General features: G+C 42.3%; 4 protein-coding genes and 3 long non-coding RNA genes across 12 annotated transcripts; 4 read left to right on the forward strand and 3 right to left on the reverse strand.

Annotated features, from left to right (window-relative positions):
- Window positions 1–32095: 32095 nt before the first annotated feature.
- Window positions 32096–40420, reverse strand: htr7 (5-hydroxytryptamine receptor 7). Of its 2 annotated transcripts, none has more exons than XM_082556722.1 (2): window positions 39534–40420; window positions 32096–38737 (listed from the first exon to the last, which is right to left on the reverse strand). In XM_082556722.1, exons 1-2 carry the CDS (start codon window positions 40091–40093, stop codon window positions 37843–37845), a joined length of 1455 nt encoding a protein of 484 aa, XP_082412848.1. In that variant the 5' UTR covers window positions 40094–40420; the 3' UTR covers window positions 32096–37842. The 2 variants fall into 2 exon arrangements, with proteins under 2 accessions (XP_082412848.1, XP_082412847.1); XM_082556721.1 differs by having other exon boundaries at window positions 39513–40420.
- A 5623-nt stretch (window positions 40421–46043) lies between these two features.
- arfgef3 (ARFGEF family member 3) lies at window positions 46044–94737 on the forward strand. Of its 4 annotated transcripts, none has more exons than XM_082558030.1 (41): window positions 46044–46260; window positions 50401–50452; window positions 53593–53674; window positions 53819–53959; window positions 55106–55174; window positions 60235–60351; window positions 62118–62163; window positions 63086–63170; window positions 63575–63679; window positions 63790–63914; window positions 64240–64487; window positions 64698–64810; window positions 65035–65167; window positions 65511–66103; window positions 66216–66568; window positions 68946–69112; window positions 69455–69620; window positions 70573–70680; window positions 71308–71523; window positions 74167–74277; window positions 75844–75994; window positions 76131–76445; window positions 77899–78032; window positions 79039–79184; window positions 79976–80155; window positions 80261–80402; window positions 80497–80619; window positions 81353–81456; window positions 81547–81691; window positions 81789–81917; window positions 82000–82176; window positions 82552–82666; window positions 83858–83960; window positions 88558–88689; window positions 88961–89091; window positions 89828–90046; window positions 90211–90382; window positions 91492–91593; window positions 92076–92458; window positions 92546–93029; window positions 93262–94737. In XM_082558030.1, the coding sequence occupies exons 1-41, from the start codon at window positions 46155–46157 to the stop codon at window positions 93451–93453; spliced, it is 6915 nt and encodes a 2304-aa protein (XP_082414156.1). In that variant the 5' UTR covers window positions 46044–46154; the 3' UTR covers window positions 93454–94737. The 4 variants fall into 4 exon arrangements, with proteins under 4 accessions (XP_082414156.1, XP_082414157.1, XP_082414159.1 ...); XM_082558031.1 differs by lacking the exon at window positions 46044–46260 and adding an exon at window positions 46972–47966; XM_082558033.1 differs by lacking the exon at window positions 46044–46260 and adding an exon at window positions 47982–48243.
- A 114-nt stretch (window positions 94738–94851) lies between these two features.
- Window positions 94852–106586, forward strand: LOC309720860 (uncharacterized protein). The gene is made up of 3 exons (XM_082558055.1): window positions 94852–97219; window positions 102683–102888; window positions 104344–106586. The coding sequence occupies exons 2-3, from the start codon at window positions 102778–102780 to the stop codon at window positions 104818–104820; spliced, it is 588 nt and encodes a 195-aa protein (XP_082414181.1). The 5' UTR covers window positions 94852–97219; window positions 102683–102777; the 3' UTR covers window positions 104821–106586.
- Window positions 106587–115804: 9218 nt separating this feature from the next.
- Window positions 115805–118329, forward strand: LOC309719926. Its single transcript, XR_014280359.1, has 3 exons — window positions 115805–116078; window positions 117237–117424; window positions 117538–118329. It is a non-coding gene; the product is annotated as an uncharacterized lncRNA (long non-coding RNA).
- A 1424-nt stretch (window positions 118330–119753) lies between these two features.
- Window positions 119754–125666, reverse strand: LOC309720711 (ankyrin repeat domain-containing protein 1-like). 2 transcript variants are annotated; one of them, XM_082557848.1, is made up of 9 exons: window positions 125454–125666; window positions 123338–123523; window positions 122431–122559; window positions 121924–122031; window positions 121710–121808; window positions 121508–121606; window positions 121186–121284; window positions 120670–120768; window positions 119754–119971 (listed from the first exon to the last, which is right to left on the reverse strand). In XM_082557848.1, the coding sequence occupies exons 1-9, from the start codon at window positions 125478–125480 to the stop codon at window positions 119879–119881; spliced, it is 939 nt and encodes a 312-aa protein (XP_082413974.1). In that variant the 5' UTR covers window positions 125481–125666; the 3' UTR covers window positions 119754–119878. The 2 variants fall into 2 exon arrangements, with proteins under 2 accessions (XP_082413974.1, XP_082413975.1); XM_082557849.1 differs by lacking the exon at window positions 125454–125666 and adding an exon at window positions 124435–124464.
- On the forward strand, window positions 124601–132673 carry LOC309719916. The gene is made up of 3 exons (XR_014280355.1): window positions 124601–124661; window positions 126358–126434; window positions 131611–132673. It is a non-coding gene; the product is annotated as an uncharacterized lncRNA (long non-coding RNA).
- On the reverse strand, window positions 128630–131200 carry LOC309720704. The gene is made up of 3 exons (XR_014280559.1): window positions 131030–131200; window positions 129059–129149; window positions 128630–128705 (listed from the first exon to the last, which is right to left on the reverse strand). It is a non-coding gene; the product is annotated as an uncharacterized lncRNA (long non-coding RNA).
- Window positions 132674–144179: the final 11506 nt, after the last annotated feature.

The following is a 144179-nucleotide window of genomic DNA, read 5'->3' on the forward strand; positions in this document are numbered from 1 at the left end:
TGCATTTTATCAAATGAAATGCTGTTAGCTAAACTCCTAATGTTTACCTCTGACCACATACACTTTTCCAAAATATGTGAGCTGTATAACAACTATGTTGCTGTGGACGCGGAGAATTAATGAACGTTGTCTTCAGGCCGTCGATTAGGAGCAAACAACAGAGGCTGCATGTATTATTTACAGGACGCAGAGGGCTCGGTGTCCCTCTAAACCTTTTCCTCGGTGTAGCAAAAAAAGGACAAAATGTTTCCTTCCTTCGGCATATTTAAAAAAAAAACACACTCTATATCCTGGGATAACTCGTTGGACAAATAATACAAATGAACAGAGTGGTGACACAGTTTACTATTTTTAACAACACAAAATTTTATTGCACCAAAGTATTAATATGTTGGTACAACACTTACTATTTTTTAAAAGCCTGTTGTTGTTTTTTTCTTTTCTTTTTTTGGCAGAAAGCACAGTGAAACTGGGACCCAGTCATATAATAACTCTGTTTTGTCTGGTGGTGTCATGGATATTAACATGTGTACATCTCTGTTGAATAAATTGTGAACCACGTTGGCTTACAGAGAAATAGCTGCACAGGTACCCACACTAATGGATCCTATAGTTTTGTTTGCAGTGTTGATAAATTTAACACCTAATATGAACAAAGTGAATCAGCCGGATTTTTCACTTAGGCTGAGAAAATTGTCACTGCTGATTTTTCCCAGCCTTTCTATATAATTTAATGATCAGCTTCATCATGTGAGATAGGAGGCGGGCAATTTCCTTTACATCTCATGACCACCAAGTGCTGCATCATTGCTTTTTCCTGTGTGAAAGATAGAGTGGACGATAGCACTGAGCTCATTTTTACTAATGTGTAAAAACTCCAAACAGTGTTCACGTTTCATTGTGTGGGGTAGTCAGACCCAGACCAGTCTGCCTGTGGTTATGACCACCTCTTGGATGCTCATAACCTATTTGACTCTGTAACTTAGTTTACAAGGCAAATGTTTTCACATATCTTCTCTTGTTATTCAGAAACACAATTTACATATAGCTTATAAAAAAACTAATAATTGTGTTATTCACAAAAAAGGGCCATTGCATTTGTGCCTGGCTGTATAATTAAAAACAATACACCTTTTTCACAGTGATTCATTGACGAAGAATAATGGCAGCAGTAATTAAGTGTTGCTTTTAAGCCACAGAAAAAACAGATTCTTGAGCTTCCAATTAATAAACAAATCTCCAGTTTATTTAAAAAATACATTTTCCAAATACACCAAAATGAAATGAAATCACCAAATGCTCAAAATGAAGCTGATGTGATGCTTCAGGAGTAAATTCCAGGAAATTGGTGGTAAAATCTCTTTAAAGTATCAGCCAACCAACCACTGCTGGATTTGTTCCATATTACCTGCATCATTAACAATATTACATAAAAAGGCCAAGATTCAGGGCCATGTTTCGTAGCATTTACTTATCAAAAGAAAGCAAATGTGTTTTACATGCAAATGAAGCAAACTGAGAACAAAGGAGGCAGAAACTGCAGGGAGAAATGTGGGCCTGTGATAAATAAAACCAAAGGTGCAGAACATTCCTCCACCTGAAAACAGAAAAAAGCCAAAACAAAACTCAAACCAGCAACACTGCTGTTTCTGAGGCCAGTAAAACTCCCGAGGATGATCTAAAGGCAAGTTTTACAACAGGAAACAACATTCACATCATTCACAGATACAAAAATGAAAGAATAGAGGGATTTATTCTTGTTTTTTCAGCATTAGACACCTTAAAAAGCTGAGTTTTTTAGCTTTACTTAGCATCTTAAGGGAAAAAATCAGCGACATCCATAAACGAAATCTCTGTGAAATGAGATCTTTGTATTCTCCTTCTACTTACTCTCTGCTGTTACAGAAGGTGGATAATAACAAACATGGCCAAAGTTCCATATATTGAGGTCAGGAGAGCAATAAAGAGGTAGTGCTTTCCAAAATTCTCTAGACTGTCAATTTTAAAATGTTTCTGCATTTGCTCACTAGTGCAACCCCCCCCCCCGAACACTTGACCGTTGTCTGCAAGCTGTTGCCACGTCAGCACAGTAATGCTACAGTCACACTACAGAAAACAGTGACTGACTGTGGTGCACTTAACCTGTTCCTACCCAAAGAGCTTTCTGAGCTTCCTGCTTGAAAATGGCATATCCAAAGTGAATGGAGATTTTCTCTGCAGTTACAAACTCTGTGTAAACAATCTTGGTATCAAAATAAAGCTAACACTTTGATAAGAGATGTAAATATTGCAGCAGATGTTATGGAGGCTGAAACACAGAAGAAGTAGACTTTTTTCCTTGTTGAATTTTAAAAAGTTCTTTGTAGCATATATCCCATTAAAAATATGCTCTATTTCACATTTTAATCCAGAAAATCAGTAATCAACATATAGGTTCAGAATCTTGCCTAAGGACACTTAAGAATTCAGACTGGAAACAGAAGCAACCAGGGATTGAACCACGACCTCCTGACTGGCAGAGGACCTGCTTTATCCTCTAGTTTGTTGTTGGTTTTGGCCTCCATGTGGGTGTGTCCGTGTGTCTTTAAATGAATAAATATAGAACATTTTGAAGCTTTTCTTTAAAACCAATTCATCTTTTTGTACAGCCGTTGTCATTGTGAACATCTGTGTTGCCGCTCACTGTCTGGCTGGAGACCACAGCAGTGTCACTGAAACATTTATGTGACACTGAGTGAACCAACCTAAGACGTGACAGTGTCGAGGGTCCTCTGTCAGCTCAGTCACTTTTTGTTGTGTAGTCACCTCTTTGCATCCCTCTCCACACGCACGTACGTGCACAGCCAGACAGACCGTCTGCAACAACACAGCCTTCTGCTATTTTTAGCTGTAATTAATTCACGGAGGATGCTGTGTTTTACATCCCTTACCGATGGCCAGTGGTCACGTGACCTGACAGCACAGGCGAGAAGTGTCGGGTGCAATGGCGCCGGACAGCTGGCCGCTCTGCAGGGAATGCATGTGTGTGAATTCATTGCATTGATTACTTTGTGCTGCAGCTCCACGTGTCTGTATTTGTTTGGGAACGTCTGTATTTGCACATTCATGCGTTTGTGTGTCTGTGCACTTCAAAGAAGCTGGCCACTGGGGACATAAAGGAGCTAAGCCAAAACATGCGGTTCAGTTGATTACGTAAGAACAGGGAGTGATGCTGGAAGTGAAGGAGGAGATGGATGGGGAGAGAAGAGACGAAGAGAGCTTGGAGAAAAGATGGAGGCTGCTGGACAGACTGCAAGGCAAATGCTGGAAAAATGCAATATGGAGGCGGCAATACTCCAGAATTCAAAGGTTCCTTTATTATATTCATGCTGTGCTTTCGTTTTCCACTGTATGCAAAGATATCACATGGACCAGAGAGCCGTCTGTGTCAGGAGGGATTTGGCTCAAACATCTCAGTCGATTGTGAAGCGCTAAAAAAACCAAACACAGACAGAAATAAAATCAGTGCCCAAGAAACCACTTCAAGTTCCTGGAATCATTGTCACGTCTGCTGTGCTCACATAAATGAGACTTCTCTCATTTGTCTGAGCTGCTTTAAATTTTATTGACTTCCAGTGGTCGTGTGAATAAATGTCACCTTTAGATGAGAGAAACAATGGGAAAAAAATGAATTTTGTCATATGTGTTATGATTGTAAAGGTCTCTAATATTTTTTAGGCCAGGCTACAGTCTGAGGGCTTTAATCTAACGTGGAGCCAAATAACAAGCAAAGCTGGCAAAATAAACGGTGTCATTTCTCCGTTACCCTGGCTGAAAGTTAGATGTGTATGCATTACCACAATCCCACCTCCTAATGTACACGTCCCTGTTGCTTTGAAGTGGAAATGTTCCCTACAACAAGACAGTGGGAAGAAAAGACGAGCACAGCAACAACAATGGGAAATCTGGCCCAAATCCTCCTGAATAAAAGCAGAATAGCCAAAAAAAAAACAGAAATCTTTTCTCTACTTTTCTACACCAAAAAAAATCTTTTGTTTTTTTGTTTCATTGGTTTAAATGAGCTTAATTTAAACCAGTGAATGACTTCACATTTGGCTGCATGTTTCTTTGTGCAACAGGAAACATCAACAGTAAGAGCTCTTTATGAGAGACTAGTGCAATCGTAGACACTTCATCATGCTACCAAAAGCTGTGTTGTGTTTGCCAATGGAGAATGAGAAGAGGACAGCTGTTGTATTACATTACACAGAGTGGCTTTATTCTCTTTTCAAATTGAGATAAAATAAGCTCCTCCACTTCTCTACCCCTGTCCTCAGCAGACCCTCCAGCCAGCTGTGTGAATGTGTGTGACATTTAGATAAGAGTTCAAAGAACATATGAATATATAGGATTTGTAATTAATCACTACAACAGCTTCATATTCCTGCATAAAAAGGAATATTCTGGGAGCTGCGGTGTCAGAAAAAAATCTTTCTTCCTTTAAATTCAGATGAGCTTTTTTGTGTTGTTTATTTAGAGTTATATTTTATATTAAATAAAGGAGATTTAAAAAATATGTGTGTCATTTAACCACAGTGTCAGAGGCCAAACTACAGAGTGACGTTTAGCTTTACAACTCTAACAGTAAAGGCACAGTTAGTTCCTCTGGTTGACATTTAAATCCTGTTAACACATAAACAGTTACACAAAGCAGCTGCACATTTTTTAATACAAGACTTAAAATTGTGTACAATTTCTAAAGGCGTTTAAGAAGCCACCGTAATAAAATTAAAGACTACTTTTAAAAAAACTAGTACCTAAACTAAGGGTACACTAGGCTCACAACCCTACTGCAGACACCTCGAGAATAAACAGTTTCAGTCCTACAGCTGGCAGCAGATGTAGCTCAGCTGTTTCTCCAGTTGTGCTTTTTGCTGTTATCCTTGTCCCTTCTATGAGACAGTACCTGTACGAGTGATTCAACACGATCAGCTGGATTAACGAACATTACCAGAGTCCCATGAAATGACCTCCAGTTGATCACTCATGTTTCAGACTCTGTGAGGGTGGCATGAGGTCCTGAAGTCCTCTAGCTGCACCTGTGCTCACATTCCAGCACCATTCCCCACCACAAATGGCATGTCCACCCCAAACATGGACTCGACTGTGGTATCGTTTTAGACCGTTTCAAAAAAGGTCCAAAGATCATACAAAGAAAAGACAAAGGTTCCCAAAGATGCACTACAATGAAAAACAATCCCAGCTGTGACGTAAAGGATGAAATGACGGCGCTCTGCTAATCTGTAAATATGATACATTAATACACAGGCTATGTTGGTGATGGTTTTTTGTTCTTGTAGTGAATGTGGATTTCTGAAACTAATCTAAGGGAAACATGTTAATGTGACAGTCACAAGAAGTCCCAAGAAAATATGCATCGCGTGCCCTCAGCCGACAGACGGATAAGTGCTTGGAATGAATATTCATGTTGGTTATCTCCTGTTTCATTATCTAATCATTGGTTCCTGCTCTCATTCGTTCTGTTCCTGTTAGTTTGATTTCCTGCTTTTGGTAATGTTCTGCACTGTTTGCTGTCAGCCCTGTTATCTGTGTTGTTGTCACACCTTTCCTCCGTCCCATGCTCGCATAATGAATACGATGGACTAACTTAGATGTCCTAAGGAAGCTTTAATACGTTTTTTGAGGCAATAAGTTTGTTTTTTAATGTTCTGGGAACTGATTAGATTTCACAGTGTGTGTGTACAATCAGTTAATCACTCAGCAGGATGTGCTGTATGGACTCCGCAGCTTCCTTTGTTCTCCGTCAGGTCGTCTTGTTCATTTAGTCCAAGCTGTTCAGCATTTCTCTTTGTCTCTTTGTTATTTTCACAGTTATTCTTCTTTTTTCCTTTTTTTAAAGCTTTTTGTGTATTTTTAATCCTTTTTATAGATTATTTCATAGACTTGGCATTTTGGCTGTTCACCATATGGACCTTTTCCTCACTGCCTGCCTCTGTGAACGACAAAAGTTTGAATTTTTTCTGAGCCTCTCTCCTGCATTTATTAAACTCTGATTCCTAATCATTCTGCTGTTCAGTGCAAGCAGCTCAAGTGGTCTTTACCAGTGTAATAACTGTGTAATAAACACAGTCAATTTTTAATATTTCCTTTAGTGTCCAAACACCATATTAAGAACCTCAATGATTTCCACATTCACTCTGCTGCCATTACAAAGAAATGCTGCTATGGTAAATCCAATAATTATGTCAACACACGTCCTTCCATCAACCTATTACTTCTCATTCATCTGTAACGTCTGTGTCTGATGGTTCAGAGTCCTGGCTTGAATGAAAACGTATCACTTGTACCACTGTTCTCGTTTTTCCTTGAACTGCTCTTAAAGCCCTGCTTCTCCAGATGTCTTGATGCACGATCACTCATCCAGGTAAGGAAACCCCAGAAAGTTAATTCGGTTCATCTGGACGTAGCGTTTTCAGTGGAAATGTAAAATTCACATGAACAGAATCAACTTTCTGGGATTTCGTCTCTGCGGTTTTTACATTTTACATTTTGACACATCTGGTCTAATCTTGCAAGGACACAAAAAATAAATAAAAATGAAAAACCACAGAATCATCACATTTGTGCTGCATGAAGAATATTTTAATGCACCCATAACCTCACAATAAAAATCTTCAGCTTCACGACTGCAAAGGCTCCAAGGAGAGAAAAACCCTGGGTTTGCTTTGCTCCAGCTCATTTGCGCTGCGTGGGGAAATCAACAGCAGGGCTTTAGTGTGACTGCTCCTGCCTTTCTGGACTTTGTAACTTGTGCTTGAGAGCAGCTTTAGGTCTCTTTTTGGTGACAAAGGATCAGATCACAGTAGCTCAAACAAGCTTTTTTCCCCATTTCAGTTTCAGAAGGAAACCCTCTCATTCAGATTAGCTGTTTTATTCACAAAAAGTAGAATCAAGAAGATTATGAATGCATTGTGTTGGTTATGAATAGTGTAGAATTAGAGGGTGCGAGCAGAGAGAAAGCTATCAGTGATTTTTTTCTTTATCTAAATTAACTAATTTTGAAGAAGGAAGGAAGAAAGATTCATAGATAGTCATTTCCAATATTTAGTCTTTATTATAGTGAATAATAACATTTTAATTTGTTAAATGTTTGTTTTTAAACCTTCCTGTTGTTGTTGTTTCTGGTCTCAGTGAAAGCTCACAGAGCAATGACTTCTCTCTCTCCACTATGTTTACGCCTCAGAGCTGCTAAGCACAACCTGTCATGAAGTGCGAAGTGTCTGAGCTGCTGTGCTTTATTGAATGAAAATCTGGCTTTTCAGGGGTTTTCTTTTGAAATTCCATTTCAAACAACTTTCTTTGTTGAAAGTTGTTTTTCTATTTCCCTTCCCTTATATTTCCAGTCAGAGAAAAGATTCACAGCACAGCCCGAGGCCCTCGACCTCTCCTGTGGTTTATTGTGAGGAGCAAGATGCCGGACGCTTCTCAGCTCAGGAGCGACGCGACAACTTTGGTCTGTGTCAGGCAAAAAAAGTCAAGTCAAGTTTATTTATAGAGCACATTTAAAAACAACCAAGGCTGACCAAAGTGCTGTACAGTAAATACAGATAAAAATACAATAGAACACAATTTCGTAATAACACCTCGCTGATAAAAATAAAATAAAAATATATAAAACAAATAAATTAAACCTTTCTAAAAGCCAATGAAAAGAGGTGAGTTTTAAGAGCGGTTTTAAAAGTTTCTAGGCTTTTGGAGAGTCTGACGTGAGGAGGTAAACTGTTCCACAGTCTGGGTGCAGCCACAGCAAACGCCCTCTCTCCCTTTGTCTTTAATTTATACCTGGGAACATCTAAAAGCATCAGGTCGGCTGACCTCAAAGATCTCCTGGGGCGATAAGTACTAAGGAGTTCTGACAGGTAAGAAGGTGCAGTGCCATTTAAAACCTTAAAAGCCAGCAATAAGATTTTAAAATCAATCCTAAAGGCAACTGGGAGCCAGTGGAGAGAGCAGAGAACCGGAGTGATGTGGTCTCTTTTTTTTGAACCGGTCAACAGGCGAGCGGCAGCGTTCTGCACCAGTTGAAGGCGATGTAGACAGGAACGATCTAGGCCAGCATAGAGGGAATTGCAGTAGTCTAGCCGTGAAGTAATAAAAGCATGGACCACTCTTTCTAGATCGTTCCTGCAAAGGTAAGACTTGACTTTGGCTAAAATCCGCAAATGATAAAAAGATCCCTTAACTACAGAGCTGATTTGTTTATCAAGTTTAAAAGCATTGTCAAAAATAAAAAAACCTCCAAAGATTTGAATGGTCAAAGGTTTCACGACTCGACGATGTGCATCATCTTATTTAATGTGCTGTTAGATCTGATGACTTGTCATCTTAGGTACGTGACAGTCTGTGACTGATTCGTGTGGAAATGCAAGCCATGTGTGACACATTCACACCGGCAGCGACATTTATGCAATTCAACAAACGACCTGTCTGGTTGGTTTCAGATTGTCTTTTGATCACCTGTAAATGAAAATGAACTCATTGAAAGAATAACAAACTGAGAAACAACAGACACAACATGTCCGGAGGAAGGAAGTGAAAATGTGAGAGTGTTGAAGTGTAAATTGTTTCTGTGCCCACCCTTATTGGATTCCAGATTAGCGAGTACTAGACAAAATCAGGTGGTTAGTACTCTCGCCTCACAGCACCAAGTTTCTGAGCTTGAAGCCTCTGGTCTGGTGGAAATTTCCTCACAAGCCGTGACTTTGAAATGAGGGAGGAAAACCAGAATTGTGCATGTTACTGTAGGTTAATGTGCTACTGGGCTTAGTTGTGGCCTAAAAATAGATGGTATAAAGTCTACAAAGAACTAGAACCAGATGATTCATATAATTTCTTTGTTTCTGAAAGCCATGACCACAGTTTTGTCTTTTGCCAATCCTTCATGTCCTAAATGTGTCCATCTTAGACAGCTGTGGAACAACCACAAACAACCATTTGCATCATGTCATTTTGGGGTCTTCAGAGTGTCTCATGTTTGTGAAAACAAGACAAATAAGAACGAGTGTGGAGGCTGGGAACAGAGAAGCTGTCATTCTTGGAAACCTGATTTTGTTTTTTGGGCCAGTGTCTGTCCTCAGGAAGTTATTGCTGGCTTTTTGGCATAGTCTAATTTTCTACCATGGCCATGTGGAACAAAGACATGGAAGAATTGGCCCTTTGGGGAGTATTTTTCAGCTCGTTTTTAAATTATAAAGTAGGTTAACATTGACTGTTGAAAAAGTCAAGATCCGACTGAGCCGTTCTTCTTCTTCTTCTTTCCCAGGATGTAAGAAAAACAAAACAAACAATGACATCCTGTCAAAGCTGCCAGTGTGGCTCACTTATGGTGGCATTTATCAGTGTCACCCACCTTCCCAGCACACCACTTCCTAACTAAAGCTGCCTCTCTCAGTTAACTCTCTTCATTTGAGTCCTGCACTTGTGTCCTACATCCTCTCTGCCACAGCACCACACATGACAGCATCACTATCATAGAAACAGAAAACAGAAGATATTAAGGTCCCGTGAAGGCAAATCAAAGGCATGTAAGTGCCAGTTCAACACCTGGGCCTGGGCTTTCCCCTTAAACCACAAGTGTCGAACTCCAGGCCTCGAGGGCCGATATCCTGCAGGTTTTAGATGTGTCCTTGATCCAACACAGCTGATTTAAATGACTAAATTACCTCTTCAACATGTCTTGAAGTTCTCCAGAAGCCTGGTAATGAACTGATCATTTGATTCAGGTGTGTTGACCCAGGGTTAGATCTAAAACCCGCAGGACACCGGCCCTCGAGGCCTGGAGTTCGACACACCTGCCTTAAACCATTCTAGTTCAGACAAATTCATTCCCCTTATCTTAAAATTACATCTCAGTGTTAATTTTGTGATTCTAAATGTTGTAGCACTAAATACACAAACAGCCGCTTCAGTGAGGGGCAACGAAATGAACAATGGCTGCTTCTGCAGTTCAATTTCATGTTCTGCAAGTCACCACAAAACAGCAAGGCTCTCTAAATCCCTGGAGCCTGTGACAACAATTAGGAACCCTCAAAGTAATCCCTAAATAATAAAAAGTGCAGTTTACTGTCAGAGGTATGTGTGGACTATAAATATAACGAGGTCCTTAACTGGGATTGGTTTTCATGAAATTATTATTATTATTATTATTATTTTGCCTGTTCCGTTTGGCTCTTTTGCCATCAGAATTATTGTCTAAAGGCGAAGAAAGATGCCCAACGGATTTACTTTACCAAACTGACCATTCCAGCCTCGTCGTAATGGTCTATTTGATTCACCTTTTATTGTTTATTTTATTTATTTTTTATTTTCACTTGCTAGATACGGGACAGACTTGAATGAGGAAAAGAAAAGGAAGAAAGGAAGAGGGGGAAAAAACAGCGGAGAAGAGGGACGGGGGTAAAGGGCAAAAAACCCAAAAACCAACTAAATAAGCAGACAAAAAGATACATCTATCGATCACCTGATCACCTGTTGAGAAAGAAAAAAGAAAACAAGCAGAAGAAAACGAGAGCAACACAATAAACAACATCATGATGATATATGGGAATATAACAGTAAATACTAAATATTTAACATTATTGTGCAGCACGTAAGATCGTAAGCCAGGCATCTCTTGGAAAAGATATTATAATATAAAGGATCATAAAAATATAGAAAATAGAAAATCCCGAAGCATGGAAATATGTTTAATTTTTAAGAAAATTATTAATTCATAACAAAAGATTATTGTGGCAGTGATGGGAATGTGCTTTTTTTTTTCACGAGTGCTCACTTACAGCTGACAGTGGAAAAAGGAAAACAGTGTCTCTAAATATAGTTGAGAATACGCTCGATCATTTCACAAATATGTGCTTTCAAATCAATTTTTAAATGTGCTTTTAATGCCTGTCGGATTATTTGACAGGCAGCTATCATCATCGCTCGCAGGCGCCCAACTGTTTAATGATAAATGATGCTGAGGTGTGTGCATGCAGTGGGAAACATGACATCAGATGTACTCACACACAGAAATAAGAGTTCAGCTCCTGTGGTGTTTGTACGTTCCCTTCTTTGTTTTGCCTGATTTAATAAGAAGAATTACAGACTCAAACTGTGGCACATTTATTATGGATGAGAAGACACGTAGCAGCATAATAAATTCTCTCATAAATAACTGAGGCCCTCCAGATCCCACAGAGGTGAGCAAGGGTTTATATATGGAGTCTATGTGTATATATGATACATGCACATGATGAAAGAAGTTTTTGCTCAGGTGGAAAAAACTAAATCTTGACTCCTCGGTTCAAAAGGCTTCTCTGTGCAGCTTAAATATCCTGGAGGTGTGATCCTTACCGAGGGCAAGGCGAGTTCAGTGAGATATATTTGGGCAAAGAATGCAGAGCCTGCGGTCGGGCTGAGAATCACGTGGAAACCCTTTACAAATACCGTCTGCAGGGATGTCTTTCTGTCTTGTCTGAGGATTGCAGGTATTGTGTGAGTTTGTGTCGTCTTACTGAAACACTCAAACTTCAACGATGAGAGCTCAAATATCCCACGCAGTCAGTTATGGTCCCTGAGTCTAAAATCCAGAGCTTTGAGTTTTGTCTGATTTCCCGTTTTTTTCCTTTTACATTTCCAGGTTGTGGTTTCACATCGATTTCTGTTCTTGGTTTCAGTTTTATGTTACGTTTCCAGGTCTGGTCTAGTCTCTGTGTTTTGTCTTGTATCCCTTTGTGTCAAGTTACTTATAATTCCTCTGTGTTTCTTCGTTATTGCTGTCTTTAGCGTTCTATCTACACTTAGTGTTTTTAGTCTCAGGCCTTTTTATATGTAGTTATCTGAATTTAATTCTCAGTTAATGTTATTAGTGTTCCAGCCCTAGTTATGAGTTACTTCCTGTTTTGTGTTGTCAGTCTTTAGTCTTGTGTGCACTGTGTTTACTTTTTCTTCCCTTGTGTTTTCTCTCCAATGAGTTTCAGCTGTTTCCACTTGTTTCCTCTCCTCTTGTTATCTCGTATTTATTGCCCCCTCCTCTGCTCTGAGCTGTGTTCCCTTGCTTCATGTCTTCTGGTATTTCCTATGTTTCCTAGAAGTACATTTTCCCTTGTTCGTGTTTCCAGGAGATGATTTTGAACTTGGTTTGAATAGCCAGCAATAAAGCTTTGATTTTTGTTCGACTCCTGAATCTTGAGTTCTGTTTTGGAGTCTGAAACATGTCTCCTACACAATGTTACAGGATACAAGGTCATCAACAGGAGATCAGGCAACATGGCAAACTTTTCAAAAACGGAGGGAGCAGGCAAAAGGCAAAGAAACAATCCAGAGAAGCCAAACATCAGGAAAACAACATAAGAATCACTGGAAGGCTTGACTACAAAGAATACAAGAAGATCTGGCAAGCAGGGAGTGCAAGGCAGGAAGTCCATACACCAGAGAGGGTGACTGACTGCTAGGAATCAAATCTGAAGAACAAATCAAGTGAGACTAATCAGCCAGGCGTTCAGTCACAAAGGAGCGAAAACTAACAGACTTGTAGGAAGCTTAACACTGTTACAGATTAAAAACAAACATGGGAAATAAAACAGGAAATGATTTAACTTCCTGACACAGAGGATCAAAGAAAGAAAACGAATTAAACATGATGACAGAGACAAGGAAACACTGAAGGAGATGAGGAGGAAGAAATGACTTACTCAGAATAGGAACCAAAGCTAAACAAAAACAAGTATTTAAAAGTAAATGCTAGAAGGGTAAAGCCATTTTAACAAGCTTCCTGAACTTCATGGAACTAAACAGGAAGTCAAATAGCACAATAACATTAAAGGCTCAGTGATAAAAACATCAAAGCAGGGATTCAAAACTCTAACATCAGAAAGTTTGCTTGGTTGAACATCACACTGCTGAGGCTGCGGATTGATGAGCATAGCTCAGTGGGCCGGATCACGGTCGCTCCATCTGGTTTCAGTATTTCCAAAAGAAATTCCCAGGTCATGCTGGCTGGTGCACTACTTGGTCTTCGGGTCTGTTCACCGTCCCTCGGTAGTTCTCCCACTTTGTTATGATGTGGAGGTGAATTTACCACACTGCTTGAACGTTTGATTTCTGGGTTGTATCATGGTGCATGCCACTGGCCTTTCAGGGGTGTAGATATAAAGATTATGTAACCTCTCAGGTCTGTGTAACCCTACCCGAACCCCAGCCCTGAGCATGTTGCAAAGAACACAACACGAAATTCAACATTTTTCCAACCCAAACTTGTCGTGTAACAGTTTTTTTGTGTGTGTGTGAAGAATTCATCCTTAAAAAAATAAAAAGTTTCCCTGATTTCTCTGAAGAAGATAAATCATTCCAGACGGCTGACTGACCCGGAGCAGCAGCTAGTTGTGCGTTTGAGGTTAAATCGGATTATTTTATAATTTTTCTATCATTTTATATTCAGCACTGGTCCACATGCTGAACTATGAGCACCGTGTTGCTAGAGTCTGATTTTGAGATCTGTTTATTCACGTGTGAAAAATCTGAAAAAAATCGAGCACGATACAAAAATAAGTGACACAAATTTGTCCTATGAAATTACGGTGTGAATCGCTGCATTAATGAATTTCATCCTTGTGCTATGTCAAGGCCTTAAACTTTAATCCCTAATCCTGACACATTTTTACATGAAAACGTGTCGCACAAAAGCTGACACACATCTAGAAGTGTGTTTAAATTTTTCCATGTGACGGAAACTGTGACGAGATAATAAGGAAACTGTTGTTTGGCATCTGATTCTGAAAGGAGCTCATTTCTCACGTTTCTATAATTGTGTCTTTAGAAATGACACTGTGGCTAATCACAGTTGGAGTTTCTACTTTATACTTATGTTATCACATTTTGAGAAACGTCTATGTAACATGCAGAGTAGGAGCAGTACTCGCAAAACTGTAACTGTCCTGTTACACCTCCATGAACAACTAACTTGTGGCTGTTGTCTTTTTTTGTGAAGGAAACAATCAATCACATCCACTCTATGGACCCAGCTGGCTGAGTGTGCAAAGCTTTCAGAGTAAAGCAGTGTTTGCTCTTCTCTCTGGATTCATGCAGGACACAGACTGAGTTCTCACAGAGACGCTGGACATGCAGAGCTGGTGGAGGCCTTGGCTCAACTTTGGTTTGTGATTATGAGGAACAGCTACAAACAATTTTACCTTTAGAAGTTGTCAAATATACTCAGAGGTCAGAAGTGGAGGATCAAAGCATGACAAATAACCCAGAAAAAACTTGAACTTTGACTCGATGTCAGTATTTGTTCTGGCCGTGCATTACACTCTCAGCAGACTCCACAGGTTATTTGGTATCTCATCAGCTGTGTAATATTTTGGTCTTTGTCTGCACATCACGTAGTTGAACTGCGGGTGAGTTTCATATTTTGAATATTGCCACTAATGAGCCCCTGAGAGCTTTACAAAAGAAAACATGAAACATGATCATTATGAACTCCTTCTCCTCGTCATGAACTGCTTTGCAGAAGCTTTCATCCAGCAGAGAGGCAGGTAATCACATGTGATTTGTTTGAACGTGTTTGATGGTCTATTCATATGTAAATGAGCGTTTTAGGAAAGGAAGGAGAAACTGACAGTCTGCAGGGCTCAAACATGCTGGGGGTGTAGTTTTCAGCCAGGAAGCCATTCTGAGGCTTTTTACTGCATAAGTTGATTCATTCAGCACTAAATGGCATCTTATGCAGTTTAAAAGAGCCCCTTAAATTTTAAACCATTTTCTATTCGAGGATGGATGGATTTGATGGAGGTTTTAGTTAGCCGATCGTGACCTATTCCCAACTGCTTCAAGCACCCGGTCAATTAATTGGAAGCCTTCCTGATTGTGCTCAACGACTTCGGCTGCTCCTGGCGTTCCTTTGATTTCTTGTCCAGGTGTTTGAGGGACAGGAGCTAATATTTGCTGTAGGGCTTTAATCCACCATTTATACCTACCTCGATTGTTTTACATCAATCCAGCCATCCAGCCAGGTCTGGAGTGCAGTCCAGGCAGAGAAGTTCAAGCTCCGTTTTCCCAAGTGGACCTCCCTGAAACACTTCATCTGGAGGTGCTAATGGGTCTGCTGGCTGAACCACCTCAACTGTCTGATAATTTACTTTAGTGGTTCAAATTGATCAAGATACTGAAATCCTGGCAGTGAAACAATGGAATCAGTTATAGAAATTTAAGAACAGGCTGAGGACTGATGTGATCTGACACACAGTGAATGTGCTACAACAAAGCTCTGTGTAAACCAACCAGTTGGTGATGATTGATCACATTAATAACTGAATTGTTGTAGTCATATTGATTCAGTCACTGCATTGGAAGGGAATTAATTTACATCATAGACATGAATTTGTATCTAAGAGTGAAGCAGCTTCCACCTAGCCTTAAACATGCACATCTAAAGGCCAGCGGGTGGTGGCTCCTCCGACTGGAAAATAAAATCCATCCTACTTTTGTCTATAACCTAAGTCTGCACTCTCATAACTAGTTTATAACATAAATGTGTAGTTTCCAGTCATGTTGAATAAAGCATGATGTTCACTTTATGTTTGCAGTTAGAGTCAAAAAGCAGCACATGACTGTTTTTTCTGTTAGATCATCACGTCCTGTTTAAAAACTCCGCTTGAGGCTTCAGGGTGACAACATCGTGGTTACATCACTTTTTACTCACAAGTCTACAATTAATATTCAAGAATATCAAAATATAGACAAACGTTAATAATGTTTCAACCAGGAAACGTGTTCTTCCAAACCACAGTGTCGCTTCTGTTGCTCAGACGGTATGTTAAAATCATACGAGGTCTCCGTGTCAGTTCTGACGTTCTTATAAAAGAAGCTATCTAGCACCCCACAGCTGCAATCAGTCCAGAGTCATTAGACCTAACGGTATGAGTGAAAGGCTCCCCCTGTTCCTCTGTGTATATGCACATGTCCTTCTTCTTGTGATGATGCCTAGAGGTGTGACTGTTCACCCATTCCAGCTGGATCTCTGCAACTGATTAACTAATCACCGACCTGCAGTATGTGGGAGCCAGACCGGTCCAGGAGAGCCCCGCCCTAATTTAACCCATCCAAGTACTGATCTTTGCTATAACATCACCACAGGAACCATGCATTTCTAAAGCTGCCCCATTATCTGATTGGGGCCTATAGAGAAAGGACAGTAATGAAAATTTTTCATAATACTATATAATTGGACAGTAACGCTGTAAATATAAAAATGAAAGCTGAGGCTGAGAGTGACTATAAATTGTGATGATGGGCCTCTCAGTGCAGCCGTGCACGCTCCAGTCAGTAGTTGAGGAGTTTGAACTTGGCAAGTCAACTCGGGACTCCGGAGACCTGAGAATGGGATTTGTAATTGGAACGCCAGTGTTCCTGCTGACACCAGCAGCTCAGTCCGGGTCTGATAATTACACGATGCACTTTAACTCTTTTTCAATAGGCCATATATATGTATGTAAAGGCCACCCGGCAACTCGAGCATATTGCGATTTGTACTGAAATGACACATATGCGATTCAGAGCACAGAGAGGGAACGTTGTGCCATCCAGAGTTTATTCAGATCACTCAGTGACAGAGGGAATTACAAAAATATCCACAAGTCCAAATCTAAAGAGCTACTTTCTTGTTTAGAAAAAATATTAATACTACATAAGGTGACAAAATAGCCATGTTATGACAAACGTATTACAGCTCAGAATCAGAAGGTAGTATATCTGCCAGCCAGCTGAGCTCGTGATGCCTTGTTGGAATTCAGGAGTTAATGTTTCCTTTTCAAACTAACAAATACATCAGCACAAAAAAACTATATTGGAAACATTTTTCACACTTGGTCACCGTAGCTAATCTGATCTGACATGAAGATGAGAAACAGCAGCAGGTGTGGCATTACACCAGTGTGATGCACACGCCCACGTTTGCGTTTTTGTTTCCTGCCGCAGATGCAGAGTAAGCCTTTCCCTGATTTTGCAGTCTTTCGATATCAACCCTTAAAAGGAGACACAATGCACTTTCAAATAAATTACCTGAGTGTGGCTGGAAAGCACTCAGATCTAGAGGAGGTCCAGGCTACAGCCGGGAGACACAAGTTAGTCCTAGATGTTATTTTGATTGTCCGCAGAGAGAGGATTTAGCCAGGCTGCTTACTCGTATCTTTGTGAGGAGGTCCTCTGGTTTGAAGGCAGATGATCTGACAGACACTGGATGGAGACTGGAGCTTTTCTGCTCCCCAGCAGAATCACCTGGATCTCATCAACCTCATCAGCAGCAAATCCACCCAAAGAGGAGAGGACCTCTCAACCTATCCTGGCTCAGAGAGTAAGAACACGCAGACCAGTGGCAGACGATGACAATACTTCATTAAATATAACATCAGCACAGTTATATCTGGATGACATAAGGAGTGAAAATATGAATCGTGCACATCAGCTGATCTTTTGATCTTGTGTCATGTGGCAGCCCTGTTTTAGAGATCCCAGGATGAATCGGCTCAGGGATTAGCTACTGCTTCAAAGTGGCCTGACGTCTGTGTGGTGACAGCCGGGCACCTGTGTGACACTGTTATTGACATGTTCCACTGTAACATGCTGAGGGCTTTTTGGGAGAACAGAGCTTCAGTACTTGTGCCCCTGGTAAGATTTACATCCATGCAGGGTTTTTTCTTTTTTTACAGTTTTACAAAATTAAAATCATATTTTGGGGTCATTGTTTCAACATGGTGGAGGAGATCCAGCAGGCTTCACCTGAGGTGAAGTACAAGTGTGTTATGGTCCCGGCTGTTGGACCCGGGTGTTCGTTTTATAGTCTTAGTCTGTCTGCTGTTTAGATGATGGCTGTCTTGTTTATTTCTTGTTACTGAAGTCTTGTTAATCATTTTATTGTGTTTCCTTAGTTCTGTTCTCAGTTTAGTCTCGGTTGGTTTCCACTTTTCTCTGTTACATGACTGCTGCGTTCTTTCAGGAAACATCGCATAATCTGCACTTTCCTTTAGTCCAGTTTGATACAGACATTTCCAAATCTGTGTGTTTGTGTGTGTGTGTGTGCAGGCCTATATAAATTCGGAGTGAGCTCCTCATTCATTATCAGCCTAAACTCACTAACAGAGAGGAGCTCTTTCAACTTCATATCATTCTGCAGCGGCTTGAATCGAGAGTGAGGAAAAAGTACATGAAAGGAATTTTGCCTCTTAATTGGAAATTTGGGGTTGCAGAGTACTTTGAAGATGCCGGCTGCTTCCTAAGCAGTTCTGGAGTGTAATATTTCTCAGGCCATGGCCAAAAGCATATTTATTTAGGGATTATCTGTGTCAAACTGCTAATACTCCTTCTTGCTCCCCTCTCACTCTCGCGTCTTAAAAACCCTTCTCGAGGAAAAGGCCGGACTCTGCTATTAACGTGCTTAAAATTTATTTATTTATTCATTCATCCTTACATATTTCATCTTTCTGAAGTATTTTTGGAAAATGACAGAGCGTGCCCACAACAGTAAAAGTGTCCCTGTCCCTCCTGCTCTGTGGCACAGTACAGTTTATCAGGACGACGACTCTTTCTCGGAGCATTCTGCTTCTTTTTCCTCAGCAGTTAATGGGATTAGTCTGACTGAAACCCACCATATCATTTTTTTAACAATGTCCTCTTTGCTTAGCGCAACACCAGCTGCAGCCACTGCATGTGATGAGGAAGTAGCAATGAGCATAGAAAGCGGAAACCTAATGTTGGGATTAAAAACTGGCACGCTCATGTATGGAAACTAGAAACAAAGGAACAGGGGATGGATTTCACACAGACGTGCTAAACGAGCATCGGTGCTCGTGAATGATGGAGAAAAAAAAGGCTGAAAGTGTGAATGAAAGGATGACCCTGAGACAGAGCAGGATAAAGCTGCCAACGAGAAGCCAGACGTTGTGAATGACTCTGAAAAACAGGGAGGGAAGCAGAGGCCTGGATTGAAGGAATGAAAGGAAGCCATACGCTGTGAAAGCGAGCGCTGTTGCTGAATAAAGAGGAAGGAAAATAGAAAAAGGCAAACAATGACAGCGGTGCAGAGACAGAAGAGGGTGAATCAAAAGCTGAAACGATAGATGTGAAAGCGACACAGACCGAGAATCAGAAAAGGAAGCCAAATTTGAATCAGACAGAAGATACCGAACATAGACAAAGCCAAGAGGGGCTCTGAAAAGGAGTCAGCCACATAAGAAAAGACCAGGAAGTCTGCTTGTAATTATGCTGCACATGCACACAGGTTGCAGCTTAACAAAACAATGCAAGTGCCACCCACAGATAGCTGTTGACATGGTTAAAGTTGGGGCTGTTATGTAATAGTAGAGGCTTTGTTACATGAACATCTGGTCAATGTAAAAATGTTTTCCTGGTAAGAAAAAGTGACGGTAATAACGAGCATGTGTAAAAGTATACGTCATGTACCCGAGGCCGGCTGGTTGATCCTAGAAAGCAAACACAGACTCTGACTGCAATTTTTCCCCAGTTTAAAAACCATCAAAATTCTAAATTACACTCATGCATCATAGCCCTGCGTCATGTGTGTAAAGTGGATGAAAATCTTTCATTATTAACACACATTTCCATACTTGCACTACATTATGTACTTACTGTGCGCATGTGTGTGTGTGTGTGTGTGTGTGTGTGTGTGTGTGTGTGTGTGTGTGTGTGTGTGTGTGTGTGTGTGTGTGTGTCAGGGAGGGAGTGAGAGAGAAAATGTAATGATGGAGTAAATGGCTCTTGAGATATAAAGTGGAGGGCATCCTGAAAGCTTTCACGGGGGCCTTATGTAACGCGTGTGCGTAAACTGTTTGGCTGGAGTTGAGGATGTAAAGAGGTTTTTAAATATATTAAAGTGGCCTCAAATGTGTTCATTGCATCTTTAATTGGGCTCCAAATAGCCGCCCTTTAAAATGCATGAACCTGTTTTTTTAGGGAGTCTGTCAAACACAAGGATATATTATCAATTTATATAGTTTTTATGCCATTTATTATAAGAAACAATTTTACTATTTACACATGCAGTAGAGAACATTCATCATTGTTGTGTTCCTGACATCGTTCTTTATCTATTTAGGCTATTTTTTAAATCTCTACATTAAAGGTCCTTAGAGCCTGCGCTGATCAACTAGCACCGGTGTTCACGGAGATCTTCAACCTCTCCCTGGCCCAAGCTGTGGTTCCCACGTGCTTCAAACGGTCCATTATTGTCCCTGTTCCAAAGAAACAACAGCCCGCTTGCCACAATGACTACCATCCAGTAGCACTGACTTCAATTGTGATGAAGTGTTTTGAAAGACTGATGAGAGATCACATCACTTCTTCACTTCCTCCCACCATCGACTCACTTCAGTTTGCTTACCGGACTAATCGTTCCACAGACGATGCCATATCTCACCTGCTCCACACATCCCTGAGTCACCTGGACACTGGCAGAGGGAATTATGTTAGGATGCTGTTCGTGGACTACAGTTCAGCATTCAACACAATAATTCCCTCTAAGCTTTTCACCAAGTTGACGGATCTAGGACTCAGCTCATCACTGTGTCAGTGGATCCTCAACTTCCTCACAGACAGACCCCAATCAGTGAGGGTGGGAAAACAAGTCTCCCCCTCCATCTCACTCAGCACTGGAGTGCCTCAGGGCTGTGTTTTAAGCCCCCTGCTGTACTCACTATACACTTATGACTGTGTAGCCACATCCGACACCACCTCCATTGTCAAGTTTGCTGACGACACTGCTGTTGTGGGTCTGATCTCCGACAACATCAAGACGGCCTACCTGGAGGAGATTAGGAACCTGGAGACCTGGTGCCAGGAGAATAACCTCCTCCTAAACATCAGCAAGACTAAGGAGCTGATCGTGGACTTCACTACAAAGCAGGCGAGGAATTACAAACCCCTCATCATCAGTGGCACGCCAGTGGAGAGAGTGGACAGTTTCCGATACCTGGGTGTCCACATCACTCAGGACCTGTCATGGTCCTGTCACATCAACACCCTGGTTAAGAAAGCCCGTCAGCGTCTCTTCTTCCTCAGAAGACTTAGAGACTTCCATCTGCCACTGAAGGTGCTCAAGAACTTCTACTCCTGCACCGTCGAGAGCGTCCTGACGTCAAACATCTGCACCTGGTTTGGGAACAGCACCAAGCAGGACAGACGAGATCTGCAAAGGGTGGTGCGCTCGGCAGAACGCATCATTCAATCAGAGCTCCCTGACCTGCTGTCCATCTACACCAAGCGGTGCAAGTCCAAAGCTAGGAAGATTATGATGGACCTCTCCCATCCCAACAATGGACTCTTCTCACTGTTGAGGTCTGGGAAGTGCTTCCGCTCCCTTAAGGCCAAAACAGAGAGAATGAGGAGGAGCTTCTTCCCCCAGGCTATTCGGGGCCTGAACCAGGTGTAGGACTGGACTCTCCCACACACGTCACTATAAGACTGGACTCTCACACACGTCACCACACGCACCACCACACATTTCCTATAATCCTATAATTCCTATAATTTATAATCTTTATAATCTTTTCTGCTATTTGCACATTCTTTACTGTAAATTCCTAAGTTAATTTGTAAATTTTTGTAGTAAATTGTAAATATTGTAAAACTTTTCTTCTGTTATTTAATGGTCGGGCATTGTACAGCTACAAGCATTTCACCCCCATGTCATACTGTGTATGGTTGTGTGTGTGTGACAAATAAAATTTGAATTTGAATTTGAATTTGAATTTAAAAGAAAAGGATTTCTGCAATTACGCGTAGTGATCTGAATCTGTGCGTCTCACAGTGAACAATACAGACTGACAGACACACAAGTCTGATGATATTGTGTGTGATGTGATATTGGCCAAACCTGCAAAAAGAAATGTGTGTTTATTTTGTTTGCACTCAGGTCCATCTTTTAAAATTCTTGTAGCTGAACTATTGATCGTCTCTTTGTGCGGCGCTGCACTGCTTCCAGTACCGAAGACCTGCTCTTTGGCCAGTGTCTGTCATGTACACTGGATATCCTTGATTGTCTATAAAGGCCAGCTCTACAACTTGAATTTCACTTTAAAGAGGACATGCTCTCAGGCCAGTTGATTAAGATAATTTTAAAAAGCCTGTCCACATTAACATTGTACATTTCATGTTATTTCTCCTGTATTTTCTCCCCGAGACGCCTCAGGACATTATAGAATCCAGCACTGATAGTGTCACCTGGGGGGACGATGTCGTGGTTCATAACTCCATAAATGCCTGGAAAATGTGTTGTTTGGTGTCAGGGTTTTGGTCCAGGAACCGCCAATAATGATCAGCAACAGTAAACATTGGGGTAGTTTGACACAGATGTGGATTTTTTTGTCTCTCCAAGTTTAAGATTGAAGATGATCTAAAAGAAAGACATAGGTTTGGGTTTCTTCTCCCTCCCCCACTTCCAACCCTTTCTCTCTCGTCTCAGGTGGAGCTGTCCGGCTGGCTCTGTGTTGTTGATTCATCCATGATTGACTCCTCAAACAAACAACCTTTATTTGTCACATACACAGTTATACAGAGTACAACATGTAGTGAAATGCTTGTGTCCGAGCTGCGGATAGGCCGCAGACATAGCCACATCTAACCAGTCCAGTCTGTTTCTCCAGCTCCCAGCCAAGGAAAGCCTTACCTTTGCTACACCTGCACCCACTCATCGGTCACAGATACCCACCTGCCAGGTTCCCTGCTCGCCAGTGGAAGCACATTTTATTCATCCTCAGCTATATTTTGTTCAACTCACCTGAGCAGTTGTTGAGATCATCTGTGTTTCTGGTTGCTGTCGCATGAAATACCCAGTGTCCTCTTTTCAAAAATTCACCAGGATTTCAATAAACCTTTTGAACCTGCAGCTGAATCTGCTCCTCGAGTCCACTTGAAGTCAAACCATGGCAGCAATCCAGAGATGTGGGAGATTATCATATTTATGGGTGTAGAAGAAGCCCAGTTTAGATGTGAGAAAACAGGTTTCGGGCTGGCTTTAACTCGAAAAGATAGAAAAGCAACTTTTGTCAGATTCCCATTTTCAGTAACAGCGAGAGCATCAGCACTTCAAGCATTAAGCATGCTCTTGTGTGCGCACATGCACGCTGTTGTTTCTCAAAGTGAAGGTGGGAAGATGTTGCTGTAGCATTGCAAAAGTTAAAAGAGAGCAGCTCAGGGCGGATGTCTTGGTGCATAGCTTGGTTGTTTTTATACCAGCACAGTTCAAACGTCATTATTGACATTTTTTCTGAGCTCATGCAGGTTAGATTTAGACGCTCAAACTTAACTCAGCCTTAACAAGACAGTGGTGAGGACACAAAATGGGGCTCACCTGCTGCCTGTTAGCTAACATCATAAAGGCACAGCAGACAGAGAACAGACGGGGTCAGTCTTTGCACCAACGAGGACGAAACATTAAAGAGCCTCCGTCTCTCCTCCACAGGCTTAAGGACAAAATCAGTGTCCAGATGAAGTCACCGCTATTTTTCTTCCGCCTCCTCGCACTGACTCATCGTAATCGCACTGACTCATCGTAATCAACATGTCTTTGACTCACCATATTAACGTGGCTAGTTAGCTTACGTCACAATAATAACACTAAAAGCCGATGGTTCAGTGTTAAATGACTTCGACAGCCCGTCGTCCAAGTGCAGCATTTCCCTCTTCATCTTTTTATCCTTCATTCATTTGCACCCCCCACTTCCCCTCCCCTCCCCTCACCAGTTAGTGTCCCTTTCTCTCCTCTTTAACCACCTTCTGAAAGCACCTCTCCTCCTCTTCCTCCCTCCCACTCTCTTTTTCACTTCTTCCTCGCTTTCTCTTCACATCTCAGTTTCTTTCACTCCGTCCAGCCCTCCTTCGCTCTTTCTCACTCCTCCTCGTCTCCCATCTCGACAGGCAAGACGCTGGCTGACTCGGGGATTGCAAACTTCTCACTTAGTAGCTCACAAAGCCAAATCTCAGCAGAAAACTGTACCGAGAAAAGTATAAAAATAAAAAAAAAAACACTCACAGAATCCCCCATCTCCTTCTTCTTTTGTGTAAAAGTACAGTACAGTAGGTGTGAAGTTGTCCTTCAGTTTGAGCTGCTCCCCTGCTGTCCACTCTGTTTGGAAGAAAGTAGAAATCACTCTTTATGATATTTCTGAGTGTGAATGTGGGAAGGCTGAATCAATAGCAGCCGCTCATGTAAACGCTGCCCTTGGCGGCTAAATAAATCAGTCAAACAGAAAACTGCGTCATGGTGCGCATCAATCCAAGTGATCGATAGAAACACAAAATCTATGGACTTTTCAGGCACAACAAAACAACAAAACTCTGTTTTTACTGCAACGTTTGGTGGATATAAAACTGTGTTATTATCCTTCACTCTGCTGGGGGAGGCTGTTGCGTCTTTGCTCATCTACATGTCACAGAGAAGCTGCAGCTGGAAGCTACAGCATGCAGAGGGTTGCTGGTTTCTGAAGCTGGGAAAATATTCTTCATCCTGCAGCTCCACTGAAGTGCTTCAATCCAAAAGTGCGTTCTTCTTTGTCTTTGATGCTGGGATCCTGCAGTTCTGTGTGTGTGTGTGTGTGTGTGTGTGTGTGTGTGTGTGTGTGTGTGTATCTACAAAAACATTAGAGGTCACAGTAGTACCTTTCCACTGAAACCTTACAAAGTTTTTAGAGATTTAATCACAATTTTGAGACTTGATTTAAATATAAATGTATTATTTTTTCAACAAGAGTGCAGAGTACGCATCAAAATCGAATCTGCTTTAAACAACATCACAACAACCGTCTGTGTAGCCACAGTCACAGAAGTGCAAAAGAGTTGGCTGAGTTAGCGCTCACAATGATTTCAGTTTAGCTCTAAAGAGATGAATGGGCCACAGTCTGCACGCGCACAGACTGTGGGCAGTCCTGATGGTTTTATGAGTTCAGTCGTTCATTTCAGGTCACGTTAATAAAACACTAACCCTGTTTTCTTTTCTTTTTTTCATTCAAAGACGTAAAAACGATGATTATCCAGGATATCCTCACTGACCAGTAACTTGTGATTGTGGAGTTGTTAGCCAGTGAGTGTGCAGTTTCACGATCAGATCTACGATACACATCTGGTTTTAAGGGAAGATGGCAATGGCAGAAATGCTTAGTTTGAGGTGTCATTAAGAACTCTGATGAACAGTGAGTGATGTTGCAGTGGGTATGGCCATCTTTCATACCGTCTGTGGATTCAGGCTCACCAGCCAGATGTTGGAGCCTGGTTGTTTGAATCCACTCCCACACAGCCTTAAGAGCATCATGAGCTCCAGCAGTGATTTTTAGTGACAGCATCTGGCTCAAAGCTGCCACTACACATCGCTCCAAAGTTACTGATGGGGCTGAGGTCACAGCTCTGTGCAGCTCAGTGCAACAAACTGAGGCTGATCACTGGTGTGTCGTTTTTGCTAGCTGACTCTGACTTTTGCAAGATTTGAAACAATCTAATGGTCAAAATTGAAAAGACAGAGCACTGAAACATTATATGTTGTAAGCAGTCAGCTAGATAAAAACTCACATAAGTTACCACAAAGAAGCAAAAGTAATTTAGCTGCTGCTGCAGGTTTGTTTGATAAAGCTGCGGTCAAACCGGCACCGTAACCTGATCAGCGCTGGATCAGAAGGCTCAGAGGAGCAGGAGATAATCAGTAATGCGTCTCTTTCACCAATCATAGGACTCCCAGACGTACGAGAGGTGGAAAAACGCTGATCAAGGTAAAGAGATGTAAGATTAATGAAGTAATCAGTGAAATGAATGATTCTGAAGACCATGACAAATGTAATGAAATGACATGAGCTTGTTTGGAGATAATCATTCTTTGAAGACGTGTCCTGCACTGTGTGTTTGTCAGAAACTATTATGTTTAATGATGCTTTAGCATTATGGGCATTTTAACAGCTCTATTACATTTAGAAGGGAACTGGAGTGTTTTCATTCATTTCAAGTTTCAGGTAAGAAGCTGAGTGTTTATAGGATGGGAGGCTTTGTGAAGAAGACCCTTTAGTGGACTCGGAGTCTTGCACTGTAGAGGGTAACAACACCAGTTCAATGTGATGGCTGGACTGGGCCCATACTGGGATAAACTGCATCACTTCATTTAAAAGTTTGGGTGAAAAATGATGTAGATTATGGACATGATCTCATGTCTCAGTTAATTATTAAAAATGTTAAATATAATGAGCTGAACACACAGCAGTGAATCAGCGTTCTGCCTTCCTGTCTGTCACTTTCTCGCGCTCCTCGTTTTCTCTCTTGTTCTCTTTATGAATCGTTTTGGTGCTTCTCCAAAAAATACACATTTTTAAACTAATCTCATTTAATTATTACGCAAATGTAATTAGTTTTTGTGCATTTCTACTTCCAAGAGGTGACTCATTAGTTCTTTCAGAGATGTCTGAATGTGATTCTGGATGGGATTCGGTTTTATTATGTCTCTGCTGTCAGAGTCTTAAACAATACAGTTTGTCTGTAACTGACTCACAATGATCGCTCGTTAAGTCTGATGACAATTTTATTTGGTTTGTAAGATACAGAATAAACACTTTTGTTTTTTTCTTATTCCATAATTTTATTTTATCGACAAAACCACACAGACACATTTTTTCAACAATAATAAGCAAACAAACAATAATACAGGGAGTGCAGAATTATTAGGCAAATGAGTATTTTGTCCACATCATCCTCTTCATGCATGTTGTCTTACTCCAAGCTGTATAGGCTCGAAAGCCTACTACCAATTAAGCATATTAGGTGATGTGCATCTCTGTAATGAGAAGGGGTGTGGTCTAATGACATCAACACCCTATATCAGGTGTGCATAATTATTAGGCAACTTCCTTTCCTTTGGCAAAATGGGTCAAAAGAAGGACTTGACAGTATGGCCACCAGTTTGGCCATATTTCAGAGCTGCAACATCACTGGAGTGCCCAAAAGCACAAGGTGTGCAATACTCAGAGACATGGCCAAGGTAAGAAAGGCTGAAAGACGACCATCACTGAACAAGACACACAAGCTGAAACGTCAAGACTGGGCCAAGAAATATCTCAAGACTGGTTTTTCTAAGGTTTTATGGACTGGTGAAATGAGAGTGAGTCTTGATGGGCCAGATGGATGGGCCCGTGGCTGGATTGGTAAAGGGCAGAGAGCTCCAGTCCGACTCAGACGCCAGCAAGGTGGAGGTGGAGTACTGGTTTGGGCTGGTATCATCAAAGCTTGTGGGGCCTTTTCGGGTTGAGGATGGAGTCAAGCTCAACTCCCAGTCCTACTGCCAGTTTCTGGAAGACACCTTCTTCAAGCAGTGGTACAGGAAGAAGTCTGCATCCTTCAAGAAAAACATGATTTTCATGCAGGACAATGCTCCATCACACGCGTCCAAGTACTCCACAGCGTGGCTGGCAAGAAAGGGTATAAAAGAAGTAAAACTAATGACATGGCCTCCTTGTTCACCTGATCTGAACCCCATTGAGAACCTGTGGTCCATCATCAAATGTGAGATTTACAAGGAGGGAAAACAGTACACCTCTCTGAACAGTGTCTGGGAGGCTGTGGTTGCTGCTGCACGCAATGTTGATGGTGAACAGATCAAAACTGTCTCTGCTGGGGACAGGAAGAGACTGAACAGGGTGATCCGAAGGGCCAGCTCTGTTCTAGGATGCCCTCTGGACCCAGTGGAGGTGGTGAGTGACAGGAGAACGGCAGCTAAGCTGTCATCCCTGATGGACAACATCTCCCACCCCATGCAGCAGACTGTGACAGCACTGAGCAGCTCCTTCAGTGGGAGACTGCGGCACCCACGGTGTGGGACGGAGAGATTTCGCAGGTCTTTCCTCCCCACTGCTGTCAGACTCCACAACAAAGACTTTAACTGATCAAGCACACACATCCATACATATGCAATAATACTAAGTGCAATAATCCTTTCTGTCATCGTTGTATTTTTACTCAGTTGTATATAGCATTTGTATTTGTATTCTATTTTTATCTTATTGTATATTTATTTTATTTTATTCTACTGTATATAGTATTTTATTTTATTCTATTCTGTACAGCTGTGTACTGTATTTATTCTTATTGTATTCTAATTTTTGCGTCATAACTTTTGCACTGTCCACTTCCTGCTGTGACAAAACAAATTTCCCACGTGTGGGACTAATAAAGGTTATCTTATCTTATCTTATCTTAAAACACTGACAGAATCCATGGATGGCAGGCTTTTGAGTGTCCTTGCAAAGAAAGGTGGCTATATTGGTCGCTGATTTGTTTTTGTTTTGTTTTTGAATGTCAGAAATGTATATTTGTGAATGTGGAGATGTTATATTGGTTTCACTGGTAAAAATAAATAATTGAAATGGGTATATATTTGTTTTTTGTTAAGTTGCCTAATAATTCTGCACAGTAATAGTCACCTGCACACACAGATATCCCCCTAAAATAGCTAAAACTAAAAACAAACTAAAAACTACTTCCAACAACATTCAGCTTTGATATTAATGAGTTTTTTGGGTTCATTGAGAACATGGTTGTTGTTCAATAATGAAATTATTCCTCAAAAATACAACTTGCCTAATAATTCTGCACTCCCTATATAGCAAGAAGGAAACTTTTCTTTGCATATTAATCAATCTCTACTTCATCTTCAACTTTTCTATTTGTTAAAAGTCATTAAATATGGAGCTGATGAATAGATGATTGTCCTGTCACTACTGGCAAGCACATACTGACAAAAACATGCTGATGTAATTACAGAGGAGTGTCGGTGTGCCGCAGACTGAGGTAACAGAATATCAGCATCCCTGTTCTTCATTATTGAGCTTCCTCACAAATATTTGCTGTAGATCAACAACCTGCTGTTCTACATTCCTGAATTTACAGAAACTAATAAGACGGCAGAGCATTAATCAGTGCAAACACACCTCAGTGAGATACGAGTTTCAGATAAGACAACAGTGAGTGTGGAAATAATCTCTCTAACTGCAGCAGGAAGAACTTCCCGCTTCGTTTTTTAGAGTGGAAGCTGGCGTCAAGGCTCACTGAAACCTGCAAGAAGTTTTTCCTTTAACTCATAAAGTAAATGCTGATTGCACATGACTTTAAAATAACGGCACATCAGCATCTATGTTGGCTCTCTAAGTTTCTCTTCCCATTCTTTCTGCAAATGGCCACAGACTGGATATAAGACGAGCATCTTATGGAGCAGTGGTACAGCTGGGAAGAGGTTCACACATCTGCAAACTGTGGAAGAATTTCAGAATAATGCCACCTTTGTAAAGATGTGAGGACAGTAAACATCTCGCCCTCTGCAGTTTATATTACCATCAAAAGATTCACAAGGGACGAGGTTAAAATCAGTGGACACGCCCATGACCGTCAGGTCCTCAGCATCCTCTTTTGGTAATCAGTGAATTTGCTCAGGAACACTTCCAGAAATCACGGTCTGTGACCACGGCTCACGGTGCTGTCCACAGATGTAAAGTTTAAAGCTCTATTGTGCAGAGAAGAAGGCACAGTGAATATGAAAATGATCCAGAAATGCTGCAGTCCTCTCTGGACCAAAGCTTGTTTAAAATGGAGGCAACGTGCAGAGCTCTTCTGCGGTCACATGAATTTAAATTTGAAATTCTTTTTGGGAAACATGGGCGCCACATCCTCCAGACTAACAGCAAGTGAGACTATTCGGCTTGTTATCAGTGCTCAGGAATACACAGGTCTAAGAAAATATACCCCATTCAAACAAAGTTTTGTTTTCAGGCGAGGCCTCGAATATTTTAGCAGAATGATGCTAAACAACAAACTGCATCTATTACAACAGCATGGCTTCTGAAGAGTCCAGGTGCTGAACCGGCCTGCCTGCAGTCCAGACGTTTTAACAACCGAGAACATCTGGAACATCATGAAAAAGCATCTATGACACAGGAGAGCCAGGACTGCTGAGCAGACAAGAATGGGACGATATTCCCCTCCCAAAAGTTCAGCAGCTGCTTTCCTCGGATCACTGACATCTACGGACTGTTGTTAAAAGAAAAGAGGAAACATGGTCCAACTTCGTAAAGACGTGTTGCTGACATTAACTCCAAATGAGCACATATTGTTCTTAAAATGACACATTTGATTGGGTACTTCCTCCAACAGTCCAGAGCCATGCATGGAGTTAGGTTAACTGGTCATGCTAAACTGGCTGCAGGTGTCTGACTCAGTGTGTCAGCCCTGCGACAGATTATGTTGGCTCTGGACCTCTGACAGCTTAGAAAGGCTCCAGAGTGAGATTGTACAACATTTCACTTTCCTCTGTGATTTGTTTCGGTGCCTGTAAAAGACCATAGTACTCTGTTTTTATTGACCTTTGACCCAGCATCCCAGCTTTTTGGGGAATTGTTCTGTATTCCAATATTAAACTGCATTCTTTCATTGTAATGCTAGATAGGTAGGTCTTACTGTCATGTGCCGGCCATGTGAAGCAGGCAGGAGAGGACCGAAGCTCAGAAACAAACACAAAAGGTAAACTCAAAAGGCAGCTTTATCGCTGAACATCAGAAACTACGACACTAACTAAACTTGGAAGATACATGTAACTAAACAGGCAGGGCGATCACACAGCGGGGAACGAGGGCACAATGCAGTTTAGAGCAAGGAAAATGCAGGGCTTGAATATCCAGAGGGATAACGAGGGAATGACACACAGGAGGAGAGCACAGCTGGGAGCAATCAAACATGACGAGACCAAGGGGAAGCAAAACTGAAAACATTAACAAAGGACAAGGACTACCAAAGTAAAACAGGAAACAGTTCACAAAGAGTAGACATGGAAACATGACAGGGCCTGGGAACAGAGGACACATGAAGCACAGAGACCAGAATAACAAACGGCAACATGAGAGGCGACTGACTGCGGAGCAAGAAAACAAACACGACAGAACGAAGCCTCCACTAAACACGAGGGGCACAGGAACCCGAACACTAAGAGTCATGATGAAATCACAGGTCAATAATTGTACAGACTCAAAAACACTGGGTCGCAGTGTTTATAGCTACAATTAAATAGTTTTTAACAAGCTAGTTAGAACATTAACAGAACAACAGTACAATTTATTAAAAATATCATATATAACTAGGACACAGTCCCAGTTTAAACACTGTAAAGGACTATTTAAAAAGATGCGGAGGCTTATTTCTTTTAGCATCTTTTACTGACTCCTGCTCTGTTTGCAAATAGTAGTCTAGCAAAACCCTCCATATAATCTTTCTATCTTTTTGTCATAAACAAAGACACATCTCCATCATGTGTTCTCCACGTTGCCTCTGATTTTTATTGCTGACTAATGTGACTGATGTTTGAATGCATTTTTAATGTTTAAACGCACCGAGTCTGCCACTCATCGTTTCAGTCAGAGCTGATAATAGCCCACTTAACTCTCATCAGTTACAGTGACAGCATCTTGTATGATGTCAAATGAACTGTCTGTGGAACAGTGTCTGCATCATCCTGACCATCCTGACAGGAAATCAGTATCACCACCTTTAAAGTGTGGCAAATGTTCCAGTACACTGGAGATACGAGGTTTTTCATCCTTTGGCTTATATTTTTAGCATGGCTGAAAACAACCTTGAGCAGTCTTTTTTCTTGAAACTGAGTACAGTTAAATAGAAAAAAAAAGCTCTTTTCAAGAGTTATTTTTGGACCAACCAGCATTTTAATTGTGGGCAAAACCACAAAGCGCGAGTCGCCAAAGGTGAAGCTTGTGTTATCTCTTTTTAAGGCGTGCGTTTCACATCTAAGAACTCGCTTTATGTGTAGATTAATTTCAATATCAAACAGTTTTGTGACTTAGCCAGACAATAACAACAAAGCTAGTGCTTTACTTGTGAAGTAACATAAGCGTAAGCCTGCAGTAGCCATCATTTCCACGTGCGCTTGCTGTCTTTAGGTGCTGATCAGAACAGTAAAGCAGAAACAGAGACGGAGATCAATCCCGTTTTATTTTTTAAGTATTTAATGATTCATTTTGGCAAGAAAGGTCACTTCACAAATTTAGCCATCACTCAGCACCCTGACAAAACTGTACAGACTGTAAAATATAGATTACATCTAAAACAAGTCTAAAGAGTTTTAACTGGAAATCTCCATCGTGGCTGGTTCTTAAATAGCTCGATGACACTGCTGCTGATGTCGTTTCAGTATGAAGAGCCATGATTGAAAATAATCTTACAGATCGGGTCAAAAACGAGGCTGATTAACTGGAACCAACAAGGTTTCACTCTGACAATAACAACATATCTTACAGTCTTTTCCACGTGAATGGTTTTGGACTCATATACAAGGAATTTCAGCAATTTGATTGGTCAAATACACATCGCATCTGTGCCGAGAAGTGCCATAGAGACTCTCCTGCTGTGCTTTATGGGTCGCTAAGCCCAGCTGTTATGGTCACCAGGGGCCATGGAGCCATCGCGCTTTCCTTTTTTCTCTTTTTAGTCTTAATATATACACAGGAGTTTCACACAGTGCTAAACAGCATATAAAAGCAATACTATCCCACGAGAGCTGTTCTTTGTACTTTGATAATGCTGACAGAACAAGGTCCCATATAGTCCCAGTGAACAACATTGGCTGTGGTATGAAAACTAATTGAAAAAAGTGTTTGAATGTGGCCCAGGAACCAATCTGAGAGCTTTATTTGTCCCGAAAGGATGCGTTTGGCCCTCTTGCTATTCTGACCTTGTTAGTCCACCAGCTCTACCTTTTATCTGATGTGGAGCAGTTTTGATGACGATAACTCAAAGGAGCGCCGTTGAGGTTTCTCATTAACCAAGATGGTTTGGAATGATCTCCCTCTGTTGTGCCAGAAACAACACAACTGGATGGGATATTTTTACCGTATGCCATCACATATGTTTTATTTTTCTGACTGACTCCTGTGCTATTTGCCCGTTGATGACCTCCAAAGATCATTTGAAATAGCCTTTCCCGAACAAATCCTTGTTTGTGCATTTGTCCGGTAATGGTAGGCCAGAGTCCAGAGCTTTGAATGTCTCCAGTCCACAGAGCTGACTCGTTCATCTAGCATTTTGAGATGAAACAGCAGGTTGAAAATTAAAAAACAATTGGTCCAATGAGTGCCGTGGGAGGATTAACACACAGCCAATCAGTGACAGATTAATGGAGTCGTCTCAGTAGAGTGTTGTCACTGTGCAGATGTTTCAAATGGGCAGCGCTGGCTTTCAGCATCCACGAGAGGCAAACAAAGATGTTTGACTCTCAAAACAGGACAAACCGACATACATCCATTCACGCAAATGGAAAGCGGTGCAGACTAAAGACTGAATGCTATGAACAGCACACTTTATATCTAATATGGAGCTGAGCCTCCCTGTTCAAAAACAGCTTGTGATGAGGACATTCTCACAAGGATAAGCAACTGTTGGCCGAACATTTCCAAACATCTGGCTTCTAAAGCAGCTATTAGCAAGAGACAGCAGGTAATTTAAGTCACCTCCAGCCATATGCCTTAAATGTTGATCTCTCTATTTATTATCCTTACTGAAGTGTCACAGTTTCTCTGCATTTAGAGTTAACAGTCATTTTCTCAGAGTGTTTTCAGTGTACTTTGACTCAAATGAGGAGTACATGGGAATAAAACATCTGCCTTTAAACAATCACATCTTTGGTTGATGTGTAAATTTAGCTGCAGCTGATATCTCCACATTCCCCATCTTTTCATAGATTCTTTAGAAACCATGTGACCACGCCGAGCCAAGAGTCATTTTTTGACTATTGTGGGAACTGCTGGTGCACGCTTAGTTTGAGGGTTCGCGTTCCCTCACTGAAAAAAATCCATAAATCTACTTGTTGTGACGCAGGCTCTCAATTTCTTTAAAATTAGCTCCGGTTCAGTGCAGCGCTCTCATGCGGGAAGATGACTAGTTTGATGAAAGAGGCGAGCATTCAGTCACATTCTGAGATGCAGGCGACAGCCACTGAATGCCAGGGTGTGCCTCTACCTTCCATTTACCTTTTAGCGTGTCTCCTCTCTCCTCTGGATGTCATACAAAGAATTTTTTTCAGCCTGCTGTGCAGTCGTTCCCTTCCTATCTCGCACCAATGTGTTGATACGCCACTGAGAATATTTTCACGAGATGTTGTCAAGATAACAACAGCTTCGGTTCCCAGATAGTTTGAGTGTTGCATGTGAATGATAACATTCTGCTCTTCAGAGTTTTTGGATGCTCTTCAGGAAAAATGTGCTCCTGTGCTCCTGGCAACCATTCTCCATCTATTCTATGACAGGAAATGGAGCCATGCCACGGCGGCACTGAGCCCAGAAGAGTACAGTTCAGTGGTTCTCAACCTTTTCAGCTCACCTCCCCCCAAATAACTAATTCCCTTAGTCACATGGCAAAGGCGTGACTGGGCAGAACCCTGAAGTGTGACTGAAAAAGATGGATTTACCTATTATAGCTGATGTTCTATACCAGGGGCAGGCAATTCATTTTTCCATATTGGACTGTTGTGGAGGGCTGCAGAAAAAGGTGAAGTCAATTCTGCTCAATATTCATTTTATCTCTTTATAAGCTCACTGGTTCTGGTTTCCGTTGTGACCCTTGGGAAAATATATATCGCCCACTCCTGTGTTTCATTATGATGTTTATTCACACTTGATACTTGAAATAAAATCTAAAATCTAGAATCTAGAGAAGTGCTCGAGTCCCGTTTTACTCTGAGTGAACTTTCTGTTGTCGGGCAGACAGCAGAGTTTGTCACATGAACCAGACGTCCTGCTGGCTTCTCTGTATCATCTCTGCTGCCATGCTAACTCGGTAATTAAGGCTCAGTAGCTTAGCGCATTTTTTAAATTTAAAAATAATCTTGTGGAGAGCAGCTTTAATTAACGTTTCAAAAGAGAATAAAGGCGGTAATTGCAGTGTTCACACTTCTTTAGTAAAAAGAGATTTTGGTAAAACTGACTGAGTGCCCTCTGTTGCTCCTTCTAAGTTAGCTGTTGTACAATTTCAAGTTAACGAGGACAAATTCTCAGCAGCACAGAGTGTACTAATACTTGTAAAACACAAAGTCTCCTCAAAGGATTAAAAAACATTACTGCAGTCCTTGTGGAATAAGAGGTAACACGTTTCTCCTACTCGTGTCAGTGCATATTAAAAAGAACACAAAGAAAATAATGTTGCCAGAAAGAAACCAAGCAAGCAGTTTCCAGAGTTCCTATTGTCAACATGATGTTGCAGCTGCTTGGTGCATGCAGGATGCTGCACTAAAACTTGTGCACATACAAAAGCTCTGTCACTTTATCACTCCCCCTGAGCTAAACTTGTACTTTTAACTTTAAATTAAACTCCAAGCAGACAGGCTCTCGATCTCCGGGGGAGATTAAACACACCAACGAAACAGCGGCTGTGATCTGCTCTCTCTCCTTTAACATCCACATCGGATTTCCTCCCGGGGCGTCGCCCTGTAGCCTGAGACAGAGCTACACGGGAAAGATGGCTGCGTAATTAGTGTCTGTGATCACATAAAACTCCAGAAGAACAAGAGGTGAGAAGATTAACAGCATGGCAGCCCAACATATTGGAGGTCATTTAATTAACACTGGTGGTACAGATCCTAATAAATGATCACATCTAACAAATCTTTAGAAAAAAAAAAGCCGTATTTACGCTTTGCCCATGCTTTTGTCAGCTTTGACGACGATAACTCGATTGAATTTGAATAATCGAATCCAGAATGGACAGGGCTACGTGGAAATTCCAACATCGTTATATAGAAAAGGTTAAGACCATAAGTTTTCATCGTCATAAAATCATTTTGTGTGACTTGTTGCAGGCAGCAGGCTCCTAGCATCGCCTTCAGCCGCCACAACCAGCTGCTTCCCACACACACACACTGAAACTGCTGTGGCGGTTTAACGTCTAATGTGTAGTTATCATTTGGACAAAGGTGCCAGTAAGGGTGTACTGGTCCCATGGTAAAATTCCTAATCAACTAATGGCACTGATTAGTGGGATGCTAGCATTTATAAGCTAACTTGACCTCTATGTTAGAAAAAAAATTAACATAACTGTCGTTTTACTTCAAACAGGAAACAGAATCAGTTTATGTATTTTATTCCCTGGAAGCAAACATAAATCATGATTTTAATTGTTTAGCTCCATTCACTGCTGCTCATTGAGGATTGTCTCACTGGGGCCCCCTGCTGTTCAGCTGGATGAATTACATCTGTGACGTGAGATCTCCTAATTTCCAGCTGAGCCCAGTTGGAAAAATATGACCTCTTCGAGTTTTGAGCATCAGCTGGAGTTAAGCAATATTTGACTTCAAAGGAGACGCCAGTTATGGGTCAGGGGTGTTTCCCAGCAGCAGGACAAATCCTGATCCTGGATTTGTCCTAAAAAAATGTCCATATAATATATTAATGTTAAGATTTTTATATATTATAAAGAATGTAAACATAATTTATCAAAATGAAACTGGTACATGGGGTATTTTTTTTTGATGACTGTAGATTGAATATGAAACTGTGATTTTACTGTTTTTAGACCCACTTGAGACCGAACTTTAGCCCTAAAACTAGTCAATTGTTAAATTAACTGTGAAAATAATTTTTTGGTGCGTGTCATGTCAAAAGATTAGATCCTGTCTGACCATCATTCATCTCTGTTTGAGAGGATACTGCCCATTTTATTGGCCATTTCTTTTGTTATGTAATGCACAACAAGGCTAAAGTTGCACATTGTCTCAACTTTCTAACACAATGTAAAGCGAGACTCTTGTGTGCTGCAACCAAACCTTAACCGACAAAGCAGAAAAAGGCACAGGCACATTCAGAAAGCGTCCTCAATGATGTTGTTTCCCTCTACTCCACCTTCAGCTCCGTGTCGACATCATCGTGTTCTGCATTTTCACGTCATTTTCTCGTCCCTAAGAGTCCTTGCTTGCTCGTTAATTAGCTGCCATATTACAGAAATAAATGATCAGCAAATAGTTTCAATAAACAGGTGGTCATGACACGAGTAGAAGGAAAGGGAGCACGTTTTGGCTCATCTTCAAATGATATCAACTTATTAGGTTACAACAGATCAGAACCATTTGTTACAAAAACAGCGTGGCTATTGACTTGTGTACATAAATTTTTACATACTTTTTAATCATTACCGTGTCCACTTGTTACGCCTGTTCACCAATAAAACACTCTACGTTTTAGAAAAGTGATAACTACGATGCAAAGTAAACACATTTGGTAGCGGTTGAGCTCCGAGTCGTTCGTTATTTTCTCATTGTTAGTTTTCCTTGGGTCAGAAATGGAAATGTAAGTCACTGGCTACTGCGTAAGATCATTTCCATCCATGACAGGAGCTGAGATCAAAGTCTGGGTGTGTAGCTCCTGCTTTTGCATCAATGTCATGTTCAAAAGGCTTCTGAGCAACATAGCAGCCAGTTTTAAATCCACCAAGGTAGCCCTTCCTCGTGGGCTTCAGAGTCATTGCAACAGATTCAGCTAATTAAACAGTATGAATTCAACACCACTGAGCTCTGTTTTCTCTCAGTTTTCTCCAGAGTGAAACACTTAGGCTTCCTCTACATCCACTTAATCGCAGCATCTTTCCTCCTCTCGCATTGGCAATCCTCATGAAATCTGGAGGGTAAAAAGGTCTGTCAGCACAATAGCCTTGTGCCACAGTCTGAGCCCCAGTTGATTATTTTCCATACTGGTCTCTGCAGCCTTGCTGATTGGCAGACCTACAGCTTTACGCATCAGCGTCTGGTTTCTCCACCAGTTTTAGAGCCTCGTGCATGCCAGCCGCCGACAACTTCCGATTGATGTTCCTGTAGCGGCAGCGCAGGAGGTTGCTGTAGGTGGTTCTCAGATCACGGTTGAAGAATGCATAAATGAAAGGATTAATGAGGGAGTTGGCGTAGCCAAGCCACAACAGAGTTCTTTCCAGCCAGAGGGGCACACAGCTGCACTGCACGCCACAGACGAACGGCCTGGCAGTGGACACCAGGAAGAACGGCAGCCAGCAGAAGGTGAAGGCACCAACTACAATGCCCAGAGTGGCTGCAGCCTTCTGCTCCCGTTTGAAGATGGACTGGTTTTTCCTCTTGCGCCGTTGGTGGTGCTCGCCAGTTTTGAGAAGGCGGGAGACACGCGTGCTGCACTCCTCCTCCACCTCACGCTGGAGCTTCAGCGCCGCTGCCACGCAGTCCAAGCTCTCCTCTTCCTCGGCTTCCTCCACCTGTTCGACCTCCGTCCCCTCGACACTTCCCGTCTCTCCTGACTCTGCTGGCTGATGCCCTCCTCTCCCCCCGCGAAGAGTCACCACGGCTCGGTGCTCCCCTTCCCTGGGGAAGCCAGTGATGGTGTGCTTGGCTGCGCTGAGCTTGGCCGCTCGGTAGATCCTGTAGTACATGATCAGCATCACCGACATGGGGATGTAGAAGGCCACGGCTGTAGAGTAGACAGTGTATCCAAAGTCCTGGCTGATGAGACAGACCCTGCCGTCATTAACGTTCTGCGCCCAGCCGAACAGAGGGGGGAGGGTGATGGAAGCAGAGAGGAGCCACACCGACAGGATCATCTTGGCCATGCAGCAGCCGTTTTGCCGGACAGGATAAGTCAGAGGCTTAGTGATACCCAAATACCTACACAGAGAAAAACACAGCCAAATGAATACAACCCTAAAATGTGTCTAGTGTAACTCTATTTTTATTGCTTTACATTACCCTAATCAGGTGACACTCTCCCCACCCTGGACAAGGTGCCCTTGAGCAAAACTAAGATCTCTGCCTGCCACACTCAGCCCCCAAATGAGAGCTGGGTTACATTATGAAAGAGAAGCTTGGCGATGCTGGGAAAGACCATAAATGTTCAGCAAACCAGGCTACAAAATTTCCAACACACAGGGCATTGGCAGGCATGTGTGGCTTTCAAAAACAAATAAGCATAAAAACATTTTATCATTTGATTAAAGTGGTGAAAACGTTTTAAGGAAATGGAAAAACAAAGGCAGCGGTTGAATTTTAAACTCAGGGTCGTTTCAGAGTCTCTGAATCTGTAAATTGATTCAGCGGTCAGAACAGGAATGCCGTGGGCAGAGAGGTCACACTTTGTCCTGCAGCGTTTCATTTTAAGTAAGCGCCCCAGAACAAGACCCCGAGGCGCAAGAAGCCTCACAGAAACCCAGCGATCCAGTGTCGCTGAGCCCCGAGCGACAAAATCTGGAGTTAGACTACAGAAGGCATTTTTTTCTACATCTGTGAAATAAGAACGTGACCTGTTTAAATGTATTTTTGGAGACTCGGGTAACAAATACTAAAGACAGGAGACGTTTAATTAAACTCTGTTAAAAAAAACTTTCTATCTTAGCTTCATGAAAAAAGACTGACACAGTTTTAAAGCTGGAGAAGTTTATCTTACCTGTCAATGCTGATTACGCACAGAGTCATGATGGACGCGGTGCAGCACATCACATCCATGGCGATAAAAACGTTACAGAAGAACTGACCGAATATCCACTGACCGCCGATAAGGTCCGTGATACTGACGAACGGCATCACGGCCAGAGCCACCGAAAGGTCGGCCAAGGCCAGAGAAACGATGAGATAGTTGGACGGCTGGCGCAGCTTCTTGACAAAACAGACGGAGATGACCACGAGCAAGTTCCCGCAGATCGTGGACAGCGTGAGCATAGTGAGCACCGCGCCGATCAGAACTTTCTCCACCCGGCCGTAGCTCAGGATCTGCTCCCCGCAGCGGGTCCCGTTCGTCTCCATGACCTGCGGCTGACTGGAGGTGGACGGAGAAGTGGCTGCTGCCGCTGCTGCTGCTGCATCTGCGGCGCCTTGCGCAGCCTTTAGTAGCCGAAGAGCAAGAGCCTCGGAGATCATCATGTTAGTGGAGCCCCCGGGATCTCCGCCACCGACTATGTCCTCTATCATGAACGACGACCTCATGTTGCCACTGCCGAAAGTCCCGTTACTCGCTCCTGCAACAACCATTCTGCCGCCTCGTGTTCCTTTTTATCCATGGACTTGGAGAGCCGTCCGGAGGTGGCACAGACGCGCACTGAAGTGCCGGTGTTGGTGCGTGAAATGATTAATTCCTTTCCCTAACCCCCGTCAGGAGACACTACGCTGGTGTGCCCTCTTTCATTCCAAAGTATCGACGCCTTATTTCATCTATTTACAGGCGCACTCGTCATTACGCACGTGGCGCGCAGCGGGCATATTCCCAAAATACCTGACCTACAAAACGGGATTTTATTTTCTTTTTGTCCTCGGCCTGACGGACTGCACGTCACGCTTTCACTCCGATGTGCTGGAAGACAAAACTTAAACGCAGCCCTACGCGTAAATATCACAAAAGTTGACGCGTGACGTCAAAACCCAAGTTGGATAGCCTATAGGCTACATTTACACAAATAACACGCACTGTGCTTTTTGGTGTTCGTTCTGCTGGAACTGGAAACCCGTGCCCATGTGCGTAATTACGCAGAAAGGATAAATGTTCATTAATGTCATTAATTTACACACAACAAAAAACAAAGGGAGATAAATTCGTATTTATCGAAGTTTTAATGATGTAATCTGAGGTTTTAAGAAAATTTTAAGAAAACATCATGTCATCCTTTTGGGGGATAGAAGTGAGGTCTTATAATTACATATTTGTGGGGAAATACTTTTTGTGGTTTCATTTTAAAGTTGTTTATCCCTCATCTGATCGAAGTGAAGGAGCTGAAAAGGATTTCCTTTAATTTTTACCTTGAATCATTTTTCTGTTTAGTCTGCATGAGTCACATTTTGAGTGTTAGGACAATCTGCCTCCATCTCACTTCTAAAACTATTAGATTTGTGTTGCTGGAGTTGAGAACAGGAACACAAAGTGCTCCCGACGTCTTTTCATCATTCTCTAATCTAAGTGCAATTTTGGAAAAGATAAGTTTATACGTGGCTGTGATACTAATGCAGTAGGTAGGCTTGGTTACTACCTCCCCCAAGTGATCAAAATCGTCCACTGCATGCTGCTCGTGAAGACAATGCTGGATTTCTTTCTTGGTTTTGCACCAAGCATCGCGCGATAAAACGTTTATACTCTCAATGCTTTAATGTTAGTTTAATTTGAAATAATTTCATGTTTTTCTTTCACAGGTGAAGCTGTGGTTTCTCACTTTAGGGCCCTGGAGAGATCACCACAGGCTGGAATTTCACTGCTGGTCGTCTAAAGTATCCTAAACGATCCCCAAACACCTCAATCTGAATCACTTAATCATCACCTTGTTTTATGACAGATTAGTCAATGTGAATTTTCCTCTTTGACTGCTTAAAAGACTTACAATAAACCTGTCAATCAATTCAACTTTTCCCACTTATCCAGTTCAGAATGGAGGCAGGGGCTTGTTTTTGGTGGGAGGCAGCCAGAGTGCCCACACAGATGTTGGGAGAACATTCAAAGTCCACACACAGGAGCTGGACTCAAACCCAGGACCTTCTTGCTGTGAGGCGACAGCAGTAAAACTGCACCCTGCGACTCACACTCTGCTGGCACAGCAGCCAAAATACACTCATGCCAGTTACAACTTCAGGAGCACGATCCAATGACTGAGTTAGTAGCAGGTGATCCCCCCCCCCCCCCCCCCCCCCCAAAAGCTTACAGCAAACTCTGGTCTTCATTCATAACTTCTATCCTGGTCTGATTTGATTGTTTTTATCCCCAACACTCTTAAAATAGGTCGATAGGTTGATTCCTGATCGGCACATCGCTAAATAAAAGAAGTGTAAAGAAACTTTAAACATTCACGAAGGTCACATAAACTTTTATTGGTTTCAATATATATGTCACGGTTCCTCAGTCATCCCTGACTGACTCCACCAGAGTTTGTTTTTTGTTTGCTTGCTGTTAATGTTCATGAGCGGGACCCATTCGGGCTTTCCGCCTCTGAAGCTGCACACCTGCCTACAATGATCTCATCTGAGATCACTACTTTGGGTAGCGGCTGGCTAACATTCCTCACTGGAACATTAAACTATGCAGTTAGTAAACTTCTGGCTCCCTAGTTGGAAAGTACAGCCCTTGTTTCTTCTCCTTGCGGCCTGTCTCATTGTGTTTCTCCTTTGTACAGCTCGTCCCTGCTCGTCACTCAGCTGAGCTGAGTGAGTGTGGAGTGTTCAGACTGTTTTTGGATATTTGGACCCTCTCCTCCCTTGAGCTCCATTGTTCTTCTGCCATATATATATATATCAAACAACCTGAAATTAGTAGCCAACCTCATTACTGTAATGCTGGTTCTTGTGGAGAGCCTGAAACCAGAGGCTGGTAAAGCAGCAGATTTATGTCCAGAGTTTTATAATGTCAGGTTTAATTATCAGATATGGCCAGAATGGATCTACTGTTTTTATCTCTGCCAAAGAAAAATTACAAAAATAAATTTTAAACATTTAATGCATCGAAAGAAAAATTAGGTTTACCATTAAGAGGTGATAAATACTTCTTTTCCAAATTTGGGAAATTCTTGTGCAGCCGTTAAAATGATGATGAAATGAAATTAATTAATAGAATGAAATCAAATAAAACATAACTGCTATATGCCTCTCTGTCAGACAGACATCTTGTGTTACTGTGAGGGTGATCATGCGTGTGTCTCATCATGTTTGCTCCACACATTGAAGGATCTCAGCTTCCTTATGAAACGGAGCTTTTTGTATCCAGCATCTGTGTTGAGTTTCCAGTTCAGCCTGTTGTTGATGTGAATGTCCAGGTACTCCTCCAACACATCAACATCCCAGGATAGACACGGGTGTTGTAGCCATTCTCGCTCTTATGACATCTCTCTGGTCTTTTTCACATTAAGAAGCAGATCATTTCTCCAAGACTACTCAAATAAAACCATCCACTCGTGCTCACCAACCCGTCACTAATGCATCCAAACTTTCTGAGTATTTCTGCAGGTGGCATGACTCGGAGTTGGACTGAAAGTCTCAGGTGTTCATGGTAAATGGACTGGAGACAGCACGGTCTCCTGTGGAGCTCCTCTAATGCACATGAGCAAATCAGACAGAGCTCAGTGTCATGTCCTGCGGCCTGTCTGTCAGGCAGTCGCTGATCCCTGAGATGGTGGAAATGTTTGCTGACATTTCCTGCAGCTTCTCTCTCAGTGCTATTGGCTATCAAAAAAAAAAAAAAACCCAAACTGCATCAACACCAGATTTCAAGGAGCTCACCAAACATAGGCCACCATATAATAATAACATCTGTTAGAGAGCTATCATCTGCTGAGAGCAGATTAAGCGCATTAAGAGCTCCCATTAACAGAAACAGACGAATGAGTCTCTTCGCCTCGACACCTTAAACATCCCTTTAACTGGCATCACACTGACGATGAATGTTGAGTCATTTTGTAATTGGGGGAAGTTTTAGACGAGAATCTAGAATAGCTTTTTAAAACGTTCATAAGTGAGATTTGTCCTCCCTAATGTGCTGCCTCATTTCATGATTAAAGTCATCATTGCACAACAGACTGTGTGACTTACAGGCCTATAATCATGTTATTGCCATTGTTTGTTTTTATACAGTGGTTGAGGTTCGATCTAAAGTCATTTTAATTCCTATTTTTCACCCATAATCTATGATTGTATATTCATTTTACTATCATGTCTCCTCTTGGTTGTCTGCGCTTTTATTCTAAGGTGCCTCTGAAGTGGATAAATCGGATCAATGCAGAATATTTGTCGAGTGCAGTCGAGTTCTGTTTAGAAAGGTCACGTTGTTGCTTCAGCGTATTGGAAGTCACAGAGTCACAAAACTATTGAATGGTCAAGCAAACAAGTACATTAAGAAAGTATTAAGTACCAACACTGAAAAACACTTGAAAGTTATTACATGCATGTATCAGAACGTGTTGCGAGTACATACGTTTGTCTCCAGTTTCTTTATTCAGAGTTTGTTCTTTACTGACAATCAGTAGATTCATTCTTGTGATCACTATTAGATTTTTAATAATGTCAGTTATCAGTGGCTGTAGGGGGCACCAGTAAACTAAGGTGAAGTCATTGTGGAGAGCACAGCTCATGTTACCTCACAGGTATCATTTTACCATTGATTTGGAGATCACCTTGTCAGACAGTCCACTCATCACAGCAGCACTTTTCAGTTCAGTTGAGATTGATGCTGAAATAACCACGCAGACACAGTAAGCAACAGCTCGTGAATGTTCTAAATGGGTTGTGCAGATTGCTGCTTGCACTTACAAGGCAGATGATTTCTCAAATATCATGGAAACACTGGCTAACTTTTACTTGATGCTTCAGTCTTTGTTCTGGCTCAGTACCCTGATGAGGAAAATGGTAGCCAGGCCTAAAATCTACAACTTCTTTATGTAATTAGATATAAACTAATGTCCAGCATGCTGAAGAGGAATTTTATTGGATGCTAGCTTGCTAAATATGCAGTAGTGGTTCTGCCAGTTTTCTTTGAGTGATATAAAACTGAAAGAAAGTAGATTTGATTAATGATTAATGATTGATTAATGATTTTAAACCTGCAGTTGTTATGTCTCAGTGACCATTGTTATGTTATTAATATAGAATAATGATAATGAGTCCAGCTGGGTTTTCACGATGGCTGCAGACTGGCAAGACATGCTTCTAAAAGGGCTTTGGCCTTAAGCACAGACTGTATATAAAAGATGAGTGTAGTCACAGTGAAATCAACTAGTCCTGGATGCCTCATTTTTTCTGATATTTCATCCATCCTCATCCGCTTTGTCCGGGGCCGGGTCGCGGGGGCAGCAGCCTAAGCAAAGAGGCCCAGACCTCCCTCTCCCCAGCCACCTCCTCCAGCTTATCCGGGGGAATACCAAGGCGTTCCCAGGCCAGCCGAGAGATATAATCTCTCCAGCGTGTCCTGGGTCTGCCCCGGGGCCTCCTCCCGGTGGGACATGCCTGGAACACCTCACCCAGGAGGCGCCCAGGGGGCATCCTTGTCAGATGCCCGAACCACCTCAGCTGGCTCCTTTCGATGTGGAGCAGCAGCTGCTCTACTCTGAGCCCCTCCCGGATGGACGAACTTCTCACCCTATCTCTAAGGGAGAGGCCAGCCACCCTTCGGAGGAAGCTCATTTCTGCCGCTTGTATCCGCGATCTCGTTCTTTCGGTCACTACCCACAGCTCGTGGCCATAGGTGAGGGTAGGGACGTAGATCGACCGGTAAATTGAGAGCTTCGCTTTTACACTCCGCTCCCTCTTCACCACGACGGACCGGTGCAGCGTCCGCATTACTGCAGCTGCAGCCCCAATCCATCTGTCGATCTCCGGCTCCCTTCTCCCATCACTCGCGAACAAGACCCCGAGATACTTGAACTCTGAAATGATATTTCATTGGTCCTTTATTATTATTATTATTATTAGCAGTAATGTGTCTGTGTGTTGTGCTCTTACAATTTATCGCTGTAGCTTGCTAATCAAGCTAGCTAGCATTAGCTTATAACTTCATGTTCCAGCCTCTCGTTAAAAATATGAAAACTTCTTTGGTGTCCAAACGCAAACACCAAAGCTTCAAAATGCAGGATTGGAAACTAGTGGGTGATGATGTCACTGTTACTTCATCCATCTTTTATAGTCTCTATGCTGTCTCTCCTTTGAAGTTTGGTATTTTAATATGGAAAGCTGTGGGGCAACACCCAATCACAGCAATAGTTGCCTCAGGGAGGGATAGTCAACGCGTTAACCAGTGAGCATATCCAGAATAATCCTCCTTCTGACACTTATGGATTAAATGACCTTCATATTTTATACAGAATGACTAGAAAATGAGGATAAATTCACTGGGTGCCATCAGAGGGATGTCATTACCTTCAACAGGAACTGAAATGCTTTTGCACCCACAGCTCTCACTGCTCAGTGGCCTTTCAGAAACAATGTCTCTTTAAAGCAGAGCTTCCCAAAGTGCGGGGCCCGCGCAGAGCCATTGCAGGGGGGGTATGAAAAAAAGAAGAAGAATGCTTGGACACTGCTAGCATAATTGACAGGTTTTTGACGGGGCGCCCACACAAACACAAAGCAGGAGATGAAGCATCGCCAAATATGTTTCCAAACCAACTTCCTTTCAAGCCAAAGACTAGAAAATACGGTGAAGCATATCTTCCTTTGGCTTCACCTGCACAAGTGCCGAGGTAGGTCTCTGTGACAGAATTAGTTTTCCCTGCGGGGAGCATGCTGGGCTCTCCAAATCACAGACAAACAGGATCCCACAGCTGTTTATGTTTTTAAACCTATTTTGCACAGAGAGATTTTTTGAAAAATGTAGCAATGTTGAATATTATTACACAGGAAAAAAACAACTACACGTAAAATAATCACACCGTGACGCCTCTGCCTTTGTAAATGGAGGGACAGTAACTGCATGTTACTGCATGCAAACCTGCAGATAGTCAGATTAACAGTATTTTGTCTCTATCTGCCATTCTGCAATTCATCTCCTGTGAACAATAACGTGGCGCACAGCGTGACGTGAAAAAAGGCACATACCTTTGACGCTGTGACGAACTCTGTATTCCTCGTCCACACGTAAACGCAAAAAAGGAGTTTTAGAAAATCTCAGTTTTCAGTGATTCGAAACGCCGTTTACGTGGACGAAACAGCTGCGTTTTCAAAAATACCCGTGTAGGTGCGGAAGCAGCGTAAAAGAGTTAGTAGTTTATTTTATCACTACCTGTAAGTTATTGCAGATTACTTGTATTTGCTGAATTGTTTACTAAATGTTTGAGGTGTGAAATAAATGCAACGGAGCAAAATATAGGTGTGTGTGGCTGTGGCTGGAGGATGTGTTTGGGGGGGGGGGCATTTTTCTTTTTAAAACAAAGGGGGGACCTAGCAAAAAAAAGTTTGGGAACCACTGCTTTAAAGGACTTCCACATTGACTGACGCTCTTTTACAATCTGCCTCAAGTGGCCGTTAATGGAATTGCAGTTCTGGACGGTCTGAAACACACACTGAAGCCCACTGACTTCATATTACTTCATATCCCTGAGGTTGAGCTTTTGAGCTTTGAGCTGAGCCTTTTTGGGGCAAAAATGAAACTATGACGCACTGATATGAATTATTTTAGAATTTGTGCTTTACTCTGAAAGCAGAATCGCCTTATCAGCTGTGCCCGAGCTTCCTCCACCTGTCACCGGCTGAGACCGCAGGAAATCCCATTCCAGTGACTCCAGCGTCGCTGCCGCAGTTTCAAACGTCCCCGCGGGGAGAGCGTGTAAATACTGTGTTGCCAGGTTGGACAGGAATCCACCTTATAGCGGATGGCGCTCACCGTGCAGAGCTGTGCGCGTGCTCCTGCCATGCAGGCAGCTTGATGCGAAGATAAGAAAAACCGGATCTGGTTTCCGCGAACAGCGCAAGTATCCGCTGGAACGGACTTTCCCAACGCGGCAGCGCGGAGGGATAAACGAGCCACGGACACGAGCGAAGCGCGTTTGTTCCCTGCGTGTGTCCGCGGCTGGACGGGCAGCAGGCTGACACGACTATTTGTCGCACGTCAGCTGATCGGCGCTGCTCTTTCTGAAGGCCGAAGCCTCGGATTTGGGAAAATACGCACACGCGCTTCCTCCTTCCACCTTCGCAGGATCGGCGGCTGGCCTGACATCATTGGCTGGCAGTTAGGAATGAATCATCGCCTTCCCCGGGGGGGTTCGGGGATGCTGTCGCTGTCATAGCACCCATAAAATCCCTCGGACACGCAGACCCACCCTCTGCGCTCTGCTGTTTTAAAGCCGTCTCGTCTTTGAAATCAGCATGGAGGAACTCTTGAGGAAGCTGCAGAAAGACGCGTCCGGCCACAAATACAAAGGCATCCGCGATGCCTGCGTCTACGCCTGCGGTGAGTGCACGGCAGCCCCTCCGGGCTCTTTGTCAACAGGAGGCGGAGGGAGAGCAGGGATGAGGGGAACCTGCGACTTCTCACCTGCTTTTAGCTTTTAGGAACCCGAGAGCAGCTCCTGCACTCAGCCCAGAGGCTGTGAAGGCTGAGCAAGAAGCCAGGAAATCTTTAGGACCATAATCTGAGCAGCCACGGTGCCATATGGCTGCCATGCCCCTGTGCTGAGCTCCGCACCTGTTTTCTAATGCCAAATGTCAGCCTCTCTTAAAGAAATACGGTAAATGCTCCAGTCAGGCTTTAGACAATTAGATTGGATCGTTATAGAAAAATACACAAGGCAAATATTTGCTGATTCATTACTGCAATAACTTGGGAGTATTTGACAGAGACGAAGAAAGCATGAAGGAGCTTCTTCAGAGGTTTCCAGACTCTGAGCAGAAACTCTTTCCTGTCTCATTACTGTCTGTCTGCACAGTTCAGTACCTTTCACGAGTTCTCGCCTCAGCGCGAGACACGAGCTTCACTGTGGAGGGAAATATAGAAGTAGAGGAGTCCTCCTCTGGTTTCTTTATTAAATAAAATGTAGTTAATATGGTTTAAAATGTCTTAATAATATTTATGCACTGAAGAGTTCACACACACATCACATCAAGCAATAACAAAAACGGACACACCATGGTGTCCAAGCTCCCACACTGTTTTGGAATTATTATTATTATAGTTATTATAATAATAGTAATAATAATGAGTAGCAAAGTCTGATTGGGACTCCAGCCAACATCGCTTCATTATCCAGGTGGATGAATTATGACAGAAATTCTCAGAGTTGTTATGAAAAACCCAATTATCACATGAAGCTAAAAGAGTTTAATGCTCCAGGCTGCAAATCTGATTGTTTTTGCTGTAAAATTGGGCCTTTTAACAAGAAAGTAAATGGGGATTGAATCCTCTGCGGTGCCAGCCTTAAGTGGACGTTAGTGGAACTGCAGTTTTTAGCACTTCTGCATCACTGTGTTATCTTTCAGTTCTGCAGGATGAGTTTTTGGAATAAAGCTGATGGCGTACCGGTACGGATACGGATACGGAGGGTCATCAAGTTAGAGCTCGGTTTGAATTCTGTCAAATAATCCTCTGAGCTTTGTTACACTTAATCCAGCATGCTAGAAACTGGCAATGACCTTTTACAAACGAATCATGCGGCCGAACACAAATCATGTGACTTTCAGTGCTTTGTGACAACAATGAGAACGTGCCACAGAAGCCAGAATATATAAGCACACGGTGAAAAACGATTTCCACTGACGTCAGCGAGGAGACTGTTAGCATTAAACGGGTCAGCGTGACCTTTTAGTGGCAGGTGGAACTCATTGAGACAGCAAGGAGAGAATGAGTTCAGGTTGCGCTGAAGAAGGGGTCATTGTGTAATCGTACACACACACACACACACACACACACACACACACACACACACCTATTTGGGTATGTCCAAAGAAAGCTGCAGGCCCTTTCCAGGCACATGCTTGCATATACACACATGCACAAAAGGCCTGAACTGTGACTTTCCAAAAAAGATGATATCATATATCAGTTCTGTTTGCTCTTTTCTTCACAGACCGCTCGCATGAATAGAAACATGCCCACAGCATCAGTCACTGCAGGTCATGGCCGTCTCCGGATGTAAAGGATGCTGAACAGCCTGATGCAGATGCAGAGAACATATGTGAGAGAGTTTAGTGCAGGGACAAAGCTGCTGTTCACTAAGTCTTGGCAGACAAAGTATGAAAGCACGTGCAGAGATTTATGGCAGATTTTAGAGATGTCATCAAGTCTCATATTTCACCTTATAGCTGGAAAAACGTGGTACGCAGTCAGAGTTGGTTGGAAGTCTAAAGAAGAGGTGAAAATTTCTCTCTGAGCTCACCGAGGTCACGTTAGGAGGAGGATGCAGCGTGCGCTGTGAATGTCGGCCGGCTTTGAACATAATGTGACTGTACAGATATTCTTAAAGTACAAGCTCACATTTGATTTGGGGCATCCTGTTTCAGGCATTCATGCTGAATCTGTAATTTTAACAGAAATGAGTCAGCTAGCCCCGTATCTTTCAGTCAGGTGTCACGTAAATAAGATCCAATCCTGCCTTTTCTTTTTTCAGCAGTAAATCAATCTGCATTTGGTGCTGTAGTGAGTATTTGTGTCTGTGGGACTGAGTCAAAGTAAAGTGCAGTGTTTGTGTTCATGGTAATGAAAGTAGTGTCACTCAGTGGCTCGCTGGCTTCAGAGGTTGGAGGTTGTTGACATGAGAACATATTCAATGCAGAATATTTCTTCAACTGTTTCGCATGTCTGTGCTGAATTAAATGCAGCTTTTCATTCATGGATTCTCTATGAATGAAAATGTGACTTAACCACTCTGTCTGTTTCTTTGTTCCAATAGAAATGCTTCAGTCTCAGAATGGATCAGCAAAGATTTCCCCTTCACAGCTTCGGTAAGTTGAACATGACAGATTTTCTTCTCGAAAGTGTGAAATTAAAATGTGTAATTAGAACCTGCTGACAGCCTGTGGTTTGTTTTGAAGGAGGCGTCTTCGACAGTGTGAAATGTTCCTGCCTTTAGCTAACCTGATAGTGTTCATTCATTCTCTTCTGCTTATCCTTATCGGGGCTGGAGCCTGTCCCAGCTATTATGGGGCGAGAGGCCGGGTACACCCTGGACAAATCGCTAATCTGTCACCGACAACTGAATACTGAAATTTAAACTGCTAAGAACTTTGTGGCTTAAAACATCAGTTTTCTCAAAGCTGCCTGATTTGAATAGATTAAAATGACAGAGGAGTCATTTCTGAGTTGATAATGCAAATACTGAGCGCGAGCTCTGAGCTCAGCATTGCTTCAGTTTGGACGTTTGATTGTCAGAGAAGTGATCAGTTTAAACTGCAGTAGCCTGGACACACTGACAGCTAAAACTCATCTGTTCAAATCTGCATCTTCACTATGAACTCATTGTTTATTTTATCTTGTGCTCTTGTTTATGTGTTGTTCTTTATTGTCATTCTTCTATTTTGTTTTATTCTATTGTTAAGTGTCCTTGGGTATCTTGAAAGGTACTTTTAAATAAAATGTATTATTATTATTATTATTATTATTATTATTATTATTATTATTATTATTATTATTATGTGTATCTGAGGCTACTTTGACAAGCAGGATCCTTTTTTGGGCTGTCAGATATACACTGTGATCATAGACTATTTACAGATAGATAGATAGATGGATATATTACATTTTCTATGTAGTTTGTATTTGTATTGCTTCTTGAGTTTTTGCTTTTTATTCAATTTAGTTTAAATTGTTTGAAAATGCCTATTTTTATTTTATTAAATTTCTTTTTTGCGTGATTATTGTATAGAGATTTAGGTACATCACTACAGGTGTTAAAATAAAAACATGAATTTTTCAAAGCAGTTGACTCAGTAAACAAATCAGCTGGCCAGCAGGGGGCGACTCCTCTGGTTAAAAAGGCCGTATTTCCCATTTGACCCTTGACCTCAGTAAACACGTTCACTATTTTCAAATCTTATTTAACACAGTGTTATATTTATTTTGTGAGTTTGGTCCCCATCAGAATAAAAGCAATGATAGGTACAGCTGCAGTATTTTTCTTGTTATCGTACAGTTTAACTCAGTTTTCAGTATTTCTATTATTTAAATGAGTACGAGAGCACCACAAACTAAAAGAGCTGAGAGAAAAAGCAGTGTTGATAACACCTGAGCTCTCTAATGTGAGGGGAGTTTGTGCTACTGAGTCCAAGTGCTTTTGTGCTAATCACCTTTTAAATCATTCCAAAAAACCCAGTTGGACATTTTTAGAGTTCAGTGATCTCTTGGTGGAGTTTTTTAATTAGAGGGGATGCAATAATATGATCTGTCTGATTCTTGCAGTCGCTGTAGTGAGTTTGAAATCTAGGAATCTGTGACTGTTTCTGTGAGTAAAACTCAGTAAAGTGTAAAGTGGATGGAGCTGCTGCTGCTGGTGGCCAGCAGCTCGTGATGGTCCCGTAAATTCCCAACACGGCATGAATTATTCACGTGATAATCTGTGTTGTTTTATTAGAGCGTATTAGATTAAATATTGATGATAATGTCTTTGTAATATAGTGCCATGATTTCTCTACTAGTGTGTTCTTCTGGCTCTACAGATAAGACTTCATGCCTGTTATCTCTGAAGGAGAGATGCTAAAGAACAGACTTGATTGACAGACTGATGGAAGATTAATTTATAATGTATTTAATTATAAATAATCAAATTCAAAAGTGACTGAGTTTGGTGTTTAAATGACAAATTCTCAATGTTTTTCACCCAAATGTTTGCCTTTTTGTCTTTTGACTTTGTTGTCTGTGTTGTTTGTTGCTCATAAATGGTCTGGTTGTGGGTAACTGCCGTGCAAACTGTGGCTCCTCACAGCCTGCTTGAGTGGTCGAGTTGTGGCAGCTCAGAGCAGCCTGAGAGCGCAGAGATGAAGCTCAGTATCCTGTAATCAGCAGCAGAGCGCGGTGACTCAACCAACCACAAATAACAAGAGGGAGATGGAGGGCGAGCGAGTGGAAAGAGAGATCGAAGAAACTACGGGAGAAGCAACACAGTAGCTGGTTTACATAAAGATATCTGCGTGAAGCTACCGTGAAAAGCTTATTTAGCAAAGGATGTGGTTGCTGAGATTATTTGGGTTCCCTGTGCAAAGTTTTAAGCTTAGCATTTTGCTCGTGTGACGGGCGGATCTGACTGAGAAACCAGCTGACATTGTGAGCTCATGTGGTGTGATATGATATGGGATATTAATCAGCCATGAGGTAGGCCCACCCTGACGCATACTTTGCTTTATATCCTTCTGGATGTTATTGTGGGCCACAATTTATAAAACAGACACCATGTTGCACAGAGTGACTTGAAACCAGCAGTAAACTCATCAGGAAAGAGGTTAATTGAGCATGACCTTAGCAAGAAAACAGTGTGGCACTTCTGCAAGATGCTTTGCAACCCACCTCCAGCCCAGGTTTGATGTTTATTACAAATGTTGCTTATATGCAGCTCTAAGGACACAAGAACTAGAATGTAGTTCAACTTTATGACTTACGCTCCCCTCACCCATCAGACGGGTTGGCCAATGAAGACTTTTGCCAGACAAGAGAAGCTCAAGTAAATTGCTCCTCCTGACTTGTTACTGTAACGATTGTAAACTATAATGCTTCGGTTTTGGAGGAGGGCACAGATTTATGATGGAGGTGAAAAAGGAGACGTTCTGATAATCTGCTGATCTGTTTTCTTCTCACATCTCTGAAGTACTGCACACACAGTTTCACAGCCTTTAAGAGATATTCCGCCTATGCAACATAACCATTTTCAACCACTAATCATTGATGAGAACTCATTTATTAAAGCTTAATTTATTAACTTCCACTCCAAGATTTATTCACTCCATATTTAGCATTTTTTTCTGTTCCAAAGTCTGTGTTCGCTCACTTTATTGACACCAATCCCTGACTGCCTGTGATCGTGTCAGCTAATCTTCAGAGATTGTAGAGAGCTGTGATTGCACTGCCTGCATTACTATGTTGTGTTTGCTTCCAGAGAGCGCTGTCTGCTGCCTCTACAGATGGCTCTGGAGTCAAAAAACACCAAACTGGGACAGACTGCACTTACTGGCATGCAGGTACTGGAAGACACAAATGTATAAATAAAGGTTTTATTTATTTATTTGGATTTTATTCGTCTTTATTTAAACCTTTCTGATTGAACTCTGACACCAGCTTAAAGTGGAAGGTACAAACTGAAGCTGTAGCTTTTCTCTACACAGAAACTCCTGTGTGAGGACAGGTTTGTGGGTGGAGCTAGTGTGGAGGTGGAGGCACTGGAGAAACAGCTGCTCAGCCAGATGTTGGAGGCTATCAGAGTTACCCCATCTCTCCATGAAGACTTGCAGGTGGAAGTTATGAAAGTAAGACCTGGGAATGTGTTTTTGGGGCTGAAATGATGACAGATGGTTGTACTTGTGTCATGCATGAAACTTCCAGGCTTGCGTGGTGGTGCAGCCGGTGCTGTCCTTGGTGCTGAAAATTGTTCTGTGAAACTGGACTGAAAGAAGTCTACAGTTCTGAGTGCCCACACTGCTCATCATGTAGCTACACTTAATGTGAACACACTTAAAATAGTGTCAATTTTTAATCATTTAGACCCCAAAACTGATGTTATTTTCTAACATTGACTGTATTTTCCTGGAGCACGCTCCTTAGTGCACTTAGCCTATGTAAAGTGAACCTGCTATGGTAGCGATTTCCACCTCCATATTTTATTCTTGGACTCTACTGGAGTAGGTTTGCATGATTGCATGATTACTTATTGCATTATTATTGTATTATTTAATGCATGATTACTTATTATAAATAAGTATCTTATTTGGTCTTTGTACAGCTCCCATGTCATCCTTTGCCTGAAATAAGCTGGTTTAGCTCCTCCCCCTTTTGCTGTTACTGACCAGCTTTCTTCTGATTGGCCCTTGTAAATAGAATCATCGAGCCAAGAGTTGAACAAACAGCATGAAGCACAGTTTTTAGAGCAGTGTGCAACCTGAGCTTTTGGCTCACAGCTATTAATTATATATACATTAACTTTGTTTGCAGCTTTGGGCATAGTTAATATGAAAATAAAGCAGTTTAGTATGCCGTTATTTTTGTGCCACTATTCTGAGCGCACGTAAAAAAATTTGCAGGTGCAAGTGTTGTATTTTGAGGAGAAATTTTTCTTTGAGCGAAGAAAAGCTGAATTTGAGTGAACAAAATTCATTGCTGCGTGCAAAAAATGTATTTCAGTGTTTGCTGTTATCCACACACACACACACACAATAGCAGCCCCTCTCGCTCAGTCTTTGCATTTGCGCTCGCTCGCAATGTGTTGCTCGCACTCTCAACATTTCTGCCCGTGCGCGCTCAACTCTTTCTCTACACCGTTATATTTGTGCCAGACAACCAGCCAATCACAGACTTGGATGCAAAAAAATCGGATTGGCTGTTCTGGTCTCCAGTCAGCTCGAAATGATGAAATGCAATATCCCTGCTTATTAAGAGTGTGTTTCTCCTGTGTGCAGGTCCTGCTCTGTATCACCTACTCACCAAACTTTGACATTAATGGAGACTCCATCCTCCGGATTGCTGAGGTAGGGCAGCCTGAGACTGATGCGACTCATCTTCATAATCAGATACATGAGCTTTTACTTGGCAATAAATAAATGCATAAACAAATACATTCACAGACTTCATCACTGTGCAGAAATTTCTTTCCTGGATTCTTTTTCCAGCTCTTACATTAAGTTTTAGACTTTTTCTGTATTGCTGTCGCCTGGAATTATTCTGAAATGATTAGACAGACTTTTATGGGCCGGACTAAACTTGGACTGGACGGCCAAACGAGCTTTACAAAGGAAAATTCAAACATGTTAAAAAGAATTTGCATCATTTTCTGTTTAGCTTGTTCCTGCTTGTTGCCTCATGACGCAGACTTTTTTTCATAGTACCAGCTTTGAATAGGCTGTCTCAGACTGAACCGATGATAGAGGGCGTTGCATTTTTTTTTAAGGAAAGTGAACTGTTAGCACAGCGAGCTGAACATGGATCTTTTTTTTAAAAGGTGAAGCGTTTCTCTGTCCTCACTTGCCCTCAAGCCTCATCTCATACTGTAATCTCATCAATTATTCAGAAAAGTGAGATGAGTTTTCCTACAGACACACAAACAAAGAGGCAGGGCTGTGCAGATGAAAATATTTGCCAATAAAACCAATAAAACCGTGACGTGCTGGAAGTACCAAGGTCTGCACCAGGTTCACTGGCTTAGCAATCTGTACAAAGCTTCTTACTCATGGTTTTTAAGGCTGTATTATCATCATATTACTGGAACACGTCTGTGTAATCATCATCAGTTTTGCTGTAATCAAGAACATCTGTTCCCAGTTCAAGCCTCAGCTTGCTTTGATTTCTGCTGAACAGTGTACTTATAATGAGCATGAGAACGTATAGCTGAAGAGACTGGATAAATGTCCAGCACTGCCTGCCTGATGACATACTGCACACGTCAGGCGGTGCCCCGGCCTTGAAGGTCAGCAGGTTCAGTTCTGTATTAAACTATAGATTAAGATAGATTATAGATTAAGCTCTTCTGTTTTGCTGGGTTCACAGTGAATGGGGTTCAAGAGAACAGATAGCATCTTGTTTTTATTAGGAGGTGTGATCACAACTGGCTTAAAATCACAAATTCAAATATGACACATCAACCCCTTCAAGGTCATCTCCTTGGGTGGCACTGCACCAGATGATAATGATAATAATGATATTAATAGTAATGATAGTTAAAGTAACCGTAGTAAAAGTAGTGCTCAATGTTCTCAATGTAAGGAGAAAAAACAGGGATGTGCTGCAGACCTGCAGCCTGGTCTTTGAGATGTAGCTGGAGTCTCAGCTCCCGTGGGTAGTGATGATCCCTGAAATTAAACTTGGGTCAAGCTGACACTGAAGTTAATGTTTGCTCTGTGTGGAACTGGTGCAGTCTGCAAGGTTTGGGACTCCCAGGAAATGCTTTTAAAATAGCAGCTGTGCTGGAAGCAGTCCAGAAGTGCTCAAGGAGACAGTTTCATTCACAAACGTTTAAACTGGGTTGTCCGCGTTGTACAGCCACCAGCAGTAAAAACACTGATGAATAAAATTCAGAAACTTTAGTTTTTTTGCCCTGAGTCATTCTTAGACTCAGCCTCCCTTTTGGTCTTTATAGAACATAAAAAAGTAATCCCCCGTTTCTCGATAGCTCAGGTTCGTAACTTGCTCCTTGGGCTGTTTCATAATGGATGCCTCATTCAGTTTGGTTTATATTAGGTAAAACTGATTTGGAGTCATGAATAAAAGAACGGTGTCAAATCATCTCAAGACACTAATCAGTTCAATGCAAAGATTAGACTTTACGCTGACAGCTTACTGTACAATGGGACGTTTGGTTCTAAGAAAGACGTTTCAGAAAGCACAGTGTTCTACAGTTCTACTGTTTATACTGAGCAGAAACGTCATGCTAGTCATTAATGTTCAGACCACCTGATCGTAGCGTGGTCGAGTGTTTTATGTCAAATGTTTTCTGTCACGTCACTTCCCCCAGCAGCAGAAGCAACATCTCCTGCAGCTAAGTGATGTTTGACGTCCATTAACAGCTCGTAAAAACCCAGTCACCATGGCGTGTTAATGGGCTCTGTGCTGTCAGGGCTGGCCATCTGGTGTGTGAGTGTATTGTATTTGCATTGGGGCATAACTCAGGGTGGCTGGAAAGGCTGTCAGCAACACTCCATTATCAAAACATCTAGGCAAATAGGGCCAGGACAGTTTTTTTCTAATGTATTTATTTATTTTAATGGAGGGATTGGCAGCGCTGAGAGATTCATGCATTGTCAAACACGGAGAGCTCAAGGCTTACGCTCCATCTCTCTAATGTGGTCATCAGTTACATGAAATGTAACCTGCCATACAACTATAGACACTTCAGATGTATTAGTGTGTTAACCCTCCGATAGACTGGTGTACCCAACTTCATGCCCTATGAATCCAACCCAGCTGTGGCCCTGAAGGGGATGGATGGATGGATGGATGGATGGATGGATATCCTTATTTTAACTGTAAATAATTTTCTTGTTCCCAAACATTTGACTCTTACATCAAACAGACTAACTCATTAATGTTCAGTAGACCACAGGTTGTGTGTTTTTTGTCCTGTCTCCCTTCCCCACTGGTACCAAGCGCTTGCTCATTGGGGGTCATCTGATTGTTAGGGTTGTGTTATTGTAGGGTCTTTACATTACAATATAAAATGCCTTGAGGTGACTGTTGGGGGGATTTGCCACAAATAAAGCTGAAAATTGAAACCTGACTACAGGTTGAACAGGTGGCAACAGTTTAGTCATTCTCAGACTCAGAGACTGTAAATAAAAAATGGATGTAGCCACCATACTGTTACTTGTTAGTTCGTGCAGCCTCTGTCGCTGTCGCACCTGTATAATTTATAGGTGCCGCTTACTTGTGTTAGCCTGTAGCATAGCACTTTATCCCCTCGTCAAAAATATGGTCACTTTAGTTTCAAAGTGCTAATACTAATACATCGCGGTGTTTCCCCCCATCTTTTATATTCAGTAGGTTGTTTTGTAGCAACTGACCAGTGCTACCTAGAGGCAAAATAGGAATATGAGTATTTTGTTACCGAGGAGCTTTATTGATCTGTTGTTTTCTTCTTGTTTGTGGCTGTACAACACAAGCTTTTAGCTTTTAAGCGTTGTTTAAATAAATGTACCCTGTGCATGTACTATATGAACCCCACATTATGTAGGTTCTAATATAACCCTCAGACATGTTTGTACTTACACTAACTGGCAGCGCTTTAAAAAACAAGGTGGAGTATCGATTGCTTGCAGGAAGTGTGAGCATTAAAATTGAAGGAGCCGGAGCAACTCTTAATTCAAGAGGTACCTTGAGGTTGTTCCTTGCTCTCTTGTCCCTCTCACATGCATATTCATCCCATCTGTGAGTGCCTTATGGTGCAGGATGTATTGGTTTTTTTATTGATTGGGAGCAGGTGGTGTAAAACATCCCTGAAGCTGCCAAGATTTCAAATGTAATTAGCAAATGTGGTCTTTGTTTAGGCTCTACGTGAGGTTGGCCCTGGTAGTTCTCAGCCCCTCTGAGCTCACAGGATGGAACAGAAATTTGATAATTGGTCAAATAAATCTTGGCTTACACATTTTGTTATCAACAAGCTCTGTAGCTCTTCCATTAAACCCCACTCTTGGATTAAGAATTGTTATGTGATTTGGATTTCTGTACTGTGTATTTGGGCGATATCCCATCAGCAGCCTCCTTAAGGGACAAATTTTTGATAAATATTCTGTTGGGAGCGGGCAAAAAAGCACTTACCAGGAGGTGGCTGGAGAAAGAGCCCCCAACAAAGAAAGATAGGATAGGAATAATGGAGGAAATACATAGAATGGAAAAACTTACATTTTCTTTGAACCACAAAATGGACCAATTTCTTAAAATCTGGAGGAAGTGGGAGAGATTTGTTGTAGGTGGTAATGTGGGATGATGGGTGGTGGGTTATATAACCAGAGCTTAACTAAGTATTTTCACACAACTACTGTAAGAAGGAAGGCCTGCTAAGGACGTGGTCACTGTTTTTTAGAAGGCAGGTCATAAAAGAGACTGGAAATAGCCTTCCGAATATCATCAGGGATGGACTGTAAAGTGCTGCGTGGACAGTAGCAAAAACCTGACGACATGGGACCTGTAAAGAGGTGGAGGGGAGCTCCCCCAGACCGGGCTGGTCTGACGGTTTCACTGTGCCATTATGTTATTGTCAGTGCGTATTATGTTTGTTTTTTTGCTGTTTTTGTTTTTTTCATGTGAAAAAAAAGAAAAAAAAAAGAATTGTTATGTGAATTAAGATCTCCATTGTTTCTAAGGTGCCCAGATGTGACAGACAATATTTAGCAAAAATGCTACAGAAAACAAAATACTTGAAATTCCCTCCTTAATTCTATATGAAATAATTGTATTCATAATGTCTGTTTTTAATTTCATGTAGAATAAGCGCGAGAATACGGTATAGTTGATTTTAAATGCAAAAAGCAAAGCGGGAAAGCATGTGTTATAAATGGCTGTGTGTTTGTGTGTGTGAGCATGTATTCATATCTTTGTGGGGACCAAAGATTGTACGTTTACTATACTTGTGGGGACCAATATCCCAGTTCCCACAAGTGAAAATGTCAAAATGTGGTTTTAGTGTCAGGGTTACAATTGAGTTAGGGTTAGGCATTCATTTTTCATGGTTAGGGTGGGTGGCTAGGGAAAGCGTTATGTCAATTAGATGAATACCCGATGTGTGTGTGTGCTCAGCTACTAGCTAACGTCTGTCTTACCTTCCACAGATGCACAGTGTTTACTCTGTAACCTTCTAATCTGCCTGAAAGATGTCTGACACTGACAATACATCCCCTTGCCCCTGCTGCTCGCTTGTCTGGTTACCATAGTAACCAGTGACGCCATGGAAAGCTCCTATGAATCTGTCCAACAGTTCGGTGTCTGTCTGTGATGGTTTCTTGGCACAGTGCGTCATGGTTTTTCTGGTTTAGTGACATAAGAAAGACCACACACTGACAGATGTTCGTGTGTGTGTGTGTGTGTGTGTGTGTGTGTGTAGGTGTGCATCGAGACCTACATGTCCAGCTGTCACCAGCGCAGCATCAACACGGCGGTGAGAGCCACGCTGAGCCAGATATTGGGAGACCTGACGCTACAGCTCCGCCACAGACAGGAGGTCACACAATACTTTAATTATATACACACAGATATATTATACAGATGTATACAGTGGGGCAAAAAAGTATTTAGTCAGCCACCGATTGTGCAAGTTCCCCCACCTAAAATGATGACAGAGGTCAGTAATTTGCACCAGAGGTACACTTCATCTGTGAGAGACAGAATGTGAAAAAAAAATCCATGAATCCACATGGTAGGATTTGTAAAGAATTTATTGGTAAATCAGGGTGGAAAATAAGTATTTGGTCAATAACAAAAATACAACTCAATACTTTGTAACATAACCTTTTTTGGCAATAACAGAGGTCAAACGTTTACTATAGGTCTTTACCAGGTTTGCACACACAGTAGCTGGTATTTTGGCCCATTCCTCCATGCAGATCTTCTCGAGAGCAGTGATGTTTTGGGGCTGTCGCCGAGCAACACGGACTTTCAACTCCCGCCACAGATTTTCTATGGGGTTGAGGTCTGGAGACTGGTTAGGCCACTCCAGGACTTTCAAATGCTTCTTACGGAGCCACTCCTTTGTTGCCCGGGCGGTGTGTTTTGGATCATTGTCATGTTGGAAGACCCAGCCTCGTTTCATCTTCAAAGTTCTCACTGATGGTTTTGGCTCAAAATCTCACGGTACATGGCCCCATTCATTCTGTCCTTAACACGGATCAGTCGTCCTGTCCCCTTGGCAGAAAAACAGCCCCATAGCATGATGTTTCCACCCCCATGCTTCACAGTAGGTATGGTGTTCTTGGGATACAACTCAGTATTCTTCTTCCTCCAAACACGACGAGTTGAGTTTATACCAAAAAGTTCTACTTTGGTTTCATCTGACCACATGACATTCTCCCAATCCTCTGCTGTATCATCCATGTGCTCTCTGGCAAACTTCAGACGGGCCTGGACATGCACTGGCTTCAGCAGCGGAACACGTCTGGCACTGCGGGATTTGATTCCCTGCCGTTGTAGTGTGTTACTGATGGTGACCTTTGTTACTTTGGTCCCAGCTCTCTGCAGGTCATTCACCAGGTCCCCCCGTGTGGTTCTGGGATCTTTGCTCACCGTTCTCATGATCATTTTGACCCCACGGGATGAGATCTTGCGTGGAGCCCCAGATCGAGGGAGATTATCAGTGGTCTTGTATGTCTTCCATTTTCTGATGATTGCTCCCACAGTTGATTTTTTCACACCAAGCTGCTTGCCTATTGTAGATTCACTCTTCCCAGTCTGGTGCAGGTCTACAATACTTTTACTGGTGTCCTTCGAAAGCTCTTTGGTCTTGGCCATGGCGGAGTTTGGAGTCTGACTGTTTGAGGCTGTGGACAGGTGTCTTTTATACAGATGATGAGTTCAAACAGGTGCCATTCATACAGGTAACGAGTGGGGGACAGAAAAGCTTCTTACAGAAGACGTTACAGGTCTGTGAGAGCCAGAGATCTTCCTTGTTTGAGGTGACCAAATACTTATTTTCCACCCTGATTTACGAATAAATTCTTTACAAATCCTACCATGTGGATTCATGGATTTTTTTTCACATTCTGTCTCTCACAGTTGAAGTGTACCTCTGGTGCAAATTACTGACCTCTGTCATCATTTTAAGTGGGGGAACTTGCACAATCGGTGGCTGACTAAATACTTTTTTGCCCCACTGTATGTGCACACATTAACTAGTAGAAAATTACAGGTAGATAAAAGCATAACGTACAGTACCGCATTTGTTTTGACACTGAAGTGACAGTAAGCATGCCTCCTGTGTGTGTTCCTCTCCAGGGTGCAGATGGAGACGAGGTGACTGCACCGCCGCTGCAGAGACGAGGTACATCACTGCCAGGGGTTTCTCTCACCTCTGCAGCTTCCTTTGTCAGCTGTAGGGATTTACTTCTCACCTCCTAATATGTAATATTGCATATGAGCACAGCATTTCACTGCCTAATATCTTACTATGAATGCTGCAGACAGGACCATTGTAGGGTATGAGTGTCCAGCAGAGACTAAATAAAAGCCTTAAGATCACTCTGACCTAACAGGAAGCTCCCTGATTGCCAGTCCCGCTCATGTTCACGCTGAATTGGCCCCTGCAGTACACACAATAAAACGTTTTTGTTCTGGTCAAAGCAGATGGCTGCTCCTCCCTGAGCCTGGTTTTCTTGAAGGTCTCTTCATGTTAAAAGGGAGTTCTTCTTCCCCACTATCACCAAGTGCTTTCTGAATGCTGGACTGGGGACATTATTGCCCATTTTATGAGTGGCATGTGAAAGTTAAAGCATCACTGGTTGGTGGAGGCATAGAGACACTAGTTTGGCCCAGCAATGGTGAAAATGTCCAAGTTTAGTTTCTTGTGTGAGTTCAGCATTAAAGCTTGCGAGCCACTGGTGGCTGTGGGCTCTTTGTCATGTTTAGTGTGCAGCTCCAACTGTTTTGTAGCTGTTATAAAGCCACTGTAATCACCAATCTCCTGGTAGTAAGAAGCAACTTCGGAGAGAGACTGGCAGGGCTGCTTTTATGATACCATAAACAGTCAAATGCACTGTTTCGATAGATGCCTCTGCAGGCAGAGAGCCAAACAGGTTCCAGTGAGGGAACTGATTTATTCTGCTTCTTAGAGGGGAAACTGAGAGAGAGGAAATTGGGAAAGCAATGATTTTTTTATCACTTCATGTACATAGTGGCGAATGATAAAGCAGGAACCACAAATTAACCTTTTTATGGTGCGTGTGGGGGGGGGTGGCTTTTTGCAGATATTTCTCCCACCAGCCAAGCTCTGTGTGAAGATGTGGTCACGGTTCTGACCGTTTTCTGTGAAAAGCTGGAGTCAGTGGACAGGTAACGCTGCAGATTCTCATTGACTCACTAATATTCTGTTATATTTCTCTTGTCTCGATATGGAGGTGATAATTCAGTCAGACTGATCCAAACACAGAAACAAAAACACAGATATATGATTTTGGAGCAAAGGATGGGCCGACGTCACTGATAATCACTCTGCTTTCATTAGTGTTTCATCTCCTTTCAGTGTAAGTAATGAGAACAAACATGAAGGCGCCCAGGAAAAGGTTGAAAAACTGCACATAGTTTAGCTGCTGTTTAGCTCATTCGTGTGGTTTCGTTTTAAATGTCAGCTTTACCACATTAAACAGTGTTTGCATGTTTCCTCTGCACTTCCATGGTTTCTTCCTGGAAGCTTCCTAGTTTAATACAGTAACCATTTCTTTATTTTAATCTCCCAGTGATAACCAGCTCCTGCAGCTACTCTACCTGGAGTGCATCCTTTCTATGCTCAGCAGCTGCCCTCCCACAATGCACCTCTTCAGAGGTTTCACAGACCTCGTGTGGTAAGACTCACTGAGTAAAATTTCATCAACTGGTCCCTCACTGTTGTCCTAATTGGAGTTGATCGTAGTCCGATGTAATCAATAAAAATCGCTAATGTTCCTCTTCCCAGGAAGCAGCTGTGCCCATCCCTGGTGGCAATCATGGGCAATCCCGTCAATGACAAAACTATTGCTTCCCACCACGGCTACTCAGCGGCATCAGACCGAGACCGCCTCTCAGAGAGACTCAGTTTAGGTAACTGAATTTACTAAAGAATCCGCTGTAGGAGTTTGTCTGTTTTTTTGCAACAATTTGTAAGCGAATATCAGTGGAAATTAATCTCTATCAGGAATTCAAGCGCCAAGAAAGGGGGGAAAATCAATACCTAATTACTGATCGCTCATAAACGGAGCCTGATGCAGCTATGAAGATCACGACTGAAGCTAACAGTGTGAAAAGTGTTGGTTTCCACTCACTGCTGCAGGAGTTTAAGGAGACATGAGTTCTTATAGGAGGAAGCTTTCTATCAGCATGATTTCATGGGTTCAGCTTCATGCCCCTCTTTGTTTTGTTCTCCCAGGAATGGGCCAGGAGGTGGACTCCTCCTGCGGAGGACTGTCCGATCAGGGCAGAGGTTCTGGCTGCTCCTCTAGCGCCCCTGCCAGGATTGCACCGGTAGTGCGCACAGTTTGCTACATTGCAGCAGAGCTGGTGCGTCTGGTGAGCTGCGTCGAGTCAATGAAACCGGTGCTCCAGTCGCTCTACCACAGGATCCTCCTCTACCCTCCTCCTCAGCACCGCACCGAGGCCATCCGCATCATGAAGGAGGTGGGACAAAGACATTTCTCTACGTTTATAATATCATTTTTCACTGACAGGCAGCCTTTTGCTAATCTTTATTCAGCAAAGTTTTCACAAGTACCTCCGAGGATCATGCACTCGAAGGGGTCCAGTAACAGTTTGACATTTGGGATAACCTGCCTGCATATGTTTTTAGAACCATGTCAGCAAAAGCTTTAATGCTTTCGTCTGTGGCAGATTCTGGGCAGCCCCCAGCGGCTGTATGACCTCGCCGGTCCCTGCATGGCTGAGCCTGAGACCAGGAAGCGATCATTCTCAAAGAGGAAGTCCCACCTGGACCTGCTCAGACTGTTAGTAACTCTTAACTTTGTTCACTTGGTGTTTGCTCTGTTTCTGAAATTTAACAACCTGAAATCTGTCACCCAGGGATGTTTGTCCGTACTCTTTGTTTTGCTGCACATTGTTTCAATCGTCACTCGGTCCAAATTAAAGTAGAAATCAAAGTAATGTGTTCGCTCACGTCATTTGGCGATCAATCCTATACTGAGCTGTTTGTTTCTGCTTCCCGTGGCAGAGTGATGGATGGGATGACAGAGGCTTGTATGAAAGGAGGCATCGAGGCGTGTTACTCCTCCGTGTCTTGTGCCTGTGCCCTTCTCAGCGCACTGGATGAGCTGTCACAGGGCCGTGGCATCCAGCCTGAGCAGGTATGCAGACAACACACGGAACCACAGCATTAAAGGGCCATTCTGGGGTTTAACGTATTACTTATTTAAGTAGCACTTTTGTGCATGCAAAGGGTTTGGATTTAGTGTTCAGGCCAAAAGAAGGTCTCTATGTCACTGTGTAACCCAGTGATACTTAATGCATTCCTAGCAGTTAGTTTGACAGCCCTCAACCAATGAATGAGCAGCTCTCTCGGTGGCCGTCCATCATTAAAATGTTTGTGGGATTTTGTTAACAAGTGACAGCTCTTGGGTCTCTGAATCAGCATAATATGGGCTCTGGTGTTGATTACGTATAAAACGGTAACATAGCTGCGCTCTCCAGGCTCGGCTTCTCCTCAGACGACTGGACGATCTGAAAGATGGAACCGAGTCGACACGTGAGTCCATGGAGATCAACGAGGCTGACTTCAGGTGGCAGAGACACATCCTGTCCTCAGAGCAGCCTCCGTGGGACCCCAGCTCTTCTTCCTCCAATGTGGCCACCACCGGCACCACTGAGCGTAGCCCTGACATCAGCATCAGGATCACCACGGAAACGGGCCAAACCACCCTGGATTTAGAGGTGGGAGAGCTCGGCCTCGCTGTGGGCCACACCAGTCCGGAGGAGTGTGGAGAGGACGCTCGTCTCCCTTCGCCTTCTTTCTGTGGCGATCAGGAGGAAACCAAACACGAGCCGATCCCCGTGCCCAACCAGGGAGGCCAGAAGGAGGAAGGAGGGGTGCCCACAGGGGAGGTGGAGGGAAGAGGAGAGAAAGAAAGAGGTGGAGGCGGAGAGAGAGGAGGTGCAGTTCCTCCAGATGTGGTGCAAAGGAGTCACGCCCTCGTCTACCCCGACATCACGAACTTCCTGTCTGTGGAATCCAGGTCTCGGTCGCACCACGGAGGAGGGTCACGATACAGCGAGAGCAACTTCAGGTACTGCTGTTTCTCTAGTTGCTGAATTGAAATTATGATAAATAGTAATTAAGTAAAGAAAGAATATATAAATAATAAAAACAATCTCATGCTTCTTCCTGCTGCCCACCAGCATGGAGGAGCAGGACCTGTCACGGACAGAGTTTGACTCGTGCGATCAGTACTCCATGGCTGCCGAGAAAGACTCGGGGCGCTCTGACGTCTCCGACATCGGGTCCGACAACATGTCGCTGGCTGACGAGGACCAGCAGTTGTCCCGCGACTTCCCAGGTCAGCGCTCCCTGCGCACTGCCGCCCTGTCCCTCAAACTGCTCCGCAACCAAGAGGCTGACCAGCAAAGCGCCAGACTGTTCGTGCAGTCTCTGGCTGGACAGTTGCCCCGCCTGCTGGGGATGTCCACTGCCACGGAGGTGGACATGTCGCTGCAGAACTTCTCTTCCACCTTCTGCTCTGGACTGCAGGCTGGTGAGTGAGGGGAGAAGGGAGGGAGGTTAGATTTACTGCAGTGGAGTGATTCCTGTACTGCGATCTGCATGAGTTTGCTACTCAAACACACACATATTTGCTCAGGGAGGAGATGGTTCTCCCTGTTTAAGTAAATATATTACACTGCAGGCATGCGCTGGGAATATCAGAGTGCAAAGACAAGACAAATCTCTACTACTGCAAGAACTCAATGACAAGGAGACACGCTAAAAATCAGTTTAAAGAATAACATTTATTGTTTCTTTTTTTCTACAGTAGATGATCTAAATGCTGAGGTTCTCAACATTTTTGTGGTCATGGTTAAATTACATTTTCCAAAGGTCCCTTCCCAGTCCTAACACACCTTTAGTTGGTCTGATTAATAAGATTTCCTCACGCTCACGAACAGCTGCTGTGATTTCACAGCAGTCGTAATGCAGAACATGTCTGCACAGCTGACGGAGGGTGGGTGCTTTGGGGATAAAAACTCTTCAGAAGAAAAATTACGTGGAAATGCCACACTGCCTCGCACACTCCTGGAACATTTATGATATCATGTTTCAGTCTGTCAACCCATCAATCAGGCAAATGAGCCCCATCTCCTTATCCCATCGTCCAATCAGAAGACTGCTGAGATTAGTCTGACTAATGAACACCTTGGCTGCACATTCATTCAACCAATTAGCAGAGTTAGTGACGTCACAATGCACAGGTTCTCATGCTAATGCAGTTTTTTCTGCTCTGTGAGTGGCTCTGTTACTGCATTTTATATTTATTTACATTTCTTTTCATTTTATTTGACCTCAAAGGTGATTATTTTTTGTAACTGAGCGAGGTAATAAAAATCTTGCTTTGTTGGACGCTATTGAGAAGTTCATTCTTTGCTGAATCACCGTTAGTGCAAACAGTCATTTTCTAGCCGTTTGCATAAACAGCTAGCTTTTCCAGCTTTTTAGCTAACACTACTTAGCTTTTAGCTAATGCTAGCTCCTCTATAAGCCTGTTTCCTGTGTCTTGACTGACAGGTCTGTAGCTTCTCACTGTTGAAGGTTCTCCTGAGCTCCTCCATAAATACATGAGATTGAGAAAAGAGTCTTAAAGAGTTTTTTGGACACAAATGCTTTTTTAAATTAATGTACAATATATATGCATTTTCTAAATCACTCTAAATTTGATGATTTAGAAATCAAGACCATTACCTGTGGGGTCGGGGAACTGCCAGAGAACTTCCAGCCTGCCTTGTCTTATTTTTTTCTAATTTCTTTCAAGCCCATCTGTGTTTTTACCTCCTTATAATTAAAACAATAAAAGTTAAAGAAGATGTTTCTGTTCTTCACACCTTCAGAAGTTAACTCTGGTTGTTCCTTCTAATAGATAATAGTGACAGTCGGGGTACCTGAATGGATGCAACGCTCTTTTCTTTGAAGTTTCAGTAAAAATCAGCTGTAGCAGAAAATATTGCATCTCAAATAAACAGCATAACTGTGTAGTGGAAGAAAACATCAAGCTTCAGATGCGGTTTTCTGTATGTGTGCGCTGCTTTGAGGAAACCTGGTAAAATATTCAGGAGCTTAAATGAGTTCACTTTCGGTTTCTGGTGCAGATTGGGCTTCCTCTCTGTGGCGGTGTCCTGTGTGGGTCGTGGGTGTTGTTGTTCTTTCATAAACTCTCTGGTCTTGTTCCATGCTTGTTTTTAAAACCTCTAAATGGCTCGAATATGTGATTAAAATCCCCGTAACATTGTTGTGTAATGTTTCTTTTGCAACAGATTTGGCAGGCGGTACTTCAGATTAGTTTTTTGTACTTTTTTATAAGAGCATCAGTTTATTATCAGTACAAATTTCTGTTCTGACTGCGGTGCGGTAACAAAGACCCTCTTGTATGCACAGGTCGCTGACGTCAGGGTTTTGCTGGCATGGATTTTGCTTTTTCCTGTTATTTGTCATCGGTGTGTAGTTTAAATGCAGTACGTTTATTTTCTTACAGTTATTAAAGAAAACTTTTTGCCTTACAGTCATGACATCCATCGCTAAGAGCAGCAAGCCTGCTGGGAGTTTTTACATCAGCAGAGCAAAATTATGACTTAAATGAAATGTTACGCTCAGCTGACTTAATGAAATAGTTTGGACTTTAAATCCCCAGAGCAGGTTTTTGATTAAAACACTTCAGTCGCCTTCAGCCAACAGATTGTATCTCGCTGCCTGCTCTCACCTGCACACTCCCTTTCATTGGCTCTCTCACTGTCTCAGTTTTCTTTCTTTTTCACTTGTGCTGTAGGTGTTATTAATTCATATATAATCGGTCACATTTGACCTCTGAGAACACCGACACGTCCTCTACAGATGTAACTTGTAATCCTAAATCTGTGTCCCTGCAGGCGGCATTCACTCCCCAGGTTTCGAGACAGGCGACACTCTGAGCTGCCAGTCTCTGATGAACGCAGACGGCCTTTACCTGGTGTCTTACTACGCTCTGCTGCTCAATCTCAAACTCTGCTGCTGCGGCTACTACAAGCGGCGAACGCTCACGCCCGTCCTCAGCCTGGTGAGAGCGAGATTCGTTTCCTCTGATCAGTTTTCTCCGGTGTTTAAAGACAAAGATTCAAAGATAAGAAGTAAAACCAAACCAATGCAACTACATCCTGTAGTTTCAAAGAATCCTCTTTGTGCAGCATTGCTTATTTAAAGGTATAGATGTATCTTTGTGTTCCTCTAGCCACACAACCACCCAACTAAATACTGAATCAGCTCTACTTAGACATTTAAGCTACTTCAACTTTATCATCAAAAGTACAAGAAAATTTAAAAAAACTTCCCGCCCTGAATATAACAGCACTGAATTGGATGCAGTCACACTGAATGGGTGGACGTTTGTTCTGTTGTGCAGAAGGAGTTTGTGCGTCTGATCCAGAGCAGCGGCGTCCTCGTGGTTCTGTCTCAGGCCTGGATCGAGGAGCTTTACCACCAGGTGCTGGAGCGCAACCTGCTGGCTGAGTCTGGGTTCTCGGGTTCTTCAGAGGACCACACACTGCCGCTTATCACCATGCTGACAGGTACACACACACACCTGTACAGTTTCTACGTGCTCAGCTAGTCTCCACACACTGGCTCAAAAGGCCTCTCCATAACAAGGGAAAAATATTGATTAAGAGATAAATGAAGCAACAGTATTTATTATGAAAGGTGCAAAAGAGTGTGTGTGTGTCTTAGCCACTGAGAGAGCCCCTTATGCTACACTACACTGTCCAGGTGGCTTCAGATGACTGACAGAGAGCTCCCCCTACAGGCCTCACCAGCTGAGCGCACCGCCCTGCCCTCCTCTGTCCCCAACACTACGCAGCTCCCTCCAAACTACCTCCAGCTCATCCTCAGTCGTACTTGGTGCCCATCATCCAGATTATTATGATCAGTTTAGGTGTAGGACAAAATGACACAGACAGAAAAAACCCAACATAGTATTCACACAGTAGCCCACATAAACCTACCCTTAAATTCAGCTTGTAGTTCACGCCACACCATCAGTTTCATTTTACTTAACAAAAAGTCCCAGTTAAAAATATCTTTTGCTATCCTTGACTGTATCATCTCCAAATAAATTATTTGTTCCTGCAAACAGGGACCTGGCTAAATTCTGGTATTTATAGTAATGCCTATAATTGCTCACATCCTCTCCACGGGCAACTTTTTATCTGTTCAGTTACTGAGCTTTTCTATTAGCAGGGACCTAAAGGCTCTGTATGTTAATCCATAGACCTCCTAAATCTGTGTCTGAGTTTGGATAGTTTCCTCAGGGCTGCCTGCAGCACAAAAGGTAGAGCAGGTCATCTGCTAATTGAAAGGTTGGTGGTTCGAGCCCTTGCTGCTCCAGTCTGCACGGCAGTGTAGAAGATACAGTGAAGATACTGAACCCCAGTTTGCTCAGACAGACTTTGGGATTTATTATATGTAGAGGGTATAAATTCAAATACTTGACATGTTGTGACTTCTCTGTTCCTCGTCTCTTAGACATTGACGGCTTGGGCAGCAGTGCAATCGGAGGTCAGCTGATCAGGAGAGCGTCGAGCCACGCGCCGCTCGGCTGTGAAAAGCCGTGCAGTGACGCTGTGATGGCAGGTCAGTAGCACTTACTGAGAACGTAGTTAACATTTAATTCTCCTCAGTCAGCAGCTCTTCATTCACAGGGTTTTCATGTTTGGATTATATTTCTGGGGAGCTTTACTCGAGTTCGCTGAGCCCGTAATTGCTACTAAAGTGCTGCGCTGGTAATCAGTAGAAACCACAACATTAGCAGAAGTATCTCAGAGCAGAGCTGCATGGTCAAGACATGCAGGTTTTTTAAAGATTTTGTATTTACTGGTGCATTAATGATTGCAAAACATAACAGATGAACATTTGTAAGTTTCATGTCCTGCTGCAGAGTCGGTCTGCAGGAACGTTGATAGGAAACCTGCAGGTTTTAAATATAATCATGCTTCAGTGATGTTGTGTGTTTGGATTTGACCTGCTGTAACTGAAAGAGCAAGAAGCTGCATTGCAAACGAAAGATGAGACAAGCTGGGGAAAAAAGGGTAGCTGGGTAGAAAGAGGGCAGTGAGCACCTGTGCTGTTTCCTGCAGGATTAAGCCAGACTCTAACTGCTGCTGGCTGACTCACCCCTGACATTTATGCTCATCTTGTGTGTTTTGTGTGTGTCACCATTTAAAAAACCGACCCTTTTTTTTTTTGCTCTGTGTTTTTCAGGAGCTGTGTTCTCACGCTTCATCCTCACCGGTGTTTGGAAAAACCTGATCGATGTTCTGTCCACACCGCTGACCGGTCGCATGGCGGGCAGCTCCAAGGGCCTGGCCTTCATCCTGGGGGCAGAGGGGGTCAAAGAGCAGAGCCAGAGGGAGAGAGACACCATCTGCCTGAGTTTAGACGGCCTGCGTAAAGCTGCTGCGCTCAGCTGCGCCCTGGGTGTGTGAAGCATGTTTCATGTGCCTGTATTAATAAGACAAATGCATATCATCTTCTCTCATCCCTGTGGGGGAGGATTTGTGCTCCCTCCCTATAGCACAGGCAAAGGTCAGGATTATTCACTAGACATCTGTCCTACAGCTGGAGCAGATTCTAGGTATGTACAGTATGAACAGTAATTTCTATTAGCAGCTCAGCAGCCACTCAGCACTGTTTTTAATCAGCACGTCCTGTCGCAGCTCACTAAACTCGAGGACTGATTTATTTAGGGGCCTGAAGAAGTGCAGTGTGAAACATGTTGTAAACGCTTAATCCAAATATATCTGTACTGTGGATTCAAATATTACACTTATATCACAGCATGCACACACAGATGTTTTGACTTGGCCAGTGTGATTTCTTCTTCACGTGATTTGTGTCACAGTAGTAATATGTTATAAGATAGGAGATAACATGCTAAAGATACGAAACATTGTGCTAAAATATTTCTACTTCAGATTATTTTCTGCAGCAGTTACAACCTCTCTTTCTTTGTTTGGTATTTAGCTGTAAAACATTTTCCATCACTGGTTTAGCATTAAGACAGTTAGCATAGATAACTTATAAACGTCCTGAGGTTTCAAAGCTTGATGTAATTAAAACTAAATAACAGGGGCCCTAGAGTTGAGCCGTGTGGGACACCGCAGGAAAAAGCAAATGGACACAAAGACTCCGGCACAGACGGTGAAACCTTTGAGATACGGTTCAGTATGAATTTGGTGGAAGAAATACAGAAATAAGGTCTTGATGTAATAAGATAGAGCAATGAGCTGCAAGTTATTTGGCCACAACCTTCAGAAGTAGAAAGACTGAACTGAAATGTCTTTGTTTTCTTCTTCCAGTCAGCAGAATAAGCACGAGAGAGCACCGGGGAGGACTTGCTGTCAGATGGCTTTATTGTTCACTTTTAGCCACAGTAACTGTCAGGATGGCAAATGCCCTCACATGACTGCACAAAGGAAGTCAGAGTGAAAAAGGTTCAGACTGTAGAGGCTGTCAGAGGCAGACAAAACGCTGTTATTCTAATTCTAACATGGAGTTTACTGCCCTCGTGTGAGCTCAGACCCTCTCAGCTCCCGCCACAGCACAGGTCTACTTACACAGAATAATTGAGAACTGAGGGTTTACACAGCTTTTAATTGATATTAAACATGTTTTGGAAGCTTATGGGGTCACAGGGAAATGCAGTCACACTAATGAAAACCGCTTGACACGTGACTTTTTAAGCGATTAAGCACTTTAAACTTTCCCGTTAGAAGTCCTGGACATTCATTGAACCTGAATAGTCGTCTGAACCAAGTGCCAGCGGCCTTGTGGCTGGCCTGCCTTAAAGCTCTGTCCCATGTTTTTAGCTCGGGGATCCTTTCGTTTCCACCTCGACGTTTGGCTGTCACTGAAAAGGGACACCAGAATAACACCAGTGTGCTGAGTGCAGATTAGTGTTCAAACGTGAACACTGGGCGAAGCTGTCAACCATAAAAATATGAGACACAGGTGCTTCCTTAAAACGCTCCAGTTTTAGGCTCATTTTACATTTCATCTGGTCTCAGTTCATTTTACACACTGAATGCAGCAAAGACGATGACTCTCCTCTCTTGCTGGTCTAACTTTTCTCTTCGTGCTGGAAGTGCAGACTGGAGGCCACGTCATGCCCAGTTTTACTTCATACTTTGACATCGTTTCAACACAGCGTGCACGCCTTTTTGATTTAAGTCATGTCAGTTGTTTCTTCACGTTCTCTTGATAACTTGAGTCCATGAGGGCTTTAAATGATCTTTCTAATAAGCACGTTTAAACCATAGAGGGAGATGAATCTGCTGTTGATCATCTGTACTGTACCATGCTTCAAACGTATACATTTAAATGTAAAAACAGAAATTATCAGTAAAGCATTTACTGGGCATTTCATAGTGCCTAAAAATCCCCTCATGGTACTGTAGGCTTTTAATGTTTCTGCCATACTTTGAGCTTTGACTCGTACTCACACGGGGAAGGTTTTGCTGAGTTCTGATTTTCCTTGTCAGCTTGATTATGTATCACATTAATCAAATTTGACACCAGTGGCAGGTGCCCAATAGCAGCCAGCACCTGTTCGACACTGTGCAGCTCCTCTGGAGGTTAACTGCGAGTTTTACTTCCAAAATGTTAAATGCAAGTATTACAGAGGATGTCAGGGGAAATGCAGTTTACTTATCAACCGCTGTCAGATGTCTGTGAGTATCACTAGCATTAAAGGGCAGTGGCACATCCCCGGGGCCTGCATGGGAGCAAATCAGATTGAAATTAGTGCAGAAGGACTAATGAATATGAATGAACACATGGCGTACGACCTCCTCTGTGTTTGCAGTTGGCACGTTACAGTTTGTGTGTCTCCAGTTAAAATTTTAAACATGTACAGTGGAAATCCCAGAAATCTGTGAAAATGTCTCATTGGTAGATTCTGAATATGGATGATGGCTGAAATGTTGCATTTTTAATGTGCAGGGATGATGTTTTGTGGATGAATGAAACGGCACGTCTTTACTGTGTGTGTGTGTGTGTGTGTGTGTGTGTGTGTGTGTGTGTGTGTGTGTGTGTGTGTGTGTGTGTGTGTGCGTCTGTCAGGTGTGGCTGCCAACTGTGCTTCAGCTTTAGCCCAGATGGCTGCAGCCTCCTGTGTGCAGGAAGAGAAGGAGGAGAAGGAGGTGGGGGAGACGGGAGACGCTATCTCGCAAGGTATTTTCACAGAAACACAAACACACACTTGTTCGGACGTTTGCATGTAACAGACACACAAAAACCTTAAATTTGAATCAAGCTCATCGTCGTCACACACAATCAAGGGGTAAAACCTCAAATTAGTGCTAATTTGTGTTTTCCTAGTTATAAAACCCAGATAAAGGAAATCTTGACCGTTCACAATCATACATACAAAGAACCCACAGTAAACACATTTGTACACTTAATAAGGCCCCACTTATATCTCAACATGAGATATTGAGACTTGTATTAATATTTATTTATTACTTGTATTATTATTTCCTTAAGTACCTTTAACTGAGTATTTTCCATCTTCTGTTTTTGCTTTTGTCTCTTTTTAAAAAAAAGTTATTATTATAAACTTTTTACACTATAAGCAGAAACATTCTGGGCCACCTTGACCTGCAGGAGCTGCTCGGCATGGAAACCCATGCCGTGACGCTCCCAGCACAGAGGAGCTTGGAAGCTGTTGTGTGCCTCAGCACTTCTGCTCTGTAACTTGATGCGTCCTGACCTCCCGGCTGAGCAGCAGGTCAGGACCGTTGATTGTGGAATATCACGGAGGGAAGAACTGACTTGCTGCAGCGGCGGCGTCCAGTTACAGAACCAGGCTGGAGTTCAGTCAGATCTTCAGAACGACCTCTTCTTTCACAAACGTTTGCAAAGACCGACTGCGTGGCTAGGTGCTTAATGTTATGTACCTGTGCCGATGGGAGTAAAAAGCACCCCCCTTTTCCTTCACTAAACCTTGTGTCCTTGACCTTGATGAAATTGTCATGAGTTCAAGGAAAAGAGGGTGTTAGGAATATTGATAAGGGCTCGAGAAAAGAACTGTGTGCTGAGAATCTGAATGACCTGACACTAACCTGCTTAACATGCTGAACTGAAACTACAGTGTGTAAATGTGGACTACAAAACATCGTACGTACTGCACCTTGCTTTGCTAACAGTACGCAGCAGCTGGATTTGCTAAGGAGCTCACGGTGACTGAACGTCACAGTCTTGGGTATTTTTCCAGGTGGCCTTGTGGCATATACATTTGTAGGAGCTTCCCTTTCAAGAAGAAAATATTTAAAGAGTAACATAGACATGATTTACAAAGTCTGAAGCATGCACTTTACTGCAAAATGCTCAACATTTCTTTGCCAAAAACAAAGCTTATGTCTGTTGTGGTTGTGATCGGTGCTTCCAGGAGCGTTTATCTGTTTGGAATAACGGGCCAATTCCTTTTTTCGGCCACAGCCTAAACTTGGAATCATTTCTACTGGAGACAAAAGCAATGATAAAAACAAGATATGGGAACTAGTGACATCTAGTGACAGCTGCTACAAACTGCTGGCAGCATTTACTGGGATGCAACATTAATGTTTATATATTTCCACAACCTGAGAGTGGAGTTTTGTTAAAGCTCATCTCAAATCAGTTCAAGCACAATGTTCAGGGTGTCTGTGATATTTAAAATACACTTTACTGTGTGTGTGTGTGTGTGTGTGTGTGTGTGTGTGTGTGTGTGTGTGTGTGTGTGTGTGTGTGTCTCTCCAGTGAAACAGCGTGTTGAGCAGCGTCTGGAGCAGATCGGCCGTCCTCAGGGAGTTCGCCTCCACACAGCTCATGTGTTGTGCATGGACGCCATCCTGAACGTTGGCCTGGAGATGGGCAGCCACAACCATGACTGCTGGCCTCATGTGTTCAGGTACGTTTGTTTATCCTGTAAAATATACTTCATATATCATATATATCAAGCTCGGAAATGGTAGTATGTGAAGCTATAGTGGTTCATAAGGGATGAAACTTCAAAAATATGTTCTAGAACTTCAAATCACTTTCAGGGTGACCGAGTACATCAGCTCACTGGAGCACACCCACTTCAGTGACGGCTCTGCCCAGCCGTCCTCTCTGACCACAATCACCCAGCAGAGCCAGCAGATGGCTGGCATCGACCTCGGGCTGGAGTTGAGCTGCGAACCCAGCCCCGAGGCCTCGGACCTGAGCCTGAGCCAGCCGGTCATCCAGCCGCTTTCCATCCAGGAGCTGCTGAAGGAGAGCGGCAGAGGGGGCCGAGGCCTGGACCTGAAGAGCGGCAGCCTGATGACCGGCACCAGCGCCGCCAAGGCCGTGTGCACGCTGTCAACACAGGCCGACAGGTAGAGACTGAACAAATACCACAGCAACATGATAGACTGGATGGCAATCCAGACGCTTTCTACATGTGATGTTCCAGGTGTTGCACCAGTGCTGTTAGTTGTGTTTTGATTTTGTTTTATTAAAACCCAATAACTGCACGTGCTCCAAGTTTAAGAAACAGTAAATGAGAAATTCAGCGATTAGATTTCCTTTGACAGTCGGATCAGAGTGGCCCCTGTCCGTATCCTGGTGGTAGTCATTATTTCAGAGAGTCGCTGCACTGAGGTGCAACTTCAGAGACTTGGATACTGAGTTGCTTTATGTTTTTTATATCTTTTTCATTTTATAGGTATTTAATCTTGCTAAAGACTAACAGAAGAGGGGTTCAGTTTTATTTATACTTGCACTCTGACAGCGTTGAAAAGACTCAGTTCTCTCTTTTGTCCACTTTAACTCTGATGAGGTCACAGTTATCTTTCAGACTCTCAGATCTTTCCTGCCGTGCTTTCTGCAGACATCACATCCTGACAAGAGGAAATAAAGTAATGTACGCGATGAAAGGCAAAACAAGAGAATTATGTGGTGCAATATTCATTTTATCTCTATTATTTAATTTTAATTATTGTTAGAAATTAAACTATGATGAACTGCGCAGCCATAACTAATAAGGCTGACCTCTAAAAGCTCGGCCATAATGTCACCACGGGCAACAAGACAGTGGAAATAGAAGCAGACTAACAAGTTTCACAGTGGGTTTAGTTTCTAACTGAAGTGCAGCAGCTGTGTTAGCACCGTGTTCCATTAACAGCCAGCATGACCGAGGCTCTTAATGACTTTATCTTCCAAATCCACGTTTCACCGACATTTGGTGCTCAGCAAGTGTTCCCGAGGTTGGTTTCATAGCCAAAAGATGGCAGTAGTGGAGCTACTGCTGTGTGTGTGTGTGTGTGTGTGTGTGTGTGTGTGCTATGACACACTTTCTTTGATGAGTCATTTGGTATTTGGACCCTAAATGTAAAAGTGAGAACATTGTTTTGTGCTTGTTGTTACTGGACCGACACTCAGGATTAGAGTGAGACTGATGTCCTCACACGTGTACAAACATGTATGCATATGTGCGCGTGCCACTTGTTACGGCTCGCACACGGCCGCAGTAACTGTGGACTTGTTTGCGTGTTCATTCCAAGGATCATCTCTTACATAACCAGTTATCTGGGCTGCTTTTAGGAGCGTATATTAAAAAAAAATTCCCCCTGATCTTTTGGAACAGATGGACTGAACACATTTACAAGCTCAAAGTGGCGACAACCATAGTAAATACTGCTGCACAGGGGTGGCCTATATGTGCTTAGAGGGCAGTGAACAGGGAGGCTTTGCAAGTATTTCAGTGTAGGATGTAAACTTGCATGGCAGCGTTGCTTTTGCACTGTAGACGTTCATGTGAGTGTATGAAATGCTTTCTGTGTGTTTCAGGTTATTTGAAGAAGGGGCCACCAAACTAAACCTGGTTGGTCTGGTTGGTTTCCTGCAGCAGCTCAGAAAAGCTTCTCAGTCTCAGCTGTTTGACTCTCCCACCGAGACTGGAGACTATTCACTGGCAATGCCAGGTACACACTTTGCATTCATTCAGTGCACATTATATTGACTGGCTGACTTTACTCTGACATCAAAACACACACACACACACACATAATGCTTCAGTAAATGCATGTGAGCACTCTGGGCAAAAGGCCCCACCCCACCCCTTACTCCATGCATGGGCTGACCATAGACTGTATAAAAAAGATGGGCATACTCAAGGAGATGCCACCAATTGGTTTTGGGCTCTACGTTCTGAAACGTGACGAGCTGCCGTCACGTAGTATCTGGATAAAAGGCTGGGATGCTAAGCTATCAGCCAATAATTGCATTAGATTGGTTAGCAAGCTGCATCCATAAAGTGTACAGGTGCATCACACAGACACAAATACCTGCTCACTGATTAAAGTAACAGATTTTTTAAAAATCATTATTACATTTTAATCATCAAACTGGAGTTTTTTGGATGGGCTGCGTGAGAGCAATTATTCTTTGTCAGATATTTGCATTCAGAAATCTTTCAGAAGGCACCAGGAGCGTGAGTGCAGAGGTGCAGATGAGTGACCCAGTGAAACATGTTCAACAGTCGAAACTGTGTTTGCTTTAATAGCAGGTGAAATTGGCCAAGTTAAAAACTGGCTTCTCTTCACAAAGATTTTGGCTTCACTTCAACACAAATAAACCACAGACATCCATTTTTATTTAATAGCTACATTTTCTGCTTTTATTAAACACACCTAAAACAAATTCTGTTACATTTATTTAATTATTGACACACTTTTTTCAGACACACAAAAGAAAATTATCCAAAAAAACCCCATAGAATTTGCATCCTTTAAACATCCTCGGTCCCTTCCTGTGCCCTTCTCGATCTCAGGCCTTGGCCACTGACCCAAGGGTCTGCATAATTGTGAACCATGCTGGGCATACCTTGTTCTCTTTCTTAATTAGTTTCCCTCGTGTGGTTAATTAAAGATGAAGTACAGACAGGAGTAAAGCTCCGAGGCCTTTTTTGTGTCCTCTGCGTGTCTGTAGGAGAAGCCAAGTCAACGTTGGACCGGCGCAGCGCCCTCCATCTCTTTCGTCTGGGTGAGGCCATGCTGCGAATCGTCCGGAATAAGAACCGACCCCTTCTCCACATGATGAGGGCCTGGAGCGTGGTGGCGCCTCATCTGGTGGAGGTAGGATATTACCACCTTGTAAACAGTGTTTTATTTCTCTCCTTCTGTTAACTTCTCAACCTCTCAGTTGCGCAGTTGTGTAACTACAGAAGTTCTAATTGCTGCTCTCACACGAGTTGGAACTACAGACAAAGTCAACGTGTTTAAAAGACAAACAAAGCCAACAGTTTATCCATTCTGCCACATGTGAAATATGGGTTAATCAATCTTCTCCTTTTATGGAGATTTACTTCACAGCAGCAGCATCGCAGTAGTTCAGGCAGGTCTCAGTCTTCTGAGTTTGGGTCTTACTGCACCTCAGGCTGCCTACATGCCTGCCTGTGTATCTCCAAGCCACTTTGCAACCCACCTCCAGCCCAGCTCCTCCTTTTAAGACAGGGGTCTCGAACTCCAGGCCTTAAAAGCCGGTGTCCTGCAGGTTTTAGATCTCACCCTGGGTCAACACACCTGAATCAAGTGATTAGTTCATTACCAGGCCTCTGGAGAACTCAAGACATGTTGAGGAGGTCATTTAGCCATTTAAATCAGCTGTGTTGGATCAAAGACACATCTAAAACCTGCAAGACACTGGCCCTCGAGGCCTGGAGTTCAGAAAACTGTGACTGCACACAGAAATGAATCTTCTTTGGATTGTAGCGGCTCTGAAATGAAGTTGTGTAACATCTGTGTAGACCACCTTCTATCTCGCACAGTGGTTTTCCTTTTTTTTAGCTCGGTACACTTCAGGCACTGAGAGAATAAAAGCTTTGATCTGAGGCTCTTTAAACACAAAGTTTTTGTCGTCATCACAGGCTGCGTGTCACAAAGAGCGCCACGTATCCCAGAAGGCCGTTTCCTTTATCCACGATGTTCTCACAGAGGTGCTGACGAGCTGGGCGGAGCTTCCACACTTCCACTTTAACGAGGCGCTGTTCAGGCCTTTCGAGCACATCATGCAGCTGGAGCTCTGCGACGAGGACGTTCAGGACCAGGTGGAGTCGGATCTCAGTTCCTCAAAACAACCAAATCAGCCAGCGTTGTTCCGGGCTGTGCGTTCAGTTTGCCAAACAGTTTTTCTTGGGTTTGTCTCCCTGCAGGTAATAACATCGATTGGAGAGCTGGTGGAGATGTGCTCTCCTCAGATCCTGTCAGGGTGGAGGCCTCTGTTCAGCGCCCTCAGGACGGTGCACGGTAGCAAGACTGACACCAAAGACTACCTGCTGGGTGAATACTCCATGGGTATGTCTAACAAACTTTTTTCCAAAGTTTATCAGCAGAAAGATTTTTACTGTAAATCTGAGTTTCCTGCTCTCGTCTTATTGTCTTCCTCCAGGGAAGTCTCAGGCGCCGGTGTTCGACGTCTTTGAGGCGTTCATAAACACAGACAACATCCAAGTTTTTGCCAACGCTGCCACAGACTACATCATGTGTCTCATGAAGTTTGTCAAAGGATTAGGTTTGTCTCACTAATGTGTGCGTGCTATTTTTCATTTCAAGATATTACTTTTCAAGCCTTTTGGGATTTTACTTTTCCCGGGATCAGGCTATGTATTTATCTCTTTATTAGAAGCTCATAACATGCAAGTACATTTTGTATTTATGTCACAGTTTAATACATCAGGAGAGCGGATTTATGCATCTGCAGATGCTGAGTGCTTCAGTTTTCTGCAGAAATTTAAGATTTGAGAATTTATGTTGATATGTGCTATTATTATTTCTTTTATTTATCAAAAAAGGCCAAATGCACAAATGCACGGGAAGTACTCATGCATAAATATGTTCCTGTACATCATTAAAATGTTTTACAAAAAAGCACCAAGAGGACACACAAGACACAAAAGCTACTTTTATGTTTTTAAAATCCCAGTTATTCATAATTCCTAAACAATGACTGGGAAGCAATTTTTCTTTTAGAAAGATACTTCATGGTTTTTAGAAAAATCGTCACCATCAAAAGCTTTAAAACCTCACAGAAGGAGAAAGGAGCAAACACGGTGCTGATGACAGTGAGTGGGAGGCGAGCAGCGAGTCAGTGACAAAAACAAGAAAACAGCACCGCAGAAAAAGCGATCCTGTGTTTCTCAGAGACACGTTCTCTCTGAATGACTCGAAACAACTACAGTGTCATCCAAGTGTTTTTTAAAGCTGACCTTTCAAACTCCGGAGAACTTTTATGCTTTTCCGTGCAGGAGAGGTGGACTACAAAGAGATTGGCGACTGCGTTCACGCGTCAGGTTACAGCTCCACAGACCTCTGCCTGCCTGCTCTCGACTACCTCCGCAAATGCTCGCAGGTGGAAGCTCCACAGATATAAAGTGAGAGCATATTTTTAAGATTTTTCGCTATTATAAAAAAGAAACCGTGTTTTGCATTTGATTGACAGCTGCTGGCAAAGATTTACAAGATGCCGTCTAAGCCGGTGTTCCTGGGTGCGCGGCTCGCCAGCCTGCCGATGAGATCGCAGGAACGCTCGATCAGCAGCGAGGACGGCATGGACTGTGTCCTCCAGGAGTTCGATGACGACACAGGTTTCGCTTTGCTCCTCTCTGTGCTTCACGGTCTTTGTCTAAGACTCCTCCTCCTTTCTCTCTCGTCAGTGCATTTTTGTTGTCTCATGTCCTGCAGGTCTGATCCAGGTGTGGATTTTGTTACTGGAGCAGCTCACTGCAGCCGTGTCAAACTGCCCTCGACAGCACCAGCCTCCAACGCTGGAGCTGCTCTTCACTTTGCTCAGAGAAGTCACCGCAGTGCCAGGTGATAAACTTAAACACAATCCAAAGAAGAAGAAGACAAACCCTACAAACAGCCGGGATGTAACCTGATCTCGCCTCTCCAGGTCCAGGGTTTGGCATCTTCGCTGTCATCCAGCTGCTGCTTCCTGTGATGTCACTGTGGCTGCAGCGTAGCCACGGTGACCACTCTTATTGGGATGTGGCGGCAGCGAATTTCAAACACGCAATCGGCCTATCCTGCGAGCTGGTGGTGGAGCACGTCAACAGTTTCATACACTCAGGTTGGTGGTGTGCGTTTCCCTCTGTGACCTCGCGCGTTTCGTCTTCTTTAATCGTCTTCAAGCTAAGAGCAAAGCATTCTGGGAACTTTGCATTTCTAAGCTTTCATGTAAATATTCACTGAAAGATTTGACCCGTGGTGCATTAGCACAGTCAGGTGCGCTGTCACAGATCTGATGGACTGTTATTGTTTCTCTGGCGTATAATGTGCTTGTTCTCTGAAGTGAAATGGAGCAGAAGTGATACCGTGTTGTTCCACTGTCCTCCTCTTTAGTCAGATTAAACTGCACCCCCACCCTGTGTGCTCACAGGCTCTGTTGTGGTGTTTGTGTGTGTGTGTGTGCACGTGTGTGTGTTTCTGCCGTCACTTCCTGCAGATATTGGTTACGAGTCACTGATCAACCAGATGCTGAAGGACCTCTTCAAGCTGCTGGTGGCTTGCGTGTCTGAACCTGCAGAGACCATCTCCAGAGTGGGCTGTTCCTGCATCAGGTGACCACACATCTGGCAGTTACACACCTGTCGCCACAGTGAAATCAAGTGTGAAACCTCTTTTCAATTCAGGTTGTCTTTCTCTGTTTTGGGTGGATTGTTGGCTGAGTGAGCGCTTCAGTGGTGGACGCTCGTCCTAAACAAGGATGACGTTTCTAAAAATGAGGTGCAGCTAGAAGAAAGGTGGACGATTCGTGGAACTATTTTTAAATCCTGGTAGAACTGCAACCACATAAGCTAGCGCAATCATTTTATTGCATTTGGAACCAGATGAGTTGTACTTACATCACATGCATTCAGCTTGTCCCAGCTCGTGGTTTCCTTCCACATATGGCTCTGCGGATTATCGCATGTCCGCCATTACCATTGAAAACCGGAAGTGACGCCTTTTTTGTGGGAGATGTAGTTTCTATCAGGGCCTTTCAAAGGTTTCCTGGTGTTTTTCAAAGTCGTGTTTGACTTTATGCCTTTCTGTGTCGTTTCTGGGAGGCTTAGAACTTAAATTTCACTGTTGGAAATCGTTTATTTTGAAGCACATGCTGTTTCTTTGCAAATTTTGCACAATAATGCAGCAGGCCAGTGTTTTTTAAATCCTGCCTCTACTCCTGTGACGATGTCTACACCGTCTCTGGGGCATGCCACCCTGTTTGTTTTGTTTTGTTTTGTTAGGGCACTTTTGCACATGCAACACCTGCCATACACGAGACAACTGCTTTACATCACTGATACAGACTCACACACAGTTTTGTACGCTTTCCAAGGTTGTGTGAGGAAATCGATAGTGGCTCTTTTCTTCTCATTATTATTGTTTTTCATCTGTCAGTGTTCGAGCCGACTTACTCTACTTTTATCTTCACATTTACTCAAATCCTCGAGGTTTCCATACTAATCACAAATATGACGTTTTTACAGACTCACACATTTGGACTTGTGTGAGTCTCTCTCGTTTTATGTCTTGATTACGCAGAAACAAACATAAAAGGTTTGCAAACTTTCAAGGACTGCATTAGACACTAAGACTTTGTTAGTTTTGCTACTCGAGCGGTTTATTCGCAGCAACAGAATTGTCAAATCAAACAATGTCAGGTGTGTTTTGTAGCACTTTAGAAATTGATTTAAAAGGTATTAAAAGATATAGCTTAGTTTATTTTCTGTGTGATCAGTCCACGGTTGTTCTGCGTCTCTCTCCAGGTACGTGTTGGTCACAGTGGGTCCAGTGTTCACAGAAGAAATGTGGAGGTTGGCCTGCTGCGCTCTGCAGGACGCGTTCTCTGCCACGTTAGAGCCGGTCAAGGTACGTGATGAAATGCAGATGTCAGGTGGTACAGCACCTGGATACAAGTGACCTGGACAGCCCGCTGCAGTAAACCACATAATCCATCCCCAGTTTGAAGCCGCTTGTCCAGACAGAAGTAATCTGAAAGCAGTTAATACCATCACAGTGCTGGGATTCCAATAACCCCATTTAACCTGCGGTGTGCATTATATACTCGCCATCACAGTCCTGCAGCTGTGAGCGATCACTCTTTGTCTCCTCGCAGCAGGAAGGAAACTGCTCTCCTTTCCTTTTTGGTGTCAACCATCCTTGACTGAGAGGTTCAGTTAGATATTATCTGGTTTTTGGATTCTGCAGCTCTTTTGTCTGAATTACCTCAAATGTAGTGTTTTATTTGGATCCGTCACTTGTAGCTGTTCTTCTTTATCAGTACCGCACAGTGAGGCACCATTCAAACCACAATCGTTCCCAGCTTTCATGGATGAATATAGTCAGAACTGATTTCTTTCTAAATGTTCTTTTATTTTCTTTTTAAGACTAATTTTACTTATAATTAGAATTAAGTACAGTGTGGCTTTTATGTGCAATATAAATCCTTTTTTTAAGCGTTGACTTCTGCGAACGAAACCTAATCCTTATCGATCTCATGCTGGGGCTCGGTGCAGCGCCTTGGTTCATCTTCTGTCTGAAATCAGCTGATTTAGCTTCCTTCCTCTTACCTTTAAGTCGTCTTTCTCCTGCGGGTGAGTGAGGCTGCTGCTCTCAGAGCCACAGCTTTGGACCTGAGCTCACCACATTAGTGATTTCTGTGCTTCTTTACACATGAGTGTGAGACTGGGTGTTTGGACCAGTCTAAACCTGAGGTTTTTGCTTTCAGTGATTACTCGTACCTGCACTGATCTTATTATTTGAAACGTTTAAATATCAGGTAGAAATATGACAGAGAATAATGGTTCCTTTTTAACAGTCTTTTCTGTTTCACTTTCTAATAATGCAACATGTCTCTGCTCGTTCTAGCTTCTATTATTGATACGAGTTCCCTTTGTTGGAACGATATGGCTTCTTTCACCTGCTCAGTAGGCGCTCCTTGAGTCATAGCAGTCCTGTTTGGTCTGTGTAGTCTACGTCATCTCTCCAAAAATAGCCAGTGCGCAAAACTAAACAGAAGAAGAATCGACTGAAAGCTGAATGCGAGCTCGATGTTTGTCTCACAATCAGTTTCCTCCTTTCGCTCGTTAAATGTTCTACCAGAACATGCAGTGGTCTGTTTGAGACGATCTGCCAGCCCGCTCAGCTTTAATGAAAAATTTGTGTTAATTTGTTGACGATGGTTCAGTACCTGCTGAGTGCATGTGTGAGCCTGCAGATTTAGAGCCTCAGCGGGGAGCCGACTCCTGCTGTTCCCTTTCACTTACCAAGGGAACCGCCGCTAACCCAGAGTGTGCGTGAGTGTTCAGCAGAGGTGACATGGACGAGCACTTTGTTATTGGATGTCGTGTTCCTGCAGTTCTGAGCCAGCTGCCTGCCTGACATCTGCTAAGCAGCTTTAAAGATTAGAGCCACATCTGTCTGTGTGTGCGTGCGAGCCTGTATTCATATCTTTGTGGAGACTAAAAATGGAAATTTACTATATTTATGGGGACCAAAATCCTGGTCCCCAAAAGTTTTAAAGCCATTTATGAGACTCAAAATGTGTTTTTAGTGACAGAGTTACAGTTAGGTTGTGGTTAGGTTAGGGTAAGGGGCTAAGGAAAGCATTATGTCATTTAGATGTCCCCAAAAGATATCAATACCCGACGTGTGTGTGTGTGTGTGTGTGTGTGTGTGTGTGTGTGTCAGTCAGGCTGAGATGGTGTGGAGTGGATATACTGGACAAAGGTTGTTGAATGTGCCAAACAGGAGGAAAAGAAAAAGTCATGAGGGAAGATTCAGGGATGCAGTGACGGAGGACATGCAGAGGGTTGGTGTGACAGGGGAGGATGCTGGAGGGGGAGATGGAGGCAGAGATCTGCTGTGGTGGCGCTTAAAGGGAGCAGCTGTAAGAGGAAGTAGTTTTCTAGAAAATACAAGATAGTAAAATGAGAGCGAGGTCTCAACAGTCGAAAATGAGAGGATGGATAGAAACAGATCTGATTGACTCTTTGTGAGGGGGTTTAACATTATCATGCTGAGCAATGCGCTTTGTGTATTTAGGTCTAATAGCCCTTTATATAACAATATTTGCTGAAGCAGAGGCATCTTAAAGCATGTTGCTAATGTCACACATGGAGCTGTGACCTCCTGAAATACTTCGGTGTCTATAATTCCTGATGCAATACGTTTGTTTAAGCCCTTAAATATGATTGAACTGACAGGTTCACATTTTATTCATCTGTTTGACTTGAAATCCAGTGTAAAAAAAAATAATAAAATTTTTTACATGATATCCCACTAGAGCTGGGCGATATGAGATTTTTTCATATCACGATATGTTTTTTTCATTTCAGGCGATAACGATATCTATCACGATATAAGCCAAATAACTATATTTGTAAGATTTAAATGTGCCGTTGCTCACAAGTAAAATGTGAAATAATCAGCAGCTTGTTTTTATTTAAATATTTATTTCCCATAATAAGTTCAACAGGGTAGATGTACTTAAGGAACATGAGACTTTTTCAGATAGATAAAGGCAAATATTGCAAACTACACAAAAGGCAGCCGCTAAAGCGTTTAAGTTTCAAAATAGAACAAACGAAACAGACTAAATTGTCAATTCCACTTAGAAACAAAATATTAATTCTAAAAATAAATCTTAGTTTGTTTTACAGAAGAACAGACAAAACTGACTAACTTTTGTCAATATCAAATAAACTGAGAACTAAAAGGAAATTCTCAATCTCTCCTTGTTGTATAGCTTAGCTTTTCAAACAGTTTTAACAGTTACTTTAGTCTGACAAAAGCCGAATGACGAATTAGCGCTTCCAGTCAGAGACTGAGGCTACGTCCACACGTACACGGGTATTTTTGAAAACGGAGATTTTCCGTTTTCGTTTTAAAAAATAATCCCGTCCACACATAAAGGCAGAAATGAAGGAAAACGCTGCTATGAACATGCCAAAGCAGCAGGTGGCGCTAGATTCCTAACCGTGCAGAAATGTTGGCCAATCATAAGTCTAGAAGCCTCGGTGGGAAAAAGTAAACAAAGCTGGGGCATAGAAGCAGAACCGAGTCGTATGTGTGGAGGGACAGTAACTGTGTGTATATGTAAGCATTTAAACACTGCAGAGAGTAGAATTAACAGTATTGTAGAAATTCATTTCACCGAAACAATAACGCGGCGCACAGTGTGACGCATGCACCAGTTTATTGTATTTCCAGACTTGCTTTCGGCACAATTTACAGTGCACGCTACTCTGTTTTTTGTCAGACTTGAAATAGCCGAAATACCTTCAGACTACGGAACTTCTATGGCTCTTCCGTTCGACAATCTCTCCGGCGTTGGAACCATCATCTGTTTTCTCTTCGGTCACGCTCGGTTGATTTTTCTAGTCGGCACACTCATTTCCTCCATTACCCGCTGGCTGCTTCCCAAACAAACACACGTGCGGCTTGGCACTTGTGCTGTACGTAACAAGTCACGCGACGTGACGCTGCGGCTGTGATTGGTTCGGCTCTGCGCTACTTAATTTGGATTGGCTGACCTTTTTTTTTTTTTTTTCTTTAGGAGGACAAGAGCGGCGAGGTCTATCGCGATAGCTTAATTTCTCTATCGAGTAAAAGTTATATCGCGATACATATCGTTATCGTACTATCGCCCAGCTCTATATCCCACGTATAACAGCACACTGAAAACAAGTGCATCTCGTTCGCTCAGATTCATACTAATCATTAGCTCTGAAACAAGCAGAGGGCTCCACGTCTTTGTAAAATACGCACTTTGCTTCTCAACGTTGTTTCTAACCTCAGTTAAAACTTCTTTCATTTCCGTCCCATCTTACAGAAATATTGAAGGAAGAGCAGAGAAATTTCAGACATGTTAATAAATGATATGTGACTGTAAATGAAATCCTGAAAAATGCATAGAATCGTATTATGTCTGTAGGACAGTTGGTAACAGGCAGCTTATGCTATGTAGACATCGGTCCTTAATGTGTAGCTTCTGCTCTCAGACATATGAACACGTGGCCTTTGACTGGCTTTATAGAAAAGCTGCTTTTGTTAAAAAGCATTCAGGTCACAGCTGATGTAATGTAATAAACGCTGGCCATACATGTCATTCAGAGACCGACTGTCACCTGAAATATACCATATAACACAAAACCTGACTGGTGTATGAAGGAAACAGTATGATATTTCCTATAAACAATAGAAGCTGTGCTCCTTGATTAAACACACAGACTGAAAGGTTCATCCTCATTCAGCCAGAGTTTCAGGAATAATGGGCTGTAGTCTCTTCCACAGTATTCCAGTGGAAGAATGAATTTTCTGACGGATCTTCTTCTGGTTTCAAACCTGATTCAGCAGATTTCACTTCCAAGGAGCCAGAGGTTCCTTCAGCGTGACAGCTTTTAGATCGCAAAAGTCTGTGTTTCCCATTTAACCCACACCAGTCTTCCCTGTTTTCTCTCTGCAGAACCTTCTGGCGTGTTTTCACAGCGGTTCGGACAGCTTTTCTGGAGACGCCTGCGAGGTGAAGGTGGCGGCTCCTTCTCATTCACCGTCAGCCGAGGCCGAGTACTGGAGGATCAAAGCTATGGCCCAGCAGGTCAGTGTCACTTCACGTGGCTTCGCTGTGGCTTCGACCTCCAATCGAGAGTCTAGACAGGAAAAAAAATCTCCCATCATCCTGGAGTTTGAAATGTCAGATCCTGAAGTTGAAGTTGTACATAAACTTGTATTTTATCACTTAATACTTACAGAGATCCATCGTGGTAAATGAATATAAACACACGTGTATGGGTAATCTTTCTTTAAGCCTGTCCTGTGGTTTTAACTGTCTGACCTGAGCTTGTCCGCATGTCCTGTTTCTATCCCAGGTCTTTATGTTGGACACTCAGTGCTCCCCTAAGACACCCAACAACAAGGAAGGCTTTGAGCACGCTCAGTCTTGCGTCCTCATCATCGAGCTGCCGTCTGACCAGCAGTCCAATGGACACGCTCAGAAGAGGTGCACATTAAAGCTCTGATCACATGGGTGGTTTATTACTCGTCTGATTGGTTTACATTTCTTAACGAGGCTCTGAAGGTGCCGCATGTTTTCAGTTAGATTTAGGTTTAAATGTGCCTCCTTCTGTGGTCTGTCCTCTTATGTGTGCTCTGTCAGTGACTGTGGGGGAAATGTGCTCTCTGAAGTCCACTAACTCTTTGTGCTTGTCTTTCTGCTGCTGTGTTAAAGGAAAATTGGGTAAGGCTGTTCTCTGTGTGTTCATCAACAACCATTTAAAAGTGTGACAAATGCCCACACGAGGCATGGACAGCATGATCGCCAGTGTTAATCTTAAATGAGCTGCACGATGCACAGACAAGTATGCAATGGCTGATTAGATGTAAACCAAAAATAAAGTTGTAATTAATGCAGCACTCAACCATCAGCACTCAGTCAGCTTCTCGCTTGCAGCTGCATCAACGATACAAGTTTAAGAAGAAGAAGAAGCTCTCCTTGTACATTTGCACTTCTTCACGTTACACCGCAGCCATATTGTGCAGCTCTGTCATTTACATGTTGCACCTGCATCTTTATCCTTTATCCTCTTTATTCATTTGTTTAACATTACAGTGATGCTACAACAGATAAATGAACCATGACTGGAAATGCATCAATGTGTTCAGTGAAATCTTTCTTTATTATGAAGGATTCTTTTTTAAATAAGTAACTGAATGTATGTGATTCGACTGATGTGCAGGATCCCATTCAGGACCATCGTGGTGAGCCTGCTGTCCCACCAGGTTCTGCTCCAAAACCTCTCTGACATCCTGCTGGAAGAGTTTGTAAAGCAGCCTGAAGGTCACGAAAGGGTCACACCTGTGACCTCTGACCCCAGTAAACCCACGGCAGGCTTCCTGCGCTACATCTCTATGACGAATTTAGCCATAATTCTGGATCTGCTGCTGGACTCGTACAGGTTACTGCAGCAAAACATGTCACATATGCAGATGGCAGTGTAGTGTTGATACTGAATCCTGCTAGTTTCCAAACATAGAAACAAAACAAGTTATTTTTATATTCATGCTTTTTATAATAATGTCAATCAGCTTCAAATGCAGCTGAAAAATCTGTTGTGTGCAGGACGGCGCGGGACTTTGACACTCGGCCGGGTCTGAAGTACCTGCTGATGAAGGTGTCGGGTGTTTGTGGAGCAGCCAATCTTTACCGCCAGTCAGCCATGAGCTTCAGCCTGTACTTCCAGGCCCTGCTGTGTGCCATACTGAGCCAGGCAGACAGCATGACTGCACAGCAGGTGGAAACCAGTCAAGTTAATAATGTTCTTGTATGTTTTTGTCACGCTGCTAATACAGCGCATCCAGATCCACACACTGAGGGGCACAAACATTGTTCCAGGCTTTTGTAGCTTAGAAGTAGCCAACAATTAGCAACCACACTGCAGCTCTTTTATAGTTTCACAGGGACCTGCTGTCACTTCTAGAGCATCGCTAATGCGTTCAGATGATTTGGGACAAAATTTTGTTATCGTAAAAGCCACAGAGAGTTATCACCCGAGTGGTCACTTCCACTCAGCTCTACAAAGCCTTATCACTTATTTGAGCTTATCGTTTCACAGCTCAGTTCACTGTTCCAGTTCACTCTCACTGCTGGAAACTGCTTTTCATTATCCCACCTCGTGCTGCTGCTTAGCACCAAACGCACACAGTTAGAAGGTAACTGGTGAAAAGTTGGACCAGAAGGTTCAGACGCACGCCCAGCAAAACGACCAACACCAGCCAGGCCGCCCTGTTGATCATATCACTTCTAAAGGAGCTAAATGCACAAGTTTTTGATTCGCTGACAGTCATTTCATAAACACATTTTGTAACCATGACCTGTAAATAACATTTAAACCACTGATGTAGAGCTGAATTTAAAATCTGTGTCGTGGCGCGCTGCATGGGAGGAACGGAGCTGAGCAGGCAGTGAGCTGGACGCCTGCCCAGGTTTTATTTTGGAACTTTTTTTCAAACATGTCTTGGACGAATGTTCATGAAACGATTTTTCACTGTGCAGGAAAACATCTTCACATATACGATGTTTCTTGATTTCTATGATTTTCTTTTGCTGGGATTATTTAAATGCACAGCTCCAGATTTAAAATGCACTTTTGTGTATTTGGTAGGTCGAATGAAAGAAGCGCGGAGCAGGTATTTGATATGTCTGGAGGAACGATGTTCACAAAAATAACATTTTCATTTCATTTATTATTTTTTATTCTAATGCATATTTTACCAACCAGACACAGCAGTCATATTAACCTCTCAGCAGACACAGAATCACTGGTGATAACCGTCGTCACCGCTAACAGACGAGCTCGTCACTAGTTATCTGTTTGACATCTGAACCTGTCGCCGTGTTCAGGTAAAGAGGATCCTGTACGAGGAAGAGGAGGGGAGCTCAGACTCCTCTCATCCTGGTTCCGCCTCCTCAGAGGATGAAGACATATTTGAAGAAACCGCACAGGTAACACATGCACACACACATGTTGGGTATTCATATCTTGTGGGGACATCTAATTGACATAATTCTTTCCCTAACCATCAAAAATGAATGCCTAACCCTGAGCCTAAACCTAACGATAACCCAACTGTAACCCTGACGCTAAAATCACATCTTGAGTCTCAAAAATGCCTTCAAACTCGTGGGGACACTTTTGTCCTCACAGGTGACTGTTGGTCCCCACAAAGATGTGTAAACAGGTACACACACACACATACACACAGCTTCTGATTGGCAGCGTTACTGTAAAGAATTGTGAAACATTCAAATGTGATGAGAGGCCACTCAGAGGGGCTGACAGGTGACCTCAATCTAGAATTAAAGCAGCGGCCTTGGATTAGTCGTGCTGCTGCTCTTTTCATCCATTATTCATTTTTTCTCTTCAATCCTCAGAGGCTTTTCTAAACTTTTGACCCTCCTCGTAATATTTGTGTCTTATCTGGCAGGTCAGCCCCCCTCGCGGCCGGGATAAGCGTCACCCGTGGCGAGCTCCAGTCCCTTCACTCAGCGTGCAGCCGGTGGGCAGCGCCGACTGGGCCTGGCTGGTCAAGCGGCTCTACAAGCTGTGCGTGGATCTGTGCAACAGCTACATTCAGATGCACCGCGACCTGGAGAGCATGCTGGAGGAGACTGCTCTGCTGAGGGGAAGTGCAGGAGGAGACCATGTGTTCTTCCTGCCTCTCTTCCAGTCCGAGACTTCGACCCCGACCTCAGCAGGCGGGCTTTCAGCGAGGGAGACGCCCTCAGAGGAAGGCGGGTACAGGTGTCAGACGACAGACGTGAGCTCAGCGTCACCGGGGGACACACCGACGCCAAGTCCAGGATTCAGGTTGGAGATCACGCATATTAATGTGTGCTTTGTGAAGGCTGTTTAGTCACCCGTCATATAAAAGCTGCCGCTCTCCTCTCCCCACAGCTGCACAGGCAGTCTGTCCAGTCAGTTCCGGACTGGATGCGAACGGAGGGACTCCAACATAACAAGCAGCTCGGTTGGAGGGATTCCTGGCAGCGCTGGCCCGGGAAGGAGAAAGGAATGGTGGGAAAGTGCTGGAAACAAGCTATACACCATTGCCACGGACAGAACGATCAGCAAGCTGATGATGGAGTATAAACGCAGGAAACATCAGCAGCAGCAGCCGCAGCAAAGCCACGTCAACCTGTTCATGAAAGAGCAGGGCCGGGCGGCGGCAGGAGGAGGCGGCATCGGGGAGAGGAGGGGCCCAGTAGAGCCGCAGAGGCCCCCGCAGAGGCCTCAGCAGCTGGTGGACCAGCAGGGGCCCTCTCTGAGGCACTCGGTTAGTGCGGGGCCGGAGGTGCTGAGGCAGGAGAAAAGGCCACGGTCGGGGTCCACCATCAGCTCCCACAGCATCTCGCTGAGAGACTCTGAGGCTCAGATACAGGCGAGTGTGTGTGTGTGTGTGTGTGTGTGTGTGTGTGTGTGTGTGTGTGTGTGTGTGTGTGTGTATTCATGTATTCATATCTTTGTGGGGACCAACAGCCTCATGTGGACCAAAATCCTTGTCCCCACAAGTTTGAAGGTCCCCTGTTTAAACCCTCTCGTATAAAGAAAGTTGGGTAAAAGTGAGGTCTGCATCTGCTTGTGAACTGATGTCTGTGTTCCTCCCTCTGCAGGCCTGGACCAACATGGTCCTGACCCTCCTGAACCAGGTCCTCCTACTGTCTGACTCCTCATTCCTGGCGCTCCAGCCGGCGCTCTACCCCTGCCTCAGCCAGCTCTCCTGCCACGTGACCGACGCCCGCGTTCGCCAGGCCCTGCGCGAATGGCTGGGCCGGGTCGGCAGACTCTATGACATCATTCTGTGATGTCGCAGCGATGAAATGCAAAAGCAGCGGCCGGAGGCTTCAAAGTGTCGGTCAGTGAGGGACATAAACAGATGAAATCAGAAATGCTGCCGTAGATTTTAGGAGCTGATGAATGATCGATGGTCCTCGCCAACATTTTGTTGTCAGGCAGTCATTAAGTGACATCAGTATGAAGGATTTGTTTCCTGATGAAGGATACGGTATGAGGAATAAAAATGTAACAGGCTTCTCTATATTATTTGAAATGTTTGAACTGGTTGAACTGTTTCCTGAACCCTGAACAGTGCAAAGAAACAAACACGGAGCTCTTAAATGTCATCTATGAGTTCTCAGTTTTTGAAGACTGATTGGCCGAATCCTAATTTTGGTCCAGCATTGTCATAAAGTCTCAACACGACAATCACAGAGGCTTTTGATAATATTTCCTCACCCTCGTGCTTCATTCGTGTCAGTGACTTCCAGGGGTTTTTAACACCCATGAAGAAGCAGCCATGTTTACATTCTTTGCATTGTTGCATCTCTTCATACGCTCGTCTCTATAACCTCTGTCATACTCTGTCACCACATACACGTTGTATTGCTCCGTAGCGCCACAGGTGGTCCAAACAGCTCTCCCCGGTGCCCGTTTGGATGCTTTAATCCTTTTTACAACCTGCTGCAAATTTACTTCCAGCTCATTTTTCACTCCCTTTTCCACAAACCCACATTGTATCCAGATGAGATTAGATGATGAGAAAACTGCCTGCTGGCTCTTTGGGAGGGGGCGTGTAGGGAGCTAGAAGACAAATGGTAGCGATGTATTCAGTGACGCCTGCGCTGTTGCTGCAGCGACTCTTACAGATGGTCTGGTGATGTCTGGGCACACAAATCCCATCTGATCACTTGCAAATAACAGCGCAGTCCTAAAGGTCCTATTTGAGAAACAAATCTGATTTGCCTGCTGTCTGAATAAAGCCCATGTCTCAGCTCAGCAGGTTTCTGAAAATCTCCACAGTGCTGAAGACGGGACCATAAACAAGCCAGTGAAATCCTGGAGATCACAAAGGTTCAGCTTAGAACTTTATTTTTATCCTGTTTTCCTTCTCAGAGTTCGGAGCGAGTGCTCATTGATCCTGATCACATGTGGCTCAGAGGTCTGTTTAAGCCTTCTGACATGAGTATTAATTATTTTAATCAAAGACGGCGCTCGGTGTGTGTTTTGATGTTTCATGCCAGCCGCATGTCCTTTTTCATATCATCTATTTATGCAAATATTTATTTGAAATATTTACTGTGTTGATAATATTTTTTTGCATATATGTGCTTGGAGCCTATTGGCTGTGACTGAAGGGGAAACCCTGAGTCTGACCCCACTGTCAGTGTTTCACCCCCCACCCCACAGGGGAAACCTGTATCCTTAAGCTTTTCCAACATTGTTGCTAATAGAGAGCAGGGGGTTGGTGACAAAGCCGCTTAATCAGAGCATCGTGTTTAACATCATCAGTAACTCATTTTTAAGTGACCAAAGAATTCCAATCGCCAAACGGAGGATTCACGATGTCTTTTGTATGGCGGTGCCTTCACATGACTTTCAGTCTTCATATTCTGTTTGTCACCATGTAACGTGTCTCAGTGTGGTTATATATGTGCGCCGATAACTTTCAGGTTAAAGTGAATGTTTTTGTCCTGCATCTAAAACAATACAAGAAAAGTTCAATAATAATCAACACCTGTCCTTTCAGCTCCTTACTGTCTATGATATTTAAATAACAGTCTTATCATTATTACCCTCTTATCATCAGTCATTTCCAAGAATAATGCCACATCTCTCACCTGGAAACCAACAGATGGATGAAAGTTTTGCCATCAGGTGCGTTTAGATCACGGAGAAAGAAACGTACTCCGAGCACGGAGTCAGCAAACTGAATGAACGTGCATTATCTCACTTTCACTAGTCCAGTTTGCCTCGATGAGCTGTAACTCTGCTGACCTCCATTCATGTGCATTTCAGGACAGATTATGAATGAATGAATGAAGAGAGTGCTGAACTGACGCTAACTTCAGCGGCTCGGCCCGTATCGAGGACAGGCGGGTGGGGCGGGGAGGGCGGCAGCATCTGATGCTCCTAAGAAGATTTACTCTCCTTTTTTCACCCACTTTGTCTACAGCGGAGACTCTTTCAGTGTTATTTGCTCTCTCTTCACTTGCTTCCTCACTTTGTCGGTCGCCTCATTCTCTCCTTTGTGCCAGCTGTCACCTCCTCCCTGGCAGCAATGCTTCCACTGGATGCTCCAAAAAAGCAAGCAGTCAGTGCCAAGCTGGGTCCTAATTTGATGCTTTAAAGTCATCAGCTTTTCCTGCTTTAGAAGCCGGAAAATCTTAAATCAACAACAGAGTTTTAAAGCTCACCGTCTTTATTTAATACAGGCTGGAACCAGTCACTGAGATCTTAAACGACTGCTGTTTCTGTTGCTTTGCTTTAACATGTGTTTAATATTTATGTCATGTGGCTTCATTAGCTTTTGTTGCCACAGACGAGGCGTCGAGGAACCGGACAACTCTAAAACCAAAGTGATGCCAAAGAATTCTTGTTGAAGAACTCATTTTACATTTTATTGAGACGTGAATTTCTTAACTCCAGGGAGAGAAAAGGGAACAGCTGCTGGGTGTGGTTGTATACGTTTTGTCCCTCTTATGGGACAGCCTGTTAGGCTAGTGATACTGTAGGAGCCACAACCACATGGGCACGCATACTCTCAACTTTCTATTCTTACCCCCAGCTACAGGAACTATAACCTGTCATCCCCTGTGAAGGAGATGTTTGTGCCTGTCAGTCGGCCTCTGCTACAGTGAACTCATCTCTTTAACGTAGGTGAAGCTCAAAGACTATAATCCACCCCAGCACGTGGTGCTGCATTATTGTGGACAACTAATGCTACAACCAGACAGACTCTTCCTATTGGAATCCTTTTTACCTTAGACTCAAGTTATACATATATACTCTAACAAACAGCCGAGTCCCAAACAGTTGATTATGTTCTTTTGGACATAGTGCTGCTAGTTTCAGTCATTACACAAATATAGGATTAAGGAAACCTGCAGTCAGCTGAGACTGAAGAAGTCACCTGGATGATGACGAAATGTCTCTCCCACTAAAGACGTCCAGATGAACAGAATCAGCTTTTTGGGATTTACTCACCTGGATGATGGAGCGTGCATCAAGACAACCCCCTGGGTGCTTCATGGTTGATTTTTGCCACCCTATCACACACACACAAAACCTCCGCAGATGAAAAATGAAGCCAATGCTGCAGTTCTTCTTCTGAGTCCTTGCAGACTGTGATTAAATGGCCCACTTAACAGCAGATGTTTAAAGCCTGCCACAAAAGACTGTCTTGTCTCTTGTTTGGTTCCCTCCCCGAGAGCTGCTCTGCATGGGGTGAAGACTTAAACGTTATTTGGGGATAATTAAGGACTCGACCGCTTTGATGCTGGTTTCACTTCCAGTAATTGGGAGTCACTGAGCCAGACCTCTCGCCTGTGCTGTTGGTGTCTTTCAAAGAATTTCCAGTGAAAAAAAAAATAGGACTTAGCTGTACAGCTTTTAATCTTAAAAGTCCTGCCAAGAGTCTCCTCCAGTTAAAAATCTCCCATCCTCCTTGCCTGTGAGGTGCAGAGTCCACTACAGGTGCACCTTGTTAATCAAGCACACTAGTGTATGCACTTCTGCACTTCTGGCTCCACCTGCACAGAGACTGCTACAATGCTTGGTTTGAGGCTTCAGAATGTGAGTTTGCACGTTTTAAATGAGGTGGCTGCTAAGTCAATTTTTTTTACACGTATTGTTGATGTGATTGTGTATTTATGGACCTCAGCTCATCCATGAGAAACAAGAAAACATTAAACAAAATTCAGTTTTATTCTTTGTCTTTAACCCGAGCCCTGCATCAGAATGCAGAATATCGACAGCATCGGTTGGAAGGTCGTGCTCTAATTCTGGCCTCCTTCTTGTGGGGCTGCTACGTTGCAGCATTAGCACGTCTCGCCACTCTGTTGTGTCTCAGCTGACTTTGCTGTCCCTCAGCCCCTCCCGGTGTCCCTGACCCGTCCCCATTTGTCCCTGTTGTTCGAGGGCGAGCAGCAACTGGACAGATGTTGTGGGCCATCAGTGTGATCAGCAATAGTGAAGGGAAAGGATTTAGTGGGTGTTAAAGCTGTGACAGTGTTTCCATCAGCTGATGTGTCAGCGTCATGCAACGACACCGCACCAGCAGTTTGTGCTGATGGCGCCCGTGCTCCTCTAGGTGTTTGCTCTGATTGGTTCTCTGCTTTCACTTTGCCCACGACATTATTTGTAACGCCGAGTCCAGAGATTAATCTTTTGTCTGCGTTTTTTACTTTTACAGCCAACGTACATTTGAAATGTTGAGCTGAGATTAAGAGGGCTTGAACCACAGTCGCTGTGGCTGCTGCTCAGTGCAGCTCATCGCCACAACAAACTTTATCTGCACTCTAAGCAGATTTGATGCTCTTGGGTAAACTCGCTGCTGACAAGAAGCTGCAAATCCGTCTACGTGTTCCACGAGTCTTTGTTTGATTCTAAGCTCTTATTGCTTTCTGATTCAAGATACTGACAGCTCCTTCTTCTCTCCAATTCCTGGGAATTTGTAATATTGTTTCTACTATTGATTTACAGTAAAATCAACACATTGGTGACTTTATTGAGGGATTACTGATGGAAGAGGCAGTGCCTTACTGCATTCACTTTCCAGAGATCAGATTGAGACAAAAAAAAAGAGAAAACATTGTTTGGAGAACTCAGTATACGTCTGAGTGATTTGGCTGACAGTTTAAAGACCGACTCCCTTGTTTGTCTGAGAAATGTACACATATCTAAGGCTTGAGCTTTCAGGGCATCTGGGTGATTGACTGAGAGCGTAGGAGTAAAAGCAGCTTTGACTATTCTGTCATTTTGTCTGACACGGATGGACAAAGTTTCTACGCGACCCAGACATCTGACACAGTTTCCACAGTGAAAGGTCATATGACAGAGGAAGTCATGAGAACATACAGAAACAGAAAAATATAAAAGAATAATCAAATAAAAGTTCTTAGACGTGTACTTTGCAGAAATATTGTGTCGGTAAATGTTTGAATTTGATTAGTTTTTAATTTTTGATGGACAATCGTGGGAAAAGATTTGGGTTATGTGTTTGCATTTTTTTAAAAAAATGCAAAGTCAGGCTTTATCAGGTTTTTGGGGCCGAGATGATGGTAAAGAAGACAGCATAAATTTGTCTTTAAGTCCCGGCCATTAGAGCAGAAATGAGATTTGTTATTTTCCTCTGCGTTTGTTTTTATTTGGTTTCATTGCTCTGTCCTGGGACCTCCTCACTCTTCTGTGTGCATAGACAGAAAGCCAGAGTGTCTGTAACATCAGACTTGATCAATCAGGAGGAGCTGGGGTAGAGTGGGTTCCAAAGCAGCTTGCAGATATGCAGCAGATGTGGGTGTAGATAACACATTCAACTGACAAATCTGACACGGTGTGCTATTTATGCTGTTTGAGGAGTAATCAGGAGATGATCAGAAGGAAGAAAAACATAATTACTGCTCACAAAGACGAAGCCACTAATATGGTTTCTGGTGCTTCATTTAACCAGTCATTGGCCGTTGAAGTGTGCAGTCTTGCCGCTGTGATATTTCCTGTGAAAATGTTTGCAGTTTCTTCTACACTGATGGAAAAGAGGTTAAACTGAACCAGATGTTGGCATCAACAAACTTGAAGCTGTCAGAAAAAGTGGATCTACTGTGTAAACTTGTGTTGATCTTATCATTTGACTCTGACATTAACCAAATGGTTGGTGTTTGATTTCATATCCTGTGTTCCAGAGACCAGGTGGTCTACATATATTTTCTTTCTCTCACTGAAGATCAGTTATGGCTACTGTCTATAAATGCTTACAAAGTAAACAATCACCACCAGAGAAAATGGTAAAAGTCTTTGTTTGACTGATGGTACAAATATAAAACACAACCGTGGGTGTCCCTGCAGGTGAAGGTGCAGAGTCTTTACGATGTGACTTCAGGCTCTCTGCTCATTCACTCAGGTTGTTTTGTCCGTTTGCTTCCTTCACTGACCTCAGATGCTCTGCTGCCCGACCTGTGAGCGCCGGCTCTGCTAATGTCGTGACTGTGATTTCTAAAAGTGCATTTTTTTCTGCTTTTGATATTAAAGAACAGCAGCTGTAAGATTTTCTCCTGGTGTTTCTAACCTGCTCTGGCTTCTCTCTTCTGTCCCGAGCGCAGCTGTGTAAGTGCTGTAAGTTGTAAAGTGCTTTCTCTGCAGGCTTGTCTGCTCTGTGTTGCAAATTAAAAGCAGTTTGCCCCAAATGTTTGGCATTGTGTTTTATATCTGATGATGATGATCAAATGCACTCCAAAGTTTGGATGTCTTCAATCCAATCTGAAAGTGATGATTTTAACAGTAAAAAGGATTTTTGTGCAGAATAAACAAAACCAGCTGTAATGTTTTAGTTACGGAGCTTAGGGGGATTTTTTGATTTTGTTATTGCTGACGGTTTGGCTTTGGTTCCATTTGCACATTGTTGGAGTCTGTGTGCTAAGCCGAGCTGACACACTGCGATTTGCTGAATACATGAAAGTGGTATTAGAGCTGTCCTTGCCAAAAGATCAAAACGGTTGGAGATTTATAGAACAAGGCTCACAAATTAGTGAAACCTGTTTATATATACGCTGTATGTTTAAGTTATATGCCAGAAGCATTCACTCGTCTGCCTTCAAACACATATGAACTTGACTGACATCCCATTCTTAACCCATAGAGTTTAATGGAAGGTTTGGGAATGTTTATGGGAATTTTTCACCATTCTTCCAGAAGTGCATTTGTGAGTTCAGACACTGATGTTGGACGAGAAGGCCTGGCTTGTATCAGGTTGAGGTCAGGACTCTGCGCAGGCCAGTCAAGTTCAGCCACACCACGCTCGCTTATCCATGTCTTTATGGACCTGCTTTTGTGCACTGGTGCGCAGTCATGTTGGAACAACAAGGAGCCATCCCCAAACTGTTCCCACAAAGTTGGGAGCATGAAAATGTCCAAGATGTCTTGATAAGCTGAAGTATTAAAAAAAAAACCCACTTTTTTTCTGGCAAACCCAAACCCCGACTCAGATTGGCAAACAGATTTGTGATTCCGGAGAACATGTCTCCACTGCTCTGGAATCCGCTGGCAGCAGGACCAATCGCTTCCACTTTGTTATAACACCACTGACAACTGACTGTGGAATATTTAGGAATGAGGAAATGTCACGACTCGACTTGTTGCACAGGTGGCATCCTATTACGGCACCATGCTGAAATTCACTCAGCAGTCTGCATGCAGAGGTGTTTTATACACCTCTGCTCACGGAAGTGATTGGAACAACTGAATTCAATGATGTGAATGGGCAAGTCAAGACTTTTGCCAATATAGTGTATTTGTGAGGATTATAAATGTGCCTCTTTTACCTTTCTAAGAGTAATATTAATTGGAACTAATACTGGCTGACCATATGAAAGCATGTGTCTTTTGCCTGAGACGGTCATACCATAACCAGGTGGTTTGCCTTCTTGCTGTAGTTGTTGTGGTTGTGACTTCAATTCTCCTAAACCTTTGTTTTACTGAAAATGAAATATTCATTCATTCATTCATTTTGCATGTGAAAGCGTATTTTCTGCCTGGTATTTAGAAGAAAACAGATGATACCCCATCATTAAAAGACAGTTTCCAAAGTTACAGAGTCACATAAATCCATCCAAAAGTTACTTTCATTCAGTTTATATAGCGCCAAATCTCTACACTTGCCTCAAGGTGCTTTATTTCTTTATTTTGTAAGGCTGAGACTGTATTGGTCCCCTTTTAGACCCATTTACTTTGAATACAACACAGCCACATACACAACTGTGTTGTGTGAACAAGTTGCCCCCCCCCCCAAAAAAAAAAAAAAAAAGTGTAGTCCTACCAATTTAACCATGGACAGAAACATAAATAACAGCATTTTATACCACAATAAATTGTTTAATGTCTCAATTGAAAACATTAACTATTCATCTTGCTTCTCCTCTTTTTCTTCTTTCCTAAGAGTTTCAGTTCCAAAATAATCCTGCAGTTTTAAGAAAACCTGAACAAAAGTTGTATCGAAATGTGGAACTTGGTTGAGAATGGCGTGCTATGACTATTGGCAGCAGCCCTGTGACAGACTGGCGACCTGTCCAGAGTGTACCCTGTCTCTTGTCCTGTGCTAGCGGGGATAGGCTCCAGCCCCCCCGCGACCCTGACAGGGATAAGCGAAGAGGATGGATGGACTATTGGCAGCGATTTATTGTACAGTTTTTACCAAACCTGTAAACCCGTGATATACTTTCCTCTTCCACACTTTTAAATGACTTGTAAATTGTCTCAAAGTGTGTAAAACCTTTCTCAGACTTACTTTATATCCCAGAAATGTTGAGAAAAGTTTCATCAGATCACAAAGATTTTTCACTTTTGGTCTTCTTGATATTCACAGAAAAAGTGATTCCCCCGAGCACTCTGAGTGACAGAGAGTCATCCACTGGAGTTAAAGCTTCCTGATTGTCTCACTCTTTACACCGATCATTTGAATGTATCCACTACACACCCAGTGAGACACATTATGTCAGATTTTCTTTGTTATTGCTTATCTGGACCTTTCAAACAATCGACACAGTCATTACTGTTAAACAGCAACAATCTTACTACATGTAAAAATCATTCAAAGTGTTGATTTTAGCTTCTGATGGCTCCTCGTTGCTCTCACTGACTGAAATTTCTTTGTCAGTGTGTCAGCGAGCGTTAAATATTCAAATAATATGTAATGAATGCTTGTGAGTTAATTATAGATGCAAAAAAATAGAGTGCTTACTGTCTACTGTTCTCTAACTCATCTACTTTGCTTATTTACTTAATTGTGTTTGGAACCGTAAATGCAGTTTTTTCCTATTAGTTTATACATCTTATCCTTCAACACAGATTTGTAACGTCTCCTAATGCATATTTTTGGAAGCACGCGATCTCTCTGCCCCCAATAAAAACACACCATAGTTTTAAAAAAAAGAAAAATCCTGGAAACACCCTCTGCTGTGACCCACTGGGACCAGTGATGTGTCTGTTCTCTGCTGGACTGTCTGCTGCCCTCATTTCTCTGCTGTCCCTCCCTCCTCCCCCTCCCAGATATATTTAAGGCTGATCACTTCAGCGGTGCAGTCGGTGCTAACCCTCTGAGCTGTCAACAGACCCGTCGGCTTCGGATCCTGAAACTTTCCACCATGCGGTCTCTGCTGGAGAGCAGCTGGAGGAAGTTTGGACCCGCTGGCCGGGACTCTCTAGACTGGTCATCCGGACCCTCGGCTCTGCCTTCCACTGACAGACAGGCACCGGTGAGTTCGCGCAGACGTCGATGATTTTATTTTTATTATTAAACATGCTGTCAGTGGTTTTTTTTCATCAGTTCATAATTTAATCTGAAAATATGTCATTTGAAAAATTAAATGCAGTGACACAAATGTGAGCGTCCACGTAATAAAATTAAATATTAATAATTGTCGAACTGATGGAGAGATGTTACAAAGCTTGCACAACAAAAACGTGTCACTTCAAAGATTCTCTGCAGAGTTATACTTCTAGCTTTTAGAAATGTTACTTATATGAAGCTATGAAGACACGATTCTTGGCATTCGATGAGACGGCAGAAATAAAATTTTGCATTGATACTTGAATCCAGTTTTATTTCATTAGTTTTATCTGATCTTAATGTGTTTTTAATCACACTGCCTAAAATCCAGATTGGAAAAAATGCAGATGTGTAGAACTGGAAGACATCCTTTAAAGACTTCTTTCAGTTACTTTCCAACAACAATATGTAACAACATCAGCTTTATTTCAATAAATTTTGGATGTTTTAACATTTATTTAACAACAAGTCATTTATTAAAACTGCTGTCTGGTAAAAGACAACGTCTCCCATCTCATGTTTACTCTTCATTCTTAGCTTTTACAGTGCACATATGCTCCAAATAAAAATAACATCAGGAGGCGGTGTGCTCAGCCTCACAATACTTTTTTTTTTTTTTTAAATGGACATTTTGGAATCACTATACAATACCATCAACTTCAGCAATTTGTCACTACATATATTTTTTTTCTATATTTAAACAACTAAAATATCCATACAAAAAGAATGAAAGAAGAAAGAAAAAAGAAGCAAAACAGGAAACAATAAATAAATAAATAAAAGATACATAAGGAAAAAGAAAAATGAAAGAAAAAAATGTAGGGAGTGTGTTTTTGTTTCCATTAATATAACTAATATTTCCTCTAGTCTTCTAGTAGTTAACAAAGTCAAAATCTAGAGCCAAAGCAAAAACTGGCCTGCGTTTTTTATGTAGTCCATCCATTTCTTCCATCGTGATACCAACAGCTCCCTCTTGTAGTTCACATCTGCTGTCATTTTCTCCGTTCTGTAAATGTCCATTGTGATGTTCATCCACATGTTCATAGTTGGGCTCTCTGAAGAAAGACATTTTTTTGTGATGGCTTTCTTGCCTGCTGCCAGTAAAATATTAAACAAGTATTTATCGTTCTTTGTCCATCCTTCTGGCATAAGTCCACCCTCACAATGCTACACATTCACATGTGCAAAGAGGAGATCAGCAGAAGTTCGGCACGGACAGCTCCCTCTGCTGGACAAAGTTTTTATGGCGCCTAAATGACCTCTGTTAAATCTGTGACTTCTGCACTTTATATTCCTTAACTACTACTACTACTACTACTACTACTAATAATAATAATAATAATAATAATAATAATAACAACATCTTGTGTCTGACTCACAGAACCAGAGTTTTGATGAGGCCATCTTCAGCGGTGGATCAGTCACCTATATCGTCATAGCAAGCATCTCCTTCCTCGTCCTCTTCATTAGCATCCTCGGCTTCGTGGTCTGCCGCCGAAGGAGGGGCTTCAGCTTCAATGGAAAGCTGGGATTGGCTAACGTGATCGCCTTGGAGGACCTACAGGACCCAGAGAGGAACTGCGAGCTGCTGTCCTCCCTCCGCAGCAACAGAGGTCCACTTCCCAGCTCAAGCTCCGAGCAGGACGTGACAGACGGCGTATTCCTCATGGTCTATCTGCCCTCTCCGTATGAACAGACCCTCACCAGGATTGCCAGAGCTGCTAGCACAAGCAGCTCAAAAGATGCAGAGCTGCTCCCTCCAAGTCCAGGGCCAGAGGCACGCTGTGGAGATGATGAAGAAGGGATGATGATGGTGATGAATGACAGGAGGGCAATCATAGAAGAAGTCAAAGACTGAATCAAAACTGAAATTAAAAGAAGAGACCTAAGATGTGAATGAAAACACTTCCAGTTGAGGACATAGGAATCTAACATATTACTTACCAAGACTACATCCCAAATCACCCTATTAAGTATATTAAAAATAAAATAATACTACAAAAACAAATGAGCCAAGAAGAGCTTCTGGGCCCTGTGCTGCTGCATGAAGATCTTCTAAACTGGTTTTTATACTGAATAATGTGACTGGGATCCAGGAAACGGGCATCTCCAAACTTCCTTTGGATGACATCCTCAGTGATTTTTACCTTAATGGACAAATGTGCTAAATATTTATAACTCTGACACAGAATGGTTTTTTTTTCTTTGTTAACAAAGCCCTCTACGCCATAAGCACCAAGCACAGTTTAAAAAAGCCACACAGACTTGTACACAATATTCTTACCATTTACATCATTCCTCATAAGTTAGTGTGATAATTTCTCCTGTTTGTACTTAACATTGTAAAAGTGTTCACGTGGATAACAAACATGCTATTTTTATTATTGTGTGTTTTACCTGTGACACAGCTGTAGGAGCCTTTAGACTTTAGTGAGCAGTAGTGGTAACAGGACAGTTTTATAATGCTGACATTCGTATTTATTTTTACTGTGTAATAATCACAAACAATAAAGTGAAGCGATCCCTGTGTCCCACTGTTTATTACTGTATCCTCCTCACATACAGGAATTTGTACAGATAGCAGACACACAGTTAGGTCCATAAATATTCTGACTTTTTTTTCTGTTTAATTTTGGTTCTGTACGTTCCCACAGTGAATTTTAAATTTTAAATGAAACAACTCAGATGCAGTTGAAGTGCAGACTTCCAGCTTTAATTCAGTGGGTTGAACAAAAAGATTGCATTAAAAACTATTGAGGAACTAGAAGATTTGAACACATTCCCTTCATTTCAGCAGCTCAAAAGTAATTGGACAAATTAAATAACTGAAAGTAAAAAAATAAAAATAAAAATACTTGGTCAAAATGCCTTCTGTCACATCATCAGTAAACACTAGTGTCTCAGTGCCACACCCAAGCCATCACACTGGCTCCACCATGCTGTTTTTGATCATATTGTGTTCCATGCCGGTTTTGTTGCCATCATTCTGGCATTCGTTGATCTTGGTGTCATGTGTGAAAAGAATATTTTTCCAGAACTGTTCTGTCTTATTTCGATTTTTTTTTCTATTGTTGAGGCTTATGAGTGGCTTGGACTTTGCAGTGAATCCTCTGTATTTACTTTTATGTAGTCTTCTCTTTATGGTAGACTTGGATATTGATATGGACGTTCCTTTTGTTTTGCTGAGTTCACAATGCTGTCTTGCTTTCTCAGGATGTACAAAAGTGTAGATTTTCATCATCATCATCATCATTGTTTATTTGTATAGCACTTTAAGAACACACCAGGCAGACCAAAGTGCTGAACAACACAGATCAAAAAAACTAACAAATTAAAAATACCATAAAATCATAAAAAAATTAAATAAATAAGAAAGGTGTCAGTTTCCTACAGAGTTAAAAGCCAGGGAATAAAAATAAGTTTTCAATATGGACTTAAAGACCTGCACTGATGATGCTTGTTTAATTCGGAGGGGAAGGTGATTCCAGAGCATCGGAGCTGGAATTGAAAACGCTCGGTCTCCTCTGCATTTCAGCTGCGACTTAGGGACCGACGGCAGCAGCTGCTCAGCTGAACGAAGCATGCGAGGAGGAACATGTGGCTTCGGTAAATCAGATAAGTAGACAGGAGCCAGACCATTTAAAGTTTTCAAAACCAATAAAAGGACTTTAAAACGAACCCTAAATTCAATGGGAAGCCAATGCAAGTGTTGTGGAAGTTTTCCATTTAAATAAAGCCTGCAGACGAGCGGTGAGCAGTAGCTAGCATTCTTTAATCAAAACACAAAGAACACTTTGAGTCATGGTCCAATTACTTTTGGTCCATTTAAAAGAGGACGGCACATTTTAAGGAGCTGAAACTCCTAAACCATTCATCCAGTTCGAGTGTGGACACCCTCAAATGAAAGCTGAGAGTCAACACAATATTTTCATGTCCGTTATATAAAAAACAAAACTTGTGTCACTGTGCAAACATATATGGACCTAACTGTCTTTGGTCCTAAGTTATGGGACTAAAAAGTGCCTGACATGGCCCAAATCAAGAACTGGGCTTGACAATAGGTCAGAATAAGGCTATATCCCAATTCAGGGTCTGCAGCCTTAAAGGCCGCATTTTAAGGCCGATTACATCACAGCGACGCGACGAAGGCTGTCCCAATTCAAAGGCTGCTCCATAGAAATGCAGGCCTCAAAGGCGTCTTTTACTTCCCTGAATTTTAAGGATGGCCCAACAAATCCCAGAATGCATAGCGCGGCGGTGGTGTTATTTAACCCCGATTTTTTTGTCCCCATGACAGAACAGAGAAAACCGACTCATAGTGTGTTAAAACATTTATATTTCTTTTTATTCAATCATCTTCCGGAAGAGAGAGACCCCTGCACAGCTCAAACGCCAGCTGCAAGAGCTCTAACATTAGAATCATAAACTGTGCCTCATATAGGTTTTATTTTGGTACGTTACACGTCACACAGTTTCAAACATGGCTTATATGGAAAGTTCCTCCGTTCTGTGTCTTATCTATTAATATATCTGTGCACTAAAACTTCCTGTTTTTCAGTCTGGCTGAGCACTTTGTGAGTCAAAAGTGGCCTTGCTCTACAAGCCTTCATTATTAAAGTACATAAAACAATATAATAGGAAAATAAGGATACTAAGGATATTGATTTCATGACGTGTGGATGATTTTGCGGGAAAAAAAACGGTGGAAAAGGGGCGCCCGAAGAGTAAACATGTGCAAATGTTTAATAACTTAGAACATTAAAACATTACTGTTGGTCACATGTCAGCAAAGTTATGTGACATTAGTGGCGTTTGTACTAACTTGGTTTTAAAGCCTTTAAAATATACGCCGTTCAATAGTTGACCTTAATCTTACAGAGAATGTGATGATTTCATGGATATTTAAAGTAAGCACTGAGACAAATTTAGTAATGCCAACATATTCAATATTTGTCTCTTATATATAATACATTTATATATACACAGTGTCAAATGAACCTTTCTTTGAGTGAAGATTTAAGGTGACAGGAAATATAAATAAATGCAGCTTGAATCTTTACTGAAGCTCAGTATTTGAAACAGTCATTCACTGCTGTAATAACTAATAATGATTGAAATTATAACTTTAATATTGGCCATATTATATTTACATTACCACAGTGAGATGACTTTAGTCTCATGAACAACATGAGCTAATTGTTATTTACTAGCTAATCTTAAATGACTGTTCAGCACAGAAATGAAGCCCAACAATCATGGTTCACAGTCCCGTGGTCTCAGCTTCAGATACTTATCAAATCGAAGCTCATGTAGAAACAAACAAACACATGAACAAAAGATTTTCTCCTTCATTTCTGTCAAACACAGCTGTATGAAACGTTTCCAGCTGTTAGTATCATGGTTGCTAGGCAACCTGGGCATCGCGACAGAGGCTAGACCGTCCCATTTCACAAGCCTCGCACTTCCGACCTTAGTGGTCTTTGAGTACGCGGCCCTTGTGGACCGTTAAGGCTGCAAACCCTGAATTGGGATACAGCCTTCGTGTTGTGTGGAATAGATGTGGCCCAAAGTCAAATCATGACTCACCTTGAGTCAGTGCGGTGGGTGTGGCCACTTTTGGAGAAACATCTACTAATTAGATCCTGATCATTACTCAGGAGCTTTTTGAAGCATATACCGTGTCAACCTGTTTGCCATATGTCTGATAATGTTAGTTATACTGATTTAATTTGGCACTCTTCATCCCCTGACTTAAAATAAGAAGTAGACACACTGTTTTGCCTGAAATATTGACTCGCCCATCCGAATCATTGAGTTCAGGTGTTCCAATCACTTGCATGCCCACAGGTGTATAAAATCAAGCACCTAGGCATTCAGACTGCTTCTACAAACATTTGTGGAAGAATAGGTCGCTCTCAGCAGCTCAGCATGAAAGTGGGAGGCCGTGTGAAATCACAGAGTGGGGTCAGCAGATACTGAGGCACAGTTTGCTAACTTTCACCTCCAAACTTCATGTGGCCATCGTATTAGCTCAAGAACAGTATAGAGATCATCATAGAATGGGCTTCATGGGAGAGCATGGATCCCATATCTATCTATTAAAAATGAGGACTTACAAATAAGCTTTAGATTTCCAGTTTATCAAATCCCACTGAGCAGTCCTTCCCTTTGTTGCGGAAGTTTTCCATTTAAATAAAGCCTGCAGACGAGCGGTGAGAGGTAGCTAACATTCTTTAATCAAAACACAAAGAACAGACAACCAAGTTGGTGGAAAGCCTGCATGACCGCGGGGCAGACGGTCAGCAGAGTCTCCCTGAGCCTAGCATGGCTCTCAGTTAAAGACCTTCAGGAACAAAAGGCAGTACACAGCTGTTTCGCACCTTAAGGTTCACACTCCCTTGCTACCTCCCAGAGTCCTCGAAGAGACAAAGGCTACGTTCACACTGCAGGTCTTAATGATAAATTCAGATTTTTTGATCAAATCCGATGTTTTTGTCTGCTTGTTCACACTACAAATAAAATGCGACAGCAAACGCGCTCTAGTGTGAACGCTCAAAGCGGCCGCATGCGCAAAACGAGACGTCACACACAACGCGCTCTGTTTAGACCCAGAGCAACAGTATTGTTTGACTGATGGCCTTAATATAAAGACTTTGGACTTTACGTTTCCCAATTTTTGCTTTAAGTTATTTTGTTATTTACATAATAATGTAAATAACCTAATAATGATCCTTATTGCTGTTTTAGAGGAGCGCTGCTTCAAAGGATAGCTGCAGATTTCTGTCAGAATCTGCAGATTATACAGTACAAATAAAATGTTCACGTTTCTCCAACGTTGTCTTACCAACAGTTTCACTAACATCTACACTGGATGGACAGGAAGCGTTCACGATGTCTTCTGCGGCGCTGATAATTGCCGTCTGTCTTGTGTCAGGGACGTAAAAGACGGATTTAATGCAACATGACCATCAAACAGCAGTCGCTTTCTAAAACATCGGATATGTATCGGATTCAGTACAACATACGAAAGTGACCCAGATCGGATTTGAAAATATCGGATTTGTGCCGTTCACACTGTCACACCATGATCGGATATGGGTCGCATAGGGTCAAAAAAAAAATCCGATTTGATGCGCTTTCGCCTGCAGTGTGAACGTAGCGAAAAGACTCTTCCTGTGGAGTTGTCTGCTTCCCCCAACTTCCTTACTAGACCTCCACCATTTGTCTTACTGTATGAGTGTGAGACATGTTAAAATCCAGTGGCACCAAAGCATTATACAATAAAATAATGTGATTAATACATAAATAAAATAAATTCCTATACACCTTTAAATCTAACCTCCCTTCTTCCCCTCCCGTCCTGTCTTTCTTTCTTAGCTTTCTCCATCTCTGAGTGAAGTTAGCTCTCTTACTTTTCTCTTTCTGTGAAATAAACAGCTGGACTTTGAGCTGCAACACACTGTGAGACAAACTGCACACAAACAGTTTGTGTGTTTGCTGATGTTTGTTGAGCTGATTTAAAAACGCTGCATTTGAAATTACCTGACAAAATGTTTTTACCTTTATGCTGCTCCTCTTCTGTAGAGCTAGCTAGATGCTGAGTGACCACAACCACAACCACAGCATATGAACAACAAAATTAATGGTCCTCCTTAACCCCTGACTATAGAGCTGTGAATTATCCATAAATGATATAGTTTCCTCTCTTTGTATGCCATAAAATGGACTGGTATACTGATAGATTTCCTTTCATGTGTTACAGTTTAAGCTCAAATCAGTACAGATACGTGAAAATTCTACTAAAATACATCAACAAAGTATTTGTGCTTTGTTAGTTCCCACTGTGGAGCAGGGAAATTATTTTACTGCTATTGTTAAATAATTGTCATTATTACCATTGCATTAATAATATAATCTGGAGTTTATATTGCATTCAGGGGTTGAACAGTGTGTGTCTTTCAGAAAGGCTAAAAGTCACAGGAAGAAGGCCTTAAGATGCTTATGCACACAGTTATTATGCTTAGTAGAGGTTCTTGATTAAAACATTTATTTAGTAAAAGTCATATCCATAGTTTCAGTTCGATTATTACATATACGAGAGTGGTTTCTGTCTCTCTGTCTGGTGAGGGGTCAGGAGCTAGTCGCGAGGTGAAACAGGGTGCAATTGTGGTTAGCACACAGACGCAGACACACACACACTTGAGGTGTCAAGATGACAAGCGAGCATCCGGCAGTGACAGGATGCACCTGTTATGAAGATGGAAGACGATGTTCTTTTAAACTGTGTTAAAAGGTCATTGTGGTTTTGATTTGACGTATGTATATATCCTGTCTGTGACGTATGAAGGGGCGTCAGTAATTCAAACACTGATGCTATAAAATATCTGTTCATGCTTTGATTAAGTCGAGGACTACTGGCTGTCTGCGTACAGAGTGTCTTCCCACACGTGTGTTCATTAAAATCATTGTTTGACCAAGACCTTCTGGATCATGGGTGGTGTGTACTCTCCTTCCTCAATTTTGAATCTTAACACCACCTTTACAGATGGCATTCTGGAAGATTAAACACACTCCCAAACCTTGTGGAGAGTCTTTTATATAAGCAACAGGGCGGCCGACATCATAACAAACCCTATGGATTAAAAATGAGATGCCACTCAAGTTCATATGCATGTGAACGCAGACAAGCTAATATTTTTGGTAATATACTGAGAGAAGATTAAGTGCTGCTCAGATGAACTGATGACCAACAGCAGGTCAACAACAACTCCATTTTAATCAGCCAAAGGAAAAGATTAGCCGCATTAGGAAATGACTCATTTGATGTTGTTTTAGTGCTTCTGTTTCCTGCTTTGTGGCAAAAAACCCGACACACAAATAGAGAAAAACGTTAATTTTTTTTTGTTTTGACATCCTGCACTGAAAAACAGCAGCGTGTCATTTGCAGTTAAAAGAAGCTAAATAAAACATCAGTGTTGTGGTTAGTGTCCCCTAAGCTGAAACACATGATCTCATTAACTGACACAGGCTAACCCTATGACTGCTACTCTGGCTAATGTTGCTGTCTGGTGGCTCGCTTTGACCACAGTTTGAATAATTTAAATAGTGGACGCAACACGGGCAGCTGGGGAGTGGAAGGAAATCAAAAGCACAAAAAGTGAAAAGCAGAATTTTAATTTCTTATATTTACGTTAGTGAAGTTTCCCTCCATTCACCAATCAGAGACAGCACAGTGTCCCGGATACACATCAGCTGAATCTGTTTAGGACTAATTACACACCTCGATCCTTCCACAAAACACAAATGGAGCCCTCATGCCAGCTTGGGCTGGGCCATATCATACCGTTCACGGTAAAACCGGTATAATGTTGGGCAACAATAAGAAAATGAAATATGGCGATAGAATATGGGTAAAACGCGCATGCGCAGTGCCTTTGTTTTCATACGCACATGGCCGAAAAAGCACGGCGGCGACTGAGAATGAGAAGGGCGAAAGCAGATCGTTGAATGAAACGATGAACCTAAACTGGTTTGTAAAAATGCTGCAACTTCAGTGGTGTGGAACTGCTTTAGCTTTCGTCCGTCAGATACACAACAAAGCACTATTTTTGGTAGCAGCGGGCCGTCGTCATTACCGTGTTGTTTGGAAAATACGGCGCACTTAAAATCAATCCTTTGATTTTTCTGAAAGTCGACAGTGCCCCTTATAATCCCGTGCGCCTTATGTATGAACTCTGGTTGTGTTTACTGACCTCAAAACGATTTTATGTGCACGGCGCTCGAAAATCTGTCAAATGTTTTAGTGCGACTTTGCTAAGCATCGAAGCCGCACCGCTTGATGGATTGTCGGAGCATTACGGCTGTCGTAGGCAGGAGCCTCACGAAGTGATACGTGCTGTGCTTCAACATAATATTACCGTATTGTGTGTGTGTATAAGCTCTTTTTAAGTTCTGTGGATATTATACATGGTTATGCTGAGGATGTGTCGGCCAATTTCCACTGGAAATGCCTTTTGGTTAAACTGTCAGCAAAGAATATACATTTGCACTGATAAATTTTTATATAGAATAGAATAGAATAGAATAGAATAGCCTTTATTGTCATTGTACCGAGTACAACGAAATTGGAGTGCCACTCCCTTGGTGCAAGATTCAATAATAAATATAAATGTAAAATATAAAAAGTACAAAAAAAACAATCGTAAGTAGGGGAGAGCGGGGTAAGTTGTCACACGGGTAAGTTGTCACACTGTTCATAACTCCAACACTAGAGGCTCTATCTCAAAAATGAAATAGCCACTTTGTGTGACTTCTTCTTCTATAGTCAACCTCCTGTTCACATGTGGTCAAGACTGCTCTAATCTGAGGTGAGCACATCTTTTTTATTTTTTTGACCTAAAAGGAAAAATAAATCACTTTAAGTTTTCTTCAGTACAACTTTGTTAGGTATAGATGTTACAGATTATTATTTTACACAAAATAGAGGAGACATTAACGTGTCTTTTGATACTTCAGCTGATGTGCTATGTTGAGCTAACCCTGACATTTAGCCAAAATTAGCATAAATGTCAGTTTGGGGCAAGTTGTCTCATTAACTTTGGGGCAAGTCGTCACATGTGACAACTTGCCCCAGTACAAATAAATGCTCCAAAAAATTGTGATATTGTAATTCATTTGTATTTGTAATAAGGTTTTTGAAGAAAGGAAGGAGAGGCAGGAATTAAGGAAGGAAGGAAGAAAGTAAGATGGTTCGAAATTATCAACGAAAGACAGAGCGTGGCAGAACACCACCTGACATTATGTTAAAGGCAGTCAGGCAGGTAAAGATGCAGAACAAATCAATCACAAGTACAGCAAAGGATTTTGACATAAATTACCGCACTGCAATTACTGACAGCGGACTACCAACTCCAGAGGACATCCAGCCATATCCAAAAGCTGGCCGCCGAAAACCATCCAGCAAAGGAAGAAAACGACGCAAATCAGCAATTCTAACCGACACGCCAGTGAAGCAGCAACTAGAAAAAGAAAAGAATAAGGCTGAATCTAGCAAAAGCTGTTTCAAAAGAGAGGGACGCGAGGGGGGAAAACATCTGGACCTATGAAGAACAACGCAGCTAAAAGAAGAAAAATAATTCAAGAGTCATCATCAGATGATGAAGAGTGCTTCTGCCTTGTCTGTGTGGAGCCATTTTCAAACAGTCGTCCAAAAGAGACCTGGGTAAAATGCGTGAAATGCAACAAATGGGCCCATGATGCTTGCACCTCAGGCCAGGCAATTTATGTGTGCCAGAATTGTGACTATGAAGTTGAGTCTGATTAATCAGAAATAGGGCATCTGTTTTGTTCAGAGGATAAACATGTTAAGTAAAGCAAGTTATTTGCAGCATTCCATTCAGTTATGATGGATTTATGTGCAAGCCAGAGAACATTTGAGTTTAAAGTTCAAACTAAAGTTTTCTTTCTACTTAATGTTTTGATTAAAATGTGTATTGGATTGAAATAATTGTTTTTTTTCCAAATTCTCTTGGCATAATTGTTCAAATTTCCAGTTTTGGTTTGAATTTAACAATTAAAATCAATAATCATAATTAAGTATTTGTGTTCATGTTTTAAGATAATCTAGTGTGACAACTTACCTGCCGATGGGGCAAATTGTCACAAGTGCACATTCTCTATTCAACAGTCTACAACTCCGTAATGAGATAAGATATGAAAATGTAATGAATACATCATATGTGCCCGAGACTTCCGTCTTTCATTTGGTGAAACATTTATTACGTTGTGATGTATGGTGCTCAGTAAAAGTTAGTCAGTGTGAAGAGTGTGACAACTTACCCCGCTCTCCCCTACTCAAACAATAGTAAGTACGATATATACAGGATAGCAGCATTAATATAATGGCAGTGACGGTATGGTATAGCTAAGCAGGTTCAATTGTTTTTGTGCTTATTTACTACGGTGATAGCTCTGGGAAAGAAGCTATCCCTGAATCTGTTTGTCCTATTTAACCTATATAACTTTAATGCACATAAAAACAGCTGCTTGTTTAAGTGAAAATACAGTGATGTTTTATTTTTTGCACAATAAAGTTGTGGAGTTGTAAAGTATTTTGTCTAGTGTCAATTATATCGTCAGTTATATCATTATCGCAAATTTTCAAATGTATATCGTGATAAATATTTTTGGTCATATCGCCCTGCTCTACTGTCAGCTATAACTGTACGCCAGAATATCACAATATTAAATAAGTAGTAGATATCTATCATGTATTACTGCAAATGCAGTGCACCCAGTAACAAAACCCACATAAAAACTATTATTCCCACCGTGATATTTCAAAAAAGACAAAAAACAATAATACATCTTATATTGGACACAGTAGCGTTTTGTTTTTTGTTTGTTTTTTTTGTAAGATGAGATATGACCTCACTGAATAATGCATACATTAGAAAATGGCCATAATCTGCCAAAGGGTGTACGGGCTGTTTTTCACCAGATGAATGACTAATATTTCCAGTTTACACTGACTTCCTTCCACTGAAGCACTTACTAACCACACTCTGTGTGCATTTGCACAGAGGCGACACTAAAGAAAACCACAATTTCTTTTTGTCAGACTTAAAAAATGGGAAAAAAATACATAAGGAAAAAACATATATATTATTAGCATATTATGTTCAGCGAAAGTAGAATAGTTGTAAGGAAACTCTCTCCCAATGGGCCCCCAATAAGAAGAATAATAACATGCATGTGGGAGGTATGAGAAGAGATCTTTCTGTGGTTTTCTGTGAAACATAAAAAACTTTGGCAGGAAATAGTCAAACAAAAAAAGGTAAAGCTCTTGGCATGTGGTAGCATCATTTTATGAAAAACGATTTAAGACAAACTGTTCAGTTCAGCGTCTTTTTCTTTTTCTCTTTTGAAGAAGCAAAGATCGGCTATTCCACACTGAAGGTTGTTTGCTGAAGAAAAGTGTGGACTTTACCTCTGCATTACCTCCACCGTGAAGACAGTCGCTCAGAGATGGCATCTCATGCTCATGTGATGTTCCTAGTTGACACATGTGTCTGCCTTCCTGTGACTATTCTTCTCCTCGTGCTTTCATGTTGTGCTGTAAGTAAAAAATAACATTACTGTCTGTTTGTCGTCTGTCCGTTTGCTTGACAGCCTGTAGAAATGCAGTTAGTTCGTCGATCACACCATGCAGCTTTTAGGCATAAAACATTTCTTTGTGTGTGTGTGTGTGTGTGTGTGTGAGAGAGAGAGAGAGAGAGAGCCGAAATCACAATAGCAGTCACCTCAAAGCACTTTGAATTTGTAAGGTGAAATTGATCATGGGAATCCCCCAGCAGCTTACACCTAACTAAGGGAGGATTCAGGGTCACCTGGTCCAGCCCTAACTATATGCTTTAGCAAAAAGGAAAGTTTGAAGCCTGATCTTAAAAGTAGAGATAGTGTCTGTCTCCTGAATCCAAACTGGAAGCTGGTTCCACAGAAGAGGGGCCTGAAAACTGAAGGCTCTGCCTCCCATTCTACTTTTAAATACTCTAGGAACAACAAGTAGGCCTGCAGAGCGAGAGCGAAGCGCTCTAATAGGGTGATATGGTACTACAAGGTCATTAAGATAAGATGGGGCCTGATTATTTAAGACCTTGTATGTGAGGAGCAGGATTTTGAATTCTGGATTTAACAGGAAGCCAACAGGATATTTCTAATTTTAGAGATGTTGTGCAAATGAAATAAAGCAGTCCTGCATATTTGTTTAACATCTGCTCTCAGCCTGCAGGCTTTCTTGTGGGCGGCCATTTAAAAGTCAAATGGGAGGCAGAGCCTGTAAAAAAATTGTCAAAGTCTGGTTCCTTGGAAACCAAATATATCATGTGTGGCTCAAACGTTTTGCACAGTCCTGCACCTCTCTGTTTTTAGTGTTTAGCAACTTATAAAAGGTAATTTCTTGTTGCAGTCTGCAGGTAACCGAAATAAAATCACTTTTAGCTTCTCCTTATTCACAAATGGTCACCAAAGCAGGATAGCACTGCAGCTTTGATTTGCCCGATCACACCAGTTAACCGTCCTGATGCAATCCCAAAGCTGTTTGTGTGTCCTACACATTACTGGTCATACTCATGTATTTCCCTGAAAGTGAACACTGTAACTGTAGAGAGACTGAACTGAACCGAGCACATCATCACATCATGATTTCTTGTAGAGATCTTGAGACGATGTGTCATGCTTATTACTGCTTTAATGTGACTTTCATACTTCCTGCAGATAAAACGCGGGCAGGTTCCTGTCATCTACTACACAAACCTCCTCATCACCACTCTCCTCCAGCTGTTCACAATGATCGCTTTGGTGGCAAACTCAAACCAATTTCAGTACAACTCCTCCTCCGTTTCTTGTTATGCCTTCAGTATGATGGCTAATCTTGGCTTCAAAATATGCATTTCTCTAGAAGGGTACGTGTCTTTGTTTGTACTTCCATTCTATTACTCAGTGAAACATCCTTATGGCCAGATATATGAACTTCTGTACTCTAATAATGATATTATCTCTTTGTATTGTGTTGCAGATCTTTTATCATCGTCTTCAGACAGTTGGACAGCATCAGACAAACTATGATTTCTATGCTGGCTTGCGCTGTGATCTGGGTCATTTGCATTATTACCATCTCCGTTCCTGCAGAAAAACTATTTATTGTTTGTATTCTGGCCATACTCCTTGCTCCACTGTACATCCTCTGCTTAGCAGGGACCCTCAAGTGTCTGCCTGCTGCCACCTCAGTGCCTGTTAAGGAAAAACGAAGAATTGTGGGAGCAGTAGTTCTACTGTTCCTTAACTACTTCGTGATGATCTCTCCAATGATCGTTTTGATTTTTCACATCAGATCTTACATGTTAGATCACATTCAATACATTATAACACATACCACAGATGTTATTATGGCCTTATTTCTGCTCAGTCCTTTTGCGGACTTGATTCTTTTCGTTTTCATGTGTGACTGGTTCACTGACAAGCTGGTGGCATCTTTGTGCTGCTGCATTAAGGATGACAGCACCCCATCGACAGTGTGACTGACTGTAGGACAGGTGGCTTGATTTAGGCAGAGAGAAGGAGAAGCAAAATATTTTGGAAATGCAGGAAAAGAAAGAAAATTGGTATGCAAACAAAACCGTTTACAAATGTTGGTGCAATGAACGCCTCACGGTGGATTCAGCTCTCTCCTCTCAGCTGATGTGTCAAATCGAAAGTAATGGGAAGCATTGTTTTTTTGAGTAATGATGTTGTCATTGAAAATGTAGAATTGTTCCTGAAATCACCAATAAAACCCCATAATAGCCTCAAAATGGGAAAAATGGGAAGAAAAAAAATAAATACATTTTCTTTTCAAATGTAAACAGTTATTTTTATACACATACACCTGTACAGACATGCAGCCTGTTAAAGTAATGCACAGGTTATATTTACTGCATCCTTCAATAAGCAGCAAATTACATTAAAAATCAGTCTTTTATTCATTACATCAAACAGAGAAAAAAAAGTTAATTTCATCTTTAAGCACAAACGTAAAAACTTCCTCTTAACCAACAGTGACTGCTTCTCTCTCACAGTTGTATATTTTTTAAGAAATAGAAGAAACCAACTGAAATCAGAAAAGGGACCAAAGTCTAAAACATTACCTTTTTTAAACCCCAAACAGAACTTTTTATTAAAAAAGAAAAGGGGAAAAATACGAACATAAAATGAGCTAAACGTATGTCAGTGTCCCTTAAACTGTATTTTAATGGCCAGTAGGTGGCGATTCCTTGGCTGTGTATAGAAGTCAGTTGATTTATTACCTCAGCGATGAGTTTCTGGCTTCAGTTCGAGGGAATACAACACGACGTTCATTTTGGAAACTATGGTCCCGTTTAAAGTATATTAAACAAAGAAGGATACGCTTTAGTGCTTTCAAAAACCCAAAGTGTGCAAGGCCAAAACTTTAGCCGGGAGTTTGAAGTGGTCATTCACAAACCGCTGGACACTGCACAGTGGCCACATCCACGTTTTAAAACCACATAAAGACGTCCGAATTCAACAGAAATCAAATGTAAGTGGAGAGCTCTTCATCAACCTGACCAAAGCTCACTTTATCCTGCCTTATCTCTCATCTGCAAACACATAAGACCAAAGAACCTGTGAGACACACATCATCGTAGAAACGATGATGCTCACTGAGCTGCAGTGTTTTTACACGGTGCACGCTTCACCTTAAATCTGCACACAGCTCATCCAGCTGAACTACAAGCACATTTGCAAAAACTAAAACAGTCAAGTTATATTTGTTGCTTCCTAATAGACTCACAACATATAATTAGTTACTCTGACCGTTAAAATCAACAAACCAACTGCAACATAACTCAGTCACTCAGTTGTTAAACGTATCGAATCAAACAATCGAAGCTAATGAACCTGATACTGAATTGTCATTAATAAATAATTCACCTTCTCGCTGACTTTAACTCAGCTTTAAGGAGAAAGCACGTACTGTCATCCGAGACATTGTCCAGCAATATTTGGCGATCAGTGAATCTATCAGCGCTAATAATGACATCATCCTGATTAGAATTCACATTGTCTCCTTCACTCTGGTCTCCATGGTGACCGTACATATGATACATTAATATTACAAGAGGAAAAAAAACCTCAGCAGGTCAAAGAAAAGTCGCTGAACTAGGATGACATCCATATAACGTCCATCAGCCCATTTCCTGAGGAACACGATATCTGTGAGTAGGAAAAAACAGCATCCACACTCTGGAAAGCTTCTCGGGATAAACTGCAGTGTGCACTTGGCGGACCTTAGTGTGGCCAGGAGATCCTGTGGCTGATTTTCAGTTTGACTTCCTGTTTTTACTGAACTCTCTTGGCTTTTACTGATCCAGCTTCTCCTCGCTGAAGTTGCACAGGAGGCTCTTGGCTCCATTCTGCCATGAATACAATGTCTCCATTGGAGTTTTCCCGTCCTGCAAGGCAAAAAGAAACAAAGAAACTTTGAATGTTCCTTTTCTGGTACTGGCCCTGCAGACAGGATGAACGCAGAGACAGCACATGTTCTCACTAAACAAACAGATTATTCAACATAATATTTTTTTAAGAAAAGCAGAGGTTTTGTCGACATCAGTCTACTTTAACTATGCACAAAGACACAAAGCTTTTTGAGTGAAGTTTTGAGGGGCTTGATATGAAGCATTAGTTCAGGTGGGACCCAAACCAGGAAATCAGTCAGCGTACCCCAGCTAATGACTCGGCTGATACGCCCTCCAGCTGCTGAAACTCATAAGGAATGCAGGGAGGTAGGTAAGCTGTTGCTCAAATGCAACCCAGTTCTTTCCTTCAGGTTGTGTCTGATTTAAAGTCACTGATGGCTGTTCTTAAAGGGGCCAGACTCTCACTGCTGCTCTCGGTGCCTCCGGCTTTGAGGCAGATTAAAGAGCACGAAGATGCCAGAACAGAATCACACCTCTGAATATCCCTGCGTACAAAATTAGGTCCCTTCTTGTGACTGTGTGATCCTAATGGTAGAAAACGTCACATGCAAGGCTTGTGTTACGCTTTTCAAATCAGTGTAAACAATACAGGTGTGACAACACATGGAGTACGACATATTGTGTGTGGTTTCAAAAACCCAGTTGGCTCTCTGGAGGAGGCGTTGTGTACTTACAGAGTTCTTTGTGTTGAGACTGGCCCCGTACATCATCAACAGCTTGATCATTTTGAATCGGTTTATTCTCACAGCATCGTGCATGGGTGTGTCTCCGTCCTACAGCCGAGGAGGAAAACCCACATTTCAGCAGAGAATAAACTGAACACCTATTTTTATCATTTATCACGATCATCATCTTTTGGTTTGTGTAATTATGGATCGCTGGTGTCAGGACACGAGTGCTTAACTTATTAATGTGCCCCAAATTCAGGGTGAAATAGACCACAAGGAACAAGAATCCAGCAGCCGAGAAACAAACTAAAACTCTACGTTTTAGAAAAATGCAACGCTAAACATCCAGCTCCAAACAAACACAAATTCTTTTACAATGAGTTACCCATATAACGCTCTGCAGGAGTGCCTGAAGCTGAATTGGCTTTATTATTTCATAGACTGTATATAAAGGATGGATGAAGCCGCTGTGACATCACCCTCTGTTTGCTGAAGTCCTGTTGCTTGTACTTTCGTGCTTACTCTGTCTTTGGCGTTCAGGTCTGCTCCACAGTGAATGAGGTGCTCGGCACAATCGCAGTGTCCTGTCCTCACAGCCACGTGCAGAGGAGTGCTGTGCAGCTGAGGAAGAGGATGAGGAGGAGAAGAAGAGGAGTTTATGTTCATGCACGAAGAAATTCTGAAAATCAAATGTCATGAAAATACTAAAGTAGAGTATTTTATGAAAGTATCTGGGCGAGTGCTGCTCACACCACTAGATGGAGCCAAAGTAATTTTCAAAATAAAGAACCGGCTGCAGCTGTTGTGACCTCGAGTAACCCTTCCTCGCAAGTCCTCCACCAACCTTGTCTCTGGAGGTGAACTTGGCTCCTCGATCCAGGAGGAGCTGCAAGGCCGGCAGGCTGCCTCCCCTGCAGGCCCAGTGGACCGCTGTGGCCTCCAGCTGAAAACACACACACGTGTTAGAACAATTCTGCGTGTGTGTGGAGGAAACATCACTAATAAAGGGGGTAAAAGAGAAGGTGTGACATATTTAAAATGCTCACCTTGTCTTTTTTCTCCATAGCCGCTCCGGCCTCCAGAAGTCTTTGCATGACCTCCACGTGTCCTTTGAAAGAGGCTTTGTGCAGAGCTGTTCTCTGGAACTGGACGTTATACAGAAAAATAAGCTTCATAAGTGTAATTACTGTACATGACTTCAACATGCTAATTTTTGAGATTTTGACGTGCTGCAGGCAGACATCGCTGTGCCACACTCACATTGTCGCTTGCATCGGGGCTTCCTCCGTCAGACAGGTACTTCTCCACCACAGCCAGTTTGTTCTCCATGACTGCTGTGAGGAACAGCTCCTCGTCTACTGTCTCCGGCTGGAAAATGTGTGCAGAGAGACTTTAATTAAGAAACAGAGAAAAAAGAAAGGTACGCCTCGGAGCATGCGGCAAGAGAAGCTGCTGCTGTTGCAGCTCTATTGCAGACTTTCATGCATCGACTTATTGTCCAATAAAATCTGTTTTATACCTCATATCATTGGTGACCTGGAGCCCATGGTAATACTTTAGAAGCTTTATCAATGTTAACTTCTATACATAAAAGAGTTGACCTTTGGTTCACGTCATTCAGCATCAGCACACATTTATGCAATGATAGATTTTATTTACCCTGCACCCTTTCTTGTCATCAAGGTTTAAAGTATTTCTGGTCAAATGCAAATTAATAATATTAAATTAAATCAAAATTTGGGAATTCATGAAAGTCAAAAACCTTACCACAGTCTCAGGCTCTGGCTCATCTTTCTTCAGGACCGGGCTCTTCCTCTCTCTCCGTTTCTTCCTCAGCTGCAGGATGTTGAACAGGTCGTCCACCGTCTCCAGCTTCAGTCTGCCGCTCCTATCCGTCTGACAGGTGGAAATAAGACAGAGGCCGTCAGCACGCAACAGTAAAAACCACAGACTTCATTTATTATTCAACTTCTACTGGTCTGTTTATTCACTGAATGATAATCAAATGCCAACATGAGCAGTTATAAGTTGTCATACTCCTGAATGCCTCCAGGTGGCAGCACAGATGAGGAGAAAACCAGTTAGATGGCTTCAAAATTCCTTCACCTCTGTGCTTGGATGAGATCATTTACCAGATTTAAGTGACGTCACTCTAACTTATTACATAATCCTGAACCTGTAATTCTCTCTGCTGTGGCAAAAAGGAAACGCCTGAATTTAAACTGAAATTTGTCACCATTACTTTAACCGCAAATACGACTAAAAGTACGTATTACACATGATACACAACTCTAAAACTGACATATTTAAGTAGTTTTTACCTAGAGATGAGTAAGTTCTTCTGTTTAAAAATATCAAGTTTAAATAATGTCACATTTTATTGAATTAGCACAAAAAAAGAATTGTATTCATTCTCACGCTGGTTATCCACACATGTATCTGATAACACTTGAATATTGTGATGTACTCATTGTATTTGATGCATTATTGTCACTCCTATTTTATTTTAAGTAATGAGACTTTCCTGTAACTATCATTGCTGCTGCAGGTGGTGATTGCACCTGCAGAGTCACAGCTGGTGTAACATAATCATATTGACATGTTTATGTACAGCTGTCAGTAAAATAATACTTCTCAGTGTAACCTGTCATTGCACTGTAGCTGCTGCTCTTACATTGAGAGCTGCCACGCTGACTTCCTCCTGTTCGCTGCCGCTGTCACTCTCCTCCGACAGACGCCCGCCGACCCCCAGCTCCCCGTGGGATCTGAGATCATCCCGCTTCTCTTGATTGACGGCCGCCTCGTACACACCCCCCTGAAAGTCATCTGCCTCTATGCCCTCTGACCTCTTACCGGTCACCTGCAGGAAGAAGGAGAGGCGGAGACGTCGTGAGGTGGTTTTGTGGTATTTTGATAACTGTTATATATTCAACAGCTGAAAGGCCAAAGTCTGAATGGTGCCTTTTGCAGAAAAACACCAAGAAAACCTTCCTGATGAATAGATTTACAGTGTGAAGCACAGACTGATGCACTGAGCTTTGGCTTTGCTGCTGCAGAGTCAAACGCATGCACCCCTCAGCACAGCTAAACACACCACAGTGTCAACGCATTAACACACGCTCACTCAGCTCTTTAATGAGCCACAACTGTTCCATTCAAATCACTCATGTAGTCATTTACACAGCTTGTAGTCCATGCATCACTCTAACAATGACTGCTGAAGGAAACAAAGGGATGTTCAAGTCTAATGCACAGCAACAAACACGGCTGAGACTGAGCTAACCTCTCTGGTACCTCATCATTAAACCACTTTTACCTCCAGTGTGCTTTCATCTTGGAAAGTATACTGAGTGAATTTAATGGATTTAAAAGTTAAATCCTGCGTTTGGAGTTAAAGGCAGTCAGGTTGTGTGCAGAGACAATTCATCACATTTTAAACTGCTTTAGTCAAACAAGTGCAGAGCACAGAATTGAGAAAATCGCATTCATGTCTTCTTTGTTTTTATATATACTTCAATAACTGTTAATGGTGATATGCTGTCACAGATGTGAAGGAAACCTCCAATACACGTGCAATTAGAGACGTTTCAGATTCATTGTTGAAAATACGTTTTAAGACATTTTAGCTGCTTCATCATCTGGTTTGTAACTGAATTAAAAATGAATATTTACTTGTACTTTCTTTGCTACAAGCATTTTTTTTACTGATCTCAATCTTGACTACAAATAAAGTGAATCTGACGGCCATGTTTTAATACAGCTTGTATTTACATTGTGCCAAGGGCGTAGATGTGGCATGGACGGAAGGGACATGTCCCCGCCAATAATTTGGTGCAGCGGTGCAGAAAGAGTTAAATCACGTTCTCTACTGGAGTCCTCCGTCATGTGACAAATATGGCCAATGTGATTGGCTGTGCCTTTCAGGGAGCTCTGTTTAGTTTTAGCAGCGGCAAGCCTGCGCTGCGAGGAGGACGGCAGCAAAGAGGAAGAACCTGGATGTAAGAAAGTATTTTTCAAAGAAACCTGTAACTCACTTAAAGTCAAGTTCACTCATATAATGTGTCCGTCATAATAACGTTACAGACTATGCTAACTTTTAACATATTTTTAGGCGAGAATGTAGCTGAGTAAACTTTGTTGAGTCCTGAAAGTCATATTCTTTTATTGTCACGACTGTATTTGAAGCTATTTTTGTATGATACCTGATTTATATGGAATATGACTGAAGTAAACTAAAGCCTAAAATACTTAGTCAGTCATTTGTTTAATAGTAATTTAACATTATATATTTCACATGTAAAACTATGAATTGTAATTTTAAACGGTTTAAAAGCAGGTAGAATAGCATATGTAGGCAAGTATATTTCTCCTTTTGTTATGAAGAAGCAAAAAAAGAAAAAAGAAACTGGGCAACGCCAAAACCAAATCGAGGCCCTTGCATTGTGCAAAATCACAATCTAAGAGCCTTACATGGGAAATTAAAGATGCTACAACCGCGGTCCAGGTTCTAGTATTTTGCTTCAGGTTGACTGGCTTCTTGTTTTTAACTCTTGCTGCACACAACAACAGATATTTATACTCTTTACTTTTGTGCATTCAAAATCACTTCTTTTTGGTTCCATTCCATACAAAAATGGTTTAATTTAAATAATATTTAGGAATTAATTAAAGAAATGTGACAATAAGGAACAAAAGTCTATTTGATTTCTCATTTTCAAATGAAGTTTCTTGCCTGTTCTTTCCTCGCATTGCTTCTCTCTGTTACAGTTGCACACATCAGCACATCTTACCAGTTCTTCAACACTGAGCAGTCCCATTCTTCTCCTTGATGGTTTCACTGTGCCGTGGGTACCTGGAGGTGGATTTTAGTCCACAGATCCTCTGGTCTGATGCTCAGTATGTCCGTCTGTCTGTCTCTTTGCCTGCAGCTGGAGCCTCGGCCTCTTATATAGCTTTGCTAAACTGCCGGTCCGTCACTGAGCTCAGATTACATCACTGTCCTCATGTGCTCATGTGGCATTCTCAGAGTTATCAGCGCTGCCCCCCTCCCCTCCTCCTCCCTCATATCCATACTCAACCCGTCCCACCCCGAGTGCTGCCCACTTTGGGCTGATCCTGGCACGTCTGTGTCACCGAGCAAAGATGGAGATGAGCTTTGAGGAGTTACTCTGCACCAAATGCTGATGCTGAGTGTTCTGAAAATTGCTTGAACCAGTCACATGCATTCTTGTAAACATAAAGATATAAGACTCTGAAATCTTGAAAGTGCAAAGTCTTTATCACCCCCTCCTGCTCTTTGCTTGAATCTTTCCTTGTTTTCTATCAGTTATCCCTGATTTGTCTTCATACATCTACATTCTTTTCAGCAACTTCACGTCCTGCCTTTGTGTTTAGCAGATGAGCCCTCATTAACATAATTAGCTCCTAAAAAGTTGAAGTTCAGGCTGGAATGAGTCTCTGCGCAGTGTTACCTCACTACGGTGAGAATCCATGCGTCTCACTGTGGCAGTAACCCGGTGTATCATGGAACAAATGCCAAAGAGCCCAAACTCTCTTGGATGCTTTGAGGAAACGGCAGCGTCAGGCAGTCTGGGAATAAATACAAGCTCTTTGCATGTTTGGCCTTTGACCTGCTGTCTGCTCTTTGGTACTTTTGATCTTGACCTCGCCTTCGTCTCCTCCTTTTTAAAACAGATATTGTGACCTTATCCTCTGACTGAGTCTCTGTGTCCTTCCTGCTGATACAGACTGATATGTTTCCTGTTCTGCAGGTGAGTCTGATCGCAGCACACAGACATATTAAAACTGCCTCATGATCCTCTGAAAGTTGTATAAACTTTTGCTATTTTGTGCCAAAATACAAGGTATAAATTTTACTATTTCCTTCAACTTTATCTTTCAAGTGACCAAAACGTGTGAGCTGAAACTTTCTAAAATGTAAACCTTTAATGTCCTTTAACCTCTGCAGGGCTAATAAAACAGGTATATAAAGGTTTAAAATGTATTGTTCTGTTTGTCTGTTAGTATAAAAAGTTAAATGCTGAGTGATTCATCCTCTCGACCACAGATGATCTTTGACAGTATCTGGCTGGGCCTGTGGTCATAGAAATGCAGTGACATCACCGCGAGGAGACAGGTTCACTGTGGATGGGGAATAAATAGTCACACTTTCAATCATCTTCTCACTGTAGCTCAGCCAATCAGGCATCAAAGTCAAAGGTCAACAGATTGACTGACAGTCGGCGACGGGTAACATCATGTCAGGTGTTCTTTGACTTGCTGGTAAATGCGGTCAAGTTGCATAGTACACATATTGCACAGAGCGACGTACAGTACATGCTATGGCAGTGATGACACCTCATCTGACTGCATGCTGCATGAGATCACAGTCCACCAATCAGAAGCCAGAAAATGAAGACGTCATGAGAAGTAACGCATGAAACAAGAAACCCAAAAGTAAAAGTCACTGAATCCATCGACAGCTTGTCTAAAGGATTTCATTTCAGTGCTGACATTTAAATTTCTGAAGAAGAAGCCGAGTAACAATTAAATATTAAATGATGTGGTGCTCACCTGCTTTTATTTAAACTCAAACTGCTGTTGAGTCTATTAAGAATAATAAAGTGCCCACTATTCTACCATCTTAACATCTACACTGTTGTTAGTTAAAATTGTTCTTCATAACTTTAAATGCATATAGAATAATATGTCTGTTATGCAATCATGTATTTCATGATTTTTTTTCTCATACTAATTATTGTGTCACTAAATGGTCAACCATTACAGTCTTTATATAACTGAACTTGATAAAAGGCTTTGTTACTTTGTTCGTTGCTAAATTTTACAGAAGAATTACTGACTTTGTTTTGAAAATGTTCTTAAACACATCAATTGTCTTGTTACGGCTGGCAGGCAGGATTAGGACTCAAACAAAAAGCTTGAACTGGAAAAGGCAGTTTTATTTGCTGTGACGGAAACTAGAAGACACAGAGCTAGATGTTTTCAGGCGCCACAGAGACAACCCACAGCAATGAGGGAGTACAACTCAACAACAGACAGGAATACACAGGGATCAAATACACAAGGGAATAACGAGGGAATTGGAAACAGGAGTCATGCACACCTGGGACTAATAACGAGATGGGGAGGAAGCAAAACTGATTGCACTGAACATAGGAAAAGGAACTGTCAAAATAAAACAGGAAACATGAAGCTTTCACAAAGACGCAGAGACATGACTGACAAGGTGAACATGAAGGGAAGGCACAGTGACGGAAAACTAGAGACTACAAACTAAGCATAGAACACAAGGAGAACATGAAAAACATTAAATCAAAGAATATTAATTAATTTCTTTACCTTTTATTTTCCGTTATGATGCTGATGTTAGAAGCTGTTTTCTTTTTAGGTTGTTTTTAAGCTCTGGCCATGACTGTGGCTGAACATTAGCCTCTGGTTAACTCTGCTCCAGCAGTGTTTATTCATGAACACTGTCCCTGTTCAAAATAACCAAAATAAAAGAATACTGTAGGCGATACTTTTTTTAATGAATCCATCCTGATGTCACACAGTTACAGGTGTAGTTGCTTTGAATGAAAAGCTTAGGCCAGGGATGGAGTGGCCCAGAATGATCTGAATAATTAAAGCTGATAGTGTTTACCAACATAATAATACAAAGCATGTTAATTTCTCCCACCAACTACCCTTAGTGGGGTTTGCTTAATTGATAACTGTAAATTGACCAGGTGTGAACACGAGTGAGAGTGGGTGTCTGCGTCAGTCCTGACAGACTGGACACCTGTCCAGGGTGTACCTGTCCCCGCCACTCGCCCTACGGCAGCTGGGATGCTGAATTGGATCAGCAGAACAGGAAGGACAGATGGATGTTAATTTTTCTGCATGAAGAAATTTGTCTAACACATTAGAAATGATGTCATTCTACAGTCCCGTTTACATCCTCCTGTTTCCCCTCTCTGATGCAGTTATGGCGCAGATGTCAGTTCACCTCACAGATCTGAAGCACAGTCATCAAGCTGGTGCTCCTAAATGGGAAAGAGCATAAATCAAGTAACTTTGATTAAAGTGGTCATTTCAAACAGCTGAGCGAAGATCAGCAAGCACACAGTGTGTCTGCAAACTGAAGAGCTATGAGACGCTGTAATTCTAAGGAAAAAAGAAAAAGTTCATGTTATGTGTGAAAACTCGACTCAGAGATGGAGAAAGATGTAAGAAGAGGAACAGGAGAGTAAAATGAAAGATCATTCGCAGAGGCAAAGACCGCTCAGTATGTGACACTTAATAAATTGCTCGTTTAAAGCTTATATGCAGTATCCTAATGTTTAGACACAGACGTTCTTTGATGTTGGGAAACAACTTGAAGAATAAATGAAATTACCGTCACGTTGTTTACAGCGATGCACTGTGATGACCTCGGGTACCTCAGTCACTCATATGTTACTGGTTCTCAAACTGTGGGGCGAGCCACACTGCTGGGTCACAGACAGCCAGGTGAATTAGGTGAAGTGAAAATAAGAAAAATAAATAAATTTAAATTCTTTGATGAATGATAAATGCTGAGGCTTCAAGATTCTGACTGCCAAATAAATCAGAGTTGTCGCACCGATCAGTCATGAACATGCACTCTGTGGATTTTGGTTGTTAACTCCGAACTCTGGACTCTGGTTTAACCTACACTTCTGTGCAAAGATTCGTGAAACAAAGCATTAGCTGTCATGAAATTTCATCTATTTGTGGATTTTTATGAAGCATATCGAATATATTTGCAAGTTACTTCGATTTTATTTTCATGATTACAGACATTTTTTATGATTTAAAAGAGTGTGTATCTTTGCTGAGGAACAGGCATCAGCAGACATGGCTGTGAAATATCTCGAGACCTTCAAGACAGACCTGTTGTAAGATGACTGGAAGTGTTTAGGATGATAGTTTAAGGTATATTTGGTGTTTCAACTATTAAAACAGGCAGGTATAAGTGTTTTCAGAGGGGGTCTCAAGTACTGAAGGATTTCTATTTGGAGGTGGCTGTGTGTCCCTTATTTTTGATTACGAGGAAATAGAGATATGCAATATGTAGTATAATATTATGAAGTACAATATTCGTAATGTATACCATAAAGTGCATAATCTAAAAATTACAAAGACAAATACAAACTTAAATAATCACTGACTTTCTTCTGGCTCTTTTTTGACCCTTCCCATCAAACTGGGCTGTCACTCATATTTGCTCTGTGCTGTTCCGACCCCTCAGTTCCTCTGAAAGTGCAAAACCTAGCTGTGGGCTATTTCTGAAACTGACCTTGTGACTGAAATAGATGGCAAAAGGGGGAAATCTTTTTGAATGGAGACCTTCACAGTTACTGCACCGCCTACAGATTACAGAGAGAACTGCATGAAGGAGAGGCTGAAGGAAAGCAGGAGTCCAATGAAGAGCTTGCGGATCAATGCTGTATAAGCAGTTACTAAACACACTAAAAGCTTCACAGCTGAGGTATCCTGTTAACTGGATAATGTTCAGCTGGGAATTTTGTATCCACATGTTGTGTGCACAGTGTTTATGTTGGTCAAAGAGCTCGTTCCTGATTAAAGAGCAGGCTGGTTTAATCAGCTGAGACTCTGCGACTTGCTTAGTTCACTTTCAGTCAGAGTTGTCTAAGTATCTACGTTTTTCGACTCGTGACAGCCCGAGTTTCAGACACAACGAACTTAAGCAAGTCGTGGTCTCTGTTATCTGTGTACACTCTTATGTTTTGGGCTCAGTGTGGGAGTCTTTGCAGCTTCTTTCCCTCCTGTGCTCCTTGTTTTCCTGTATGTCTGCGTGCACCTCCTCTGGTGAGGAGTTCCCCCGTGCTTTAGGGTCATCGACAAGCAAGGTTTGCTGCTGAACCACAAATGTGTAGTTTGATCTTAGTGGGGAGTAAAGGGTGGGCTCAAAACTAATCAAGCAAAAAAATCCAAAGTAAAAACTAAGACAAGCACACTAACAAATGGCTCTTATACCTCCACCACTCATCCCTCCTCCAGATGCAGACTTATAGCTCTTTAAAGATGACTGTCACCTCTCTGGGTTCAGTATTTCCACAAAAAAGCAGCAGCTGAAGGTAATAAAGGTTGGTAGAGACAGCACTCGCACTGATGTCCGTGGATGCAACGCTTCACTGATGGCAAATGGTTATTTTTCACCCAAGAGTCAAAAGTCTTGTCACGGTACTGGATCTGCGACACAATATTTGTGTTTCAGGTTTTGAATGAATATTCTTTGATTTGTTGTTATTCAGGGTCTTGATCCTCTTTATGGGTTTGTGCGATAGTTTTTGTCCTTAGGTTTCTGTGTCTTCCCGTGTTTCACCTTTTTGAGCCGCCGTGTTCCTGTCTCAGTTAGTGGCTCTTGTCTCCGTTCGCCCTGTCAGCCGTGTCTCCTTGTCAAATCCGCGTCTCGTGCCCGTCTTATGTTTCCTGTTTTACTTAGTCTCACGTCCTTTGTTAATGTTTTCAGTTTTGCTTCCTTTCCGCCTCGTTATGTGTGATTAGTCACAGCTGTGTTTCCCATTCCCTCCTTACTCCCTGGTGTATGTAAGCCCGGTGTTTTCCTCTGTCCTTTGTTGTGTCATTGCATCACTGCTCTGTGTTGTTTTAAATAAAGCTGCCTCCCTTGTTTCATTCCTTTGCTTTTGGGTCCTACATCCTGCCTGCCGCAGCACAGACCATGACAAGTCTTTATATGTACAGTTGTGTGCATTTGTCCGATTAGTTTTCTGCCTCTAAAATATGGAACCGTGTATAAAAACAGTTAATACAACACTTTTGTGAAACCCTTGAAATAAAGCTGAAAGTTTGCAATTCAAGCTCAACTCTTCTGTCTAAATAGACACACAACGTTCTGTGTCATATCTGTGAACTGACTTTTATTTGTGTTTGATACCAACACAGAATCGCAGCCATCGGATGGATTTCCTGAGGATCCTTTTCTGGAAGCAGCAGCTCTGACCAGAAGCTGTGAACAGGCGTGAGCAACAACGTCTCACTCAGTTATTTCTGTTCTGTGATGAAGTCTGTGACCGCCTTGCTGACAGCTCCATGGCTCGAGCGCGAACAGGAGTATCTCACCGCTTCAACACCAACGCTGATGTTGACTGAAAAAAGGTGCAGCCCACCAAAATAAAGCCCCTCGTGCCTATTTAAACTGCCACTCCCTCTTCTAAACACCCATTTTATATCCTCCTCCTATATATGTCTGTATGTATGTTATTTATTTATATGTCAGCAGTCTAAAGGAGAGTGTGAAGATCACAGGTCTGTATACTGTATGTGTCAGTTCCCGTGCCGGCAGTCTGAGCGTTGAACCCCAGGGGGATACATCATAGGATTCAGTAATTATAAATAGACCCTGTGCAGAATTCCTTCTCTGGAAATATATCTAGTTTATTATTAGCCACGTAAATCCTCATCTCACCCGGTATCCTCATTCGAGGGGGGGCGGGCGCTGCATCTGTGAGATGGATGGCCGCTCCTCGGCACTGTTTACGAGTGTGTCATCGTATGAAGATAATCCTTCAGTCAGAGAGACGAACCGTCCGGTTGTAATTCACAGTACTGTTGGCCTTCTGACAAGTGGCTGCAGCCTGCGCAGCCCCCAACCGTCCTCCGTCAGCCTGACGGAGCCGTAACTCTGACAGGGATGAAGTAATTTGTGTGATTTCAGATATAAGTTTGGGTATTTCTGCAAATGATTCAACACTTAGTTGTTGCTGAAGGCTGGAGTCACTTCCTCTTCCTTCCTTCCTCTCTGTGATGTTGTGTCCAGTGTGTGCTGACCGCTCCAACCTCAGCTTTGCGGGTGTCTTCGCTGGCATCACAAAGGCAGGACTACTTAATCATTCCAACCTGTCGATGGTGCTCAGGAACAGATCAACTTCAGCTGTAGTATTTAAAATACTGAGCACATTATAATCATAATTTTACTATTACAGGCTTGAGCTGCTGGGGGACTTTCCATGACACACTGAGTGCTTCTTCTCCACTCCCCATGTTTCCCTCCACATGCATTTATACACCATATTTGCATGCTATTCATTCCTGTCTACTCTGTTCTGTCCTGTTTGTGATTCATGGTTGCTGAACTGTATGTATGTCCCTCTGTTATTTCTTCTCTCTCCTCTCACCCTCCAAAGAGCCTTAAAAAGATAAAGAGATGACTGTTGATGTGGACTGGCCACCTGAGGCCTAAAGCAGAGGATTTGCTTCCATCGCTATCTTAGTGTTTTGGTGGCTCATATAGTAGCAACTGGTCATGAAGCAGGCCTAAGCCCTGCTCTCATTTTCAACTCTCGAGAGACCACAAACTACACAATAAACATAATTTTTTATTCAGTTAGATTTGAATCTAATGGCTCATTTATTTTCAGCCAGAGACACAAATTCCCTTTGGGGTCATGTGACGAAGAACATCCAGCATCAAACTACCATGTTTTTTACTTTTCATGGTTTTCTGCACAACCGGGCGTTTCTGTGCTGCAGGCCATCAGGAAGAATCCAGATTTAAGAGTGAAGCCATTCACTCTTAAATCTGGATTTAAGAGTGACCTGGAAGCTATGTTCATTTTTTATTTACAGTCTGTGATCTTGAAGACTCATAACAGTGTGAAGCTGCAGCGAGAGCTCGTCCACCCACAGCACCGATGCTCCTCGACATACTGGTTCAGGTGTTCCCTCCAGGAAATTACTTATGGAAATAAAGTTTGTTGCTAGGCAGCATCGTCCAAAATGTAGTTTACTGGAAAATAACTTATTAGTTGCCCAGCAACATTATCTCATTGGCTGTGCTTGGAGACGTTGAGAAAAACTGAGAGGTCCGCAGTGAGGGGCGTAAACTGTTTCAGTTCATGATTCACACTTATTAACATGTTCATCATCGGGTCGAGAGGACACGGAGAAGCTGCAGCCTCACAGAAAAACAGAGAGAAGCTGGACCACAGTGAAGACTAACAATGATGAGATGAGACAAAGGAAAGAGTTCGCATTAAAGGAGTTTCCAGTTTATTCTTAGTAGTTTTTACTTTACTTCATTTACTTACAAGAAAATTGTTGAGGGTACAAAACTCTTCCTGTCCTGTGAATGTGTACTGTTAGATCTACAGGTGTTTGTTTTTGTAGCTGTCCAGTGTGCAGCAGCTGACGGGCATATTAGCTATCTGGCCTCAAAGGTTCAATTAGCACTGTATTTTTAGCCTATGCAGGAAAAGACATGTCCACAGGTGACTGCTTGGCAACAATGGCAACCATGTGTTTGTACAGTCATGTGAAACTGTGTCCCTTATGCACCACAGTGTCTCAGTCAGGTTCAGGTCTGGACTTTAACTGGACCACTGCAGCACCTTGATAGTTTTCTTTTTCGGACGTTTTGTTGGAGATTTGCTGCTGTGATTGGGACCTGCAGCAGGACAGAGACCACACCCCAGCCACACACATTTAACAGTTAATGAGCTCAACTAAACAAAAACCTCTGAGCATAGTTAAACCCAGCAATTGATTATATAGCAATACTTTTACAGTGATATATGCTACAGTTAAAATTTCCAATAATTACGTCAACATATATATATATTATGTAAGTAATTACAGTAAGAGAAAAATTCTGATTCCAATCTGATTTCAAACTATTCTAAATACTCAATTTTTTTAGTTTTTACTGTCTTTTGTAATCTAAGAAGAAGAGTTCTGCCTTTAAGTACAGAAGCCCCGCCCCCTTCTGTTGTCCATGTCCAAACCTTCTGTTTGTTAGAGGCAGCCAATCATGAAAAACTTGGCTAAAACTGTTGTTTTGTTTTTGTTTTTTTCAGTGGATGAACTTGGGGCAGGACAAAGGTCCAGTATGAGATAAACAGGGACTATTTTGAGATGTGAATCAGGAGAGAGGCACCCAAAGCAAGCAGCGTGAACAGCCATCGTATTTATCTGTTAACCTTTCTTATTTCATTCCTCACACATCACTTCTGTCGTTTTCCATGTTTACAGCTCAGTGAAACATCCTGAGTGTCTCTGAGGGGAAACTCTCCCAAAGTGTGCAACACATTTCGTGTCACGTCTCGTCACAGCCAGGTGTTGTTAGGGTCTGTGACACCTGTCTACAGATTCAGAATGTAAACATCACATTCACGCTGCTCCCCGAGGTAGTCTGACACAGAAATGTAATCAGCTTTATCACTTCATGTTTTTCTTCTCTATATTATCAAATGTGATAGCTCGCTGCATTAGTCATGCACCTCACAGTCTGTAAGACGTTTGGATTCATTCACTACAGATTTCTCTTTAACGCTTCAAGAAAATTAACAAAAAAGTGCAACAGCAAAGTGAATACAGGCACCAAAATCTGTGGCTGGTCCCTCTGCGGTCAGTAAGATGATACGAATTTTCAAAATGACCACAAATATTTACCTAAATGTCCATTACTACAGAATTTCAATCACCAGATCAATTCAATTTAGTTTTATTTATATAGCACCAAATCACAACAACAATCGCCTCAGGGAGTTTTATATTATGCAGTAAAGACGCTACAATAACAGAGAGCAAAGCCCTCGACTCTGATGGCGTCCACAGGGGCTACTGCGACTTGTACACGTAGCTGTTCATACTTTGCTTTCATACTGGTAGTAGTGTGAGCTAAGGGATTTTCAACTAGGTACACAGATGTCATTGAACTGTAGCCCCAATGACATCTTTCATATTTTTTAAATAAAACTACCGGGTCAAAATATGGATCACAAGTCCCCAGAATTATAGGTTCTCTCCATATCTTCCTTTTTGCTCCATGGACAGATGACACTGTTTTCCTGCAGTACTACTGACTGTTCACTATTAGCAATCATAATGGAGTAATGCTTTGCCCGCCAGGGTAGCAAGTAGGTCACATGACTGAAAACTATGACTATGGGGTTCAGTATCATGTCCAGTGTAACACTGGAGACTGACCTGCCAACATCCCAATTAGTTAATTGGCCACTCTGTCTCCTGAGCAGCTTCTAAAAGTCATAAGTGAGAGTTGGGCAGGTAGTGAGGAGTGCTTTCTAAAGTCATCACCTGCACATGCCATTAAAGATGATATGAAAATGCTCAAGTCTAGTTGCCTAGTTAAGAGTCACTGGTCATCTAAAACTTATAAAGGTTTCCGGGCTTTACCAAAAAAATGATCTGCATGCCAAATTTGGTACTTTCCCTGGAATATGAAGTCATCTGTGGGACTAAAAATCCTGTAAAATACAAATAACCATGTGTTTGTTATTGCAGAGTGCATGTCAGTGTGTTTGTGAAGCAACTGTTTTCTGCTACAGCTGATAACAAAGACCGTGAGGTCAGCTTGGATGTTGCTGTTTGAGTCTGAAGCGATGTGAGGACCTGTCATCGCCACCTCCCTGTAACCCCCACCACACGGCAACACACATAAACACTTCGTGTGAAAGCTTAAAGAGAAACATCTTGGTGTGTATTATTAGACACGGGGAGCTTGATGGCAGTAATGAGGGTCTTTAAGAGAGTGGAGATGTGTCGAGATTATCCACAGGTGTTATACTTGCACAGGTCTGCATGTTGGCGTATGCAGGCATATATGGACAAACACTAAAGCAGCAAATCAGAGAGATTCATTCCTCAGGTTGAAGGGGTGACTGTGACTTCAAGTGTGCACATGTGATCATCCTCATAAAATCAGGGGCAAAGATCAAGTTCAGAAAGCCAGCACCTGCTGTAGTTAGACACACACACACACACACACACACACACACACACACACACACACAACACCCTATACAAGCTATTTCTGTGTGACACCTCTGATGGTAAACAATTCATAATTCCCCTCTAATCTCCTTCCTGCCTGATAGAGTCTGACACAATGGAGAGAAGTTACTCAAAAGAGAAATAACATAAATAAGTAAAAAGGAAAACAACAGCATCTGGATTGAAATGTTTCTAATTTTCATTTTCATGCATGTTTCCTATGAATTTCGCTATAATAAAATTGTAATCATTATGATTAACATGTTGGAGCAGACGTCACAGTCAACCCACTGCAGCTGCTCATAGATTCTGTTGGCAGAAAAACAGAAGAAACGACAGACTCGTGTTCTGTTGGATAAGTGTAAGGTGAATTTCCAGCTTTCCCCTCTTTCCCGGCACACTCAGTCCATTTGTATGTTCGCGTGGATGCTTCACCACCAGTGCTGTTACCAGTCCTCCATCACCAAGTCCCACCACTAACCACACTTCACATTAGTTGCAGCAAAATGTTCTTTTCATCTTCACATTATCTCAAACTGATTAAGTAGCTTTGGGACAATCTGGACCAGTGTGTTACACGGTGCTAACTTGAGTTTTGTGTAATTATTTCACGATTGTGTCAGCAATGAAAAGATTTTGTATATTTGGAGGCCTCGATGAACTGTTCTGAGAGACAGAGGCATACATTGCCTCAGATGTTCTGTTTTCATTGAAGGAAGGTGAGAAAGTCCCAAAGCTTGCTTCAGTATTTCAACCCTTCATAATTATGAGATACTTGACCTGCTGCAAGGGTGACCACACATGGACTTAAACTTGTCACAGAGTGGGTGGCATAGGAGATGGACTTGGTTTGGGTTCAAAAATGCTAAAGAGTTAGCCTCAAGAGATCCAGTGACCAAACTACAAGATTAACCTTTGCTAAATAAGAGAAGCCTGATGAATAAGGCAAATGTCTGGTTCTTATTTTGAGCTATAAACACAATCTTTTTTTTACCTTTTAAAGAATCCCTTCAGATGCAACTTTGTTTCTATTTTAAGTCTTTGCTCTACATGCTGTGGACGGCACAGAAGCTAAACCAGACAGTGAGTCTACAGTCCTGTGGCATGTATGCTGTGTGAGTCTCGTGGTGTGTGTTTTCGTGAATACGTATCCTGAAGAATGCCAACTGCTCACCATGAACAGGTGGAGCGGGTGCTGGAATGGGTCCGTGTGGAGGAGAGGCTCGCCGGCGGCGAACAGCAGCTCCAGAGGAATCCGAGCTGGTCCTCAAATTCAAGGTTAAAGACGGGAGGAAGGGAGGGGAGAGCTAATAATTAGAATAATAAAATGCTTCTTGTGTGACAGCCTCTGCAGTGTGTGCTTATACCCATGATTGTGATATAGTTCGACTTTTATTTTCAGTCCCTTCATAAAAAGGCTCACACAGAAAGAAACCCACAGTATTAAGTGACCTGTCCAAATTTCAGCAAACAAATTACTTAAGAAAAATTGTCTGTTTTATTTTAAGACAGAAAAAAAATGCTTGTAGATTCATACAAATAATTTTTATTAACAAATAACTATATGAATTACCCCCTCCCAAACACACACAAAGTCTTGAGATAATATTAAGTGATAATATTAAAATGTTATCGTTTCATACACACAAACATGTTTCAGTTGCCTCCTGCCAAATTGTGTAACTGCAGTTCCCATAATGGCCACATGAGGTTGGCTCCAAAAGTGAGTCAATCCCCACAGACTCAGACAATGTTACTCAGTGGGTAATGTCATGGTGGTAAACAGCAGTCATGAGATACACTTTGTTGTCAAGTTGTGAAACTGAGTATTAAATAAAACTGAAACTGTCCACTGCAGTCATTACCCGTTCTCTTTACTCGTACTTCCTTGTTCTCTGTCCTCTCTTGTAGTTCTTCGTCTTTGTGGAGAACTTGGCTATGGTAGTTGACTTTCCAGTTACAGGTCAACACTGAAACTACGCTGTTGGCTTGTCTCTGTGTAGCCTCTGTGTTCATTGAATTGCCATAATCCATCTCTCAGACATGCACGACACCCAACAGAGTAACACCGTTGCTTTGTTTGTGTGACACATGCAGTTCTTCCACATCTCTCGAAAAACCTCATAAAGAAGACAGTGAGCTTGCAGATACGAATGTGTATGGATGTTTCATAACTGGTTAAATCTATACAAATCCTTATTTGGCGTACTGATGTCTACATGTTTTATTTTACTGGCCATTCATCCATCTATCCCCTACCGCTTGGTGCAAGCAAGCAGTGATGTCTATACTTCTGTCTTCCTCGAGCTTCCAGGTGGATTGCCACCTCATGATAGCAGTTGGGGTGATTTTTAGAATAGAATAGAATAGAATAGAATAGAATACCTGCATTTATCTTTGTGCAGGTGTGCCCAAAGCAAACGGAGGTGTGATAAAACAAACTCAATGAACAACAATATCTTGCTGGCACAGGGTTACTGGGGTCCAACCCTGGAGCCATGCTTGGGGAGCAGCTCGTGGACACAGCACCTGGTAGCTCAAAAAAGCCGATGAGCTTCTCTTCCTGAAGCCCAACACCTGCAGAAAGACAGCGGCCCAATTCCCAGTTCCCTAAACTAGCTGTAGAGAGCAGTTTTTCTTCTCGCTGTGTTTTTTATTGCATTTAATACTGGCGAGATTAACCTCAAACATAATTTTTCTTACTTTTCTTTCTAGAAATATGGTGAATAAAGTTTTTCATTGCAATATTGTTACAAAGCAGAAACATTTACTCAGACAACTGACAATTTGTCAGTTGTCTGAGTAAAGCTAACATTAGACCTGATAAGCTTCACCAGACTGTGGGGTAGTATAGCAACAAAACAGCTGAGCATCTTTTAGGGAAATGGGGTGTGTTTTATCACTTCAGTCAACTTTTGTCTGTTTTCTTTTTTAATCACAGGCTGAAATATTCAAGTATCACATTATAGGAGTAATAGAAGGAGGTGGTAAACGTTTACTGATTACTCAAAAGTAATTAATCATGGTCCTCTTTTACTACCGCCCTGCTGCCCGGAGCATAGCTGTGGTCAGAGCTGCAGTGCAGAGGGATTTTCGTGCAATAGTACCCATCACACCCTGATATTAATCCCAGTTTGGTATTTTCTGACTCAGCTGCTGTTCAGCTGCTGCACGCTTCATCAAGAGGGATGGCCACTCAGCCCACACATGTGGCTGCCTACGATGGATTGCTTGTGCTGATGGAGCAAAGGGACTCAAACGTTCCTTGGTACGACCACAACGATAATTTGGGTAAAGACATCAACATTTTAAAAGATTAACAAAATTAGTGCCACTTCTTATCAACAAGGGTTTTTAATGTGAGGTAAAGTACTGAAAACAACAAATGCTCACTGGTGAGCGAGCACTTGGTGATCGTTGGGGAGAAGAACTCCTTTTTAACAGGAAGAGCTTTGAAAGATGAGGAACAAATCCCACTCAAATCTCATTTGGACAGTTTCTTGTACCACTGCATGTCCACTAATATGTTGAATTTGATAGGAAAGATACGCTTGTGGACTGAAAATTAAATTTAAAAAGAAAATGGGCTGCCATCCATCCCAGCATGCTCTGGGCAGGAAGTAGTCTTTCTCTCTGGATGAGAGGCCAGACTGTGACATGGCAAAATGCAGTTTGGAGCTAAAAGCTGAAGCCTGATTTCTTTGTTTCTCTTCAGCTCACTAACAGAAACTTTGCACATGGCTATGTAAAACCATCCATCTGTGGAAGTGTCTTTGTGAATGTGACTGATGTAAACCGGAGAATAATGAGTCATTCAAAGTAAAAGGATAACTGAGGATGAGTCAGTCAGCCGGGAAACTATTGAACGAGCCTTTGAGACAGGAAATAAAGATGAGGGGTAGAGGAATAGACGGGGCGAGATGAGGAGCAGGAGAAGAAAAGGAATTGTCAGAATGAGAAAAACACAAAAGAAATCAAATGCATTGAAGTGCCAGAAAGGAAAAGGCGGCAGTGAAAATGAAAAGAACGGAGTGGATCAGATTGGAAAAAAGAGGACTGGAAGAGAAGCATTCATGAGGCAGTGGTCAGTAATTGGGGGTTCAGAAGTCAGCCCACATTCCTGTAGAGTGAGGATATAGAACAATTGTGGCGAGCAGTGTAAGCAGGCCACTGAAACACCCCGAGATTGTCCAAGACAGAGAAATAAGGAGGACAGATGCTACTCCTTCTACTCCCTTTAACAGCATTTGGACCAAGGAAGTCTCCTATAATATGAACTCTTCACATATTGTTAAATTGCGTCACGTTTTCAGTAGCTTGGCTCAATAAGAACGTCTTTTGTCAGGCCACCAGCTTGTCAATTTATTAGTCACTATTTGATGGATCACTAGATGTTCTGTACAGACATTTATGATCCCCAGGAGAATCATTTTAATAGGACTGGCAATCCAACAAGCTAAGGTTGAGATTTCTTCTGCTTTTAGGGGAAGAACTCAGTAACCGTGGGCTGAGCTGACATTAATCTGGTGCACACATTCGTGTCCTCCCCGGGATGATTTGTCCTTACTCTGATGATCCCTTGACTTCACATTTCCATTGAATTTGAGTTGGAATACCGGCAGCAAAAGCAATATTTATTAATCTTAAAAATGATTTAAATCAGTGTCTGTCGCTGTGTGAGGATACGGGGTTTCTGGATGTGGCAGATTCCCATGGTATCTATGAGACAGGTTGACAAACGGATACGTTATCATGGTCCTCCAATTTGTTTCGCTTCCGCTCTGCAGTCCCTTCCGCTCTCTTTCTCCCTGTGTCTGTGTTGGGTGCATGTTAACCAAACCTCTATTTGCAGGGATGCAATCCTTCTGGCATTCCCGCCCTTTGCTCCAGCACACCTGTAGGTAATAAGTGCACCTGCGCATCATCATCTGACTCCACTGCATATTAAACACAGGGAAGACCTTCATTCTGCACCTGACATCGTTGGTTCAGTCGGTTTCCCACCTTGTACTTTTGGCTATATTTAGAATTCGTGACTGAAACTTACCTTCCTCTCCTTCAGTGCAGGAAACCCTGGCATGTTTGTGGAAACGGGGTTTGTGAGGGTGAATCTTTTGTGGAAGGCCAATATTTGCTGGATTGTTGTTTATGGACCCAAGATGGAAAAATGTTTGTTGAAGTATTTTTTCCTGTAAATAATCTGATTCTGAAAGTCCTGTTTGAGTCCACCTGCAGCACTATCTGCGGCAGAATGATAAGGTCAGGTATATCAGAATACTTTATTCATCCCGAGGGAAATTATGAACTCAGACCCAATTCTATGTTTCCCCACCCAACAAGAAGCTCCGTTAGAAAAGCCCAAACAGATGCTGCATCATTTCTGGAAAACAGGACACCATGTTTCAAAGAGTCATGCAGTTTGGAGGTATCACACTAAACCCAGTACGACTCCTTCTCCTTCCACGGTCCTAGACACCTGGTCTGCTTCCTCCACCACCCCTGGAACACTCAGTGTTTTGTGGCCTTCAGACGGCAGTGCCACACCTATTCATCTGACAGTGCTGAAACTGTTTTTCTCAAAGTGGACACGCACTGCTCAACTCTTACCCTGGCTTTGTGGAGTTTGTATCTAAGTTCAGGAGTGTCTTTGAAAAGGCTCCAATCTTGAGCTGCAGTTTATAAACTCTTTTTTAAAAATGTCAAGCTAAGAGAAGTGTGTCTAATTATTCTACTGAGTTAAATGCAACATCTTCCAAGCCCTGGTAAATGATCTCTGAGAATCTGAGAAATGTGAATTGACACAGTTTCCTTCCAGGTTGCATCACTGAGAAGTGACCCAGTTATGGTCCAGTCAGTAACTGACAGGCCCATTCCTTCCATCCCAGGTTAGTTTATCCTCTGGTAATTTATCCTCAGCTCAATGGACGGACTGAGAGAACTAAACAAGAACCGGAAGCAGCTGTCCGATGTGTGGTCCTCTATCTCAGCTTGCTTGGACTGAGTATGGAAACAGTGAGACCCTGACCTCATCTGCCAGCGGCCTTTCACCGTTTGAATCATCCTTGAGTTACCAACCACCTCTCTTACCAAACATTGAAGGTACGAGTCCTGTTCCTTCTGTTTAAGACCATCTGCGCTGTTGCGGGACACTCTGGCATGAGACTCAACCTGCCCTCCATGAGAACCAAAGAGAAGAATAAACACATCACGATCACAGTCGGACCCCTGCTCCAGCCGACGTACCAGGTCAGAAAGTCTGGCTCTTAACCAAAAATATTCCATTACACACTACGTCAAAACTGTCTTCAGATTTTACTGGGCCATTTGAAATTGAGACTATAAGTAACCTTGACTCTGTCCATCTACTGTGAAACATGAGAATCCATAATGCCTTTCATGTCCTACACATTCAGTCCATTAGGATGATGATGATGAAGATCGGCTAATCAAATACATTTGATTAGCTGATCATAAATGCATACCAGAGAGAAAGGGGTAATAATGCACAAGAGAAAGTAATCAGACTTAACCAGGCAAGAAAACACAGAAGCCACTGGAAAAAACTAAGGATTACAGGCCTGCATCAGCAGGCTGTTATTGTCTGTGTTTAGTCAAAAACAGCCTGCAAAATGATAGCAAACCCACTTAAGAAGCAAATACTATGAGAGGTTAAAAAAAGAGTCAGCAATTTGTAAGACAGATGCAGCGCTATCTATAAAAATGATTGCATATATATAGCTTGTGTCTCTATGTAGAGTAGTGTCAGGGTTACACAATAGATTAACTGTGACACTTTCAGGGATTTAAATAAACAGATAAAAATACAAAGTGGTGAAACTGTTGCCATCCTAAGAACAGCTTCTTCTCTTTCTCCCCCACATACACTCGTGCTCTTTATTGATTCTTAGTTCTTCTAATTTTGTCTTCTTTTTCTCATCTGATATCCATCTACTCCTTGTACGTATTCAGCCCACCTAATTTCACAGATGCTCTCAATTCTTCAATCACGTTGCTGCTTCTCATTCTGTTCTTTCGTTATCTTAAATTCACCACAGAATCATTCTCTTCCATCTCCATCATTTTGTATCTTCTCCAGCTCTTTTATTCGTTTGCAGCTGTCTCAGTTTCTTATCCCTGTATCTTTTTCCTTCTGTACCTTATTCTTCTGACCTGTCAGTCTCCCTCCTGTTTTCTCTTTAATTGTCTCTCTCTTACTCGCTTTCTTATGTTCAAGCTTTTGCCCTAATTTGAACTGACATAAACTTCAACACACACATTCTTACACTTGGCAATAATTGGTCTAATGAGAGCATGTAATTTTTTACCATCAGTTGCACTGGACCATGGGTTTTACATACTTCTGATATATTTGCATTAGTATTATTATACTGTGCACTAGAAACATTTAAAAGACGTAAAACACAATTTAAAACATAAATTAAATCCCTGAATATTGTTTTATTCACCTTTATCCCCAAACCTCCAGTATACTCCAGTCTAATGAAAGCCTTAAAGTTAAGTCAACATTTCCAGCTTTAACTTCCCACGACTGAAACGCTGCTTGTCTCAAGTTTCATTATCTGTCTTGTAACTCACCGGCCTTCTGGGAGCCAGAATCATGATGATCATTAATAGGGGTGCTGGTTTTATTGTTGCCTCATTATAGTAACAAGAGGCTGGAAAGCCTTTGCTGTTCATGTGTCATTTTCATTTTGTCAGGTCTG

This window comes from Aulonocara stuartgranti (assembly GCF_965226115.1).
Source record: "Aulonocara stuartgranti genome assembly, chromosome: 13".
NCBI classification, from domain to species: Eukaryota; Metazoa; Chordata; class Actinopteri; order Cichliformes; family Cichlidae; genus Aulonocara; species Aulonocara stuartgranti.

Bases quoted from the DNA above. Each gene is read 5' to 3' on its own strand.
- htr7 (XM_082556721.1), bottom strand. From the start codon at position 40,093: ATGGTTGTTGCAGGAGCGAGTAACGGGACTTTCGGCAGTGGCAACATG. The intron at 38,738-39,512 runs GTAAGATAAACT...TTCTCTGTGTAG, and splicing joins TGCGTAATCAGCATTGACAG to GTATTTGGGTATCACTAAGC.
- arfgef3 (XM_082558030.1), top strand. From the start codon at position 46,155: ATGAAGCATCGCCAAATATGTTTCCAAACCAACTTCCTTTCAAGCCAA. The intron at 81,457-81,546 runs GTGGAAGCTCCA...TTTGATTGACAG, and splicing joins ACCTCCGCAAATGCTCGCAG to CTGCTGGCAAAGATTTACAA. The intron at 82,177-82,551 runs GTTGGTGGTGTG...CACTTCCTGCAG, and splicing joins CAACAGTTTCATACACTCAG to ATATTGGTTACGAGTCACTG.
- LOC309720860 (XM_082558055.1), top strand. From the start codon at position 102,778: ATGCGGTCTCTGCTGGAGAGCAGCTGGAGGAAGTTTGGACCCGCTGGC. The intron at 102,889-104,343 runs GTGAGTTCGCGC...TCTGACTCACAG, and splicing joins CCACTGACAGACAGGCACCG to AACCAGAGTTTTGATGAGGC.
- LOC309720711 (XM_082557848.1), bottom strand. From the start codon at position 125,480: ATGGGACTGCTCAGTGTTGAAGAACTG. The intron at 122,560-123,337 runs GTAAGAGCAGCA...TCCACCTGTCAG, and splicing joins TCAGCGTGGCAGCTCTCAAT to ACGGATAGGAGCGGCAGACT. The intron at 121,809-121,923 runs GTGAGTGTGGCA...TATAACGTCCAG, and splicing joins GCCCCGATGCAAGCGACAAT to TTCCAGAGAACAGCTCTGCA.